The 144179-nt window shown below is 42.7% G+C and overlaps 2 protein-coding genes and 1 long non-coding RNA gene across 7 annotated transcripts; 2 read left to right on the forward strand and 1 right to left on the reverse strand.

Moving 5' to 3' along the window:
* SP5 (Sp5 transcription factor) lies at positions 1612-73888 on the forward strand. Of its 4 annotated transcripts, none has more exons than XM_013968933.2 (6): positions 1635-2030; positions 50019-50049; positions 61879-62063; positions 66203-66260; positions 72999-73070; positions 73688-73888. In XM_013968933.2, the coding sequence occupies exons 1-6, from the start codon at positions 1980-1982 to the stop codon at positions 73804-73806; spliced, it is 516 nt and encodes a 171-aa protein (XP_013824387.1). In that variant the 5' UTR covers positions 1635-1979; the 3' UTR covers positions 73807-73888. The 4 variants fall into 4 exon arrangements, with proteins under 4 accessions (XP_017919935.1, XP_013824387.1, XP_017919940.1 ...); XM_018064451.1 differs by lacking the exon at positions 1635-2030 and adding an exon at positions 38246-38566; XM_005675979.3 differs by lacking the exon at positions 1635-2030 and adding an exon at positions 50861-50897 and having other exon boundaries at positions 50017-50049.
* On the reverse strand, positions 10737-13566 carry LOC106502796. The gene is made up of 3 exons (XR_001296454.2): positions 13476-13566; positions 11317-11429; positions 10737-10759 (listed from the first exon to the last, which is right to left on the reverse strand). It is a non-coding gene; the product is annotated as an uncharacterized LOC106502796 (long non-coding RNA).
* On the forward strand, positions 94342-133507 carry GAD1 (glutamate decarboxylase 1). 2 transcript variants are annotated; one of them, XM_018064478.1, is made up of 17 exons: positions 94342-94832; positions 96288-96432; positions 99661-99723; positions 106006-106164; positions 107488-107730; positions 110754-110844; positions 117750-117862; positions 119215-119330; positions 119413-119492; positions 119717-119771; positions 121319-121435; positions 122621-122685; positions 125670-125748; positions 126824-126973; positions 129009-129116; positions 130594-130683; positions 132091-133507. In XM_018064478.1, exons 2-17 carry the CDS (start codon positions 96351-96353, stop codon positions 132262-132264), a joined length of 1785 nt encoding a protein of 594 aa, XP_017919967.1. In that variant the 5' UTR covers positions 94342-94832; positions 96288-96350; the 3' UTR covers positions 132265-133507. The 2 variants fall into 2 exon arrangements, with proteins under 2 accessions (XP_017919967.1, XP_017919978.1); XM_018064489.1 differs by lacking the exon at positions 94342-94832 and having other exon boundaries at positions 95925-96432; positions 132091-133504.

The following is a 144179-nucleotide window of genomic DNA, read 5'->3' on the forward strand; positions in this document are numbered from 1 at the left end:
GATTTTCCAGGCAAGAGTACTGGAGTGCGGTGCCATTGCCGAGTGCAGAGGGCACCGACACACGGCCCAGACTCCGAATCAGAAGTTGGTGTTGGGCTAACTGCTGGCGCCGCACAGCAAGTTGGACCACCTGATCCGACTTCTCATGTAAGTCTCCTGCGGTACCGAGAGAACCGTACCCAGGAAGGCTGGATGCAAGATGGTTCAGAGGATCACTGCACGGTCCGCGGCCTCGCAGGGAGGAGGCGGCGTACCCGGAGGTTGCACGCGGAGCGGAGTAGGCCCAGCCCAGGAGGCCCACTCTGCTGAGCGGTCACACGGACCGTGGCCGCCGGCGGGAGGCCTCAGCGGCTATTCCCGGCCCCTAATGCCTTCCAACGCGGTGAGGACACTGCCTGCCCTACCAGGTGAGGAGATCTGGGTGTCCGGACGGCCCCCGCAGGACGCGCCCTGGGCCGGAGGCAGGAAGATAGCCAGCTGTCCCTCCTCGGCTGGGCAATGGCTGGCAGCGAAGGTTTGGGGGAGAATACACTGTGGGGAGCGTTTTCCTGACCCCAAGGAAGCATGTCCCGAGACTGAAGAACTTTTTCTTTACAAAGGTGACAGGAACAACAGTCTTTACGGACTTTTCTTTCCACTTAGAGAGCCACCCTCGTACAATCTCTGGTTCGCTCAACGACAGCACCTACAGGCTTTCTCCCCGGCGCCCTACTGTTTTCTCCCGGTAGTTCCCTGCAGGTGAGTGCAGTTTGCGAGAGGGCGCACTCGCCCGGCGGGCCTTAGCGCGGCGGCGGGGATTTCTAGTAACTCTGGGGGTTTCAGGGGGGCCTATGGGGTCGCACGGAGTCGGACACCACTGAAGCGACTTAGCAGCAGCAGCAGCAGCAGCATAGAGGTCAGGGCCCTGCCCAGAGAGAGAAAACCGAGATAGCAAATATTTTTCCCTCGGGTTGCCCTGGGTGTCCTGCCAAGCTTGGCTTCGGCGGTAATCACGGCTTGGGATTTTCCCAGGCTCACTATTTGCAAAAGTTGTGGCCCGAGAACTTCCAGATCGCCAGGAGGAACGTCGCAAGTGAGGCGGGAGGCACTGGAGCGTGTGCGCTACTATCCTGCGCCCTAGGCGGCCGCCCCGCCCCGCCCAGGGTCACAGAGCTGCCGGCCTCTCGGCTGCCGCCCGGTTGGAGATGGAGGCGGGAGCACGCGGCAGCTGGGTGCGGGGCTCCCTCGGGTCCAAGGTGTGCTCGGAGTGAGGATGTGCTCGGTCCTCTGCGTCTGCTGTCCGGCTGTAGGGCGTTAAGTACGTTGGGAGAAGAGAATTACCCTCATCTTCGTCTCCAAGTCCCGCGCCTGGAAGCCGAAGGCAGATTTCTCTGGAGATAACAAAGACACTTTGTCACTTTGGGCGCTGCCTCGGTGCAAATCTTTAATTGCAATGGAGTAGGGGGAAGAGGGAGATCGAGTGTCTCAAGCAACCCAAGCGCGGGTCTCCAGGCGGCAAGGCCCCCTTTGATCAGGAAAATCCAATTATTTGTGTATATACATTTCCCACATAGTGATTACTTCATTAATTGTCCCGCCTTTATCTCCTCCCTTCCCATCCCCCCTAATAATCAGTTCTTTTATCCAGACCAACAAACACACCATAGGAGCTTTGTGGATTCAAAGGATTTGCTTTCGCTTCTGAAAGAGCCGCTATTCTTTGATGATTGGGTAGCGGCAAACTTCAAAGCCATAAATCTTCCCTCTGACTGGCTGGCGGCCCAGCAAAGTCCTTATCAAATTCTTGGAGGTGATCCTGAAGCGCTCAGACCGCGCGCTGGGCGAGCGAGCGGGGTGCGGCGAGGGGCGCGGGCAGGGAGGGCCCCAGCGCGCAGGGCGGGAGCCGGGAAGGGACGCTAGGCGGCCCTTCGTCCTCGCCCTCGGGTCTCCATGCCTCAGCAGCGCCCTGCTCCGCAGCCAGCGGCCCGCAAGCCGTAGCCATGGCCGCCGTGGCCGTCCTCCGGAACGACTCGCTGCAGGCCTTCCTCCAGGTCAGGGCTGGGCTTGGAGGCGGGCGAGGGAAAGGTGGGAAGGGTCGTGTCTGGATCTTTCCTGGTACTCTGTGCCTCCTGAATTTCAAAGAGAATCCCGCTAGGTGGGTGTCAATGAAGTGAGACCTAGGGGTGCCCGTACCAACTTCACACCCAACCTTGGTGTCAAGAGTGTGGCCTCTGGGGGTAGGGATGCGCGTTTGCGGGGGTCGTTCGGAGGTGCGCCTCTGGCTGAGAACCGGCCCCAGCTCACCGCGCTGGGCCCTCCTGGGGCGGGCGGAGGAGGAGCGCGAGAGTAGAGTGGAAATGAGAGCTTAAAAGATGGGAGGGAAGGTAGATGAGCAGCCGGGCTATGGGTGTTTCCAGACCCTTTCTGACCGCGGAGTCAGGAGTGGCCCGTCGGATCTCTCTCCCCTCCTACTTTGTGCCTGCTTCCTCTGAGACTGGATAGCAACTCTCTGCACCAAGTAGTTTAACAGGAAGCGCTCGCGCTTTCTGCCTCCAGGTAGCGAGGGCACCAAAAGTTTCCCCTAACTGGTGGGTGCGTGCGCAGGGTGCGGCGGCCAGGGGAGGGACAGCCGGGACAGGGGAGGGGCGGCGGTATTACAGCCGGCGTGCGGGAGGCGGGCCGACCCGGAGACCGCGCTTGGAGCGCTTAACCTTTTGTCTCTTCTCCGCCCTCCCCTGCCGCCGCCTATGCAGGACCGCACCCCCAGCGCCTCCCCGGACCTGGGCAAGCATTCGCCCCTGGCGCTGCTAGCCGCCACCTGTAGCCGTATCGGCCAGCCGGGCGCCACGGCGCCCCCGGATTTCCTGCAGGTGTCCTACGACCCCGCGCTGGGCTCGCCCTCCAGGCTCTTTCACCCGTGGACCGCTGACATGCCGGCGCACTCGCCCGGCGCGCTGCCGCCCCCGCACCCCAGCCTGGGGCTGACACCACAGAAATCGCACCTGCAGCCGTCCTTCGGGGCGGCGCACGAGCTGCCGCTTACACCCCCTGCCGACCCCTCGTACCCCTACGAGTTCTCGCCGGTCAAGATGCTGCCCTCGAGCATGGCGGCGCTGCCCGCCAGCTGCGCGCCCGCCTACGTGCCCTACGCGGCCCAGGCCGCGCTGCCCCCCGGCTACTCCAACTTGCTGCCCCCGCCGCCTCCGCCACCGCCGCCCACGTGCCGCCAGCTGTCCCCCAACTCGGCCCCCGACGACCTCCCGTGGTGGAGTATCCCGCAGGCCGGCAGCGGTCCGGGAACCTCGGGGGTTCCAGGGGGCAGCCTTTCTGGCCCCTGCGCCGGGGCCCCCCACGCGCCGCGCTTCCCCGCTTCGGCGGCCGCCGCTGCAGCTGCCGCTGCCGCGCTGCAGCGGGGCCTGGTGTTGGGCCCGTCGGACTTCGCGCAGTACCAGAGCCAAATCGCTGCGCTGCTGCAAACCAAGGCCCCCCTGGCGGCCACGGCCAGGAGGTGCCGCCGCTGCCGCTGCCCCAACTGCCAAGCAGCGGGCGGCGCCCCGGAGGCAGAGCCGGGCAAGAAGAAGCAGCACGTGTGCCACGTGCCGGGCTGCGGCAAGGTGTACGGCAAGACGTCGCACCTGAAGGCGCACCTGCGCTGGCACACGGGCGAGCGGCCCTTTGTGTGCAACTGGCTCTTCTGCGGTAAAAGCTTCACGCGCTCGGACGAGCTGCAGCGGCACCTGCGGACTCACACGGGCGAGAAGCGTTTCGCCTGCCCCGAGTGCGGCAAGCGCTTCATGCGCAGCGACCACCTCGCCAAGCACGTCAAGACGCACCAGAATAAGAAGCTCAAAGTTGCTGAGGCCGGAGTAAAGCGGGAGGACCCGCGGGACCTGTAAGCCCATCTAGGGGCTACTCGAGACCTCTCCTGCCTCGGGCTCCCTACCCAGCACCTCTTCGGGGAGGTTGGGCGAGGTGGGGGGGGGGGGGCGCCTGTGGGCAGCCGGCCAAGGGGAGTCCTAACAGAGGCACTTGCCTCTTCCTGCTTGCCTTCCTCCCAGAGCGACGCCAGGCCTCCAACTCCCTGGCCGGCCTGTGGACGGGACCCTGTATCCGGGAGGAGCAGGGGTGGTAGAGTTGAGAGCTCGGCGCCAGGAAAAAGAGGCTCTCAACCATTTCCCCCCAATCTGGGAGACCTGCATTTAGGGGGATCCACCCTGGGCTGACCTTTGTGTACAGCAGACGCTACTGAAATCAAAACGGAAGGACCTTGAGAGATTTGAAATAGTGCTCGAGTTTTTTGCTAGGACTCGGCCGGGCTCTGTACAGGTTATTTAATAGCTTTCTTAATAATTATAATAACATTAATTAAAATGTTACTTTTGTCCTCAGCTCCATGCAGAGCTACAGCATGAATTGTCTCTGTAAAGCAATCAGCAGTTGCAGCGTGAAAATAAATACGTTAACTCCGGGGTCACCTCGGCAAGACCCCGCTGAGCCGGTCTCGCTTGATCTTTTCTTCTTCCGGGAGGCTTTACAAAGCGGTCAGGTTTCGCCAGGAATTTGAAGGCTGCTGTGGGCTTGCCTATGTCCGAGGCTTCTCTAGTTTGGAAGGTTCTGGTCACTTAAGTTGGGCGCAAAGATGCGGAAAGTAGGAGGGCAGGGTCAGTTTTGTGGTTAAGAGGTTAGGGTAGGATTTTCCCATCACACCTTGAGTTTCTCGCGCGGCCTCAGGACTTGTCGGGCTTCTTTTAAAAGTTGATAAGATACCTGCTGTACGTATAGTACGCGACCTTTTTATCTGGTGAATTGCCTGTGTGTTTCTGGTTGTTGGTACTCAGAGTTCACAGGTAAACTGGGCTTCCTCCTGGCAGCCGGCCATGCTGCGGTCTGCAGAAGTGCTAGTAACTCAAGGATCTGTTCAAGATGAGATTCTGGACAGTTACCGAGTAACTGGGGGCCCTTTTTCAGGTGGGTCTTTGCCCCGGGAAGAACCGCCTCTCCTGTATTTCAGCCCCGTCATGATACACAACCTTGTCTTGCTTGTTCTCTTCTTAATTCTTTTGCTGTGGAAATCGTACCAGTATTGTTTCACAATAGCCACTTTGGGATTTCTCCCTAGGCCTGGAAGTTTAGCTCCCTTTTGTGTCTTGGGACTTTATTTTTTCGATCACTGCAGTAGACTAAGATTTTTCTCAGGAAGGAGCCGAGAATACTCATCTCTAGGTTTTTCACCTGTCTCTAAAATGTGAAATTTTAAATGTGAAGTTTACAACTGTTTGAGTTTTTAACCTGAAACTGAAACCTCAATTTCTGACTTAGAACTAGCAAAGAACAGAAATTGTTCTCAGTTTTGTCAGTGTTAAATTGACTGGCATCATTAATGCCAAATTTCCATGGAACTAAATAGTTTTTTTCATGGTAGTAGAGGTGTATATAAACTGATAGGATTTCACAGTTAACACACTGTGTTCCCTTGCCTTTTGTTTGAAGTCAAACTTAGGGATAAGTTCTTGAAAAGCAGGAGGGTTGTGCTCCAGGACCTGATGTATCAAGTAAAACTCAACCAGCAACATAATTGAGATGAAAATTACTTTTACACTCCTAAGAAATAGCATTTTTTACTTTGTAATTTGGGACAAGGTAATAACTACTAAAATCATTATGGGAATTGGTCTTAGAACCAGTTATTCTCATTAGAGATTTGGGAATTATTCAGTGACAGACTGGAATTCTTTACCTGGGAAGGGCAGTTTGAGCTGCCTAAATTCTCAAGGCTATGACAGTTTGCAAGTGATAGTAATAAAGACGCTGCACAGTAACACTAATATACATCTAATGTGTGATCTTAATCTACATCAAGATTCTTGAGAATCATTTCTAGGAAGAATTACAGAAACTCTCACACCTGAACCATGCCCTGGGATTGACTTCAGAGCCAGAAAGGTTTTTTGGCAGATGGTAGGAAAAGAGGAATCCTTGTTAGAGAGTGAAAACACCAAGGGCTTCCTTTAGGCTTGAAATGATTCTTTTAATGTGAAAGAGAATGCCGTTGGTAAAGAAATACAACTGACAATACTGTAGTGAATCTACTAGATTATTGACAGCTATGATTGTTTAGTATTCAAACAGATGAAGTGTTGAAGATAAAGTTTCTTTGTAACTTTAACTTTGTCATTAAGAAAAAAAAAAGGTAAAATGTATGAAATTTAGTATCTAAACAGATAAGGTGTTGAAGACAGTTTTCTTATGCCTTTGTGATGGTGAAGAGAAAGGTAAAATATATGGAATTTATATAAAAATACAATATTTATAATTTAGGTAGAATGAAGTCATCTGATGACAGATCACTTTCTTATGTTTTTACATAGTTGAACCTGCAGATTTTAAAAGCTTGGTAAAAGTACAGGCTCTAGATCAAAGGTACAGCTGAAAGACTGTTCCTTCCTATCAGTGCAAATCTATTTCAATTACTTTAGAAAAAAATTCTATGCCATTATTCAAGTAGAAGCCAGGAAGTCACAATAAAGTGATATTATTATCCAAGTGTAGGAAAGCATTTCATGTTTATACTGAAAAATAAGCTGATAAATGCTCAGAAATACAAATTGGGCAGTGAAGAAATGTATCAGCTTATATAAGCTGTTAAAATGTGAACTGCTGCTGCATGCTTCATTTGTTTTATTGAACTGCAACCTACTATGGTATTAACCACTTAGGACTTCCAAAAATTATTTTAAAATACATCAGTATGCAAGAAATATGCATAAAATATGTAAATTAAGCACACTTAGCAGAAATTTTAATGAAATTCAAATTTTAAAGTTCAGAAGCAAATTACTGTTAATGTAAACTAAACTTTAGTTTTTATTTGGAACTTAGCCATCATCCAAAAAGAGTTTGAATCCAGGTGAATCCACCAACTGGATTCAAGGCTTTACTTAAAGACCCCAGAACCCAATTCAACTGAGTTTTAAAAACCAATTGAAGAAACTATGTTAATGATGGCTTCAAGTGTCAATAGATATTTTTTAAGCAACTGTTTTAGTGGCATGCAAATATAATATAAAGGTGTTTCTGTTATGTATATAATATAAAGATATTTCAGAAAGTTCTAAAATAAGTGTGATGTGATTAAGTTTAACACAGCTGATAAATGAACCATTTGAAAATGTGAGAACATGGAGAAACTGAGTCATCACTAATTTAGGTAATTTGGAGTGACATGTTTCTGAACTTGTTAACAACTCGATAGTTTTCTGCTTTTCTTGAGGAATAATTGTGCAAATTTACCTTTAGCTGACCACTAACTTGGAATAGTTTTGGTAATGGAAGTAAATTATGTTAAAATACAACTGCATTATTCACCATTGTATTAGTCTTTTCACTGTTGTATATGTGGCTTTATTTTCCTTCAACCTAATAACACATACCTATTTGAAAAATTAATATTGATGAGATTGCTTCTGGCAGAAACCCATGTCAAAGAGTATTTGTAGAAAAGGCAGTTTTTCGCCACAATTTCTATCCTAATACTTCTAGACTGTAGGTATTCAGTTTAAAGCAGCGTCTTTCCCATTTGTTTTGGGTCTACTGTGAGAGTTTCACAGAATGTCACTAAAGCGGTCGCTTGCCTACATTAACACCTACTAAGTTGTTCAGAGCTCAAAAATTGCGAACTACTTTTATTTGTGTTAGCTCACCACGTTAAATAATGACTAGTTGTATAAACTAACACTGTCTCACTAGAAAATCGTCGATTGAGGAATCAGATTCAAAGCTTAAGCTTTGTTTTATGATAATTGTAATTATGCTTTGCTAATGTACCAAACTGAGGGCCACTCAAAGCAAGTCATACTAATGTGTAATGGGGAACTTAAAAGAGTATGATGAGACCAAGGGCAGCTCTGAAATGAAAACATGTGCCAAAATAGTGTAATAAACTAGGAACGGATAAGGAAAACAGCTGATAGAAAGGTGAATGTTGCTAATGAGACATAGATTTAGATTAATACACCAAAATGACAGGTTTCATTATTGGGCCACTCTGATGGTGACCTAATTCATGTAGCAATTCAATATATGTGTAAACAGTAAGTTTTTCTCTGGTGTTCAGACTCAGCACATTTTTGCATAAAGATCCTTGTGTTAATTGCTCCTCGGCTGTTTTTAAAGAGTCTGCATTGTTCAAATTAATTTATGGACACTGTAAAATAACTTATATAATGGTCCTTTCTATAACGAATAAGTGATATTGTTCAGCAAAGAGGTAATCAAACAGTTATGGACAATCTTAAACTTTTTAAAAATAGTTTCACTGTTAACAATTTTTTATCAACTGAAGATTTGCATGTGATGATTGAAATAGTATTCATTTTCATGCTGACATTTTGATGACTTCCCTTTCTAGACTTTATATACTTCTCCTTCCATGTCTTTAGCAATTATGCTGAAGCATAATCCCCAACAGGGTATTTGACACTTAATTCATAATTCAACCCATGCATGTGAACTGCAGTCGTTTCTGCACAACACATAATAAACTATATTAACTAATAGATTTTGATTGTCTACCTAATGCCAAAATTCAATTCAGGGGAAATAAATCAAGTTCCTAGTTGGATACAGATCTTCCTTGACTTATAATGAGGTTACCTCCCTATAAACTCATCATGAGTTGAAAATATCATAAATTGAAATTGCGTTTAATACACCTAACCTAGCTTAGCTTAGGCTACCTTAAACATGCTCAGAGTACTTACAACGGGGCAAAATCATCTAGCACAAAGGCTATTTTATAATAAGGTGTTGATTGTCTCAGGCAGTTTATTCGATCCTGTACTGAAGTGAACAGCAGAATGGTTGTGTAGGTACAGGATGATTGCGTTTTGTTTGTTTACTCTGGTGATTGTCTGGCTCTCTGGTGACGGTGGTTCACTGCCTGGCCCAGCATCACAGGAATATCCTACAGCACAGTGCTAGTCCAGGAAAAGAGCAAAATCTGAAGTTTGGTATCTGCTGAATGTATATCACTTTCACACCATCAGAAAATGAAAATATTAGTGTCGAGCTATCATAAGTTGGGAATGTCTGTATATGAAAAATCTGCAGGGTTTCAGTTCTCAAAAAGTTGTTTCAGCATGATGAATATTTGGTCTGCCCACTGTAACATGAAAGTTTGTTTTATAGCAAAACTATTTTTTTCATTATTTGCCAAAACAATAACATCAAAAATATACTAAAATTTTCTGAGGTCTAAGGCTATATCTAGATGTCACCTGATTTTTTAATACAAGGTTAAAAAATAAGTGTATTAAAATTTTTTAATACAAAGTTAAAAAAGGTTAAACTGTTCAGTTGCATGGTTGCTTTCTAATGATTTTGTGTTTAGCATAATCTAAAACATGGGTGAAAAACATCTAGCCCTCAGCTTAATTTCAGCCAATTCACAAGGCACAAGTATATAAGGTAAATCTTCATTTATTCTTACAGTTGGGAAAACATGTCTTAATTTGAAAAGTGTTCAGTAGCAATTTCCTAAAGCTCTGTGTAAGGTACCATGAAAGCTTATTTCTCTTATTTCTGCCTTTGCAAGTTTTATTCTTATATTCTGTATGTCTCTGCTTGTGGTTGCCACATATCTTTGATATATCTGTGTCCATCTCTAGCATGGAAACTCATTTTGTATTGTATGTCTTTCTTCCTTTTCTTGGTGTATATTTGCCTATTATTTTATTTTGTTCTCTATTATGCAGGACGTGACAGGATTCTAAACTCTGGTTATTTAAAACCTATTGTTTTTTTAATAGACATTTATGTTCCTTGGTCTAAATTTTACATGTGAGTGAGTGAAATTTAGAGTTCTATTTATAGATTCAAATCATGTTTTATTTTTGCAGTATATGACTGCTGTTTACTGTGGATTTGTGAACATCATTTTACTTCCAATTGTGGTGGAAAAGTATTTCCATCACAATTAAGAGTAAAATTGTAAAATATGGTAGAGGATTATGGTTTGAGTTAATACCCAGTTGGATAAATTTTAATTAGTAAAAAGCATTAAAAAGACAATTACCTAAATTTATAAACACAGCTCTTTATTTATTGAGCTAAGGACCTATAAGCATTTAGCTGTTTTTATTCCTTGTTAGTGTTCCTATATTTAATGCAGACTTCATTTTCTCTCAAAGTCTTTATTCTCCTCTGTTTGATCCTTGATGAAGTTCATGTCATCTCTCCATAGTACCACAGACGACTGCCAAGAAAAGTCATTGTCGTGACAGATTTTACACTGAGTCTGGGTTTCGAGTAGAAGGTTGCTGAGTTTTCTAAGGAGAAACTGTTATTCAGGCTTGTGAATAGCAGGCCCGCCCGTCCTGAGCAGCTAGGAGCTGGAAGCTGGGTACAGGGCTGCAGCTGCCCCCTTGCTTCTGTAGCATGGAGATCTTGAAGTGGGGGAAAGGGAAGCAGATCAGAGGGAATAACAGGACCATGGGGTATAACAGACATTTGGAAGATCCTGTTTAGATAGGACATTCCTAAAGGGGTGGAAATAGGGTCACTGTGTAGAAGCTGAAGGAAAAGGCTTGATCACTTTCTCAGTTGGAATGGACCCCTGGAAAGTGCCTTCCTTACCCCAGGTTGGTTCTTCTCTTTAATGGTTTCTTCTTTTTAAACCTAAGCTGAGTATGAGTAGGCAGTCAGGGAGATGAAGACCTCAACAAGTTGAACTTGGAGGATCTTTACAGGCTCTTCTCAAGCTGAAATGCTTCAAATCTAAAATCTGTAAACCAAAAAATCCAAATATATTTTATTAAGGCTACTAAAGATACAACAGTACTATGGGTATTCCTGGCATTCTGACAAGTGCTGTTAGAAATCCAGGTTTTGAAAATATATAGTTAAAGGCATTGAAGAGGAGCAAAGTAATTTGGGGTAAATCAGTTAGCCTCTCTGCAGAATATTATCAGAATGTATTCACATGTTCTTAAGGCTGGTTTTTGAAAATAACATTTCTGGGTGTGTCAATCTTCATAAATGCTGTATCATGATGAACATCGCCAAGTCCTGTTTATATGCATAGAAATTTCATAGTACAGTGACAGAACTAAAAAGTAAAAGCAACTTTTCAATAGTTACGTTAATGTAACTGTTTAGATTTACAAGCTTTGACCTAGCTAAATTTAAAGACATCATTGCCTTGAAGTCAGTTATGTTGATATATATAATTAAGAATATGAGCCACATAATTAATTCATCATTTGTTATTTATAATACTAGATGCAGAAAACTCAGGCAAAACAAATTCAAAACATGTATACATAACTAAATTCAACTCACCTTTTATTTGATGACTAAGGTTAATTGAGGATTCAAAGATGAACACAATCCTTCAAAGAGCTCACAATCATAAAGGAGATAAGGCAGGTACACAAATGAATGTGATAAAAGGCCTAAGTAAAAAGCAAATAATGAACCTCCTATTACAACACAAAGGAAAGAGAAGTTACTGCAGGTAAAACAATATTAAATTATTTTATGCCTTAAATATTTCTGCTTTCACAAACAGTCCACAAACTCCACCTCCAGCATTCGGAAACCATTTCGATTTTTACATAGAGCTGAGAGTTCAAGACAGTGTGGTCCCCAGACCAGCAGCATTGGCCTCACTTGGGAACTTGTTAGAAATGCAGATTCTTGGGTCCAGTTCCAAGTTAACTTGGAACTGTTAAATCAGAAACTCTGGGGAAAGGACCCAGCAAAATGTGTTTTAATTAGTCCTGCAGGTGATTCCAATGCATGCTAAACTTTGAGAACCACTAGTTTAGAAGATTGTACCTTTAATAATGCATAAGATTAATCTGTGGAAATGAGCAAATTCAAGCCTACCACCTACAAGCTGTTCTGTGGAAACAGAGAATGGACAGGCCACTTGGCTGAAATCCCTCACCCAATCGAGAGACTCAATTGACAATCTTCTAACTCCTGATGAAAAGACAGCAATAGTCTTAATTGTAGCGTGATTCTTCTGTGCATGGTATACAATTATGTAGACAATTGTCCTTTTATCATAGTATTTGAATACACACAGAAGATTTACGTTTTTGAATCACCAATCATATTCCATATGTTAGTGGAATTTTCCCCTACACATGGGACAATGACTTTTAACAACATCTGTTTCCTTCAAAGGAATACTCAGCTAAATAAGCAGTTTGGTTTTCTAGTGTCATTGGATGATTAATAACTAATTATCATGGGGCATGTATAAACTATACCACTATGAGTGGAGATACAGGTACACTCCATGCTACAGAAATGCAAAGATGGCATTTCTAAAACACACAGTTGCTTCAAGCCTTTGTTTTGCTTAAAAAAAAAAAAAAAAAGCCTTTTTAAAGCAAATGCAGAGCCCTAGGGCTTTTCAGTGGAGGCCAAAATTTAGGAAGTTGTAGATATTTATCTAAACCCAGAGCCTTCAGTTCCTCTGACTTTTCGGCTATCCTCCTCAGCCCATCTTCTCTTTCTCCACCAAATCTTTCCTGGCTCATCTCAGGTCTGTTTCTCAAACCAAAGCATGATTTTGTAACATTTCTTTGAAATGTTATTCATTTTATTTCTGACCTTTGGAATTATAGAAAGATGTTATGAATTATAAGTTCCAGGGACACTTGTAACATAAATGAGAATAGCTTCAAAGATTTTTCTCTGAGCCTGTTTCTCTTGAGCTTCTTTCTCTGCCTCCAAACCTGAACTGTCCATCATTGATTTGGGGTACTGTAGGAGAACACTTAGTGAATGACAACAAAAAGCTAGGTTGATGCTGACTGTGGCATGGTCCCAAGGAGTTCCCCAGAACCTTGAAAGATCAAGGGTGCACTCTGTGACCAGATAAATCCCCCCAACCGGTACTTAGAATTTAACACATTGGAGTTTGAGGAGAACTTTAAAATCATCCAGTTTGACCTTCTCATTTATCAGAGGAGACAGCTGAGGGCATGTCTGATCAAATGGAGCAACAGTTATCTATGATACATTAATGAGTAAGGACACTCAATGGAAACCTAGCAGCCTAGAAAAGGAGGACAGAGTTAAGGATCATGAAGAGTGGGAGAAGACTCAGGGACGACACCAGGATGTCTCTCTACCCTGAGCTGTTTGGGCAGAGGTAGGGTGGTAGCTGTCAGAGGCTGCTAACTGGCTCCCTCTGCCCTTCCCAGTATCCTGAGTCTCCTGCCTTCTCTGAGACAATCTCAACTTCCCAGTGCCTTAGCAGTCATCCCCTTGCATCTTTGTGAGTATTGTTATCAAAATCTAAGCTCATATAGAAGGTTGTGCTAAGTGACTATTCAAAGGAAATAAAAAGAAAAAGCTAGAAGGGTAGGGAGTAGAGGAAGCCAGAGCTGAGGAGAAAAGGAGAGCCTGTCTGATGGAAAAGAGCTGATAGTGATGTGTGTCACGTGGAGGACTGAGGGACTGACGATATGGAAAGACCATACCTCAGGAGGAACAGGTATCTTGTCTTGTTCAGCCGCTCCATCATGTCCGACTCTTTGTGACCCCGTGGACTGCAGCATGCCAGGATTCTCTGTCCTTCACCAACTCCCAGAGTTTGCGCAAACTCACGTCCATTGAGTCAGTGATGCCATCCAACCATCTCATCCTCTGTCGTCCCCTTCTCCTCTTGCCTTCAGTCTTTCTCAGCATCAGGGTCTTTTCCAATGAGTCATGTCTTCACATCAGGCAGTCAAAGTATTGGAGCTTCAGCATCATTCCTTCCAATGAATATTCAGGGTTGATTTCCTTTAGGATTGACTGGTTTGATCTCCTTACTGCCCAAGGGACTCTCAAGAGTCTTCTCCAACACCACAGGAATACAGACGGACCATACCTCAGAAGGAACAGGCATGGCAGTCCTAAGAGGCTAGATCCAGAGCATTTGGCAACGGTCTTGGCAAAGATTCCTCTGTATTCATTACCTTTTGTTGCATAACAAATACCACAGTCTGAAAGGCTTGAAACAACACACAGTATCTCACAGATTCTGGGCACCAGGAGTCTAGGCAGAGCTTAGTTGTAGCCTCTGCTTAGGGTCTCTCGTAAGACTGCAGTCAAGGTGTTGGCCAGGACCGGGGCCTCTTCTGAAGGCTGGCCCAGTGAATGATACACTGCCAGACTTAAGTGACTATTGGCAGGACTCAGTTCTCTCTCTGTGGGGTGCTGGACTGAGGGCCTCGGTTCTTTGTTGGCTATATTCTGGAGACGACCCATGGTTTCTTGATACATGAGTCCCTCCAACATGGCTACTTCCTTCATCAAAACATGCAAGCTGGGAAGGCAATTTAAAAAAAGTATGCTAGGAAGATGGAAGTACATCTTTTGTAATCTCCACATAGAAGTACAGCCTATCAATATTCTATTCACTTGAAGAAGACGACTCAAGAGAAAGGGGTTATATAAGGATTTGAATAGCAGGAGGTGGGAATCACTAGAGGCCATTTTAGAGGATGACTATCATATCTGTGACACAGCTTGTCAAAAATAATAAATAATGGAGTCACATACATAGACCATTAAGGTTTGGACAAAGAGTTTCTCAGCATCAGCTATGATGCCTGCTCACTGGTGAAAGATTGCTAATTATCCCCTAGCATGCATTATTCCTTTCTTCCTTATAGCAGTAGTCCAGGTTTTAGGGAGGCATATGACTCTCTATCTAGAGATGACATATCACAGCCTCCCTTGTAGTCAGGTGTAGCCACATGACTAAGTTCCCACCAATGGAATGTGAGCCTGAGTGATATATACCACTCTCAGTAACATCCTCAAAAGAAAGCTGCATGCCCTCCCCTTCCTCTTTACCCCTTTTTGAGGCTGGAATGCATATAATGGTGGTGGGCTTCCACGTCAGTCATGTAGATAAGGGCAACATCCTAAAAGACCTTAGGAAAATAAAAAACAGAAGGAATAGGAGTCCCAAGACCATTACTTTCCTGGGCTGCCTGCCTGCTAGACTTCTAAGAGAGAAATAAACCATCTTGTTTATTTGCTATCTGTTACAGTAACTAAACCATAACCAGTATCCTGACGGATCACACGGTGCTTCCAGAGGCAGGCATTAGCAGTGATCCTGCTGAGTCTTCCTGTGGCAGTTGTGAATTACATTGTTTTAAAAAATGTCACATGGTGTCACCTTACCAGCTCCTCCTAGCCTGTGTCTGCTGGAGTCCTCAAAATGAGTTCTCACCCCCAAAATGATATTCTCTTAGGCTGTTGCTATGGAAAACTCCATCACCCCTTTCAGCTTTGTCCATGCTTGGGTACCCAGAGGACTTTAGTCATTCAATGATTCATTTATTCCACTATTTATAGGGCTTTTCTCCTGTGGCAGTCACATGAGCCTAGGGACAGAGCACTGTACAGGATAGATAAGCCTTTTCCTCTTAGGAGACTGACACAGTAAACAAATAAACCAACAAGATAATTCAGGGAGTCATAAACAACAACTTGAAATTCGTCTTCATTTATTTACCCTACAAGATTACACAGAGAGACAAAGCTGCAGCCTCAGTGCGGGAAAGCTCAGCCTCCAACCTGAAAAATGGTCCCCAGTCATCCTTGTCTCATATCTGCCTCAGACTAAAGTGAAAGTGAAGTCATGTCCAACTCTTTGCGATCCCATGGGCTGTAGCCTACCAGGCTCCTCTGTCCATGGGATTTTCCAGGCAATAGTCCTGGAGTGGATTGCCATTTCCTTCTTCAGGGGATCTTCCCAACCCACGGATTGAACCCGGGTCTCCCACATTGTAGACAAACGCTTTACCATCTGAGCCACCAGGGAAGTCAGACTAAAGGAGACACATTATTTCTACCTGCTTCTCTTTGGTGAGAGTTAGTCCCGTGAACACGCCTGTATGCATGAGGGATGCACATAGCTATTTATTAAACGCTGACAATGTTTCACCAACATACTCAAAAAAATCCAAATAAAAAACAGAGCAGAAAATAAAAGGGCCACTTTATCCTTTCCCTTCATAGATAACCACTGTTAGCATTTTGGTTCTTTCCTCGATCAGCACATCTTTATTGATCTCCTGCACTGTTCCTGGCCCTGACCTTGATGCTAAATATGCCAGAGTTTCCTAATCTCATGTGGCTTCCAGCTTGAGTGTGTGTGTGTGTCTCCTTCTGGGTTTGGAAACTGCCTATACCCACACCTAGCTATATAATTTCAGGCAATCTACTTAATTCCCCAAGACTTGGTTTCCTCATTTGCAAAATAGGTATAATTATAGTACCTAATTTATAGGGTTGTTGGGCATGCGTGCATGCTCAGTCGTTTCTGACTCTTTGCAACCCCCTCTAGCCCACCAGGCTCCTTTGTCCTTGTAATTTTCCAGGCAAGAACACTGGAATGGGTTGCTATTTCCTTCTCCAGGGGATCTCACCAACCCTGGGATTGAACCTGTTTCCTGCATTGGCAGGTAGATTCTTTTTCACTAGTGCCACCTGGTAAGCTCTATAGGGTTGTTGAGGCAGGGGGATTAAATTTGATAATATAAGTTAAATAACTTAGAATAAAAAAATCTGTTACTGTTGTTTTATATATAATATAAATGTTTGCTTTTCTATAAACAGGATTATATTACTTAAATGCAACTATGGTCTACTTCTTGAACCCTTTAGATATTTCTTTTTCCATTTCAAAGTATAGAACATGAAGTTCATTATTTTAACTGCTTTATGGAATTCTGTTGTTTGTATTTATCCTAATATATTTGGCCGAGAGATTCATGGACATGGGGGTCCATGAATGGGCACTGTATGCCAAGTTCTTTCTGTACCTTTATTTCCCCCTGGACAGTGGATACAGAACTTAGTTACATTCTGAAAAGATTCATAATCCACAAACAGGACTGTGACTGAAATAGGCCAGTCCTTGACTTGATCACGTAAGTTCGCCTCTTTGCTCTGATCCTTCCATCTGTGGGTTAAGCTCAGTCGGGAAAGAATTTGCCTGCAATGCAGGAGATGTGGGTTCGATTCCTGGGTTGGGAAGATCCACTGGAGAAGGGAATGGCAACCCACTCCAGTATTCTTGCCTGGAGAATCCGATGGACAGAGGAGCCTGGTGGGCTACTGTCCAAGGGGTCGTAAGAGTCGGATACGATTTAGCGACTAAACCACCACCACCTCTTTCTCTTAGAAATGGGAAAGCTTCCTAGAAAACAGACAAAATCAGAAACACACAGACTGAAAACCAACAGTTTTACTACGTTTAAACTCAACGATTTCATTTTACTTCCAGCTCCTCACTGGAGCAGGGCTAATGGCCAGCTTCTATACTTGAACTTAAACAATCCCAGGTACCTTCCCAGCTCAGAGTTTAGAAACCAGAGTTTCTGTACTGTTTATTATAAGGTCTGTTTGTTTTCCTCTGTAAATTGTGTCCCCATTTATATCTTCCTCACTTTGATCTTCCCTGGTGGCTCAGATGGTAAAGTGTCTGCCTACAATGCAGGAGACCTGGGTTCAGTCTCTGGGTCGGGAAGATCCCCTGGAGAAGGAAATGGCAACTCACTCCAGTATTCTTGCCTGGAGAATCCCGTGGACGGAGGAGCCTGGTTAGGTCGCAAAGAGTCAGACACGACTGAGTGACTTCACTCACTTCACTTTGCATCCATCTAAAGTACCACTACTGAGAAGATACATATGCTGCGTTAAACCCTACAATTTAATGCCACTCTCTATACAGTCTAAATTTGTGATTGAAAATGTTCTCTTTGAATACTAATGATTTTAATATTAAACTGCCTCAGATACAATCTTTAAGTGGAAAAATGCCACTGTCCATTGTGATTTAGGATTTCAGTTCTGAGATCCACACAGCGATTCCTCAGGTGTCTCAGTGTCTTTCGTGGGCACAGACTCGTCACTGCAGTTCCTTGCAGTCTGAAGACTTGTGGACCACAGAGATGAGTCTTTGAGTCTTAAGGTCCTTTAAAGGCCTATTATCTATTGGTCTGAAATGGTTCATGAGGCACCATCTTACATCTTCCTGAGGCCTTAAAAAAAAATATTTAAAGTCACACTGTTGGCTTCCTCTATGTTCTGAGACACTGTTTTCCTGATTGCACCCTTGATTTGACCTTTACACTGACCTTTACACTCTGAGGATGCTTTGCTGCTTGAAAAGACTGACTGGAGCTCTTTATACTTCCTCTAAATGTTGCTGCAAAATTAAACATAGCTATATTTTGTCATCAGTAAGTAAAAGAAACCAGTTGACACTTTCAGCATTCTTTCAGGAGATCTCCTTAGCCAGATCCACTAGTTTATTTGCTATATCTTCTATTTTTCATGTTAATCACAGGCGAGGATGTTGCTAAACCTTTTGGTACAACTTAGCCGGGTCATCTTTTTTCTACCTTCCAATAACAATTTCCTCCTCATCTCTCTAGCTTTCACTGACAATCTTCTCAAGGTTCATCCAGATTTCACTAACAAACCTCTCAAGACCTTGAGAGACTGAATGTATAAACAGATAAGGGCCAGATAATACATAAAAATTCTTACCCACAATCTGTAGCAGCCAGCCTAGGAAACTAACCTTTTATCTATAGTAACCAGCCCAGAGAAACAATGGCACCCCACTCCAGTACTCTTGCCTGGAAACTCCATGGTCAGAGGAGCCTGGTGGGCTGCAGTCCATGGGGTCACGAAGAGTCAGACACGACTGAGCAACTTCACTTTCACTTTTCACTTTCATACATTGGAGAAGGAAATGGCAACCCACTCCAGCGTTCTTGCCTGGAGAATCCCAAGGACGAGGAGCCTGGCGGGCTGCCGTCTACGGGGTCGCACAGAGTCAGACACGACTGAAGCAACTTAGCAGCAGCAACCAGCCCAGAAATCCAGCCTGCTATAAGACAGACTATAGAAAAGTAGATAGCTATCTCTTGCAACATTTGGCCCAAAATGACCCGGACTTGATTAATAACTTCAGCTTCCCTAATTTTTATCCCTGCTTCCAATTTAGGACCAACCAGTGAAAGCCGAATGTTCATCCTAACCAATCACATAGGACTTCCCACTTCTAGTTAGTCTGTGTACAGTATCTACATGCCAACAGCCTCCAACCAGGGCATATTTGAAGTTTTCCCCTTTTGTCCACTACAAAACTGCCCCACTCCTCTGCCTGCCTTGGACTGTTTGCCAAAATGCAAATGGTGCTGGCTGACTCCCTTCAAGTTTTGAATAAGTAGCCTTTGCCTGTTATCATTTTATTGGTTTTCCTTTGTTTTCAAAGCTTTTTCCAGCTTCCCAGTCAAAAGCCAGTGGGTTGTGGTTTTGGGGTTTGTTATGAAGAATCCCACTTTCAGGTACCAAACTCTATTCTCATTATCTACTGCTGTGTAAAAACCACCCCAAAACTTAATGGCATAAAACAACAGTTATCTTACTATGCTCACAGATTCAGTAGGTCAGGAATTCAGACAGGGTAAATAAGGATGGCTTGGCTCTGATGCACAGCATCTGGGGCCTCACCTGGGAAACTTCGATGGTTGGGGGTGGGACCCACCTAGAGGTTGCCTTACTCACCATCCTGATGACCCCTGGTACTTGAAGACCGCGCTCAGCTGAGGCTGGCAGCCAATTGGCTTGGGCTCTTCACGACCATTGGCTGGGCTCTTCACAGCTCTTCACAGCCATTGACTGAGCTCTGTGAGGGCTTGTCCTGAGAGGCGCAGCCAGGCAGTGATAGAGAAAGAGATGGAAGCTGCAAGCCTTTTCTGACCTGCTTGGGAAGTCACGTGTGCTGGTTCAGGTGAGTCACTAAGTCTAACCTAGATTCAGGGGGAGGGAATTAAACTCATCTGAAATGGCAACCCACTCCAGTTCTTGCCTGGAGAATCCCATGGACGGAGGAGCCTGATGGGCTGCAGTTCACGGGGTGGGAAAGAGTCGGACACGACTGAGCGACTTCACTTTCTTTCACTTTCACTTTCTTAATGGGAGGGTGACAAAATCGCTCTGCACAAGGACACACAGGGTAGGAGATCCTTTTGTAGGCATTTTTGGTAACTCTGACTTGCCACCCCAGGCCACCCTCTTCTTCCTTTCAGAAAGAATTTGGAGACACGCAATTAGAATATGGATTGGCGAGCATGGAAACAAAACACAGGATGTTGGTTGATGTCAAGTGATAATCTCATACAGGTACTGATTTATTCATCCCATACACCTTTTTTTTGTTTGTTTGTTTTATTTTTTTCCCTTACATCTTTTTAAAGCGTTAACAATGGAGACATAAGGAGATGTGAGGTGAGCAAAATTGACACACCTCTTATTCTCATGAAGTTTAAGTCCAGTGGGAGAAGCAGCTATTTAAAAACAATCCCACAGGTAGATAACCACAGGTATTGTAGGCTCTTAAATGTTATGTAGCAATGGCCTGGGAGGTGCACAGCACCGGAGCTAGTTAGATTTCCCTGGGGGGGGGGGAGGAATATTTAAGCTAATAACTCAAACATGAGGAAGAAAAAGTCGAGTAACTAGTCTAGGGTGTTGCAGAGCATGTTATATGGACCATTAGTGATAGAGAAATACATTATTATTATCCTCATTATATATTTTACAGTTTTGCAATTTATGACAGATGATATTGGTTTCCCATTTTGTTGGCAGATGAAGTTTCCTTGTAAAAGTCTTTATGTTTAACAAAGCATCAGTTTAATGGAAGGTGGTGATTAAAATGCCAGCTTCCCAGGTGGCACTAGTGGTAAAAGATCTGCCTGCAATGCGGGAGACACAGGAGACCCGGGTTCAGTCCCTGGGTCTGGAAGAGCTCCTGGAGAAGGAAATGGCAATCCACTCCAGGCAAGTGCTCTTGCCTGGGAAATCCCATGACAGAAGAACCTGGCATGCTACAGTTGGCATTACCTAAAAAAGGCAAATATCATGTAGGTGATATGTGGATACCTGAAGCTCAGTGTAAAGACTGAAGTAGATGTGTCGAGGGATGGGGTGAGGAGGGGGTCATGGTCAGTGAAGGGAGCATTCTGATGCAAAAGCTCTGAGGAAGAAGAGTGGGGATCCACGAAACAGAAAGGTGGCCAATATGGCTTGAGTGGGAAGCAGGTGGGCATAAGTTTACAGTGAGCTGGAGAGCCCTGCAGGCCCCTGAGAGTCAGGGGCTTTAGTTCAGAACTGAAATCTCTGAAACTCAACATGGGCAGTTGCACTATTTTTCCTTTAAATGCTGTGTCTGTGGCAGGATTAGTACAAAATCCTGGCATTTGAATAGTACATTCATAGTAGAAGAAATTTAGATGATACAGATAGCAAGAATATTAACCTGCAGTATCTGAGAACCAATATTGCCTCAGGAAATAAGTTTGTTCAACACGTTTAACTGACCTAGAAGCCATGGAATATCATTGAAGAATTTGGGAAAAGGGAGTAATAAAACCGAGTTTGTGAGATTTTAAAAAATAATTTTTGTCACTGTAATTCATGCATGAAACAATTGTCTAGAAAAGCTAATAATGATAATAACCAGACATTCTACTGTCCAACCTCTTCCCTGTCCTGGAGGCAACCACTTTAACTCTTTGCTGATTTAATTCTTCTGATAGTTTCCTTCTTATCTCCAAAAAAAATGCTTGTATCTGTGTCTCTTGATTTATAAGATTGGGGTGTTATATCAGATATATCATATGGATTTACTCAGATTTCTTCAGCCTTACCTTCCTCCCAGTCTCTCAGCTCACCCCGCCCAGGCCATCCCAGTGGTCACCAACTGAGTCTGAGCTGTTTCCACCCCGGAAGGTCATCAGGACACATGCACACATCTGCTTCCCCAGAGGCTCCTACAGGGGCCAGTGACACAGCCTGCATGCGTGGGAGAGTCAACTCTCCAGGCAGCAGATTCCGACTGGCAGAAGAAAGAAAGCAAAGGCAGATTGTAGGTACGATTTCTCTACCCTTCTCCCCCTGATGGATTGTTCCAGGCACAACGTTAGCAACCAGCCTGCCCAAAGAGCTTCTTTATGACTGAGTGGTCGCCAGCTGAGGAACCAGCTGTGGTCATTCATGGCACTCTGGGAAGCAGTGGCCAGTGCAGTAACTCATCATTCATCAATGCAGTAACTCATTGTACTTGCTGCCAATCCTTCCCTGTCTGTCTTCCTTCTAGCTCTCTCAGGGCAGGGGTTGTACCTCCTAATAAAACATTAGCCCTTAAGCTTTGCCTTAGGCTCTGTGTTCTAGGGAAATCAGGCCAAGACAAATATTGCCAATATTTTCTAGTGACTCACAACGATGACTTATCATCACTCACATGTCCCATGTTCCTATAGAGAATTCATTGTTCTTAGTTATTTTAGTTCTGCTTCTGACTCTCAGTTTGGTGCTCATAACTTTACTTCTTTTCCAACCACCAGAAAGAGTACCTCTTGTCTCTGATACTTTGCAGGATGAAGATACTGGCATCCCTTCCCTTCTTTGTACTTCTCCTCCTTTCATCTCCAAACTGCTGCGTCGCACTCTCACATCCTTAAGGCTGATAGCACTTGCATTCTCTTCTGTAATCATGATGGCCTTCTGTTCTCTTCCTAAGTGCTGCTTCTATATTTGAATATCCATGCGTGTATATATTGTGTCTGCTGCTGCTGCTGCTAAGTCGCTTCAGTCGTGTCCAACTCTGTGTGACCCCAGAGATGGCAGCCAACCAGGCTCCCCCGTCCCTGGGATTCTCCAGGCAAGAACACTGGAGTGGGTTGCCATTTCCTTCTCCAATGCATGAAAGTGAAAAGTGAAAGTCAAGTCGCTCAGTCATGTCCAACTCTTCGAGACCCCATGGACTGCAGCCTACCAGGCTCCTCCGCCCATGCGATTCTCCAGGCAAGAGTACTGGAGTGGGGTGCCATTGCCTTCTCCGATATTGTGTATAGTATTGGAATACAGTGCATATACTATGATGACGATGCATTGAACAATAAGTTTCTTGAAAGTTTGTTGTGTCCCAGGTCCTGTTCTCTAGGCTCTGAGGATAACACAGTGAACATAACAGACAGAAATCCTTGCCTTCATGGAGCTTTCGTTTCAGTGGGGAGATAAACAAGGTAAATATGTAGAATGTATGGTATGGCTGATAATGAGAAGTACTCTAAGGAAAATAAAGCAAGGAAGGAGAGTAGGAAGAGCCAGCCTGGGAGGCTGAAATTTTAGGTGCTCTGAGCAGAGAGGGCCTCGGGGCCCTTTTCAGTGAGAAGGCAGCCTCCAGAGAGCAAGGGAACCAAACAAATGACCATCTTGGCAAAAAGAACAACATTCTAGGCAAAGGGGACAGAATGTCCCGTAGCCCTAAGACATGGATGTTCTTATTGTGTTTGCACAAGAGCAAGGAAGCTCTTGCGGCTACAGAAGACTGACCAAGAGGGAGACTTAGAAATAACGAAAGAAGTGACAGGGAGTACATCATGTGGGGCTGTGTGAGTCACAGCAAGGACTTTGGCTTTTACCATAGGAGAGATGGGAAACCTTGAGAGAGTTTTGAACAATGGAGTGACAGGATCTCATGTACATTTTAACAGAATCACTCTGGATATTGTGTCGGAAAGAGACTGAAAGAGGCAAGGGAGGAAACTAGTCAGGAGATGATTGAAATCATCTAAGCAAGAGGTAATAGCGGCTTGAAGTAGGATGGAAGCAGTGAAGGACAGGAGAAGTGGTCAGACTCAATATATTTTGAAGGTAAAACCAACGTGATTGTTGAATAGTTGGATGTGAGAGGGGGAAAAAGGGAGCCAAGAAAAGGAGCTGTCATATAAAGAGAAGGGAAGACTATGGAAAGAATAGGTTTGAGGGAAAAGATCAGGGACCCAATGTAGGCAGTTTGAGTTGCTGTTTTAATTCTCTATCACTGCATAACAAATCACCCCAAAACTTCATGTCTTAAAACAAGAAGAATAATTATCATGTCTGATTATTTCTGCCGGCCAGTAATTAGATGGTGTTCAACCAAGCAGTTCCTGTTTAAGGTCTCTCATTGAAATGGTCTCAGTTTTAGAACTGAAAGCCTTGTGTCCTAGAAAGCCCCTCCCAAGGATGCAAAAAGTTCTAGGTTTCAGTGATGAGTGCAGAATCATGGGGTGGGGCTAGTGCAACCTCAGATACAGTGTGTGTCATGTCAAAGATTTTCAAATAAATGGTTGACAGACTGAGTGAATGAAAAGAAGTGAACAAGAAACCTCGTGTTTATTTTACTATTTTAATAGTTTAAATTTGAAGTTACTTATTTTGCCTTAGGAAGTTTTATTTTCATTTTCCTCTCTTGACCCAGATGGAAGAAGATTAATATATTTAAGTTTTAAAATTACCAAACCTATGATCACAGTGAGGTAAGGTTAACTTGGGAGAATTTTAGGCCCAAGAAAGAATTGCATAAATCTTCTTTACTTAGTTAACTAACACAAATGTTCAATAGCTGTCTTTGTTGTCTGAGCCATAAAGAGGATCCCAGGGAATTATGTCTGAAAATGGAGAGAATAATGATGAGTAAATAATCCTACCAGTTAGGAATGCATTTGGTAAAAGTAACAGAAAATCTGTGGCCAAAATACAGGGACTGAAAACCAGGCTGTTATTAGAGTCAAATGGATACAATATGAACTAACTGCCCTTAGTCTCTGTCACTGATCTTTCCCCTCACCGCTGATGTTGGCAGCCACAATCTGTGGTTCACAATAATGAATCACACATTGCTGCCTCATTTCGAGCGATGTAAGTTAAGTGTGAAACCTAAGTGTGTGTGATCATGGCACTGAGGCATTGACAGTCTGTGTTTGACTTGGCCTATGAGTTAACTGTTGGGCTTTGAATTAAGATTATAGAGGCCACCTTGAATAATCAGGCTAGATCACCATCCCCAAATCTGGTACAGTCAGATGTTGATATTGATGCACACAGCAAGAGGCTGTGAAAAGATTATTTATATCACTGTGGTCTCTGGGGAGGGCAGGGCAGGGCAGGCCTTTCAAGCAGGTCTAGAATGCTTTGAGAGAGCTGGTACAGAAGACATAATACTGGCTTGGGGTTTTTATTGTGGTGAGGGGAGGGGGGAGGGGTTTTATTGTGGTGAGGGGATAGGGGTGGGGTGAGGGTTCTCTGTATGGGAAGGGGCTTGTGTGTCTTCAATCTCCTGCCAGCACCAAAGGAAAGAGCACTTGGGCTTTCCTAGCTGCTTATAGGGCAGAGGGGTAGAGGGAGGATGAGACCTAAAGCTGCTGGTAGTCAAACATCAAAACGGAGTCAATTCCTTATAGCAGAGATGGTGCTAGTTTAACCTGTTTTTATTGGGGGATGATTGCTTTACAATGTTGTGATCTCTGCCGTACATCAACGCAAATCAGTCATAGTTATACATACATGCCCTCCCTCTTGAGACTCTCCCCCCCACCCACCCGTCCTGCCCCTCTAGGTTGTCACAGAGCACCCTGGGCTCCCTGTGTCACACAGCCACTTCCTGCTAGGTATCTATTTTATGCATGATAGTGTATACATATCAGTGCTGCTTTCTCAGTTTCTCCTACCCTCTCCTTGCCCCGTAACTTTTAATGTTGTGAATATTGTGACAATGTTTTTGAAAGTTCAGATCCCGAAGATGGGAACAACTATGATATCACTGGCATTGACCCAGATACCACTAAAACAAGGGGCTAAGTGGCTGGGTTCTTTTAATGACAGAAGGAAAGACACATACAACTAGACTAGGGAGGGAAATAGCCAAAGCAGAGCACGCTGTACAATATGCAGAAAGGAGTCTGGGATTGGACAGGGCAGAGGAGGAGATGGGAAAGACATGGAGACTGAAGCCAAGTCTGGGATTAGACAGAGAAATTCCTCTGAATTAATCAAACGGTTCTGTGGTCTCCCAAAGACACCAATGTTCAGTGGAAGACAGTGAGCACAGAATTAGTTTGGGCATACCACACGGCCATCACGCATTATTATATCATTCCCTTCATGGCTCTGTGGAACTGAGTAGAGTACCATTTACTGATTCAGAGGTTGGAACTAAAATGTCCTGTTGGGAAATTTGAGAACAAGTATGCTAGCCTCTATTATGCTGCTAGGGCCGCAATAACAATGTCCCATAAACCAGGTGGTTTAAAACAAATAAGCAAAAAATCATTCTTCATGGTTCTGGAGACTAAAAGTCTGAAATCAAGGTGTCAGCAGGACCATGCTGCCTCTGAGGTTCTAGGGACAAATTGGTTTTCTGCCTCACTCCTAGTTTCTGGCGGCTCTCGTGACCCTTGGCATCCCTTGGCTTGCAGCTTCATCATTCCAGTTTCTGACTGCATCCCCCCATGGCCATCTTCCATCTCTCTCTCTCTCTGTGTATCTATGTGCAAATTTCCTTCTTATAAGAACACCAGTCACAGAGACTTTCCTAGGGGTCCAGTGGTTAAAATGCTGAGCGTCCTGTGCAGGGGGAGCAGGTTCGATCTTAGATGCTACATGCTGTGCAGTGCAGCCAAAAGAAATAAAATAATTTTTTAAATAAATAATCTCTTGTAGACAGTATTAAAAAGTCTAAAAAATTTTTTAAAAAAACACTAGTCATATTGGATTGAGGACTACCACCCCCAGTATGACCTCTTTTTAGCTTGACCCTATTTTCAAATAACATCTCAGTCACAGGTCCAGGTGGACATGACTTTCAGGGGGACATTAATCAGCCCAGTCAGCCCCTTACCATGTTGAGTCCATTCTGTCAAATCTTACCTGTGATCATGCTTTCTACACTATACAGAAATGAGTCAAATAATAGCAATTAAAAAAAAGAGTGTATCCACTCTTAGGTATTTGCATTTGAAAATGGAATTTCAAATCATTTTCTTGATTTCTATGATTTTAATAAAACTGTAGAAAACACAAAACAAATGAGTGTTGCTATCTTGTCCACATAAACACTAGAGTTTGGTCACCTGTCTGTAGATTCAGCAGGGAGTGCAAATGTAAATCTTGGCAAGCCCTATTCAGCCTATAAATACATATAATGTGGACTTGATAATAGCTGCGCTGCGAGTCAGAATGAATTTGCATTTGACTATATCCAGTTTTACCACTACATAAAAGAAAAAATGGATGTCTTAAAGGCCACAGGAAGTTCAGAGAAATGTTACTGGAAAAGCAAGCAGGGAGATTAAAAATAACCTACTCCACCATGAGACAGAAGAAAACATGTCATTGTTACTGTTCATTAAAAACAGATATATCTGTTTAATTAGTACTTTGTATTTATGTTCTCCTTTTATAATATATTTATAGATCTTAAGAATATACAATAACATAGCCTATACAATTTAAATATCCGATGTAGAGTTTTTTAAAAAGATAAAGTGCAATATCAAAGGAAAAGAACTATTAAAATATTGTTACATTTCTCTACATATTATTTGTTTAATTAGCCTGCTATTAATCATTTCTAATTGCCATTGTTAACTAGTCTTATTGTGTATTTAAATAATAGCATTTATATTTATATATTGATCTCTAACATTCTGCCTTTGAGAATAATTTAATGAAAATTTCAAATAAAAATTAGAAATAACCCCAAGTCCTTAGACTTCATAATTACATTTTCCTATTTGCTTAATGAAATTGAAATGCATACCCAGCTAGAAAAAAATTTGAATCCAGCAACCATTATTTTAATAGGAGGTAGACAATATTGCAACCCACTCCAGTGTTCTTGCCTGGAGAATCCCAGGGACGGGGGAGCCTGGTGGGCTGCTGTCTATGGGGTCGCATAGAGTTGGACACGACTGAAGCAACTTAGCAGCAGCAGCAGCAGCAGCAGCAGCAGACAATATTTAACATTTTAGAAGATGAGGATTAACTGTAACTGAAATCAATATTTCATGATATGATTTAATAAAATAGATACTAACTACATTATTTAATAATGTTCACCCAATCTGAAGGAAATCACATAAAAGTTTCATCTGTAGCCTTTATCTAATGCATCTATTAAAAATTAGTAGTCCCAGAAATCATTCCAGTTACACTGTAAAGAATCAGCATTATTAACTTACACTGATTTGCTGTTCAGATTCTTTTCTTTCTAGCTAATGGCATGGCCTTAAGGATGAATACTAAGAATAGCTAAAAAGATTTGCCAATATTAAATACATTTTAAAAGCCATTTTAGCATCCAATATTTTTCACCCATCCTCTTTGTTCTCCTGGAGTCCCCCCAAGAATGCTCTGTGACCTTGACAATAGTCCGGGGGTGGAGGAGACTAGGTCAAAACCTGTCATCACTTACACCACCCAACTCTGTGATGTATCACAACTGAAACCATTTCAGTGTGGCTGAACACCCCATTTCTAATGTTGGTTTCACTTTAACTGAATATATGTAGAACAGAGGAAGACAGACAGTCCATGCTCAGGACTTGATCTGTCACAAACAGTAACTGCCCTTTGACTTGGTCCAGGAGGCATGTACAACAGGGCAGTCACTTCTGAGATTTAAGATGGGTAAGAGGAGAAGCAGAAACATTTTAGGAAAGAGTTCAGACAGATGTTAAGGATCCAGGAGCCAATTCCCTTAACTGTTTTCCTCTTGAAAGCAACCACAGTTTGAAGACCACTGGTGCAGGAGAGGAGAACAGATGGACATGTGGCTTGTGGCATGATGGTAAGGGCAACGCTCAGGAACCCCTTGAGGTTAACCATAATGAATTTAAAATGAAACTAGTCATGTGTTTTCCATTAGCCACAGTCTGCTGGGCTGATACAGGCAGGAAGAAGGTAGAGAACTGGATTTAACCAGGGTTATGGATTTAACCAAGCAAGTAGTTTTGAGAATTCAAAGATGTGATACAGGCAGGTAATGAACAACAGAATAAAAAGAAAGAAACTAGACTGTTCAAGAAAGGAAATGTAGTCACAATGCACTACTAGACTGTGTTCAGTTCAGTTCAGTCGTTCAGTCGTGTCTGACTCTTTGCAACCCCATGAATCACAGCACTCCAGGCCTCCCTGTCCATCACCAACTCCCGGAGTTCACTCAGATTCACGTCCATCGAGTCCATGATGCCATCCAGCCATCTCATCCTGGGTCGTCCCCTTCTCCTCCTGCCCCCAATCCCTCCCAGCATCAGAAGAGGTGGCCAAAGTACTAGAGCTTCAGCTTTAGCATCATTCCTTCCAAAGAAATCCCAGGGTTGATCTCCTTGCAGTCCAAGGGACTCTCAAGAGTCTTTTCCAACGCCACAGTTCAAATGCATCAATTCTTCGGCGCTCAGCCTTCTTCACAGTCCAACTCTCACATGCATACATGACCACTGGAAAAACCATAGCCTTGACTAGACGGACCTTAGTCGGCAAAGTAATGTCTCTGCTTTTGAATATACTATCTAGGTTGGTCATAACTTTTCTTCCAAGGAGTAAGCGTCTTTTCATTTCATGGCTGCAGTCACCATCTGCAGTGATTTTGGAACCCTAAAAAATAAAGTCTGACACTGTTTCCACTGTTTCCCCATCTATTTCCCATGAAGTGATGGGACCAGATGCCATGATCTTCGTTTTCTGAATGTTGAGCTTTAAGCCAACTTTTTCACTCTCCTCTTTCACTTTCACAATACATTTTTATGTAGATTTTAGCTCCTGCCTTGTCATACTGCCTAAGACCAGATTCAAGTAAAGGGTAGTGGCAGCTTGGTCTAAAGTGTGGTCTAAAGTGGTAGAAGTAGACCTGGAGAAAAGTACATGGTGTGGAGAGATATTCAAAATGACGTGACTTAACTTGGTTATGGAATAGAAATGGGGAACGAAAAAGAAATATTTGTCCAGCCCTCTTGCTAATGTTGTTTTTTTTTTTAATGGGTGAAATTTTTATTATGTATTTATTTTTGGCTGTACTAGATCTTCATTGCTGCACATGGGCTACTCTCTAATTGCATTGAGAGGTCTTCTCTTGTTGCAGAGCACGGGCTCTGGGCGCATGGGCCTCAGAAGCTATGGCAAGCAAGCCCGGTAGCTGCAGCATGTGGGCTCTGGAGCATGGGCTCAGTGGTTGTGGCACACAGGCTTAGTTGCTCCTTGGCATGTGGTATTTTCCCAGACCAGGCATCAAATTTATGTCCCTTGCACTGACAAGCAGATTCTTAACCACTGGACTACCAAGGAAGTCCCCTTGTTAATGGCTATACTCACTAAGATAGGAAGCACTGAAGTAGGAAAACATTTCTGGAGGAAGATTATTACTATATTTTTAGTGCTATTGAGCTTGAAGTATCATTGATATATCAAGTGAAGAGATCAAGGAGGCATATGCTATACCAGTTTAGAGGTAAGGTCTGAGAAGGACATACATATTAGGGTGTTGATGGTGTTATCCATGGGCAGTAAGCCAAATGAATGGATGAGCTCTGTTAGGAAATGAATACAGATATTGTAATACAGAGTAAGAAGGGGATTGGAGTATATTGTTACAAAAAATAAAAGGGTGCGTATTCCTCTTATCCTGGTTTGCATGACTTTATGTGATGTTGCCTCCCATTAAGAGGTTGAATTTATTTCTCCAAATCTCTTAAGCCTGAACCAGCCTTGTGACTTCCTTGAACCAACAGAAAACAAGAAATGTAATGTTGGGAGAATCAAAATCTAGATATCAAGAGGCCTTGCAGCTTCCACTCTTGCCCTTGAGGCTGCCATGTTAGGAAGTCTAGATTAAGCCTTCTTGAGGATAAGTGACGAGAAGGAGGCTCAGCCAACAGCCATCACTAACCAACACACATGTGCGTAAGTTCATATTAGATCAGCCGGGCCTGAGTTTGCTCTCACGTGACTATCACTGCGTGAGTGACCACAGCCAAGAACAGCGGAACCTCTCAGCCAAGCCAGACTCAATTTGCTCACCTATAGAATCATGAACAAATAAAATATTTGTTAGGTTTACATCACTAAATTTTGAAGTTATGCAGCTATAGACCACTCTCTGATGCAAGAGCCCAGGAATGAATCTGGAGTAACTCTAATATTTAAATTTCAGGAACAGAAATAAAAGTGGTCAAAAAGAAAAGCAAAAAAAAAAAAAAAGTGGTACGTGGAGAGATAGGATGAAAATCAGGAAGGTATAGTGTCACAGCAACAAGGAGTAGACCCACAGAAACCAAGAGGTATTTGGTAAATGAGGGAATATCAATAGTGTCAAATATGGCTGAAAGGTCAAATAAAATGAAATGGAAAATTCCTGTTGGATTTAATGACATGAAGGTCATGGCCACTCAGTGACATTTAGGACAGAGGAAAAATTGATAAGTTCAGGTATAGACAGACTTTGAGATGCCTGTAGGGTATTTAGATGCATCTGCCTAGCGCATAGTTAGATTATACGAGCCTCAAGCCCAGTGGGAAGTTTAGGGCTAGTCAGCATGTAGGTGGTAGGACCATTAGTGTGGATGAGGTTCCCCAGGGAGAGGATGTGGAGTGGGATGGGGGCAGGATCTTGGGGCACATCAAGGGTTTTGGAGGATCCACACTGGTAGAAATAGAAAGACGTCCATGGATTAGGAGAACTAGGAGAAAGAAGTGTACAAGAGTGAAAGTACTAGTGTTTCAAAAAAGGGAAGAGAAGTAACTGCATCAAGTGCAGCCTCTGCTCTAGTAAGGCAGGAACCAGAAGGTCCCCCCTCCCCCACCCCCCGCCATTGAATGTGGCACCATTTGCTAGAGCAGTTTGAGCAACACTAGGCAATGGCTGAAAATTAGAAGGTGGATGCCAGTGGGTAAAGAGAATCACACAGAGGAGAGGGAAAGAGGGCACTTTAGAGGACCAAGTATTTTGCTTTTTATTCATTTTAGTTTGTTTTAAGGCTATTTGGGTTAAGCTTGCTTATTAAACAAGAGAAAAGAAGTAGTTTGAAAAGACAGGGTTACACCATAATGGGATATTTTTTCCAAGATTTGCTTTTCCAACTTTCATGACAAGTTCTTCTACATTTATTTAGTTTTTACAGCATCACCCTTTCTCTTGATATATAGTTGGTTAAAATTCACAGATTTGTTTGCTTTTTCCATTAGAATTTTAGGCTAGCTGATTCTTAATTAAGTTGGGGAGGGACAAGGCATTTTTTTCTAACTTGGAGCTATTTTCCAAATCACAAAGGAATTATCTAATATTCTAAGAATTCTCAAGTGATGCTAAGAAAAGAAGTGAAATTTCCTGGTTAAAAAAATTTGAAAAAGACTATACATTTGAAATTTCCCTCTGAGAGACTGACAGAGTATATTAGACTGATAAAATCTCCATCCAAGACTTCCTACCTTACGCAAAAAAAAAAAAAAGCAAAAACCAAAATAAAAAACAAAAAAACCCCACCATCCCATTAAACTAATTACCCAGAGAATGCTTTTTTCTCTGGAAGTTATTAACACATCAAAAGAATTTCGCCTAACACCAGCATATGAAACCCTGCCACAGCAAATTGGTTCTAAGTTCTGTAGATTCCCATAAGGTTTTACAATAGAGAGGATCTTCCTCTTACCTCTAGATTTAGAGACTCATCTTACCCCAGGGACTTGGAGCCCACGGTAGACTACCTACAGTGAAGAATAATGGTGTCACCACCAATTACCTTGGGGACCCTTTTGTAACACGAGGGAAGGGGGTGGAATTAACAAAAGATTTGATTCAGGATAAAGATAGTCGAGGAGAGGTCAGCAAGAGACAATGTCTTTAATTAAGGCTAATGAAGTTTCCTGTTCTGTGAAAGGATTGGTCATTTATTACAAACCTTCCTAGAAGGACATGAGTTGAAGACAGGATCAAAGTGCCTCCTTATATGTCTGGAGGAAACAAGCACCTTAAATTAATACAAACAGTTGGAGATGGTAACGCATTTGGAAATGCTGATGGACTAAAGAAGAGTCAGGAGAGACTTCCTTGGTGGTCCAGTGGTTAGGGCTCCATGCTTTCACTTCACGGGGCAGGGTTTAATCCCTGATCTAGGAACTAAGATCCTACATGTCTTGCTGCTGCTGCTGCTAAGTCACTTCAGTCATGTCTGACTCTGTGCGACCCCATAGACGGCAGCCCACCAGGCTCCCCCATCCCTGGGATTCTCCAGGCAAGAACACTGGAGTGGGTTGCCATTTCCTTCATGTCTTGCAGCTCAGCCAAAATTAAAAAAGGAAGAAGAATCAGGATATAATGCCCATGGTAATGGGATGATCCACATTAGGGGTTGAAAGAGGGAAATCTGTGGAGCACAGATTTGTCAGTGTGGCCGTGTGCTGTCTCCAGTGTGACTCAGAGAAGAGCAGAGCGCAGTGGGATTCGGGTTGGATCCACTGTGAACTCTGATGGAGTCTAGCCTGAACTGATGGCCAGTCTTCCCCTTCCCATCTTATTAAAGTGATTAAGTACAACCAGCCTTTAAAAAAGAAAAGATTGTTATTTCACATATATACTAATATTTAAATTCATCCACACATGAAGAATTGGAAGATAATCATCACTTACATGAGACCTAAAATAACAGTGTTTTGGCTCCAGGCTCCCTCTACTGTCTCTGCAATAATAAACAAACATTTTATGGCACTCTCCTGACTGGATTCCAACATTTATGAAAATCAAAACAAACACAATATTGTGTAATAATAAAGGCTATCCTTAATATGATAATCAGAAAGTTCACTATTTGGAGAAAGTTGACTATAATAAACTAGTTAATGAAATATTTATACAAACAGAACTATATGAAGTTGGTTGACCATTTTGGCAAGTTGACCAACTTGTGGCAAGTTGGTTGCCACAAGTGGCAATTTCATACGTTTCAACCTTATGTATGAACATTTAATCATCAAAGAATAGTAGGGTGTGTGTGTGTTTGGGGAGTGATTATTACCTTTAATAATCTCTCATGAAATTCCCTAAATACATTGGTTAACTTACATGATATTTCTTGGCCAAAATTAACTATAAAATATGTTAAATCTAGTGTCTTATAGGAATGTTTATGTTATAACTTGGAGTTAGGAAAAAGAAATCTGCCTTCAGGTTAAAAAGTGTAAAGATACAAAATGTTTCACACCGGAAAGCAAAAGAAATAAATGCGGAAAAGCCTTATGTTTACAAGAGGAAAGCTGGAAATAAAACAGTTAACATTTTAACTGTGAGAGGAGGAAGTAGGGCAATTTGCATATACTTCAAACAATCTCACACTGTTGAGAAAACCTGCAAATCCTGCAAAGAATTAGAGGGAAAAGCCAAAGTCAATACACTTCAAATACCCTTGATATTTCACAGACACTAACAAGAAAGCATCTTCTGGGTAAGTTCACACATTGCACAAAATAAATATTAATTCTGTTGTTGGTAATTTTCCAAAAAGTTAATATTTTACAGTTCAGAATTTTATTCCTTAAGTTTGCCTTTGAAGCTGGAAAATTGGTTTTTGAAGTTATGTTTTCATAATCCTAGGAATTCAGTCTAAGAATGAAAGATGCCATTGAAGACCTATTTACAAAGATGTTCATCAAAACCTTATTTTTATAGTCACTGTTCATCACTTAAATCTTATGCCTAGCATAGTGTCTAATATAAAGTAAACACTCAATAATTATTCTTGAAAGAAGGAGTAAATTACAAATAAATTGTGGCTTATACATATTATATAATATATGACCACTAAAAATGTTTTTGAAGACTTATTAAGATTGGGGAAATAGACATTAGAGAGAGTGTTAAGCAAAGAGGGATGCTAAAATGTATACACTATCTAATACAAGTTTTATGAAGTAAATATCTACATGCACACAAAAAGCTAGAAGGAAAAGTAAAATTATTGACTAAGTTGGGTTTTCTTTGTGTTTCTCTTTGTGTTGCAAATTGTCATGAGCATGTATTACTTTTATAATCAGAAAAACACTAAATGTTAAACATTTTTCATCATGCGCTGCTAACAATTAGACATGTGATACAAAAATTAATCATTAAAAACTGTGGAGTTGAATAAAAGATAGTTGTTGGGAGATTCAATGTTTCTATAAGTGTATTTGGCTTTTCCTCTTCACTTTGTTAGAATAAATCGTCACTAGATACATAATTTTATAATTTATTCAGTGACCTGAATGCACCATCAGAGCTAAACTGTGCTCCACTTTTAACGCCAAAAATAAATTCTGTACAAAAGTTAGAGAGATAGGTGAGTTAATTCATTTCTTTCTGTCTTTTTGTAGCTCTAGGGTACACACGCACTGAGTCATGTTCAACTCTTTGCAGCCCCATGGGATGGGCTTCTCTGTCCATGGAATTCTCCAAGCAAGACTACTGCAGTGGGTTGCCATTTCCTCCTCCAGGGACCGAAGGATCCAACCGCATCTCCTCTGTCTCCTGCATTGCAGGCAGATTTTTTTTTTTTTTCTTATCACTTGAGCCATCAGGGAAGCCCCTTTTATAGCTTGCTGCTGCTGCTAAGTCACTTCAGTCGTGTTCGACTCTGTGCAACCCCATAGACGGCAGCCCACCAGGCTCCCCCGTCCCTGGGATTCTCCAGGCAAGAACACTGGAGTGGGTTGCCATAAAGCTTACCCTCCTTTTATTTCCTGGAGGAGGAAATGGCAACCCACTGTGCCTGGTGGGCTACAGTCTGTGGAGTCACAAAGAGTTGGACATGACTGAACGACTTTCACTTTCATACCACTTATGTCCATGCTTGGTCATAAGTGGATACTTACATAATGGCTGCTTTGAAGCTCCAAAGTATTCAAAGTTCTAGGGCCCCAGTTCAGTTCAGTTCAGTCGCTCAGTCGTGTCCAAGTCGTGTCCAACTCTTTGCAACCCCATGAATCGCAGCACGCCAGGCCTCCCTGTCCATTACCAACTCCCGGAGTTCACTCAGACTCACGTCCATCGAGTCAGGGATGCCATCCAGCCATCTCATCCTCTGTCGTCCCCTTCTCCTCCTGCCCCCAATTCCTCCCAGCATCAGAGTCTTTTCCAGTGAGTCAACTCTTCGCATGAGGTGGCCAAAGTACTGGAGTTTCAGCTTTAGCAGCATTCCCTCCAAAGAACACCCAGGACTGATCTTTAGAATGGACTGGTTGGATCTCCTTGCAGTCCATGGGACTCTCACTTTACCTAATCTTTAATTTTTACAGCTATTCTGGATGCAGGGACTTGTATTCATATACATAGTGTAGGAGGAGTAACAATGATAGCTAAGTGTTACTGATCAATTCTCAGGTGCCATGCTCTGTGTCAGGGGCCTATTTTCTCTCGGGTCCTGTCCCGAGCAAGTACTTTGATCATCCTCACTTTGTACTTGAAGACCCTGAGGCTCAAAACAGACCCTGTCTGTTTACTCCTTCGTGTGGAGAAAATATTTTTATTTCCAAGATCATTAAACCATTTTTGCCCCTTCTTTCAGGGACAATATATACTGAAAACACTGTTTTCAACAAATGGACTCTTCTGTTGCAGGGAAGAGGGGTAGGAAGAGTAAGTTTAATCAGTTAGATTTGGGGGTTTCTTCCATTTCCTTGGAGCAGGACGATGGGAATAGCCAGTTAGACATTACCCATGTATCTGTAGTAAGAAAAATTCATCTAAACTAATGTTTTAAAAGGTATTGATCAAGAAGTATAATGAATTTTCCTTTGCCTTTACTGAACAAAAAGTCTTCAACCAAACTTAAGACATAAGGGTGTTCCTAAAATAGAGGAGATAGTGGTTTGCTATCTCCTTTTAAACTAGGAGTATATCTGTCAATGACTTAATTGAGCTCTTTAAAAAACTTCCAATTTCCATTTCCACTTTTTCCTTTACTTCTTTCCTACCATCCTGGGCTCCAAGGAGGTTTAGAATGAATATGAACAAATGATTAAGAGAATTTAAAAATAACAGAATCTCTATATACACTCAGTTCCTGAAATGGTCCACCTGGCTCCATTTTATATAAATATAATTATAAAATTTACCATTTTAAGCCTGTCTACATGTCAGAACTTTATATACTTTGTTGTTTGAAGCTGACAAACATCTACCAAGGCACATATTCCTTGAGAGCACCTAAGAGGTTAAATAGCGATTAGACCTCATATCATGTAGCTACTTAGTGAAATTAGAATCCAGATTTGATTCCAACAGGCTTCCTTCAAAACACGTGACTTGGCAACAAATAGATCCTGGTGATTCCCTGCATCCCAAATGGAGAAAAACAATCAATTCCTTCCTAGAAGCCAAGCTCGAGGGACAATAAGAATTTTCTAATAGCGATTACCACCTGCTTCTGTGACCAAAGCAGTATTTAAGCAGTAAAACCTTTCCAGTGGCAATGTCAATTTCACATCCCAGGACTTGGCCCCCTAGAGGGAGGGGAGGGTCCCTGGTTTTAATTACTTGAATCTGATCTTGGGAACATTGGAGAAGGAAATGGCAACCCACTCCAGTGTTCTTGCCTGGAGAATCCCAGGGACGGGGGAGCCTGGTGGGTTGCCGTCTATGGGGTTATGCTGCGACTTAGCAGCAGCAGCAGATCTTGGGAAACGCGTTCCAGAGACCGCCCCCCGCCATTTGAGGAAACCCCCTAATCTTCCCGGGGCGATCTTAGGTTGGGGGACGAATCCTGCAGGGGACATTTGTTCATCCACATCCAGGGACAACCCTCTCTCCCAACTCATCTTTTACTCCACAGGTTTAAAACACAAAGGCCACCTAGCCTTTTCCCCTCTCCTCGCCAAAATCATGATCAGTTGTGGACAAGGAAATGCCAGTCCCCCTCCAATCTACCCTTCTCACGGTAACTGGTGCACGTGCGGACTTTCAAACGAATGTGTCCGACTGGTGGTTTAGTCGCTAAATCGTGTCCGACTCTGTAGCCTTCCAGGCTCCTCTGTCAATGGGATTCTCCAGGCAAGAATACTGGAGTGGGTTGCCATTTCCTTTTCCCGGGACTCTTCCAGACCCATTAATTTGACCCGGGTCTCCTGCATTGCAGACAAATACTTTACCGACTGAGCTATGAGGGAAGCGTCGGACAGTGTATGCACTCAATTCTCTGAGCGGTAGGAGTCCGACCCCGGGGCCCCCTGGCACGTGGGCTGCCCAAGTTCCTAGACTCAGGGATCATGCTCCGCCCCCTTCACACTCCCTCAGCCCTGCCCCGCCCCCTCAGCCCTGCCCCGCCCCGTCAGCCCTGCCCAAGGTTCGCCCCGCCCCTTCCCCTTGCCCCTTCTCAGCTTACTCTGCTCCAACCGCGCACGCGCTAGAGCGCCGTCTCGTCTCCATGGCGACGCGACGTCTACTGCTCCAAGCTCCCAACACCGAGCGGAGCAGGAGCTGGGCTAGCTTTCTCTGTCAACCCTTCCGATGCTCCGCGTGAGAGGGCCACAGGCGGGTAAGAGGCGCCACACCGAGCACGGTCGCCGTCTCCCCATCCCTGCGAGCAACCTGACCCGGTTCTTACCTCGGACTCCCTCAGGCCCGGCGCCTGAACCCGCCAACTTCTCTGACAGCTCCAGGTTCGGGCTCTGGCGTCCCACCACAGCCCAGGCAGCGCGCGAGAAGGTAGGGGCCGCGCGACCGGAGGTGCTTCTTCCTCTGGCTGTAGTTCGGCGCTGAGGAAGGGATATTTGTGTCCCTGTGGGTGTGATAACTAAGCGGTTTTGACAGGCGCATCTACACCACCATTCTCTGACCTGCCGATTCGCACATGCCAACTCCCTCCCCCGCTCACCCCCCAAAAAACAATGAAAGTATCCGCGTTCCATCCCAGGGCTTCTGGCTCCTTCCCTCGGTCCTCACACCCGCCCCTCTGTTTTTTCCTCTAACTTTTGTGGGGCGAGGCGGAGATGGGGGAAGGACAGTTTAATGGCCAATAAGTAGGAGGAGCAGGGACTCAGCTGGCTTGTGGTTAATACTTCATTACTCGCTAGACTACTTGCTTAGCCATGAAGAAATTTCTTTGGAATTTGAGCAAATCATTTAACCTCCCCAGACCTTATTTTCATCTTCTGCAAAATGATAGGTTTGGACAACTGATCACTGGACTTCCCTGGTGGCTCAGACGGTAAAGCGTCCGTCTACAATGCGGGAGACCCGGGTTCGAGCCCTGGGTTGGGAAGATCCCCTGGAGAAGGAAATGGCAATCCACTCCAGTACTATTGCCTAGAAAATGCCTGGTAGGCCCCAGTCTATGGGGATGCAAAGAGTCAGACACGACTGAGCGACTTCACTTCTAAAATCCAGTCTTCCGCCTTCTGTGAGATAATCAAATTGACTTAAAACTTCCAAAATCGAGCTCCTGTTCAAACTACACTGTGCCCCGGTAGCGTTTTAAATTAACACCTGGAGTAAATTATAAATAGTTTGACTTCCCAGAGGGCAAAAGTGAAATGGACGAATCTGTTTTTACCCCCAAGAGTCCTGAAAGTTGCTTTTTAAAAATAGAGAAAGACACTTAAAGTGTCCTTTGATTTGTTTCAGTCTCCTAAAACTAAATACAAATGTTAACCCAAATCCTCCATGTTAATTTTTTTTTGAAGCTACACACACCCACCCACCCACCCGCACACACACACCCACCCACCCGCACACACACACCCACCCACCCACCCACCCACCCACGCACACACACCCACCCACCCACGCACACACACCCACCATTTGGGCTCAATCTGCAACGGTTTTCTCCCCCTTCATTGCCCTGTCCAGGCTCAGTTGTGCACTTAGAACTCTTAAGTCAGAGGTCAGCTTCAGGGCTGTCTTTGCTAGGCTGTAGGTAGTAATAACAATAAGAGGAGGAATAGTTGGAGTGGTTAGAATTATAGGAGCAGATAGGTGCTGCTGTTATTTACTGTGAGCTACTTATACTAATCCTCAAAGTACTCTGTAAAGCAGGTAATATTGAAACTGCTGGGTGGCATCTTGGAGGCTTCAAGGAACTCCAGTTCTTTATATCTCAACACAGAAAGAATTCAGCAAGAGACAAAGTAACAGATAAGAAGTGACTTATTAGAATAGGATGCTTCTGAGGGTGACAAGTTGGAGAGGGCACCACAGCCAGAGCTAAGTAGTCTACAGTTTTATAGTCAAAGGAAAAGTGGAGAGGGAAAGACGACCGCCTTCTTCCTCATTCTTGAGTAGAAATCAGGCTTCCAGCATCAGTTCCTCCTCCACATCTGGCAGGGGAGTTTTTTTGTCCTCATGTGGTCAAATTGGGATTGTCATGGTGCAGTGGAAATGAGCAAAAAGTGGTGTGCTGTGCTGTGCTAAGTCACCTCAGTCGTGTCTGGCTCTGTGTGACCCTAGCGACCGTAGCCTACCAGGTTCCTCTGTCCATGAGATTCTCCAGGCAAGAATACTGGAGTGGGGTGTCGTACCCTCCTCCAGAGGATCTTCCCAACCCAGGGGTTGAACCCATGTCACTTACATCTCCTGCATTGGCAGGCAGGTTCTTTACCTCTAGCACCACCTATGCTAACATATGGCATATCTCATAATCATCATTTTATTATGTCACCTTTTCCTTTTATTTTTGTTTTCTCTGCATGCAGAAGAATGTGTCCTAGGACTCATTCACTTGCTGAGCTCACTGTGCAGAAGAATGTGAGTCTCATTCCACCGTTGTTTTATTGTTTTGGGACATGTTTCATGCTTCTGTTACGTGGTTTTGTTGCTAAGCAAACCTACTTTCTTGAGTGATCATTAACTTACAGGAGTCTCCCATACTTCTTTATTTACAATCCCCTAGTGGGATTAACTATTTACTCACCCTGTCCCTTTCAGTATTTTTGTCATTTTACACTTGAGGAGAGTGAATCATACAGGGATTAAGGTACTTGCTCAAGAAAACACCATTTGCTGGGATTTGAACATAGGCAATCTGACTTCAGAGTCTGAATTCCTTGTGCTGTATTATGCTGTAAAGGTAATATATAAAATTTATAGGTAGTCACCTTTAAATATGAATGTAAGTGAAAGATGATCACTGAAATCATTTTAAACACACTTGAGACTTGGCAGTGAAATATTACCCTCGCCTGCCCGCTTTCCCCGTTAAGCTCCTCTAGGATGGAAGTGAAAGACGCTGAGTTGTGTCCGATTCTTTGCAACCCCATGGACTGTATAGTCCATGGAATTCTCCAGGCCAGAATACTGGAGTGCATAGCTTTTCCCTTCTCCAGAAGATCTTCCCAACCCAGGAATCAAGCCCAGGCCTCCCACATTGCAGGCGGATTCTTTACCAGCTGAACCACAAGGGAAGCCCAAAGCACAAGGAAACCCATCCATCCTCAAGGATGGTGCTTAATTAGCTGTCTCTCCTCCTCACAATTTCAGGGCCTGAGCATGTAGCTGTCTACCTATAACTCTCCCTTTGCCTGTTCGAATAAAAGATAATTTATAAACACAAATAGCACAAAAGGATGAAATAACTACACATGTAGGATGAAGAATATATATATCTTTCAATTTTTTATTGCAAAAAAATATGGGATGTTTTACCTTTTTTTGTTACTCTTTTAAGGTTTTCTTATTATTTATTTTTCACTGTGCTGGACCATCATGGCTGCCCGCAGGCTTTCTCTGCCTGCAGTACATAGGCTTCTCACTGGTGGCGTCCCTTGCCGCAGAGCGTAGGCTCTAGGCACGAGGGCTTCAGTAGTTGCAGCCCTCAGGCTCTAGAGCGTGGAGTCTAGCTGTGGCTCATGAGCTCAGTTGCTTCATGGGATGTGAACTCTTCTCAGACCAAGGATCAAAACTGTGTCTCCTGCATTAGCAGATGGATTCTTACCCACTTTACCACCAAAGAAGTCCAGTACTAAGTCTTTATAATCTGAGGGTCATTTCTCAAATCTAACTAATCATGTTTTAAGCACTCAGTTGCCACATATGGTAAGTGGCTACCATATTGCAAAGCTCTAGTTTAATATGTTCTTTTCCTTTACTCTGTTGTTGCTTCCCTGATAGCTCAGTTGGTAAAAAATCCACCTGCAATGCAGGGGATCCTGGTTCAATTCTTGGGTCAGGAAGGTCCCCTGGAGAAGGGATAGACTATACCCACTCCAGTATTCTTGGGGTTCCCTTGTGGCTCAGCTAGTAAAGAATCCATCAACAATGTGGGAGATCTAGGTTCAACCTCTGGGATGGGAAAATCCCCTGGAGATGGGAAAAAGTACCCACTCCAGTATTTTGGCCTGGAGAACTCCACGGACCACGTGTATATTCCATGGGGTCACAAAGAGTTGGACATGACTGGGCAACTTTCACTTTCACTTCACTTGTTGCATTTCTTCTTATTCTATTCATTTAATAAGATGGCATCACTGGCTTGATGGACGTGAATCTGAGTGAACTCCTGGAGCTGGTGATGGACAGGGAGGCCTGGTGTGCTGCGATTCATGGGGTCGCAAAGAGTCGGACATGACTCAGCGACTAAACTAAACTAAAATATTTACCGAGGACCAATTTCTGTGACATGGAGTACATTAAGTACTAGAGATTTTTTTTCTTAAATAGTTTAAATTTATCTGTTCTTTGTAGCCCAAAAAACTAGCTGAACTAACCGAGTTGTTGACTGGGGTTTTGGTTGTTGACAGACAATTTTTCCTTGAAAGCTAGGGCTGTATCTGATAAAACCTAAGAATTGCTGGGAGCTATGTTTTGCATCATGTGTAGAAAATCTGTCTACATTGAGCGAGAGAAGAATGAGACCCATGTGAAAGGAGAAGGAGAGATGAGCAAGGGAAAGTCCCTACTTTGAGCGCCACACTCTCATGACCACAGCTGTAGCCACTGTGTCCTGATTCCACACAGCTTATGTGTTCAACTCTTGGATTCTATGAGACAGGTCTTCCCCGTTTGTGCCTAAGCTACCTTGAGCATGATTTCTGGAACTTGCAACTGGGAGTTCAGGCTCTTACAGCTAAGAGACATTAAGTACATTTGAAAAATACATACTTATGTGATGGCTGTACCTTTTTCTGACAAATTATCAGTCTCTGCTTTAAGTTTACCTGTGTTCTCAATTACTCTGCTTTTTCCCTGGAGTCAGTGATCTTTCTAAGCAAGTATCATTACTTTAGGGCTTATGTGATTGATTAATTAATTAAAAGTCCTTAGAGCTAGCCTGCTTGTCTCAATCACAGCAAAGCCTGCTTTTTGTTTCCCTAAGCAATCTTAATCAGCCCCTTAAGACATCATCTCAGTTTTTACTTTGGATGAAACATCAAGTTGTTTCTACCATGTCCCTCCTATGTGCCGGCCACTGTACTAAACCCCTTACCCAGATCATCCTACTTAATGCTTATAGTGAGCCAATGAAGTTGGCACCGTTGTGACCCCTGCTTTACAGATGGAGGAACTGAGGCCTACAGAAGTTTTAACTCACCCAGGCTTCCATGGGAAGTGGCAGAATGGAATATGAACCCAGTGTCTTTACTCAAGAGCCCAACTTTTTTTTTTATTTGACGTATAGTTAACTTACAATGTTGTGTTAGTTTCTGGTGTCAGCAAAGTGACTCAGATATATATATACACACATACACATACATACAGTATACTTTTTCATATTCTGTTTCATTATGGTTTATTATAAAATACTGAATATAGTTCCCTATGCTAGAGTAGGGCTTTATTGTTTATGTATAGAAGTTTGTATCTGCTAATCCCAAACTCCTAATTTATCCTTCCCTCTGCTTTCCCCTTTGGTAGCCATGTTTGTTTTCTGTGTCTGTGAGTCTCTTTCTGTTTTGTAAATAAGTTCACTTTTATCATGTTTTTAGAGTCTGCACGTAAGTGATACCATCTGATGTATCTTTGTCTGCCTGACTTCACTTAGTATGATTATCTCTATGTCCGTCCATGTTGCTGCAAACGACATTATTTCATTTTTTATGACTGAGTGGTAATATATTCCATTGTATATATGTAGCACATCTTCTTTATTCATCTGTTGATAAACATTTCAATTGCTTCCATGTCTTGGCTTTTGTAAACAGTGCTTCTATGAACATTGTAGTTCATGTATCTTTTTAAATTAGAGTTTCTTCTTGATATATACCCAGGAGTGGGACTGCTGGATCATATGGTAACTCTATTTTTAGTTTTCTTAAGGACCCTCTGTACTGTTTTCCATAGTGCCTGCACCAGTTTACATCCCCACCACAGTGTAGGAGGGTTCCTTTTTCTTCACACTCTCTGCAGCATTTATTATTGGTAGATTTTTTCATGAGAGCCATTCTGACCAATATGAAGTAGAACCTCATTGTGGTTTTGACTTGTATTTCTCTAATAATTAGTGATTTTAAGCATCTTTTCATGTGTCCATTGGTCATCTGCATGTCTTCTTTGGAGAAATGTCTATTTAGCTCTTCTGCCCATTTAAAACAATTTTTTATTGAAGTATAGTTTATTTACAATGTTGTGTTGCTTTCAAGTATATAACAAAGTGAATCAGTTATATACATACATGTATCCACTCTTGTTTAGATTCTTTTCTCATAAGGGGTGTTAGAGTATTGAGAATTCCATATGCTATATAGCAGATTCTTATTAGTTATCTATGTATATATAGTAGTATATATAGATCAGTCCCAATCTCCCAATGTATCCCTCCCCTCCGTTATCTTTTGGTAACCGTAAGTTTGTTTGCTACCTGTGTGACTGTACTTCTGTTTTATAAATAAGCTCATCTGTACCCTCTTTTTTTTCTTTTTTTTGGATATCACTTATAAGTGGTATTATATGATATTTGTCTTTCCATGTCTGACTGACTTCACTCGGAATGACGATCTCTAGGTCCATCCGTGTTGCTACCAATGGCATGGTTTTATGCTCTTTTATGACTAATATTCCATTGTATGTATGTAGCACATCTTCTTTATCCATTCCCCTGTTGGTGGACATTTAAGTTGCTTCCATGTCCTGACTATAGTACCGCAGTGAATATTGGGGTGCATGTATGTTTTTTTGGAAGCTGGCTTTTATTAGGTTCTGGGAGGAAGCTGGGGAGGGTTGTTTTGAACCAAAGCTCACTGGAGGAAAATGGGAATTCAGAGTTGTGGCGGTTTCTTGTGGGCACCAAGTGTGGGCAGTTTGCTGTTGCTAAGGTGTGTGAAATTGTCTTTCTTCCTGCTGATAGTGAATATTGAGACCAGTGGGGATGCATGAGGACCCCCCCTTGTGGCTTCCTGACTCCATTTTGTATCAGGCGTCCTTCATCCTTTTTACCCACGGCATCTTAGTGGCGCCCCAGTGTTTGAGGGAATGCCCCCTGCGCACAGATTCTGTACCGTTCTGTAGATGAACAAAGACCCTAGGACGTGCACAGGAGAGTCCGTTTAGCAACTTGAAGGGCCTCCCAGTGTACTCCTGGGTGGCCACTCCAGACTGAAGTTGGAGCTTCAGGTAGGCTTAGCAATCAGTAGGGGTGACATCTGCCTGTTGTGCTGGGATCACGTCTAGAAGGCTGTCAGAGACAGAATAGGAGTAGTAGTGCCTGTTCAGTCATGTCCGATTCCTTGCAGCCTGGTGGCCTGCAGCCTGCCAGGCTCCTCTGTCCACAGAATTTCCCAGGCAAGGATACTGGACGGGTTGTCATTTCCTTCTCTGCATGTATCTTTTGGAATTATGGTTTTCTCTGGGTATACGCCTAGGAGTGGAATTGCTGGGTCATATGATAGTTCTATTTTTAGTTTTTTAAGGAACCTCCTTAATGTTCTCCATAGTTGCTGTGCCAATTTGCATTCCTACCAGCAGTGTAGGAGGGTTCCCTATTCTCCACACCCTCTCCGCATGTATTGTTTGTAGACTTTTTGATGACAGCCATTTTGACCCATGTGAGGTGATCCTCATTGTAGTTTTGATTTGTATTTCTCTGATAATTAGTGATGTTGAGCATCTTTTCATGTGGTATTTGGCCATCTGTGTGTCTTCTTTGGAGAAATGTCTGTTTAGATGTTCCATCCATTTCTTGATTGGGTTATTTGATTTTTGGTATTGAGGTGCATGCACTGTTTGTATATTTGGAGATTAATCCCTTGTCAGTTACATTGTTTGCAAACATTTTCTCCTGTTCTGCTTCACTGACTATGCCAAAGCCTTTGACTGTGTGGATCACAATAAACTGTGGAAAATTCTTCAAGAGATGGGAATACCAGACCACCTGACCTGCCTCTTGAGAAATCTGTATGCAGGTCAGGAAGCAACAGTTAGAACTGGACATGGAACAGCAAGACTGGTTCCAAATAGGAAAAGTAGTACATCAAGGCTGTATGTTGTCACCCTGCTTATTTAACTTATATGCAGAGTACATCATGAGAAACGCTGGGCTGGAAGAAACACAAGCTGGAGTCAAGATTGCCGGGAGAAATATCAATAACCTCAGATATGCAGATGACACCACCCTTATGGCAGAAAGTGAAGAAGAACTAAAGAGCCTCTTGATGAAAGTGAAAGAGGAGAGTGAAAAAGTGGGCTTAAAACTCAACATTCAGAAAACAAATATCATGGCATCTGGTCCCATCACTTCATGGCAAATAGATGGGGAAACAGTAGAAACAGTGTCAGACTTTATTTTAGGGGGCTCCAAAATCACTGCAGATGGTGACTGCAGCCATGAAATTAAAAGACGCTTACTCCTTGGAAGAAAAGTTATGACCAACCTAGATGGTATATTCAAAAGCAGAGACATTACTTTGCCGACTAAGGTCCGTCTAGTCAAGGCTATGGTTTTTCCAGTAGTCATGTATGCATGTGAGAGTTGGACTGTGAAGAAGGCTGAGCGCCGAAGAACTGATGCTTTTGAACTGTAGTGTTGGAGAAGACTCTTGAGAGTCCCTTGGACTGCAAGGGGATCCAACCAGTCCATTCTGAAGGAGATCAGCCCTGGGATTTCTTTGGAAGGAGTGATGCTAAAGCTGAAACTCCAGTACTTTGGCCACCTCATGTGAAGAGTTGACTCACTGGAAAAGACTTTGATGCTGGGAGGGACCGGGGGCAGGAGGAGAAGGGGACGACAGAGGATGAGATGGCTGGATGGCATCACTGACTCAATGGACGCAAGTCTGAGTGAGTTGGTGATGGACAGGAAGGCCTGGCATACTGCGATTCATGGGGTCGCAAAGAGTCGGACACGACTGAGCAACTGAACTGAACTGAACTGATGATTTCCCTTGCTGTGCAAAAGCTTTTAGGTTTCATTAGTTCCCATTTGTTTATTTTTGTTTTCGTTTTTGTTTGCCTTGTGAGACTGATCCTAGAAAATATGGCTGTGGTTTATGTCCGAGAATGTTTTGCCTGCGTTCTCTTTTAGGAGTTTTTTGGTGTCACGTCTTAAACGTAGATCTTTGAACCTGTTTTGAGTTTCCTTGCATATTTGGCATGAGGGAATGTTCATTTCATTGATTTACATGCAGGTGTGTCGCGCTTTCCCAACACCGCTTGCTGAAGAGACTGTCTTTTCTGCATAATGTAGTCTTGCCTCATTTGTTGTAGATTAATTGACCATAGGTGTATGAGTTTATTTCCGAAGAGCCCCAACTCTTGAGTATTACCTCTTACTGCCTCCCAAAGATTTGTTCAGTTTTATGAAAGGAAATTAAGTGAACATTTCCTAGGTAATGATAAAGCCAGACCTAGCAGAGACTGGGTTTCCATCAAGGGCTGGGATCTGCACATCCTAGGTCTTTCTTTTCCAGGTGAAAATGGAAAGTGAATTATATGCACTGATGTTTCGTCCAGGTAAAGGATGGAAGTAGCAATCCATAGAGACCTTAGAGCTAGAAGGAAAAGTTCAGTTCAGTCGTGTCCAACTCTTTGCGACCCCATGAACCACGGCACGCCAGGCCTCCCTGTCCGTCACCAACTCCCGGAGTCCACCCAAACCCATGTCCATTGAGTCGATGATGTCATCCAGTCATCTCACCCTCTGTCGTCCCCTTCTCTTCCTGCCCTCAATCTTTCCCAGCATCAGGGTCTTTTCCAATGAGTCAGCTCTTCACATCAGGTGGCCAAAGTATTGGAATTTCAGCTTCAACATCAGTCCTTCCAATGAACACCCAGGACTGATCTCCTTTAGGATGGACTGGCTGGATCTCCTTGCCAGTCCAAGGGACTCTCAAGAGTCTTCTCCAGCACCACAGTTCAAAAGCATCAATTCTTCAGCACTCAGCTTTCTTCATAGTCCAACTCTCACATCCATACATGACCACTGGAAAAACCATAGCCTTGACTAGACGGACTTTTGTTGACAAAGTATTGTCTCTGCTTTTTAATATGGGAAAGGAAAGCTCTAAATACAATAGGAAGACCCAGACACATGGGCACCCACAGGATGGGGGAATATGTGGCATATAGGTACCTGTCAGGAGAGGTCACCTTAGATTTCTTTTGCTAAGATCTTTCTTGGTTCATTATTGCATTGTTTTGGCTTCAGAGCTCCACTGCTGTAGAGAATCAAGAGTAGAATATTTCATTCATCCTAGAGTTTGGTCTTCTACAACTGTTTTCCCAAAAAGATGTCTTGCTTTTCTGAGATCCTTTGGCTCTCTCTGTGAGCCTCTCAGAGGACTAATCAAATTAATAACATATATAATGTCTGGCTTGATCAAGGTTCTCCAGAAAACAGTGCCTAAGGCAAAAGTATACTATTGCAAGTGCAAATAAGTGTGAGGAAGACACATTTAAAAAGAGGAAAACTTATTGCAAAATAATGGAGCTTCTCTTTTTATAGTCTACAGTTTTGGTCCTGAATTTTATGTTCCAGAAATCCCTAGATATTACTACTAATAATTTTTAAAGTCTGGCTTGGAATATGGGGACTGTTGGGGAGGAAAGGGCAAGTGAATTTAAAAAAAACTTAAAAGTTGATTTTTCTCTTTACAATTAGAATGAAATTTATTGAGATATATAAAGACCTAAGTTATAGGAAAATCAGTCTACATAGGCTAATTTTAAAAAGATAAAACATTCCAAGAGAAAACATTGTAACTTGTAAGTATTGATAAACTCATAAGGGAACTTTTATCAGGTAAGAATTATATTTTAAACTGTATCTTTGGATAAAATCAAAGGTTTATTTCTAAATGTGTTTTTTGAAATATTTTACTAAAAATACTGCATCTTGAAATATTGAAAAACTTCTTGTTCTGGCTAATATACATCTATAAAGGTGTTTTTCATAACACAGATGAACTAGAGTGTAGCAGGCAGTTTGGTTTACATGTTGTTCTTCTTTGTTAAAGTGGGAAAGGAAAGCAGTGTTGTAAACACATGCCACACTGAATTTGTGGTTTCTGGGGTCAACTGAGTAGGAACGTGATACCCTTAACTTGCTGTATCATAACAATATTTGGATTCAGTTCTAGAGTCCGAGTTACATAAAACCAAAAGGTAACATAATTAGAGGCTAATTTAGCACATCACTTTTCTAACTTGCAAAATTATCCCTATTGCTCTTTTTTACATAAACTCCAGGGCTTCCTTGATAGCTCAGTTGGTAAAGAATCTGCCTGTAATGCAGGAGACCCCGGTCTGATTCCTGGGTCAGAAAGATCCACTGGAGAAGGGATAGGCTACCCACTCCAGTATTCTTGGGCTTCCCTTGTGGCTCAGCTGGTAAAGAATCTGCCTACAATGCAGGAGACCTGGGTTCAGTCCCTGGGTTGGGAAGATCCCCTGGAGAAAGGAACCTACTCCAGTAATCTGGCCTGGAGAATTCCATGGATTGTATAGTCCATGGGGTTCCAAAGAGTCAGACATGACTGAGCAACTTTCACTTCACTTCAAGGTAAAATGGGAAAAGGAAGCTTTAATTTCTTTCTGCTTTTTTAAAATCAGATTTCATAATCCAGAGGAATAATGTTTTTCACTTAGTATGAAAATATGCTACTAAAAACAATACCAAAATACATGCTTACTGCCCTGCTGACAGACTGAGTTGTGCATTCTGTTTTATTTATATTCCAAGTTTATAAAAATGTTTAAAGACTTACAGAGTAAATATTTTGTTTTTTTGCAGGAATCATCTAGACAGGACAGATGCTGTAAAGGTAAGAGAATATAAACTAATTTTTAGAATGCTTTAGTTCTTTCTTACCATCAATTTATATAGCTTTGGAATAATTGACTTTAGTATAAAATTATATTTTAGCCTGAAAGTGAAAGTCAGTTAGTCATGTCTTACTCTTTGTAACCCCATGGACTATACAGTCCATGGAATACTCCAGGCCAGAATACTGGAATGGGTAGCCTTTCCCTTCTCCAGGAGATCTTCCCAACCCAGGGATCAAACCCAGGTCTCCCACATTGCAGGCAGATTCTTAACCAGCTGAGCCACAAGGGAAGCCCAAGAATACTGGAGTGGGTAGCCTATCCCTTCTCCAGTGGGTGGATCTTCCTGACCCAGGAATCTAACCTGGGTCTCCTGCATTGCAGGTGGATTCTTTACCAACTGAGCTATCAGGAAGCCCCCTGTATTTAGCCTAGATAATAAAAATGTTCATATAAAGGCTGTGAATAAATTATTCAAGTACCTCAAGCTAAAATAATATTGATAATGCTAGTTTTTATTTCTGCTTCTCTCATAGGCACCAAAAGATAGACAGAATGGCAGATTGCTAGTGTTTGATCCAAAGGGTAAATGATTTATTACTTTAAAAGAATATATTTGATCACCCTTTTGTCCTAAATATTAAGAAGATAGTCTATAGGAATGGTTGAGTGTGGTTGAGTTAGCAATTAAATCCTTTATTATACTGCCTGTCACTCAAACAATGCCTAAATATTTGCCAGTCAGGAATTTCTATTAAGAACATCACTATTGATAAAATACTGGGTTGAGTTTTTTTTCTTCTCTTTCAGAAAAAGTGATGATTGAACCAAATGAAGGAATGTCAGAGTAAGAAGATGTCTCTTGTTGAGCATCTGATCTATCATGCCTTTCAAGCAATTAGAAGTAGATAATGCAATCATTTGTCACCCAATTAAATTTGAAAGGCCAGAAATGCATGGATTAGCACTTGGCTTTTGCTTCAGTCAAAGCAACTGTTTCTTAGATAAGAGGACACTTAAAATGAAAAATGAATTTTGATAAAAATGTAGGGGTATAGATAATATTCAAACCTACTTCTCAACTGCTTAGACACCAAGTATTCTGTATTTTACTTATATAACTTTCATTGCTCATTCTCGTTTCACTTTGATACTTGCTCGTTTCTTTGAGAATATCATTTTAAAGGAAAATTTACCTTAAAATCAGATTTTTATTTACTATGAGAAGAACAATTACTACTAAATAAGGAAAATAATCACCCCAACTAGTTGAAGAGATCAGTGTTGAAAGAATCATAGTCCAGTTTCAATTTAGTAGCTAAATATTAAGTACCTGCTTTGCTCAAGGCACTGATTCTGGTAAACCATCAGAGTCCTTCCTGACATAATCATCTATCTACTGAAAAAAAATCAATTATTTATTCCATGAAAAATTGCATTTTGAAAGTTGATCATAAAACACATTCATAAGGTTCAATTATTGACAAATTGATAGTGCGCTTCTAGTAGAATTCTATTCAAATCAAAGTTATTTTGAATTATCCTGAATATTATTGGCTGGGAAAACTATACCTTATACAACATATGTTTTAACTTATATACTGTCAAAGCTGAAAATTAAAATTAGGGTTCGCTTTGACTTTTGCAAATTGTGTAGTAAATACGTGTTTTTATATTAAAGAGAAGGTAATAAATTACAGATCAATGACAGAATCTGTGCTTATTTCAGAGTAAATGTTATGGACAACAAGGAAAAGGTAAATGCCCCATTAACTATATTAATCTAAATGTAATTATATACTATGTATCCTATTAACATGGTTAAAAATATTTAAATAAAAAAATCTAAGAGAATTTTAGTAGTCTTTGGGGGAAATATGATATAACTTTAATAATAATGAGAGTTAGTAGCTATTAATGAAAGTAAATATCGTGTCTATGAACTCCAGTGTTCATAGACTGTGATAAGCAGTGCTGGAACTGGAGCAAGGGGTCACCCGTATCCTGAGGTTGTTAAGCCCCAGGGCTAAATCAGATGCAGTCTGGGCCAAGAAAGAAAGGCAGTGTGCGTGTGTGCTCTGTTGTGTCTGGCTCTTCGCAGCCCCATGGACTGGAGCCCACCAGGCTCCTCTGTCCTGGAATTTTTCAGGCAAGAATTCTGGAGTGTGTTGCCATTTCCTACCCAACAGGCTCTTCCCGACCCCAGGGATCAAACCCACATCCCCTGCATTGCCAGGAGGATTCTATAGTGCTGTGCCACCTGGAAAGCCCAAGTGGCTGCCGGTTCTCTTGATCTCATTAATTGCATCTGGTTAGCAAACTACTTTTTGCAAGAGCAGTATGATCATGTTCTGTTCACTTCACTTGTAGAGAAGAGTTTGGGTTTAGTTTGGTTATTATTTGGAGTAGGGTAGAAGGAGGGATTGGCACCCCACTCCAGTACTCCTGCCTGGAAAATCTCATGGATGGAGGAGCCTGGTGCGCTGCAGTCCATGGAGTCGCTAAGAGTCGGACACGACTGAGCGACTTCACTTTCATTTTTCACTTTCATGTACTGGAGAAGGAAATGGCAACCCGCTCCAGTGTTCTTGCCTGGAGAATCCCAGGGACGGTGGAGCCTGGTGGGCTGCATAGTCCAGTCTATGGGGTCGCATAGAGCTGGACACGACTGAAGCGACTTAGCAGCAGCAGCAGAAGGAGGGATAGGTTGATAGCCAGTAAGCTTCATAGGTGCATGACTTTGTAACTCAGCAACCTCACCCAAGCAGATTCTTTACCATCTGAGCCACAAGGGAAGCCCAGTCTCACTGAGAGTTGAAGGTAAACAGAGCCAGTTCTGGGGGGAAAAAAAAGTAAAAGATCAAGTAGGAACACAGAAAACCATGGGGGACCTTTGCTGAGCAACAGTGTGACTGACCCACAGAGTTGATGGATTTTCTCAGCGTAGCCTGCATTCCACTCCCCACCCTCCTTCCAGCTTCATGGTCTGACTGGCAAGTGGAATTTCCTGAAAGGTTCTATCCAGGTTAGATTAGGGAAATCTAAGCGTTTTCTTTCCCCATCAGTTCTTTGCCTTAATCTTCTGATTGATTCTTCATTCTAATCTGAGCCACAAGCAGTGTGTGAACTTTCATAAACCAGGAGTTTCACAGTTCTCTGAACACAAAGGCCAAATAACTCATTTCCTTTTTTTCCTCATGGATCCCGTATGTCAGAGATTTTGTCTACCCAACAAATGGCACTTAATTAACAAACCACTTTCAGCAGTAAAAATAAAGTGTATCTTCAATGCTGGATAAGTCTTATAGATGTTGGACCTTCGATCTGTTGGGTTATTTGGTCAAGCTTTCAAGTTCATAGATGTGTGGGGAAAATGGCTAAAGGAATCCCACAGAACTCAACTTTTTGAGGTTGATAAAATAGTATTTATAGGTTATTCCATAATCATATTTTATCTTTTATAAAACGTATGACACAATTTTTATTCCCATTTTTACTTTTTTTCCCCCATTTTTACTCTTTAAGTAAATGCCTCTTTAGACACAGACCAAGATTGGCAAGCAAAATTTATACCTCACTGACTTTTGCAAGTCTCTCTAAATATAGCAAAGACAGTCTCAGAAAAGTAAGTTTAAATTAATTTTGTTTTTAGGCTCATGTTTGATAAATATCAGTTCAGTTCGTTTCAGTCACTCAGTTGTGTCTGACTCTTTGTGACCCCGTGGACTGCAGACACCAGGCCTCCCTGTCCATCACCAACTCCCAGAGCTTATTCATACTCATGTCCATTGAGTCAGTGATGCCATCCAACCATCTCATCCTCTGTCATCCCCTTCTCCTCCCACCTTCAATCTTTCCAAGCATCAAGGTCTTTTCAAATGAGTCAGCTCTGCACATCAGGTGGCCAAAGTATTGGAGTTTCAGCTTCAGCATCAGTCCCTCCAATAAATATTCAGGACTGATTTCCTTTAGGATGGACTGGTTGGATCTCCTTGCAGTCCAAGGGACTCTCAAGAGTCTTCTCCAACACCACAGTTCAAAAGCATCAATTCTTCAGCTCTCAGCTTTCTTTATAGTCCAACTCTCATATCCATACATGACTACTGGAAAAACCATAGCTTTGACTGGATGGACCTTTGTTGGCAAAGTAATGTCTATGCTTTTTAATATGCTGTCTAGGTTGGTCATAACTTTTCTTCCAAGGAGCAAGCGTCTTTTAATTTCAAGACTGCAGTCACCATCTGCAGTGATTTTGGAGCTCAAAAAAATAAAGTCTGTCACTGTTTCCCCATCTATTTCCCATGAAGTGACAGGACCAGATGCCATGATCTTAGTTTTCTGAATGTTAAGCTTTAAGCCAACTTTTTCACGCTCTTCTTTCACTTTCATCAAGAGGCTCTTTAGTTCTTCTTCACTTTCTGCCATAAGGGTGGTGTCATCTGCATATCTGAGGTTATTGATATTTCTCCCGGCAATCTTGATTCCAGCTTGTGCTTCATCCAGCCCAGCATTTCTCATGATGTACTCTGCATATAAGTTAAATAAGCAGGGTGACAATATAGACCCTTGACGTACTCCTTTCCCGATTTGGAACCAACCAGTGTGTTGTTCCATGTCCAGTTCTAACTGTTGCTTCTTGACCTGCATACAGATTTCTCAGGAGGGAGGTCAGGTGGTCTGGTATTCCCATCTCTTTCAGAATTTTCTACAGTTTATGGTGATCCACACAGTCAAAGGCTTTGGGATAGTCAATAAAGCAGAAGTAGATGTTTTTCTGGAACTCTCTTGCTTTTTCGATGATTTCAATTTTGGTAATTTGATCTCTGGTTCCTTTGCCATTTCTAAATCCAGCTTGAATATCTGGAAGTTCGTGGTTCACATACTGTTGAAGCCTGGCTTGGAGAATTTTGAGCATTACTTTACTAGCATGTGAGATGAGTGTAATTGTGCGGTAGGTTGAGCATTCTTTGGCATTGCCTTTCTTTGGGATTGGAATGAAAACTGACCTTTTGCAGTCCTGTGGCCACTGCTGAGTTTTCCAAATTTGCTGGCATACTGAGTGCAGCACTTTCACAGCATCATCTTTCAGGATTTGAAATAGCTCAACTGGAATTCTATCACGTAAACTTTCTTTGTTCATAGTGATGCTTCCTAAGGCCCACTTGACTTCACATTCCAGGATGTCTGGCTCTAGGTTGGTGATCACACCATCGTGATTATCTGGGTCATGAAGATCTTTTTTGTATAGTTCTTCTGTGTATTGTTGCCACCTCTTCTTAATATCTTCTGTTTCTGTTAGGTCCATACCATTTCTGTCCTTTATTGTGCCCATCTTTGCATGAAATGTTCCTTTAGTATCTCTGATTTTCTTGAAGAGATCTCCAGTCTTTCCCATTCTGTTGTTTTCCTCTATTTCTTTGCACTGATCACTGAGGAAGGCTTTCTAATCTCTCCTTGCTGTTCTTTGGAACTCTGCATTGAAATGGGTATATCTCTCCTTTTCTCCTTTGCCATTCACTTCTCTTCTTTTCTCAGCTATTTGTAAGGCCTTCTCAGACAACCATTTTGCCTTTTTGCATTTCTTTTTCTTGGGCATGGTCTTGATCACTGCCTCCTGTACAATGTCACGAACCTCTGTCCATAGTTCTTCAGGTACTCTGACTGTAAATATAAATGTAAGTAATTTGATAAATATAAATAATTTTAAAACAAAGTTTAAAATATGAACTTTAAAGAATTATTAATTCCAGTAGAAACTTGAGGACATTTAATGTACTTAACATACTAATTAACTGTAAAACCTGGATTATCTGCCCTCTAGCATACATATGTTCCAGTGGGATATTTAACTTGACTGTCTAACCTTAGTAGATACTAAATTAAATACTCTCCATCTTCCAAAAAGTAATAATTTTAATCTTTCCTCAACTGTAGCTGTATTTAAAGAAAACAGATCTTTTAGAGTATACTGGTTATCTGTTTATGTTAATTGGTTAGAGGCACTGTTGCCATAAGTCACTTTCTCAGATGAAGTCAACAGACTATAGTTGAAGAGGAGGTTGGAGTTTGGGCCTCTTCTTTGAAACTGTGTATAAGGAAGACTGTATATAAGAAAGTGAGCAGAAGAGGAATTCATATTTTACTGTTGGTCATTTGGCCCCTTCTCATATGTGTTTTTATGGCATGTTCACTGCTTTCAAATAGTAATATCCTTTTTATCTTCAGGCTTCCTCCTGTTCTGTCATTAAAATCATTAAAGGCATTTCATACTATTCAAATATCCAGAACTAGATTAGCTAAATTCCCCTCTTTAGGGATGTAACTTAGTGAATATATAAGTATAATATTTCATAGATTCTGAAGCATGCATATTTTCTTTATATTGTAACATTTCTTACAGTTGATGACATCTTATACTGGCAATGCTTTTTCTTTCTTAAATATTAATATGTCTTATTAGGTGGTATTTTTGGCTGGACCTGGAGATTATCATACTAAGTGAAGTAAATCAGACATAAAGACAAATATCATATGAGATCACTTATATGTAGAATCTAAAATATAATACAAATGGACTTATTTACCAAACAGAAACAAACTCACAGACATAGAAAACAAATTTATGGTTGCCAAAGGGGAAAGAGGGAAGGGGTAAATGGAGGAGTATGGGATTAACAGATAAACATTACTATATATAAAACAGATAAACAGCAGGGATTTACTGTATAGCTCAAGGAACTATATTCAATATCCTGTAATAAACTTTAATGGAAAAATATGAAAAAGAATATATACATATACACACACATAGATTAAGCTGAACCACTTTGCTATATACCTGAAACAGTATTGTAAACCAACTATAGTTTAATCTTTTCTAAAAAAGAAATAGATACTCTTAAATTCAATGAAATTCTGTAATAATAAAAAGGCAGCATATCTAATCTAGATAAAAGCCCTCCTTTCATAGATAAAAGGAATAGATATTAAAGCGTATGAATTCCAGTAATCATTTGTGGTGACCTTTGGCATAATAGGATTCTATCATGCTAGAAACTGAATACTTAAGTGACTCCTCAATTTTTCACATGTAGGGCTTCTTCTTTGATGTCTCCTTTCACAATTAGAAAATCAAGGAGGGCAGAAGAACAACTGTAAATCTTCTTTGCTGTGTATTTTTCATCACCAGAGAGGGTTTTGCTCTAGCAGCATATACTGGGGAAGTAAAGGTTCCATTCCCTCCGTAGTATTAGGAATGTAAGAAGCTGTTTAGCCTATTTGCTAAATCACTGTGCAAAACCACTGACTTAAATACTAATGTTACAGAGTCATATTTCAATGGGGATAAAAGAGAGCCATCATAACTTTGGGGGAAAAAATAATACTTTACATCTTTTTATCTTGTCATGCAAACTAGAAGTTGAATTTTTTAAACTCAGTAAAGGAGACATACTCAAATGATCTTAAGACCACGAAAAATGAACATGGGGTTGTTTTCCCACCAGCATGGGTACCTGTCAGTGTACCACACAAAAATCCTCTGTCTCAATACATTATCTGTTGACGTGAGATTTCAAGAGAAAATTAACTAATCCTTATTTCAGCCACTTAATAAAAAAACAGGCTACTTCATATTGTGAGCAAGGGTTAATAGCTCTAAGCATATTGGACTCTAAGCATAAACATTGGGTTAATAGCATTGAACTCTAAGCATAAACATTTAACAGTGGTAAGAACTGACTTGAGAAGAAAACCCAAAGTCTAGTATTCCTTAAATAGTTTTATTTCACCATATCATAATGGACTGCTTATATGTTCTATGTTAACTCTGAAAAGATTCTAAGAATCATTACACGATGACAAATGCCTGGTAGAAACAGAATTTTAAACATTAGTAAAACTTATTTTTAATGCTTTTCCACAAAGAAGATATTGCATTTTAGCTATTTATTATTGATATACTGTATGTTTATATTAAATGTGTGTTTGTGTATAAACCCATATAGAACCTTTAACAGAACTGTAACCTAGAAAAGTATTTTTTAACTACTTCAACATCTAGGAAGGAAGTCTCTTCAAAAAATATTGAAAATAAAATCTCTTCAAATAACACTAAAAATAGAATATCTTCAAAGAGTATTTCAAACAAAGAAATAGAAACAAATCTACAATCTAATCTATGGTCATCTTCCTTCTTAAAAGCAAGCACAGGTAATAACATTTATTTTATTTGAGTAACTGTAGCTTCTATTTCAGCCTTCCTTCTTTAGGACCTTTGGGATGTTGACAACTTGTAAGTCTGGGGCAAGTCTTAGGAATCAGTAGTTTTTCAAACTCATGTATGGGATGATTCTGATATGCAATCAGGTGTGATCCAGGGGTGTATATTACATAAAATGATAATGATAGAATATTAAAGTTTAGAATGGATTGAAATACCTATGAAAGCAATAACAAGTTTCAGTCATTCAACAGTGGTTTACTGAGTGCCAGACACTTGTTTAGAAGCTGTGGGTATAATAGTTATCAAATAGGAAAGACACTTGCCCCTATGAGGTTCACATAGATAACCAACTATTAAATAATAATAATACAAACACATAAGACAAAGACAGGTCGGGCTGGGCACTATAACGTAAATGGCAGCAGGAGGACTACCTTCGATCTGAGGATCAGGGAGCCTCTCTCATGATCCTCAGTGTTTGTGAATTCAGTGAGTCCCTGTGACATCACATGAAGTTCTTATTCCCTATTATGACCATCTCTGATGACACCAGCGTGTTGGGTCGGTGAACTGGCTGGGTACACGCTGTAGGTTAGAGTGGTCGTGAGTCAACGGAGACTAAAGGAAACAGGTAGATGGCCTGAATAGCCCAGGCATCACACTCTGAGTATCTCTTTGGAGGACGTTATCTTTTGCTTCGAATGAGGAGTTTTCCCAACCTTTTCTTTGGAGAGGGGAGAGCCTGATTTTTCTTAACATTGTGTTCTGTCAACCTTTCCTGGATTTCCTTATTTTCTTCCTTCTAAGACCAGTGTTTCTACATGTTTAAAGTAGCTAATGGCCGCACTCCCATCAAAGAAGACATCTCACAAGACTTCCCACACACTCAGAATTCTAAAAGCAGGGGATGATGTAGCACAAGTTCAGGTTGAAACTGTGAAATTCATCTGCAGAGCTAAAGAGTTGGCAAGCTCAATAGTGTTTCCCAAAGAGATAATTTTAGGAAACACAGGGCAAACTTTTTCCAATAGTAGTATATGTTAATGTGTATTAGAAAAAAAATAAGAACGTGATTAAGAATGTGGACTCTGGAGCCAAACTGACTCCCAGATCTACCTTAATTGGTGGTGTTAAGTTGGGCGAGTTATTTAACCTGTCTCCTGTCTCTCAGTTTCATCTACAAATGGGATAAAAACAGTACACATCTCATTGAGATGTTGACAGAATCATATGATTTAATGTGTAGTATTCAGAAGAGTCCTGACATAATATTTGCTATGATTGTTACGTCTTTTATTAATACCTCTGTCAATTGGGGGTAAATTTTTAAGATTTTTTATTTACTTGTTATCTTTTGGTCATACTGCATGACATGTGGGATCTTAGTTTTCTAAGACCAGGGTTCCAACCTGTGCCCTCTGCATTGGCAGTACGGAATCTTAACCACTGAACAGCCAGGGAAGTTCCCCCGATAATTTTTATGATCTAGCAAAATTTCTAAGTTAAAAAGGTAGATTAAAAAAAGATGCTAAGTAAATAGTATAGCTTACTTTCATATGGCGAAATGGATAAAGTGTTATAAGAATTACTAAAATTTCCAAAATATCTATCTCTTAAATATTTCTCTAATATCTCTCCTCCTTTATCACTGTTTTAACAGTACACTATCAACCATCTTTTTCACCTGGACTTTTTTTTTTAATGTTTTCTTTTAAAATATTTCAGCTTATAGAAAATGAGCAGAAATAGTGTAAGTACTCCAGTAACTCTTCATATACAAGCAACTGTTGACTTAAGGGGCAAAGATCTCATGATCCTTTACGCTAAGTCAACATGTATTTTCTAAGAATAAGGACAATTTAATTAGTTCGTGAACTCCAAGAAACAAATTTTCTTCTTAACCAATATGTAAGATTGTCTCCCCAATTTAGATGAAGAGCAAGACATACACACTTATATACACAACCATTGAGTCCGTTTTTGGATTTTGTTCCTGAGAATAATATTTTCTAGTTTTTGCTGTCTTTTGGCATATTTGTAGTCAAACAGCAAGTGCTGTTGTGACTTGTCAGTAAATGCAGTCTAAAAACTGCTTAGAAAATTCCTATTATTAGAATTCATTTTGAGCTGGCTTTTTAACAGCCCACAGGGCCTCTGAATGCAAAATAAGTAAACAAAGTAAGAGGTGGGAATCCGCAAGTTTCCTCTTCCACGGTTTTACTCAGTAAAGTTACTGCTGCGAATCCATACAGAATCCTGGAATCTTCAAACATCTCTGACTCCTACAAGCCTTGAGAAAATGTGAAGGTGTTTCATTTTGTCATAGCCTTTCTGAGGGTTATGACAAAAGACGGAAAGATGTTATGGTTTCCCCATCTCACTCCCCTTCCAGAATGTTACCTGGACTTTTTAAAGGTGATTTTTTCCCTAACCACCTCTCTCCCTGCTCTTTTTGTCTTTTTTTTTTTTTTTTTTTTTGGTCTGCCCTCAAATACAATTTCTACCCTGCTTTCCAAGAGTTCCTTCAGAAATTAAAAATCGATCATACTTGTTTCTCTACTTAAATCTTTCATGACTAGCCCCTTCATTCTTAGGATGAAGTTCTAATTCCAAGACTACTGGCCCACAAGAATCCATTATCCAGCTTGTACCCCTCTGGCCACATCTGTCACCATTTCAGCCTCAACTTTGACCCATAATAAGCACATCAAAGTGTTGCTCTGCTCACATTTTTGTACTGGTTCATGCTGTCCCCTCTCCTTGGAAAAACTGATCCATTCAGACTAGAATGGGTCTCTCCTTTCTTCCTGTGTTCTCTCATGTACCTGGCATACACATCTTTATCACTGGACTGCCATATTGTTTTACAGTTATCCATTATGTTTCTGACTCCCCAGTTAGAGTGTGAGTGAGTACCTTGAGATCAATGACTGTACATTATAGTGTTCGTGGGGCTCAGTATAGTGCCACACATTGACTGGGTAGCCAAAGTAGTGCTTATGTTTTATTTTCCAGTCATCTGTGATTTGACATTAAGAAAAATCATTAATGATGTTACATAACCTCTGGTCATATCTAGAATACTTCACATATATCTGATGTGTGTGTGTGTCCAGGGAGAGGGACAGCTTTATTCTCAAGTATCCGTACAGTGACTATCTGCCAAGGAAGAATTACTTTTCAGCCTCTCTAGTCTTACTTTTACTTCCCAAGCTCTTTATTTTACATTTATATTCCCATAAGAACAATTTAAGAAATATATTTCTATGGATAAAAGAGAATTAATTTTTTCTTGAAATTATATTCTTTATAAACAAAACTGTTTCCATTTATTACACTTTCAAGCACCAAACAATTAACATTAACATCAGCTCAATATTATCAGTTTGTATTTTTTCCTCTTTCATTTAGCAGTTTTATTACCTTTTTTTGGGAAATGGAAATCAGGTAAGTTTATTGCAGTGCTGTTTAGTCATGAAAGAAAAAAATCCAGGACAGGAGAACACATGGTAACATGTGCACTTGCTACATTATAATTTTGGAATGACCATTGTAAATTTATGAATACGTTTCAATATTTACTAAATTATATATATTGTTTTAGGTGAAATGAGCAAAAATGTAGTCATTGCAGAGCAGGAGAAAAATAATGAACATTGCCCTGAGGATATCAATGATAAGTTGTCTGAATCAACAGATGATGATGGCGAGGATACCAGTGATGAAGATAAGGAGGAAGACAGCAACCCTAATAAGGATACTCACGCCCCATTGGAGTTAATGACAGAAGTAAGTTTTGCTTCTATAACTCAAAAAACTTAAAAATATTAAAATAGCTAAATAGTATATAGCCTTGAAGACTAAAAAAATAGTTAAAATATCCTTGCCCACACACAGATGCTTACCTGGTTACTCATCTTTGTTACTACTTCCATGAGGGTAGAGATGAGAGAATATTCTGGCAGTGACTCAGATTATTCTGGTAAAGTCAGAAACATGAATAAGAGAAGTTTTGGCATAAAACTCTTCAAGGACCTCTTGGAAAAACTTTCTACTTACTGGGTACCATGCTAGTTACTTGGGATATTTAGAGATAAATAAGAAAGACATGTCTTTACCCTTGAGAACTGACAAACACTTATTGTGTTATCTAATGTAATTTATAATATGTGCCAGTAGAGGTGTTCATAAAATTCTCTGGGAACAGGGAGGATAAAGGAACTAATTGAGAAATGAAGCAGGAGAAACAAGGAGATAAAGGAAGGATTAAGAAGAGACAAGAACGGAATCCTAGAAACTTAAAGGAAGAGGAACATGTAGGAATGCATTTGGTAAACAGAATGGCACTCCTGGCATGGGAAATAGCATTGTCTGTGTGTATCACACACATACAGAGGGTGTAAGAAGGGAGAGGGAGTAAAGGAGGGAAAGGGACTTAACAGATTGTAACAGCAGAGGAGAAGCCATGAACTTGAACACAAATTTCTCAAATAAAACACATAGGGGAAAGAAAGGAACATCAGAGACTTTGGGGAGACTGTTGGGTGGTCTAACGTATGTATAATTATAGCCCAGATAAAGCGAGGGACCCACTATGTACAAGTAAAACATGTGACAAGGATAATACAAAGGATGAGAAGGGGGAAATGAAAATGCAGTGTTACGAAGTTCTTACTGTATACATGAAGTTGTGTAATATTAATAAAAGTTAAACTCTGACACCACAACACGTGAGGTAAAACTGTTTTGTTCTCCATAGAATTATCAGTAAACATTTGTGAGCAATTTTTGCATGTGACGTTTCAGGCCTCCATGCTTTTGCTGTTTCCTATGTTTTGCCAATGCTGTTTCCTATGCCAGGATTGCCTTCTTGATTTGTTTACCAAATGAATTCCTACATGTAAGCCTAGTGTACATGCAAATGGTTCAGAATGTCACACATAAGCAAGAACAGTCCCCCAAGTGTACTGTTCTTTTTTTTAATAAAAGCTATCCAAATAATAATGGGAGATTAGTCAATTGTGGAGCCTAAGTAAGTAAAAAAGTATGTAATAATGTTTAAGTCCGTGGGGAGAAGATGAACGTGATATGTGGTGTATTTTTTTAAGTTACTGAATAATCTTAGTTTTTGTAAGTATATATATGTTCCTTTATGGGAAAAAAAAAAAAAAAAACCTAAAATGATGTACATGGAGATGTTTAAAACAAACATCTCTGTGGGCTTCCCTGGTGGCCCAGTGATAAAGAAGCCACCTGCTGTTGCAGGAGACACAGGTTCAGTCCCTGGTCCAGGAAGATCCCACATGCCACAGAGCAACTAAGCCCGAGCACCACAACTATTGCGCCTGTGCTCTGGAGTCCATGGGCCGCAATTACTTAGCCCACGTGCCGCAACTCGTGAAGCCCGTGCTCTCTAGAGCCTGTGACCAGCCAATAGGAGGAGCCATCGCCATGAAAAGCCCGCGCACTGCAGCTGGAGAGTAGCCTCCACTCACGACAACTAGAGAGAAGCTCATGGAGCAACAAAGACCCGGCACAGCCCCCCCAAAATAAAATTATCTAGAAAAAAATGGATGGTAAAAACAGAGATGCTGTTTAATTGGAGACAGGATGTGTTTGTTTAGCATGTAAATTCCCTACATACAACAAATGAACCTATTTGCAGGGCGGGAATAAAGACGCAGACGCAGAGAACGGACATGTGGGCACAGAGTGAGGAAAGAGGGTTGGGATGAACTGGGAGGCTGGAATTGACATGTACATACTACCATGCATGAGACAGATGGCTAGTGGGAACCTACTGTATAGCGCACAGAGCTCAGCTTGGTGCTCTGTGGTGACCTAGAGGGAGGGGATGAAGAGGTGGAGGGAGGTCCAAGAGGAAGGGGACATATGTACACCTATGACTGATTCAGTTTGTTGTATAGCAGAAATTAACACAACATTGTAAAGCAACTATACCCCAATAAATAAGAAGTTTATAACACAGAAAAATATGTTACAAAAACAGAAATACAGACCAATGGAACGAGATAGAGATCCCAGAGATAAACACACACACCTATGGATACCTTATTTTTTACAAAAGAGGCAAGAATATACAATGGGAAGACAGCCTCTTCAATAAGTGGTGCTAGGAAAACTGGACAGCTCCGTGCAAAAGAATGAAATTACATCACTACCTAACACCATACAGAAAGATAAACTCAAAATGGGTTAGATCTAAATGTAAGACCAGAAACTATTAAACTGTTAGAGAAGAACATAGGCAGAACACTCAATGACATAAAGCAAGATCTTCTGTGATCCACCTTCTAGAGTAATGGAAATAAAAACAAAAATAAACAGGTGGAAGCTAATTAAAAGCTTTTGCACAGCAAAGGAAACTACAAACAAGGTGCAAAGACAACCCTCAGAATGGGAGAAAATGCTAGCAAGGGAAACAATTGATAAAGAATTAATTTCCAAAATATACAAGCAGCTTATACAACTCAATACCAGAAAAGCAAACAACCAAAGTGGGAAAGGGACCTGAAGAGACATTTCTCCAAAGAAGATACATAGATGGCTAACAAGCACATGAAAAGATGCTCAACATCACTCATCAGAGAAATGCAAATCAAAACTATAGTGAGATACCACCTCACGCAGACAGAATGGCCGTCATCAAAAAGTCTACAAATGACAAATGCTGGAGAGGGTGTGGAGAAAAGGGAACCCTCTTGCATTGCTGGTGGGAATTAAACTGATACAGCCACTCTGGAAGACGGTTATGGAGAGACTCCTTAAAAAGCTGGGAATAAAACCATCATATGACCCAGCAATCCCACTCCTAGGCATATACCCTGAAGAAATCAAAACTGAAAAAGACACATGTACCCCAGTGTTCACTGCAGCACTATTTTTAATAGCTAGAACATGGAAGCAACCTAGATATCCATTGACAGATGAATGGATAAAGAAGCGTGGTACATGCATACAATGGAATACTACTTAGCCATAAAAAGAACACATTTGAATCTGTTCTAATGAGATGGACGAAACTAGAGCCCATTATACAGAGTGAAGAAGTCAGAGAAATATAAATACCATATACGGACACATACATATGGAATCTGAAGAGATGGCACTGATGAATTTATTTTCAGGGCAGCAGTGGAGAAACATAACAGACCTGTGGACAAAGTGGGAGGAGAGGAGGGAGAAGGGGAGATGTATTGAGAGAGTAACATAGAAATTTACAGTACTATATGTAAAACAGATAGCCAATGGGAATTTGCTCTATGACTCAGGAAACTCAAACAGGGGCTCTGTGACAGCCTCCAGGGTGGGGTGGGGAGGGAGATGGGAGAGAAGCCTGGGAGGGAGGGGACATGGATGTACCTATGGCTGATTCTTGTTGATGTATGACAGAAAGCCACAAAATTCTGTAAAGCAATTATCCTTCAATTAAAAATAATTTTTTAATGTTACTTTATAAAAAAATACAATAAAATAGTAAAAAGAAAAATATATGGGATAAGAGCAATCAATATTGGAAAATATTGAAAATACATAATTCTATTGTCATACAATTATGGACTAAGTTCACAAATAAAAACTGTATCTGAACCTAAGGGATATTAAAGTGATTAAAGTGTTAGTGGCTTTGCCAGTTGAATCAACCTAAGTATTCTCAGATTGTTTGGTAGTGTGTGCACAGTGTGGCTGCAGTAACACAGAGGTGAGATGCTTGCTCTGTGGCCCTGCCATTAGAAGTGCTTAAATATTCTTCACTAACTGATTGATTATAGACTCACTCCTGGAAAAACATGTGTAAAAGTTAAAAGCAAAATAATCATTAATGGAATATTTTCTAGGGAGTTTATAACTGACATTTAAATTCTCTGTAAAACTGCATAGCTGAAGAATTTCTTAATGTTTTCCAGTTCCTGAGAGCAGAAATGGGCCACGACTACCATTTGGCAAAAAAATTATGTCAGATGAGTAAGTACAAAATACTTCTCTTTTCCCAATTGTCTCTTTGTTTCTAAATACATTGCCTAATATGTAAGATGGTTTGATTATCATACAGCTAGTGAATTCCCTCATAGTGTCTTGGTGAATCCTTGATAGTAAAAATTGGTATAAGGACTAATTTAAATTAGAATTCTAGAGTAACTTTGAGTGGGATAAACTGACAAGGACGCCATTAGAAGGTATGTCAAAATCATTAGCTTCATGACAATAGGTTAGTAACATATGCCTTTAGTTTCAAAGAAGTGTCACATAGTAAAACAAGCCTTCCTTAGAAGTGAAGAAGAAGTGAAGTCACTCAGTCATGTCCAACTCTGAGACCGCATGGACTGTAACCCATGGACGGAGGAGCCTGGTAGGTTACAGTCCATGGGGCCGCAAAGAGTCGGACACGACTAAGTGACTTCACAAGCCTTCCTTAGCATGCAGTTATTCCACAAATATTTGAGTTACCTACCTGCCAGGCTCCTCTGTCCATGGGATTTTTCAAGCAAGGATATCGTAGTGGGTTGCCATTTCCTCCTCCAGGGGATCTTCCTGACCCAGGGATCGAACCCACGTCTCCTGTGTTTCTGAATTGCAGTGTATTCTTTACCACTGAGCACTGGGGAAACCTTGATAAAAATTTTAAAACTTGTGTGCCAGTGCCGCTGTTTAGACACTGGGCAAATAATTCCCACACTTAATCTAGTGTCAGACAACAAACATATAATTAGCATGGCATAGACAATAGGTGCTATGGAGGAAAAGGGAAGGAGTAGAAAGTACTGGGAGGAAGCAAAGCAGTTTTAAGTAATACAGTCCAGCAAGGCTCACTGGAAGACTAGAGCAAACCCTTGAAAAAGTTGTGAAAATGAGTCCTGTCATCTGAAGAAAGTGTGTTCCAGGCAGGACTAATAGCAAATATCTAATAGATGAGCGTGCCTGACCGGGAACAGCAAGGAAGGCAGCAGAACTGGAGCAGATTAAGCCAGGGGACGTGTGATAGGAGATGAGGTCGGAGAGCTTACAGGCCAGGGGCCATGCAGACTGCAGAGCATCTTTCCACAGCTTAAGGACCTTGGCTTTCTCTCTGAGTGAACAGAGAAACCACCGGACACTTTTGAGCAGATAAATGATATGAACCATCTTACTTTTCTATCTGGGTTTTAGAAGTTTGACTCAATATTCAAAATGGTGGTGGTTTTCTTTGTATTTAAGCAAAGAGAGGTTTCAGAGATTTGCTGAGTTTCTTAACTCTGTGGGTTGATGTTCTCATCAGCTTTGAGGACCTCTTGGCCATTAATTTTCAAAGATTACTTCTGCCGTATTCTCTCCCTCTCTTCTATTCCTGAGTCTCCAGTTACACACAAATTAGATTTTTTCCTTGGTGTCCAACATGTGTCTTATACTCTGTTTTTCCATTTCCTTTTATTTCTATGCTTTAGTTTGTATATTTTCTGTTGACCTGTTTTTGAGTTAATTTATCCTGTCTTTTGCTGTGTCCAGTGTGCTGTTAAAACTATACGGTGAATTCTTCATTTCAAGGATTTCATTTTCCAATTTTAGAAAGTCCATCTAGTGGTTGTGAAAGACTCCAGGTCTCTGTCAAAATCCATAATCTTTTCAACTATTTTACCCTTCTTTTTCTCTTCGTTAGTCTTAGTTATTTTAAAGGAGAAAATGGCAGTTCTACTATTAAACTTTATTAATGACAAGTCTTGAAATATTAACTATTTTAGACCTGTTTTGTGGTTAAAATCTTTTAGTGACAATGTGGTGTAGGGACGTGGGGTCTACTCTTCCTTGCCTCACAGAGTCCCCACTGTGGATACAGTACTTCCTAAGTACTAAGCTAATTTCTAAAATCGATTTCTTGAATACATTAACACTACCTATTTTATATCCAGAATAATTTGCCTTGTTTAATCCTTTCAAGCACTTTTGACCTTTAGAACCATCAGATAAAATAATTTGATCAAAACTATTTTTGGTGGCCCACAAACATAGAATTTCCAATCAGAAGGAATCCTTAGAGAATCATGTCCAGCCCTCCCTTTTTATAAGTAATGAGACCAAAGCAGAGAGAAGGTTAAGCAGCATGTGTAGCCCTGCTCAGGGAGTAAGTGACAGCTGGAGCTGAAACCCAAGCCTCCTCCTCCCACAACTGCCTTTCTTCTCTGTGTGGCCGGGACAGAAAGGAGTGATGCTCTAGCTCCAAATTCTCTGAGTTTTTCTTGTGGAGTCAAATTGTAGGAAAACGTACATATTATTTTCGTTTTTATACCTATCAGTTATTTTAGAAAAGCCTCTGGCCGAAGCTTGCAAAATATAAACACTGACATCACCACCTTTGTCAGTGAGTCTTCGCTGTTAGCCCTGCACTATAAACAGCAGGTGCTCAATAAAATGCTTGTGGGCCTCAGTAAAATGCAATGCACATGCATTAGGTGCCAGGTAAATGAAGATGAAAAAGTTCAAATTGACCTATCTTAATGGGATTATATTCCTTTTAAAAACTCCTTCCCTTCCTTTCTTCCAGCCAATATACATTGAGCACTAACTCTGTACCAGACATTATGCTGGGAGCTGGAGAGAAAGCAGAAATCAGACCACACCTTCTAAAGTGCTCTAAACCCTTCTGGGGTTGACATCAGATGTGGTTTGGTGTGGTCTGCACCTTTACTGACTGACTCATCCAGTAATACTGTTTACTCTTTTCTACCCACGGCAAATAGTGGTGCCTCTACAACTGAGGGTTAAATTCTAGGAAAGGATGCTATGGAGGGTCCTAAGACAGGCACCACTTTCCAGGGAGCCAGATGAGAAAGAATTGCTCCCAAGAGGAAGAAGAGGGAAATGTGGGCCAAAGGGCCCAGAGAGTGGGGGTAGAGCACAGGGAGTACAAAGTGAGACTGGCTGCCCCTGACGCAGACTGCCAGTCAAGGGTGTGGAATGAGAGAAGCCCAGGTTTTGCAAGGCCAGGCACATTGAAGGCAGAGGGCAGAGTTGTAGACTGTCTCAGGGAAAAGCAAGTGCTATTTCTTTGATGCCAGTAGGAACGCGTGGCTGAGGGCTGCCTAAAGTCCCTCTCTGTGTTCAGAGCAACAGAACAATTTTTTCATCATCTAGCATGCACCCAAAAATATATATAAATTCTTACAGCATAGATATTATATTCTAAAACTTATCGCAGGATATTGAATATTGTCCCCTGTGCTATATACTAGGACCTTGTTGTTTATCCATATTTTATATATAGCAGTTTGCATCTGCTAACCCCAAACTCGCATCCTATTCCTCCCTCACCCCTTCTCCCCCTTGGTAACAAGCCTGTTCCCTACAGCATAGATATTCTTTGTCTCTTTTGTTCCCCCATCTTCTAACTTTTCCACAAAACAATCCACCTTTCTCTCTATGTATATATATATTCATATATTTATAAATTTACTCATGTAAACATAGATTATGTGTTTACTTTTTATGTATTTATATATATATGTATTGAGCACCTACTATGGGAACATTCTTGCATACAATTTTTAATTCTTACAGTTATGTGGGGCAGATAGGATTAACCCTATTTTACTAATGAGGAAAGCAAAGGTAGCATGGAGAATTGATTTACCCAAAGTCACACAGCTTCCCAGTGGTAAAGCTAGATCCCACGTCTGACTTGAGAGCCTATGATTTCTTGCTATATTTCCATTTCTTCATTTGAATAATAAGCTTATATTTCTGGTCAAGCAGGCAGAGACTTGAAAAAGAAGTGCTTTTATGAATCAATCAGATTGAAATGGCTCCTGTAAATTGACCAATATATATTTTTGTTTGTATCTAAGGCAACTAATTTATATGAAGTAATACATCTTTGTCCCTTCAGAGGTGTCTTACAAATTCACTCTCTTGAATAGCCTCCAGTTCTTGCCATCCAATCATGGTATGGTCATCTGTATCTTTACTTGGGTGCAGGGCTTCCCACACTGCATCTAAAACTTTTGCTGGTGAAGGCTTGAAAAGTGGTTTTTAAATGAGACTGAAAGTCAGGAATACCAGGTACTTTTCTTAGTTCAACTCATGATTGACTGTGAAATTTTCTGTCAGTCTTCCCATTTCTTGGTCTCTTTACTTGCAGCCGAGTCATCTCAGGGTGCCAGCACTTTAGCTCACAGGCAGTCTGAGATTCTATAAAAATAACGTGTAAGCCTGGAAGACCTATTTCATCAATTATAATAATTGTAAATGTTTAAGAATAATGGCCTGAAAAACAAAATAGTTCTCGTCATTATGCATCTAACACAAAAACAGACGTAGCTTCAGATACAGAAGAGAATTTCTATAAAGTTTTCTATTTCTTTTTGAGTAAACTAAATCACCCTTTCTTGGGGTATAATTTTATCAAGGCGTAAAAGACTGCTTCCTACCCAGTCATCTATATTCATTTATTCCATTATTTTTTTTAATGTTTTGAGGTCTCTCGCTCTGTCAAGTACTCTCTTAGAGCTGCAACAGTGAACAAGACCAGCGTTCTGTCTACCCTAAAATCTCCTGCCATCTGAGGGCCTTAGAGCCCCGTGGAACTCAGAGCTTGCCCCACCCCCAGCCCCAGCACCCTGCCCCAGCCCTTCAGCCAGAAGGAAGCATCCACTGCACACTTAGGAAGGAACCAAGCCTTTCTCCAGGCTGAGAGTCACTCCAGGAAAACTAATTATCAACATTTATTCAGTACTTACCATGCAGCAAGGCCTAAACTAAGTACTTTGTCTGTGTTATCGCCTTTATTCACCAGATATCCTGATGTGATCAGTAGTGTTACTGTAGATAAGGGAACTGAGGTACAGAGACATTAAATACTTTCCCCGAGATGACCCAGTTAGACAATGGCAGAACCAGGGTTCTCATCTGACAGTCTTTCTTCAGGGTCTGTACTGGCCTCTGCTTATGGGCCCTGGTTGGGAAACAACCCCAATGGCATGGGCTAAGGGCTTCTCTTGCCTTTTTACAAACCCTAGTGACCTGTCAAAAAGTAAGAGTTTTTTATTTATCACCTAGGATGAATATTGGGGCATCCCTGGTGGCTCAGTGATAAAGAATCTCCTGCAATACTGGAGACCTGGGTTCGATCCCTGGTCAGGAAGAACCCCTGGAGGAGGAAATGGCTATCCATTCCAGTATTCTTGCCTGGAAAATCCCATGGACAGAAGAACCTGGTAGGCTACAGTCCATGGGATCTCAAGAGTCGGACACGACTTAGCAACTAACCCACCACCACTGGGATGGATATTGCAGGGCTGAGTTTCAAAGCAGATACATTCCCCCACTCTTAAAATTGACAGCTGCCAGCAGTTTTTGTTAAACCATGAAAATAGCTGATCCTATACTCCATTCCCATGGAATAATCCTAACTCCAGCATGAAATTTTCTAAGTTGTTTTCCAGGGAATATTAGTTCAAGATTGCTTAATAAATATTTCACCAAGAAGGATTCCATGGGAATAATAAATTAGGGAAACCATATTCTCTTCTCTGTAAGATACATACTAGTTCTGAGCATATTAATGGCTATGTAAAATCCTGCAGTTGCTCCTTACTGTAAGCTTTGATTAACTTCATTTAACCTAGTTTCCCACATACATATTAACATCTTAAGAAACTAGTGTCTCAAGGAGCAAGTTAGAGAAACTCTGCTCTAGGAAGAGGCTTAACCTCAGAGAAAGATTTAGACTGCTAATGATAAGCATGTTTTAGTTCAAGTTAAAATGTGTAAAAAGTCACTTTTATTAAAGCCTTAAAAGATGTATAAATACCCATAGAATCCTTAAAAGCAGATTCTGAGCAGGCACATACTCATGCTGACCCAGACTGACGGTACATTGTTATGTTAGTGGATTAGAAAATAAAGATATTGGTTTAGTGTGTCGGGATGAAAGTCATATGGCATGAGGTCCTCTGAGCCACTGGGGCCTAGTTGAACCATCCCACTATTCTCCCTTTTAGCCAGGCAAATAGCACACTTGATGTTTCAGTGCCCCCTGGGGGCCATCAAGATATTACACAGAAATCACAGCACTCAATGGATGATGCAGAATTAGGAATACACCTCAAGGCAGGCAGGTAAGAAGATGGCAGAGAGAGATCTGTAGAGCAGGATCTGGAAAAAATAAGTTAACTAGTCTAGAAAAGTCTGAAACAAAAGGTATAAAGCTTTCTGGCTTCTGGGACATTGGTACATTAGACCAACAGGCCTAAAAAATTCTATTGATTTAGTCCAAAGGAAAGATGACATTCACATAAAGGATCAGCAAAAAGGAATAAATAGCGCTTAAAAACAATGGATCTGATGAAGAGGTGAGAATACTGTTAAGTAGGTGATGACTGGGTGTCATTAGCAAAGTCTCCATGGATTACAGGATTTGTACCTTGTATGGGAAATGATTATAGTCAAGAAACAGCATGGCTAAAGCCTTTGAGGGATGTCTCATAGTGATGGAGATTGCATTTTTTGGACAGGTGGTAGAAAATATAATGAGGATTATTTCCCTTGCAAAGTACCTAAGATAAGTAGAGCATTTCCTCTGTTTGCACTTGGATGTTCCTGTGGTATAATTGTTAGTGTTTTTGCTTTGTGCATTTTCACTTAACTGATTGACAGTTTCAATCTCATACTGAAGAGGCTGTTTGCTGAAACACTTGGAACGTTAATAACACGCGTTCTGTTGTCCATTTGCAGTCCTAATCTATGAACCAGAAAATCCTGAAGCCAAGGAGTTTTTCTCACTGATTGAAGAAATGCTGCTGATGGGTAAATTTAAAAATTGAAATTCCTTCTTTCTCATAGAATTATGATAAATCACTATTTTAAAATCCATTATCCCAGAAAACTGGCAAAGTTACCTCCTCAGGAAGTGGTTAAGAAAAAGCAAAATGATTATCTCAGATGGTTTCATGAAACTGGCTTTTCCTTTATGGGTGGTCAAGATGACTCCATTTCCTCTGTGGGGTGGAATTGCCCAAGCAGAGCAGGCTCCCTGGGCAGACAGTATTGGGCACTGACAGAGTCCCCAGAGGGAACAGTTCCTGCTAATGCCCCAGGAACGGAAAGGATTATCCCACGGTTCCCAGTCTGTACCCTCTACATTACCCTGAATCTCACTTTACTCTTATTCTGTTTAAGTAAGAAGTTGACAGTAGTAAAAAAAAAAAAATTGTAGACCAATGTTTTAAATATATTTTTAATCCACAATCATCTCTATGCTAGTAAAAAATATGTTCTTTGTACCACTGCTTTGAGCCTCAGCTCAGTTCTCACATTCTAAAACTATGTACTTCTTGATGGAGGGGGAAACAAGGAGGATTATGATTTTTCAGGGTAGAAATATTGAGAAATATTTTAAACAAGTCTCTTCCTTTCTGTGGCAGAGAAAGCACAGAATCTTGAGGAAGATGATGACGAGAGTGAAGAAGACAATAGTGAGAGGGAAGGAGAGAGCACTGAGGAGCCAAGTGAAGAGAGCTCTGATGAGTGTGAAGATGGGTGACGACAGTTGCTGCTGTAGTTTAATCTTCATGTATGTTCATTACTGTATACTGTGGAAATATAAAGAAGAGAGCTGCATTTCAGTCTAATTGTTCTTTATTTGGCATAGAGTTCCTTTAATTTATCCACATTAGCTTGAGCTTAACAGTTAGATTTCAACTCAACGTGAGCTGCTCAGAAAGCGAAATAGTCATTGAAAACACTTAAAAGCAATAACAATGTGCCAGGTACTGTTGTATACACGTTAATTTGTTGAATCCAACAAAACCATGCAAATAACACTATCATTGTCCCCATTTGACAGATGAGAAAACTGAGGCACATAGAGGGTGGGTCATTTGCCCAGCATCATATTCCTGTTGATCAGTAGAGCCTTGAGTTTTATATGAACATTATGGCTCCAGAAGCATACTCCTAGTCCCTACCATGTCCAGGCACTTTTATTTATATCACTTATTTCATGTTCTTTATAGCATGTATCAGTACCTGAAATTCTTATTTACTTTTAAGATTTTATTTTATACTAGAGTATATTTGATTTGCAATGTTTGCAATCACAGCAAAGTGATTCAGTTATTCAGATTCATATACCTATTTGTTTTGTAATTCTTTTCCCGTTTAGGTTATTGTAGAGTACTGAGCGGAGTTCCCTGTGCTTATACAGTAGGTTTTGTTGGTTATCAATTTTAAATATAGTAGTGTGTATATATGTCAATCCCAAACTTCCAATTTATCCCTCCCCCAACTTGTTCTTTTTATCTTTTCCCTTCTTGTCAGAAAATGTAACCTCCACATAAGCAGGACTTTGAGTCTTTTTTACCATTATATCACTAGCGACTGGACAGGTGCCTGGAAAATAACGGGATGTGTATACCAAGTGAATGAATGAACTGAAAGTTAAGGACAATGTTTATATTCTTTCTAAAAACATTTATAAGACTTTTATTACACTTTTATGTATCTGTTACATTATTTTTCTGATTCTGTATTCCTTGATGAATTTCTGCCACCTTCAAACTAGGTTATAAGGGAACTGAGGTAAAAATGAGAAAAATACTCCTAGTTAATTTGTTTTGAGTGTGCCAATCTGATTTGGGGTCAGGCAGTTTGAGTTTTTATTCTTATATCAGCACAATGTCATGTCATATACAAAATGCTTAAAGCATAATTCATTCTTTGGGCATTTTGTAGCATGCTAACATTCAGAGGAAGAAATCCTGCTGCACCATTTTCATAGAACTGTCTGAAAGAAGACAGGTATGTATAATCGTCTAGTTGCATAAAGAGTTGGATAACACTGCAGGGCTGGCTGACAGAGCCCACAAGAACTGCTTATTCTTTTCATTTGTAGGTTGTTTGTTTTTCCTCCTATAACCACCACCATATGTCGATCAGGGCTTCCCTGGTGGCTCAGACAGTAAAGAATCCGCCTGCAATGCAGGAGACCTGGGTTCGAATCCCCTGGAGGAGGGCATGGCAACCCACTCCAGTATTCTTGCCTGGAGAATTCCATGGACAGAGGAGCCTGACAGGCTACAGTCCAAGGGGTCGCAAAGAGTCGGACACAACTGACCAACTAAGCATATGTCGATCTAATGCCACTTACCTGACTTTGGAGTCCTCCCCATAAGAAGTTTTTAAATATCCTAAAACTGATATTGCAGACTAAATGAATTATGCTGGTAAAATTTTAGTTTTCTTTTTAAAGGCCAGGAAGGTTCTGAGGAAGAAGCTCTCTGAATAAAAAGCCATGATATCATAGGTCATATTATAGCTAAATCTAAGAATTTTTGAAGTTTGATCATGCAGAATAATCTGTATTTATGACCACCCTTATGGCAGAAAGTAAAGAGGAACTAAAAAGCCTCTTGATGAAAGTGAAAGAGGAGGGTGAAAAAGTTGGCTTAAAGCTCAACATTCAGAAAACGAAGATCATGGCATCTGGTCCCATCAGATGGGGAAACAGTGGAAACAGTGTCAGACTTTATTTTTGGGGGCTCCAAAATCACTGCAGATGGTGATTGCAGCCATGAAATTAAAAGACACTTACTCCTTGGAAGGAAAGGTATGACCAACCTAGATAGCATATTGAAAAGCAGAGACATTACTTTGCCAACTAAGGTCTGTCTAGTCAAGGCTATGGTTTTTCCTGTGGTCACGTATGGATGTGAGAGTTGGACTGTGAAGAAAGCTGAGCACCAAAGAATTGATGCTTTTGAACTGTGGTGTTGGAGAAGACTCTCAAGAGTCCCTTGGACTGCAAGGAGATCCAACCAGTCCATCCTAAAGGAAATCAGTCCTGAGTGTTCGTTCATTGGAAGGACTGATGTTGAAGCTGAAACTCCAGTACTTTGGCCACCTGATGGGAAGAGTTGACTCATTGGAAAAGACTCTGATGCTGGGAGGGATTGGGGGCAAGAGGAGAAGGGGACGACAGAGGATGAGATGGCTGGATGGCACCACCGACTCGATGGACATGAGTTTGAGTGAACTCTGGGAGTTGGTGATGGACAGGCAGGCCTGGTGTGCTGCAATTCATGGGGTCACAAAGAGTCGGACACAACTGAGCGACTGAACTGACTGACTGACCCTTTATCCATAGTCTTCATCCTACTTGCACTCCTTACTTGGTGTAATTCAGGGTGTTAGCATAACCTGACATAGACATGCATATCTGAATGTGGTAGCTAAATAATATAGTAGCTAAACATAATCTGCAAAGTATTTTTTGTATTATTTTATATTATTTAATTTACTGGCTTCTCAGTCCTAAGAGCATGTTACTATATTTTCCCTTTGGGTTATACAAATTGAATTTGGGATGCTGGGTGTATCCAAGTGTAAATGTTAACTGGGGTACTGGAATTCAGATGAGGAAATTAAGACTATGAGATGCCAGGTTATGTTTTAGTATGAGAGATCTAGTGAATCTTGAACCCAGTGTTTCATGTTGCTTCACACATAGCTAAACTGTAGGTGAATCAGCGCACAAGCAGTGTCTGTGAAGACAGTTCAGTTCCAGACCTGTGCCTTCTTCAGAACATTACAGTGGTGGGAAGGAACCCAAACATTCAACAGCTTGCAAATGTATGAGAATATCCACTCAATGGACTTACGATGGGAACCCAATAATATAATTTCATTTATTTATTCAATCAATATTTACTGAAAGCCTACTACTGAAAACCTGTGGAGAACAAAACCTGGTCCCTGCTTTTAAAGAGTACTGGCGTAGTAGAAATGCAGGGTGACAGACACTGCCATTGAGGAAGGCCAGGGTGCTAAGGGAGAATACAGGAGGGGCACCTAAACCAGGCCAGGTGTCCAGGGAAAGAAAGCATTCAGAGGGATGTGGAGTCTAAGCTGAGAAGATAGAATGAGGAGAAATTAGCTATAAGGAGAGGATATGGGGAAGAGTGTTCTATTAGTAGATTCATCTGAGTCCAGAGAGCAAGGAGGCATGGTTGGATTGCAGAAGGAAAAGGGACCAGTTAGAGCCAAGACAGATGAAGCTATAGTAATAAAGGGGCTGGGAAATGGAGGATCTTACAAGCCATGTTAAAGTTTGAATTTTATCATTAAAGTAGTGGGAGGCCATTGAGGGATTTTAAAGAAAATAATGACTGTATTTTGGAAAGAGCATTCTAGTAGCCAGATAGAAAAACTTGTTCTCAAACTACAGATGATGATCCATCGGTCAGTTATGAAATCACTATGGTGAGTAAAAAATAGCTGGGTTTCTTAAATACATAAAAGAGCACACATTGCAAAAGAGTACATGGGAATTACAGTTTTGTGAAATTTTTCATCCAGAGTTTTTGTGTATATGTCCTCGATCTTGATGTGAAATGTGTTTCTTCCTAAGGATCTCCATTTAAAAAAAAAAAAAAGAATTATACGAAGCACAGAGAACAGACTGGAGCAGGTTGGAAAGGAAGAGCGTCAAGTATTCCAAATCCCGATCATTTTACTCTAATGCCCTACCCTCCACTGTGCTTTCCTCCCTGAGATTCCAATAGAGAGGGACAGATTGAAGAAAGGGGAATAAATAAGTAAAGACCGTCTGATGCCATGGAGAACACATGACATAACATTAGTTTGTGGCCATAGGTTCCATCTGGACAACTGCCCCAGCAACGAAATGTGGAGTCAGAATGGCCTCTCCTTTCTTCTCCTCATATAGTCTTCAATTCTCCTGCATTTCCTTATACAACTGACCCTCAGACAACATGGATTGGAACTGTGTGGGGTCCACTATATGTGAACTTTTTCAGTAATAAATCCTACAGTACTACATGATCTGCAGTTGGTTGAATTTGTGGATGCCAAACCGCAGATCCAGAGGGCCAATTATTAGTTATGCTTGGATTTTTGACTGCATAGTCAGCACCCTATTTCCCCATGATGTTCAAGGATCAACCATATATTATGCAAGGTGATAACCTACATTCCCTTTAACGGAAGTGTGTTTTTTCCCTTGGTTAATGTAAGGTATATGTGATTTTGATTATTTGCCTGGAATATTGATCTTGGACAGGTGGGAGTGGGCAGTGGGGAGCATTTGACCAGGGCTTATGATGCCAGATGTGAAGGAAACCCTGGATCCACTTGAAATGTTTTGGGGTTCTGGGCAAGTGTCCTATATTGGGAGGTATTGAGAACTCATAAGAGGCAGGTAAGATGTGGCCTCCAAAACCAGTCTGAGGAGGACAGAGGTCTCTCTGGTTGGGTTTCCTAATGAACTAATTACCCAGCTGACATGGGATGTAAGTTATAATGCTGGGCTGGGGTGGGGTGGGTGTGCCAAAGTTGGAGAGGCTTGTGAAGTGAAACACTGGGAAATGAGATGGGCTTGGGTAGCTATTGTGCTGAGTTTTCACTTTCATCTCAGGTTCAAAAGACTTGTCAAAAGAATAAGCCACTTCTTCTATACAAATGAATAATGCCAATATTTATTAGAGAATTATCTAGCTTACTTTCAATATACTAACATTAAAAGAAAAGAGAACTAGAAACAGCAGAGGATACATCACCAAACTGGGTTTTGACCTAACAGCGCTGGGAAGTCCCGTGTCACAGCACATCCAGAGTCCCAGTTGGCAAAAGGTCCCAGGCAGTGCATCCACTCTGTGGGTGAGACTTCAAAGATTGCAGTTCAGGGTTCCCACTTATAATTCCAGGAGGCAAACTGATAGCATCATCAGTCTATGAGCAAATTTCAGCTCTTTTCATATTAATGCCGTTTGTTTTGTCTTATAAAACTTGGAATGTTAAGCCTGGGGCTTGGTTGGCCAGAGCTCCTGCAAGGGCTCAACATTCTCAAGATTTATCCCCTATCTTATCTACGGTGCTGTAAATCTTATACTCACAGCAGGCAGTCAGCGCACTCAGGGCAGTGTCCAGGCAGGTTAGAAGCAAGGTCAGAGGCCTGTCCTACTTTGTCTCTGAAGCCTAAACAAGACTATTTAGATTCTCTAACAGTTCAGTTCAGTTGCTCAGTCGTGTCCAACTCTTTGCGACCCCATCAATTGCAGCACGCTATCCAGCCATCTCATCCTCTGTTGTCCCTTTTTCCTCCTGCCCCCAATCCCTCCCAGCATCAGAGTCTTTTCCAATGAGTCAACTCTTCCCATCAGGTGGCCAAAGTACTGGAGTTTCAGCTTCAGCATCATTCCTTCCAAAGAAATCCCAGGGCTGATCTCCTTCAGAATGGACTGGTTGGATCTCCTTGCAGTCCAAGGGACTCTCAGGAGTCTTCTCCAACACCACAGTTCAAAAGCATCAGTTCTTCGGCGCTCAGCTTTCTTCACAGTCCAACTCTCACATCCATACATGACCACTGGAAAAACAATAGTCTTGAGTAGACTCTAGACCTTTGTTGGCAAAGTAATGCCTCTGCTTTTTAATATGCTGTCTAGGTTAGTCATAACTTTTCTTCCAAGGAGTAAGCGTCTTTTAATTTCATGGCTGCAGTCACCATCTGCAGTGATTTTGGAGCCCAAAAAATAAAGTCTGACACTGTTTCCCCACCTATTTCCCATGAAGTGAAGAGACCAGATACCATGATCTTTGTTTTCTGAATGTTGAGCTTTAAGCCAACTTTTTCACGCTCTTCTTTCACTTTCATCAAGAGACTTTTTAGTTCCTCTTCACTTTCTGCCATAAAGGTGGTGTCATCTGCATATCTGAGGTTATTAATATTTCTCCCAGCAATCTTGATTCCAGCTTGTGCTTCTTCCAGACCATCGTTTCTCATGATGTACTCTGCATATAAGTTAAATAAGCAGGGTGACAATATACAGCCTTGACGTACTCCCTAACAGTAGCCTTGTTCAAATGTACACTTTTGCACCAGGAGGCAGCCTATAGCAGGCACTGGTTGATTCCCCCTCCATCCTTTTCAACCTAGGTGATAAATCTAAGCTAATTATGGTACTTCCATCCCACTTGCTACTAGTTTGTTTGCAACAGCTTTGAAATGTGACATAAAAATTATATTTTATATATATTTAACAGGTACAACTTGATATACATTGTGAAATGACCACCACAATCAAGCGAATTAACGTATCTAACACCTCTACGTAGTTACTTTGTGTGTGTGTGTACATTGAGAAGATTTAAGATCTATCCTCTTAGCAAATTTCGAGTATGGCCGTACCTCAGAGATATTTTGAGTTCAGTTCCAGACAACTGCAATAAAGCTAACATCACATTAATGTGAGGCATGTGAAGTTTTTAATTCCCAGTGCATATAAAAGTTATATTTACCACTATACTGTAGTCTATTAAGTGTGCAGTAACACTATGTATAAAAAGTAATACGCATACCTTAATTTAAAATATTGCTAAAAAATGCTAACCATCATCTGAGCCTTCAGCAAGTCATAATCTTTCTTGCTGGTGGAGTTTGAAATATTGCAAAAATTATCAAACTGACAGAGACACAAAGTGAGTAAATGCTGTTGGAAAGATGGCCCTGAAAGACTTACTTGCTACAGGGTTGCCACAAAGCTTCAGTTTGTAAAAAACGCAGTATCTGTGAAGGTAGGCCTGTGTATAATAAGTAACGTTAACTATTGTCACCATGCTGTACTTTAGATCTCTAGAACTTATTCACCTTGCATAATTGAAATTTTGTACCCTTTGACCAATAGCCCTTTACTGCTGGCTATTACTAGACAAGGACAGAACTCAGCCAGTCTCAGCTAACATGAGACAAGAAAGCATAGAGCCCTCACAGATACCTGCAGCAGCGTAGAACCATGGAGGCTTTATGCTGAAGCCAATGCTAAGGACAGTGGAGGAGAGAAAAGAAGAAACTGGTCCTTGATGACATTTTTAGTGACAGTCAACTCTGGTTTAGTCCTTCCCGTACCTCTGAATATCCTATGTAAAACAATAAGTTTTCTTACTGTGGTTTGTTTCTTATTTTCTATTACTTTGCAACCAAGAGCATCCTACTGTATGTCTCTGCGACGCATAGCAAGTGTAATGACAACAATGACATCCTCTAGGATTGTAAGCCTAACTGGACTCTCTAGGTTACCATCAGGTCCCCAGTGGGTCATGGCCACCCAGAGCAGGAAGAGGAATTGGTAGATCCTTATGCCAGTTACAGGTGCAGGTAAGTAAAAAGTAGAAATACAAAATCAGCTACAATGGTTATCTCTGGGCTGTGTAAGTGAGGAGGGGAGGTAGGTAAGAAGAATTTTACTTTTCAATGCATGCATTTTAGTTTTTTTTCATGGGCATATGTCACTTATAACTGAAGTCTTTTTTATTGGTAAAGTATAAAATATAATTTACCAGTTTAACCATTTTTTTAAGTATATAATTCAATAACATTAGTACTTTGATACTGTGAAATCATTACTATCATCCGTCTCAAGAACTTTTACTTTTTCTCAGAATGAAACTTTGTACCCACTAGATAATAACTCCCCTCCCCCTCTACCCTCAGCCCCTGGCAACCACTATTCTACTTTCTATTAATTTGACTACTCTAGGTACCACAAGTAAGTGGAATCCTACAGTGTTTGTCCCTTTGTGACTGACTTGTCTCACTTAGCATAATGTCTTCAAGGTTCTTCCACACCCTGCTGCTGCTGCTGCTAAGTCGCTTCAGTTGTGTCCAACTCTGTGCGACCCCATAGATGGCAGCCCACCAGGCTCCCCCTTCCCTGGGATTCTCCAGGCAAGAATACTGGAGTGGGTTGCCATTTCCTTCTCCAGTACATGAAAGTGAAAAGTGAAAGTGAAGTCACTCAGTCATGTCCGACTCTTCACGACCCCATGGACTGCAGCCTACCAGGCTCCTCCATCCATGGAATTTTCCAGGCAAGAGTACTGGAGTGGGGTGCCATTGCCTTCTCTGCTTCCATGCCCTAGCATCTTTCAATACCTGATCCTTCCTTATGGCTAAATAATACTCCATTGTGTGCACATATCACATTTCATTTATTCACTCATCCATTGATGGACAGTTAGATTGCTTCCACCTTTTGGCTATTGTGAATAATGTTGCTGTGAACGTGTATGTACAAATAAATATTCTATACTAAAAGTTTTTTATATGTGCAAAATCTAAAAAGGTTATACAAATGGACTTATTTGTAAAACAAACAGACTCACAGACTTAGAGAACAAACATGGTTGCCAGGGGAAAGGAAGATAGGAAGGGATAGCTAGGAAGTTTGGGACCTACATTACATACTGTTGTATTTAAAATGGATAACCAACAACACGGTCCTACTGTATAGCATAGGGAACTCAGCTCAATGTTATGTGGCAGCCTGGATGGAAGGGGAGTTTGGGGGAGAATGGATACATATATGGATACAGTCCCTTTGCTGTCTACCTGAAACTATCACAACACCGTTAATTGGCTATACTCCATTATAAAATTAGGGCTTCCCTGTAGCTCAACTGGTAAAGAACCTGCCTGTGATTCAGGACACCAGGGTTTAATCCCTGGGTTGGGAAGTTCCTCTAGAGAAGGGAATGGCAATCCACTCCATCCAGTATTCTTGCCTGGAGAATTCCATGGACAGAGAAACCTGGGGGCTACAGTCCATGGGGTCACAAAGAGTTGGACACAACTGAGCGACTAACATACACACACACACAAACACACCCCAATATAAAATTAAGAGTTTTTAAAAAAAAAAACTTTTAAATTAAGCCTATACATGAGGTAGGACAAAACCTGGGGGAAAAAAGTTAATGAAAATGTTAACCATGATTGCATTTGTGTGATGAGATTTTTTTCATTTTTGTCTGCTATAAAGTCATATACTTTTTTTTAACAAGCATGTATTACTTTAAAGGAAAAAATATAGCTTATTTACAATGTTTTGCTTTTCTTTAGAAAGAAGCTTAAAAAGGAAGTTACAATAAATGACAAGATGCTACTATATAGCATACCAAACTATATCCAATCTCTTGGGATAAACCACAATGGAAAAGAATATTAAGAAAAGAATGAATATATATGTATAACTGAGTCACTGCACTATACAGCAGAGACTAGCAAAACATTGTAAATGAGCTATACTTCAAACAAGTAGAAAAGACCAAGAAAAAGTAAAACTGACCTTGAAAGTGAAGTTGCTCAGTCGTGTCTGACTCTTTGCGACCCGTGGTCTGTAGCCCACCAAGCTCCTCCGTCCATGGGATTCTCCAGGCAAGAGTACTGGAGTGGGTTGCCATTTCCTTCTCCAGGCGATCTTCTGGACCCAGGGATCAAACCCAGGTCTCCCACATTGCAGGCAGACGCTTTAACCTCTGCACCACCAGGGAAACCCTTAAATACAAGAATACAGTCTCCCAGAAAACCTCCTATAGAGACACAGAACTTCAGATCCAAGTACTAACATCAGAGATTTCAAGGGAAGAAAGGAAATCAGGTTGAAAGAAGGGGGAGGAGGTGGGATGGGGCGGGGGCGAAAGGGGTGGCCTTACACTGACCTTAGAAACAGAAAAGTTTACACAAGGAAGAGAAGAAACAAAGCAATATTCATGAGTTGCCTATTGTACGTGAGGCATTTTAGCAGGACTTAGTACATGTTTTGGTGTGCTAGAAGCTTCCCATTAGGATCAATGTGTGTGTGTGTGCTCAGTCGTTCAGTCATGTCTGACTTTATGCGACCCCATGGACTATAGCCTGCCGGGTTCCTCTTTCCATGGAGTTTTCCAGGCAAGAATACTGGAGCCGGTTGCCATTTTCCACTCCAGGGGCTCTCCCTGACACAGGGATCAAACCCACATCTCCTGCACTGATAGGTGGGTTCTTTAGCACCGCATCATCTGGGAAGCCCAATAAGGACCAACACTAACAAGTAAATAAGTGAGCCATTAAGTTCAGAAAAGATGTCATCTGAGACAGAAACGCTGATCTTCATAGAACATTAACCACTTAGAACACTCACACACTGGCTTATTCTTATGCCCAGTTGGATAATTTAAAGAGATCATAGCAAATAATCATCAGTAGATATGCAGATGACAACACCCTTATGGCAGAAAGTGAAGAGGAACTAAGCCTCTTGATGAAAGTGAAAGAGGAGAATGAAAAAGTTGGCTTAAAGCTCAACATTCAGAACACTAAGATCATGGCATCTAGTCCCATCACTTCATGGGAAATAGATGGGGAAACAATGGAAACAGTGTCAGACTTTATTTTTGGGGGGCTCCAAAATCATTGCAGATGGTGATTGCAGCCATGAAATTAAAAGACGCTTACTCCTTGGAAGGAAAGTTATTACCAACCTAGACAGCATATTAAAAAGCAGAGACATTACTTTGCCAACAAAGGTCTAGAGTCTGCTCAAGGCTATGGTTTTTCCAGTGGTCATATATGGATGTGAGAGTTGGACTATAAAGAAACCTAAGCGCTGAAGAATTGCTGCTTTTGAACTGTGGTGTTGGAGAAAACTCTTGAGAGTCCCTTGGACTGCAAAGAGATCCAACCAGTTCATTCTAAAGGAGATCACTCCTGGGTGTTCATTGGAAGAACTGATGCTAAAGCTGAAACTTCAATATTTTGGCCACCTGATGCAAAGAGCTGACTTATTGGAAAAGACTGTGATGCTGGGAAAGATTGAGGGCAGGAGGAGAAGGGGACAACAGAGGATGAGATGGTTGGATGGCATCACTGACTCGATGGACATGGGTTTGGGTAGACTCCGGGAGTTGGTGATGAACAAGAAGGCCTGGCGTGCAGGGGGTTGCAACCCCTTCATGGGGTTGCAAGGAGTCGGACACAACTGAGTGACTGAACTGAACTGAGCCTCCAACATCCATTAGATCATCGAAATGATCCGTGGGATCATCGAAAAAGTGAGAGAGTTCCAGAAAAACATCTACTTCTGCTTTATTGACTATGCCAAAGCCTTTGACTGTGTGGACCACAACAAACTCTGGAAAATTCTTCAAGAGATGGGAATACCAGACCACCTGACCTGACTCCTGAGAAAACTATATGCAGGTCAGGAAGTAACAGTTAGAACTGGACATGGAACAACAGACTGGTTCCAAATAGGAAATGGAGTACATCAAGGCTGTATATTGTCACCCCGCTTATTTAACTTATATGCAGAGTACATCATGAGAAATGCCGGGCTGGATGAAGCACAAGCTAGAATCAAGACTGCCGGGAGAAATATCAATAACCTCAGATATGCAGATGATACCACTCTTATGGCAGAAGACAAAGAAGGACTAAAGAGCCTCTTGATGAAAGTGAAAGAAGAGAGTGAAAAAGTTGGCTTAAAGCTCAACATTCAGAAAACGAAGATCATGGCATCCAGTCCCATCACTTCATCGCAAATAGATGGGGAAACAGTGAGAAACTTTATTTTGGGGGGCTCCAAAATCATTGCAAATGGTGACAGCAGCCATGAAATTAAAAGACGCTTGCTCCTTGGAAGAAAAGCTATGACCAACCTAGACAGCATATTAAAAAGCAGAGACATCACTTTGCCAACAAAGGTCCATCTCGTCAAAGCTATGGTTTTTCCAGTGGTCATGTATGGATGTGAGAGTTGGACTGTGAAGAAAGCTGAGAGCTGAAGAATTGATGCGTTTGAACTATGGTATTGGAGAAGACTCCTGAGAGTCCCTTGGACTGCAAGGAGATCCAACCAGTCCATTCTGAAGGAGATCAGCCCTGGGATTTCTTTGGAAGGAATGATGCTAAAGCTGAAACTCCAGTACTTTGGCCACCTGATGGGAAGAGTTGACTCATTGGAAAAGACTCTGATGCTGGGAGGGATTGGGGGCAGGAGGAGAAAGGGACAGCAGAGGATGAGGTGGCTGGATGGCATCACTGACTCAATGGACGTGAGTCTGAGTGAACTCCGGGAGCTGGTGATGGACAGGGAGGCCTGGTGTGCTGCGATTCATGGGGTCACAAAGAGTCGGACACGACTGAGTGACTGAACTAAACTGAACTGATGGGAGAAGACCCAAGAGTCCCTAGGACTTCAAGGAGATCCAATCAGTCCATCCTAAAGGAAAACAGACCTGAAAATTCATTGGAAGGACTGACGTTGAAGCTCAAACTCCAATACTTTGGCCACCTGATGTGAAGAGCTGACTCATTTGAAAAGATCCTGATGCTGGGAAAGATTGAGGGCAGGAGGAGAAGGGGATGACAGAGGATGAGATGACATCACTGACTCAATGGACGTGAGTTTGGGTAGACTACAGGAGTTGGTGACGGACAGGAAGGCTTGGCATACTTCAGTCCACAGGGTCACAAAGAGTCGGACACAACTGAGTGATTGAACTGAACTGAGCCTAGAAAAGCCCTTGTTTTCTTAGAATTGATTATGTAGTTCCTATTGTTGTGTAACTACAAAATAAAAAAAAGTTTTAATAGTTAACTTTCCTGAGCTCTTTCCTGCCTTTTTTGAACACTTAGCTTGCCTTCTACTCTGTAACAAGGCTTTTGGTGTTTCATGCCCCTAGGTCCCTAAATGTATCTTCCCCTCAAAGAAAAATTATTCTGAATGTCTTGCCATGAAAAGGATTACTTGAAAACAATCATTCTGTAAAGAAGATAAATTTCACAGTTCCCTGTCTACCACTGGACAGTGTGATAGGAGGAAAGATTCTTCCCCATTATAACAGGCACCAAATTCAGTTTCTTCCTGATGGCAACTGAAGAACTGAGCCAAACGTAGGGCAGAATACTTAAATCAGCAGACAACATCATCAGCCTACAGCCACCTTCCCTTAGCTCACATCCCACCAGTGCAAGAAAATAAGAGGAAAAAGGTTAAAAATCCTATGTACTAAATGAACTTACAAGAATACTTTTGAGAAACTTGACTCAAAACTGAAACTTGCTAAATTGAGTCACATTTTGTCACCTGTTAAAACAGTGGTTCATATACTGGCTGTTCCTTCATAGGCTGGTTGAAGTCTCCTAAGTGGTTCTGACTTTGAGGGACTTATTTTCATCCTTGTCTACTTTTTCTTCTCACCTCCTTATGTAAATCCAGATGAAGAAAATGATGCAAAACAGCTGCCTATATTCATTGTGTAGGCACTAGCTGCCTTCCAGATGGCTACCTGAAGATCGTAGAAATGAATATACTGTCTATTCAGCTGCACAACATATAAAACCCAGCCAAATATGCATGGGGTGGTTATAGTGTCCAGGAACCATTCTGTGCTGGGGATACATTGGTGTAAAAAGAAGTTCCTGCCCTCACAAAGCTTTTGTTTTAGTGAGAAGAAAGAAGCAGTACATAAGTAAAATATACACTATGTCAAGTAGTTTTTAAAAAAAAAGCGCTATAGGAAAAAAATAAGAATAGGGAGTGCCAAGAGTAGGGGAGATCTGTAATTTTAAAATAGAAGGATAAAGGAAGGGCATCAAGAAAATTTTTGAACATTTAAGCAAAGACCAGAATGAGAAGGAAAAATCCTATGGAACATAGGTAAAGAGCTTTCCAAGCAGAGGAATATTTATTGCAAAGTCTCTGAGGTGGGAACATGCCGGAAATGTTCAAGAAACAAGGCCAGCATCCCTGGGGCAGACTGAAGACTTCAGCACAAAACTGGCTCCCTTTCACCCCTTCTCTGCTGAGTCTGAATGTTCCATCAGAAAATTTTCTGCTCTAAGAATCAAAACTCTGTAGATTAAAAAATCTCTAAACTACTAAAGAGGAAGGTCTCAAGTCCATGTTAAGGGATGGTGAAGCTCTACTGAAATGGGCAACAAAATAAAACACATATTAGGCTTAGCCTCCAAGGAGAAAACATTTACATGGATCAAAATCACTGCTGAACTAAGGGGAAGGAATAGGAGCAGGAATTGACATACACTGAAAGCCATAAACTTGGGCACCACTGAACTTGTGAACATGGGTTTTATGGACATCAAACAGGACAGCCCAAAAGCTAAGATTAGCTCCCATTTTACTGATGAGAAAATTTAGACTGAGAGCATTTAAATAATAGCTGATAAATAGAATTCAGATTTGAATTCAAGTCTGAATATCTTTAAAGTTTTTGCTTTTCTTCCTGAAGCACTGCCTTGGCTCAAAAGGTCCATAGCATTCACAACAGAAAATTCCCCCGTGAGAGAAATCATGAAACAAACACTACTAATGAATTATTTCAGATGAATGAAGTCTTATCTGGTCTCACCTGAAACCCCACCCCTCCAATTATGGGACTCCAAAGAGATCAAGTGATTTTCCAAGGTCAAATGGTTGTTAGGTGGGAGAGCCGGAAGGTCTCACTGAGCCGTGCAGGGCACTGAGTCTGAAGAAAGAACAGTTTCCAGTCCGGTTCTCAGTAAGTGTGTGCTCTGGGAAACCCTGAAACTTATCTGGACTTCCGTTTCCTCATCTTCAAAGTAGAGGATCTTGGGTGATGACTAAATGAGAGTTCAGACAATGAACGTATCACATAATTTCCATTAGATAGGTTTTTCACCTCTGTAACTGTTTCTATAGTCATGATTCTAAAGTGAGAGATAGATACTGAGAGGGAGACAGAGGTCTCTAACATGCCCCTACCCTCTTCCACCACCACCACGAGAAGCAGGTCAGACTGAGACCCCACCCCCTTCCAGCACCACCACTACTAGTAGGCCACACTGGGCCCAGCCAGGGCTTTCCAGTAGTAAAGAATTCACCAGTGCAGGAGATGTAAGAGTTGTGGGTTCGATCCCTGGGTCACCAGGAGATGCCGTGGAATAGGAATTGGCAATCCACTCCGGTATTCTTGCCTGGAAAATTCCATGGACAGAGAAGCCTGTTGGGTTACAGTCCGTGGAGTCTCAAAGAGTTCAACATGACCGAACATGCACGTGCACAGGGCCCACACACAAGTAAGCCTAGGCAGCCAGTACCAAGGCTGTTTTCTGTGTCCAAACTTGGTTCTCCCTGGTCAACGCTGTATTTGTCAGTTACTTCCACAGAAATGATGTATCACACATTAACTCATGGATCTGCAGTTCAGCTCCATTCCTGGGTCCAAAGCAACTTACATGGCCAAATCCTTATCAAAGTTGGTGGGGATGGGCGGGAAGGAGTGGGGTGAAGAGTATACATTTCAGATTTAGAGAAGAAACATTTTACCAGTTCAAGTCTTCCCATGATCCAATGCATGTATGTGGTTTGTCCCTAGTTATGTAGTTGAGACAATGTGCCTATAGCCCCAGTGAAAAGATACTGATTATCTTTTAATCTGCATATTTAGGGGCTTCTTGAGATTTTACCTTCTTGTAGATCTAACGGATCCCTGACTTACCCTGAGACAGAGAAAACTAGACATCAGCTGTGTACCCAAGAGAAAGATAGAAAGAAGGAGCTCCCACTGACACAGCTGAGAACCTTGGGTGTGAACTCTTACTTGTTAACAAGAAAGAAACTGAGCTAGAACGGCAATGATGAACCCCGTCTGTTAAGGTTCTGTTTTCTTCCCTGAGTAACTGGCTCAGGATTAGGCCAGATAGGGAAGGAATCTGATCAAGAATAGAAATTTAAGTTATCAGATTCTCTACAACTAAGTCAGAACCTTTCAGAAAGAACCTCTCACAAGCAGTGGTCCTAGGCACCTAATTCTGAAAACAAGGGCTAAATAGTTCAAGAGCTTTTACACTGAAAAAAAAAAAAAAAATACAGTTGACCCGGACGTATGACGCAGATTTGAACTGTGAGTGTCCACTTGGATGAGAATTTTTTCAATAATAAATACTATATTACTACACAATTCCAGGTTGGTTCAAAGTGTGAATGCAGAATCTAGGATACAAAGGAACCATGGATGTTGAGAAATTCTGTATATGGGGACTGTTTGTTACATGTGGATTTCCACTGTGAGGAGGGCCGGCACCCCAGCCCCCTGTGGGTCCTTCAAGCCTCAACTGTATTGCTATTACATGCTGTTTCACTAAAAAACATCTTATACAGGAAATCATCTTTCTTGCATCCCATTCATTTGCTGCTGCTGCTGCTAAGTCACTTCAGTCGTGTCCGACTCTGTGCGACCCCATAGACGGCAGCGCAGCAGGCTCCTCTGTCCATGGGATTTTCCAGGCAAGAGTACTGGAGTGGGTTGCCAATGCCTTCTCCAAGTTTCTGTTAAGAGAATTGAAAACAGATACATTTTCGAAGCTCTGTCAGAATTGCAGTTGAGGACTGTTACTTCTTTGGTGTCCTGTTTCACAGTGAAACACCTTGCCTAATACCAGAGTTTCTGTCCTGAGGCTACCTTTAAAGAGCAGTTTTGTGCGAAAGAAAGGGACGGAGATCTTGAGTGTTTCCGGCCACTTCCGGCAGCCTCTCTAAGCATTAAAAAGAAAAAAAAGATCCCGCTTTGTGAAATACGGCAGAGTGTACGTGTGAACTAGAAATGGCCTGCCAGCAGCGGTTTTCCTTCAAGTGCTGCTCTCTTGTGGAACCCGTTGTTCCGTCAGAAATCGTAATCTGTCGCCATCTGGCGGTCCCTCCGTTGTCGTCGTGTTGGAAATAGCGACAATTGGGCGTCTTAAAATGAGCCCAAGATTTGCCCCAAATACAAATTACTCTATCCTCTTTGATTAATTTCTTTATTATTAGAATATTTTCACCTTCAGAAAGGGACCATGTGACCATTATTTGAGGAACTCACCACTGTTCTTCAGAAGAAAAGGTTGTAATTTCCGGAGTCCTCTCGGCTGCGTCGGCTGGAATTCTCTCTCGCTTGCCACAATTTTTAACCCTTTCCTGTCTTTCAGAGAGGAGTGTGAGTGTCTTCCAGGGGTGCCTGTTGTGGGTAGGGGTGTCGATTTAGCTATGGTTCCCAAGGAAAGTCCAGAATGAACTATCTTTAAAGTACACAATCAAGAAAAGCTGAGTGTACGGTTAACAACGCCTCCCACAGCCCTCGTCTCGGGAGACAGACGTTTAAACGGTGAGCACTGCCATTTCCCCCCCCCCTCTTTTTTGGTCATAAATTAGATGCTTAAAATAGACCTTAACGAGCAGGCAAAAATGAATTCACAATGTGGCTCCAAAATTACCTTTTCTGAAGGCTAAAAATGCTAAATGCGTCAAATAAAAAAAAAGATTGACGTTTCATATTTACTCACCTTGACGTGGACCATATTTTACGCATAAAAATCTCCCCCGCAGCCCATTCGGGTGCCCCTTCCACTCCTTACTTCACCCACTCCTTTTTTCCCTTTGCCGAAAGGTTTGGCTCCAAATCCACTTGGAGTATCTTTAAACCTCCCAGAGAAGGGGCACTGTGGGCGGAGGGTCATGTTCCCAAGCCCCAGGCATCCTTGACCTAAAGGAAAGTTATCTTCTGAAGACACAATTGAGTAGCCGGAGCTGCAGGCTAGCAAAACCTCCACGCCCGGATCAGAGAGATCAGAGGGGTCGCACTCGCCGCCTCTTTTTTCTGCCTCTGGGCATCTTGTTCCCATTTCTTCAAAGTGCTAAACCTTAGATCAAACGCAAACGAAACAGCTGAGCGGATACCACTCCCTTCCCGGCCACCCCTCACCACCGGTTCGAGTCCCTAGAGAGGATATCTTTTCACCACCCCCATTATCCAAAACATCTTCCCCCGGGAGTAATAAAAGATAAAAAGAAGAGTGGAAAAATATAAACAAAAATATAGATCCCAAATATTCTGAAGAGCCAAAAGACAACCACAACCACCCTCCTTGCATATTCTCACTGGGGAGGCAAGAAGGGGGCAAGGTACTCCACCACCGCCACCACCATCCCGCCCCAACAGGAGAAAACAAACCCAGCATTTACTGCCGGGAGGTGCAAGGGAGGCGGGTTTGCTAAATACTGGTGACCTAAGCCGACGAACTGGAGGCTTCAGCTTCCAAATCGTGGGCTCTGTCCTTGGTGCTGAAAGAGCCGTGCCTACGTCCGAACTCGCTGTGCTGAAACTGTGAAACTCTAGGCCCTCTGTTCCTTACCATCTCCGCTGAGCCCAAGACCCTGGGTTGGAGTGGAAGATAACTGGAAACCAAACCAAACCCATGAAGTCCCCAAGACTGTTTCTCTCACCTCCTAACTGGAATGTCCATGAATGCAGGGATAATATAAGTTGCCAAGACAGTGTAAATTCCCTGAAAACAGTGCCTGACACCAAGCATGTGATTAATAAACATTTAACATATTACTTACTAATATCATATTAAACATTTTAAAATTAAGGACAAGCAGGAGCCTTCATTCTTCCCTTCCCTCTGTATAAAGGAGAAAGGGAGGGATAGCTGTGCTGCTGGACGGACTCAGCTTTAATTTGCTATACACAGTCCTGTAGATTTCTTTCTCCGGCGAGATTATTTATTGGCTAAAACGTTAGAGGTGAGCGTTTTGGACACAGAAATCAGAAGAGGGAGTGGTTGGAAGTGTCTGATGCCACAGGTGAAGGTAAACAAATCTTCCATTCTGGGGAATCTCGGGTCTTGGGAGAAGGTGGAAGGGACAGAAGGTGAGCAGGCGTCTTCCTGGTACAGCACACCCTGAGAGGAGCCTCCTCCGGCTGGCCTCCTAGCCCCAGCGCATCTTGAATGATTTATCACTAGCACCCGAGTCCTTGATTGGCGCAACCATTTCTTTTAGGGAGACCTGAGGAGGGGGTGTGGGTGGAATTCCCAGCCTTTTTTCTAAGTAAACTGCGTTTTTCAAGCGTGGCAGAGAAGCTGCGCGGTGCGCGGTTTGGAGGGTTTTTTCCTGGGCAGAGTGGGCATGCCCACCTGCCCAGTCCTGAGCTCTGGAACCCGGAGTTGCAGTGACCTACGCCCGCCCTTCTGCATGCTCTTCCGTCTTTAAAAAGTGCCCGAGGTCTTGCTGTAAGATTGAGAGCAGGCAACAGTATTTTCTTTAGTATCAAGGGCAACGGGGTTATTTCAAACCTCACAACGAGAACCCTCTTACTAAATCGAACTGTATCTTCTCAGGCGGAAGGGCGGAATCTTCGGTCTCCCTTACGGAATTTTCAGTGCTTTGTAAGATTTTCGGCGTTCCCACTGTGTAATGGTGAAAGGCAATAAGACATTCAGAGAGAAGAATCAGGATTCCGGTGGGCTAGCAAGGTCGAAGAAGTGTCCATAAATAACCCCTGCCTGCAGCATCGCAACCACAAAATCACTGTGAAAAGGAGGAAAGGAATCACTGGTCACACTGTGTCACCCAGACACAATGATCAACTCTGTTTTGCCCTAAAGAAAAAGAAACTGGGTTGGAGGAAAGAGCACACCATAAATTAGAGACGAGGGTGCCTGAGGGTTGGCTTGAAAAGGCGGGAGAATAACAGCCACGCCAGCCCCTCCAGGTGTTGATCCTGGGGTGCCAGGAAAGACCCGGCCAGCACAGGTCCTCTCGCTCTCTGGCCGCCTGGCGCCATCTGGTGGAAATTTTTCCGTGAACGCCTTTTTACCGCGAGGGGCTTTCGGAACACGGCAGTTTGTTCAACCCGCCTAAATATTGCAAAAAGAGAATCCTTAAACAGCGTGAGACGAAGGGAGAGTGGAGGGGTGCGGGCCTGGGCAGAGATGGCCGGTCCGCTTCCCCCAGCCCACCCCCGGGCCACCTCTATGCTCGGGTTCCCCTTGTGTGTGGAGCGGCGCTCGTGCGTGTTATTAACCTTCAGATGTGATCAATCAGGAGGACTCCTTTCCCCATCACCAAGGGAACCGAAGCTAGGAGGGAGGGTATAGTGGGCTGGAAATCGGACCCTTTTCTCTACGGAGGCACTCGGTAGTGTGCTCCGGTGGAGTACTTGGGGAAGCTCCGAGCAGGATAAGAAAACTGAAGTGAAAAAGAGATGGAGTCCTCTACGGGTCTGCGAGTTCTCTCCTCATCTCTGCGTCCTTTGCTTTTACAACAATCCTGGCTCAGTAGAAAGCCAGCAAGGACATGACCCAGGGAGTGGTTTCCGCTCTAGGAGGCATCATAGAGCTGAGGGGCTGAGCCGCGGGGCAAGTAACTGAGGCAAAGCTACAGCTCTTGTTTTCTCGAGGATATGGTAATGAGGGAGAGGAAAGGCAGGGAGAAGCGAGGCAGAATTCTTCATAGAATTTCTCTTTTCCTTCTCCTTACCCGACCCTCTGCCTAGCTCAAAAAACAGAGCGTTTTGAGTACGTTCTGGATTACTCATAGGGCTTTTTCTTTTCTTTTTTCCGGGTGCAAACCCGTGATCTGGGTTTATAATCGCCCTACAAAGCTCCAGAGGCGGTCAGGCACCTGCAAGGAGCCCCGCCGCTCTGCCCACGAGCTGCCCCCGCGAGCAGCGGCCTCGTGATTCCCCTGCTGAGCCGGTCCCCGCCTCCCCACTCCGCCTCCGCCTCCCCCAAAGCCAAGCAGCCGTCTCTTCGGATCGCTCTCCTCTCTTCCAGGAGCTCGCGTGCGGGACGGTGCTAGCAAAAGAGAGGCTGCAGCTGGAGGTGACGCCAGGCAGATTACACCTGAGGCAGAGCCGGCCCGAGCCGGGCAGATCGCTGGGCGCTACGCAGAAGAGGGGCAGGAGCGCGCGGCTTGCTGTCTCCCAGCCTAGGTGGGTAAGCGCGCAACCGCCGGGACCTTCCCAGTGCCCCGCCGGGACTGTTCAGCTGGGTCTTGTTCAGCCGCGGTTTCATGGCCAACCCCCACCCCCAGAGTCTGTCATCTACCCTCCTGAACCGAGAGCGTCCCGCCCGCCCCAGTCTTGGCTCCCAGTTCCTGCACGATGCAGAGACCTCAGCCTTCACAATCATTCTATCCCCATCAGCGAGATCCATGCCCCGAGGACGCACAGAGGCTGAGGCTCACGCAGAAGTGGAGCGAGAGCGATTTTCTCCTCCGCTTCCCGGCTGCGAGCACCGGTCTCACCAATGGGCTCCTGGCCAACAGCAGCCGAAGGCGCGACTCAGAGCGGTAACCTGTTACTTCCCCAGAAACCGCTGTCTCCCAGCTGCCTACGTTGCTGTGCGAGTGCGCGCGCGGGGCTAGGTCCTATGGAGAGTGTGGAGGAGGTGGCCTGCGGGCGCTATTCTGCAGGCTCTTGTGTCTACCCAGCTTTGCCCGCACTCTCTCTGTTCCCTGGCCTTCGGAAGCCATCGCACCAATGCTGAGCGTGGAGCAGGGACGCCGCGCACCTAACCCTGTCTGCCGCCTCCCGCGCGCTGGGCGCAACTTGGTTTCCCCGGTGATGTTCCCCTTGCCTCCCTCACCCTCCCCGGGTCTGTACAGCGAGAAATCCGGGATGGAGGGGAAATACAGAAACAAGGACGGAGCCCGGTTCTTGGCTTCGAAATGGCTTAAAGCGGGTGGGGCAAGAGGGAGACGAGCGAGGTTCCGACTCGCTGCTTTCTGGCTGTCTGGAGTACAAGGTGACTGTGTATCTTCCCCAGCCAAACCCGAGGGAGACCGTGAAAACACGAACCCCTTTTTCTCCTCTCACCTTGTCTCACCAAAGTCCCCGTTCCCCGGAGCAGTTAGCCTCCTTCTTTTCAGGGAATTAGCCAGACACAACAACGGGAACCAGACACCGAACCAGACGTGCCCGCCCTGTGCGCCCTCCTCCCGCTCACACCCTCCCCCCACCCCGCCCCTCCCGCCTGCCCACCAGCCGGCTGCTGACACCCAATAGGGCTTGTCACGGCTGGGCTGGAAAATCGCGCACTGAGTCTCCCTAGCCCTCCTAGCCCAGCCGCCCAAACCCACGCGACTTGCACTGGCCTTGGGTTCCCCTAGTCTCAGCGCTGCGCTCCAGGTCGCGCCACCGAGCCGCCAGACTGGAGAGGAGCCCGGGGCTACGTTGCGAGCGCCCGAATCCCAGAGCTCGCGTGCACGTCTCCTCCCCTAGTCCCCAGCCTGGCGCTCCCCCAACCCTGCCCGCCAGCTGCCCTTCCTTTCGCCTCTCCCTAGCCCAGACTTCAGCGGGAGCGTCCGCGGCCCCCGCCCCTCAATCGCCTCCCGCGCGCCTGGACCCCGGAAGCCCTCCCCATACAGCTCTCGAATCTCTTTGCAGCCTTTTCTAGTACCCGACCGGCCGAGGACCCCGGACAGCAGAAGCCTCGGGACGACCGAGCTGATGGCGTCTTCGACCCCTTCTTCGTCCGCAACCTCCTCGAACGCGGGAGTGGACCCCAATACTACCAACCTGCGCCCCACAAGTAGGTCCTGCTCTGGTTTCCTATCAAATGTAGGAAAGATGGGGGCGCTGGGACCTGAGGAGTCTGCGCTGGCGTAAAGGGAAGGGGGAGCGCGGAGATGATGGAGGCTAGAAAGAAATGGGGCCCTGACCCAGGTCCAACCAGAGGTCGTTAGACTGCCAGGGATGCTAGGTGATTCCAGGGCGCTAAGAGTGGGAACCACACAGGGTCGGAGCGGCGGCGATCTTTCGCTGCGGGTGAAGGACGCGCGGTGAGAGTGTTGTTTTTGTTGTGTTGTGTTGCGTGTGGTTTCTTTGCTAGGTGAGACGACCGGGGTCGGTGCACGGGGTGGTGTGAGGAGCTGGGAGACTCATTGGGAATAGAGTTTTCTATTTCCAGATTTCGTTGAGCCGAGATCTGACCCCTCCCACTCCGTCTTTCCCCCTGAAAGTCTACAATCAGCGGAAATTTCGACGTTAATTGCAGCTTTTAGAAAACTCGGGGTCCCTAATTGCTCCAAATTTGCTTCGAGCTATTGACGAGTGAGGGAGAAGCCAGTGGCGAAAAAGGAGCATAAAACGTTCTGAGATTAAGCCTCGACATTTTAGACAATTAATTACATTTCAAAGACAAAAAAAAAAAAACTGGGCCGCATTCTGAGTGGCAAGAAGTGGGGAACACGGAGGAGCCCAGAAGGTTTGCCAGGGCAGAAGGAGAGAGCAGCACTCTCTTTTTTCCGGGGCAGGAGACCTGTCAGCAGTGGACACCTCCCAAAGGGTGAAAGGGGGAACCAGATAAAAGGTGGCGGGAAGATTAATGTTTCCCCATCCGTAGCTCGGTGTAGCTCCTCAACCCATTTGTAGAATCTAGGCTTAATTCGGATTGATTTCCTACCTCTTTGTAGAGGTGGGAAGATGAAAAAATTGTTTTCCGTTTTCCACTTTAGATTGAAATGGTCTCCCTCCAAATCTATCAGCTCCAGAGAGTAAGGGCCCCCAAATTTCTGCATAAAAAGGGGGCTTAAGGGTGGTACTGTGATCGGAAAGAGGGCTCATTGCTTCACTTTTATGGCACTTTCTATAAGCTTGAGAAAACATCAATTGTTCTCAACAAGGAAGGTTGGCAGGGGGCGGAGGAGGGAGTGGTCAGGTGAGCCCTTTATCCTACCCATAGGTGCTGCCCTTGGCTTCTTGGCAGGAGACCTCCTCTTACATTTTTAGGCTGCTTTCCAGTTCCCTTTGCAGCGCCGATGCCCCACCCCCAGGGAAGCTACAATTACCCACACAATAAAGAAGGACTCAAGAGAGCCGCCAGTCTTGGCGGCTGGTGAGCTGCACACTGGCCACCAGAGCTGCTCGGAGGCCTTAGTGCCTTTGTCTGTTGCTGAGGCACAGACGGATTTCTTTTCCAGTTCTCTCCACATTTCCTGCCCCTTTTATGCTGCCTTGGCAAGGGTGAGTATCCATAGTATTCATCCACCTTCGAGTCCTGCACCCCCATCATACCCCTACTTCCCAGAGGCAGCCCCCAGTGGAGCCCATGTGCCCAAACCCAGGTCCAGACCCAGCAGAGGCACTGACCTGAGTTCGTTCATGGCCTGGAGGTCATGCCCGGAATTCGCCAAGGCAGAGGGAAGATCCTGAAACACAGGTTCTGAGAAGCACCTGTCTTGTTTCCTGCCCCAACAGCCCAGCTGCGGTGAGCATCCCAGGCTGCACTCACTCACCTGGCTCTCTACCCACTCTCGCCTGCCCAGCTGGCTCCACTTCTCTGCTCCTCCAAGGTCTCCTAAGAAGTGGCTTTGCTTAATTCACACAATCTTACACAACCTCTTACTGCAGCGACCCCACCTCTTTGCCCTAGACCACTCAGTCTTCCCTAGATCAAAGGGGCTCTCTCACTTCCTCTTCCCATCTCACTTTCTTTCACTGTAATCCCCAACTCTAAAAGGCAGTGCGATGTGTCTGAACTCCAAGCCATAGCTGAGTGACCTTGGAAAACTCTCCTCACCTCTCTGAGCCTCACTGTTATTACTTACAAAAATGAGTCTTAAGATTAACACTCCTCTTGCTTCATAGGGTTATGAGGATTAGGTGGGATGACGTTTAAAGTGAAAGCTCTGTAAGGTGGAAATAGCACTTTACCCTAAAGGTGTTGTAACTGGGGTTTAGCTTTCGCACTGATTTACTGTCTGATGCAGGAACTCCATCTGTGACACGCTGTCTCTCTGACATCGGGCTAGTTCCTCTCCCCGCTGAGGCTCTGTTGTGCCTCGGGTTTAATGGATGTCACTCTCCTTATCGCAGCCAACATTCGCGCCGGGCTGAAGGCACCGGCCAGGACGGGGTGGGGGATGGGAGGGACTAGAGACGCCTTGCTATGAGGAATCTGAGGAGAATTTCTCGCTAGGCCCAGCACACCAGGTCGCATGCGGCTCCTCAGGCACCCCTGTACTCCTGGATGGAAGCTGAACCTGAAGGCAGGATAGACACTGTGGAGTCAGAATACGGCAGCTCCTGAGTCCCCGATTTAGACCTCGAGAAAAAGTGTCTGATTCCCTTTACTTCTGGAGATGCCGGAGGGAAGGGTTAATGAGGGGCAGGTTAGGAAGAGGGGGCAGGGATGAAGACGCCAGGCGCACTATTGTCTTACTGACTCCCCCAGTCCCACTGAAGAGCAGCGAAGCGAGCCGGATCATCTAGTCAAATACTATTTTTCACCCAATTAATTCCTGAACTCTTCCGCGACCCCATTTCATGCCAGTTTATTTTAAGCTGCCACTCGGCTGGAGACCCGCCAAGAAATTATGAGACGCGTTGGTCCCAGATGTCTCTTGTGTTCCCTTTCCTGGCTGCTGTGGTCGCCCTTCGGGCAGAGACCAAGGGACAGGGCCTGCGGGTGGGTGCTGGGCAACTGAGGAGCCAGCCCTGTCCCACTCCGCGACCCTTCGGCGGCTACTCTACCTGAATGGCTGGGGTCGCTTGGAGGCCCAGCAGAGCGCGGGGCGCGCGGCCTCTCAGAGACACTGTTCCCTATCTGAACTAGAATCGGAAAGGGACTGTGGTGGGTTCTCTGAGGGCACGAGTCCCTCTGTCAGCCCAAAGGTCAGACTCTTAGCTCGTTGGGGAAAGAGCTGTTCAATGAGGCGCACTGGCAAAGACCTGCCCCCACCCTCTCCAGAACACCTTTGCCTTCGACCGGGTCCCAGGCTGTCCGAGCCTCACTGAACGCGCGTCTCTTGCTTTCTAGCGTATGACACCTGGTGCGGCGTGGCCCATGGATGCACCAGAAAACTGGGGCTGAAGATCTGCGGTGAGTGAAAGGGCCCGCTGGGCCCCAAAGGGCTTCGAGGCAAGCTGGTTTGGCGGGTTTGGGAGAGTGGGATGTAAGCGGAAGGGAATCCTGGCTTCTGAATGTTTTCGGAAGTGTCTACAGCCCCGACGCCGGGCGGAGACGCTTCTCTGTGGGTCTTGACCTTCCTCTGCCCTCACCTGACCTGTTCCCAAGGGATCTTTTCCGATAGGGTCCAGGGTTCAGGGCTCCCCTGGCTGGGGACGAGCACAGCGCCCCAGTACCTCAGCCTCGCTCTTCGTGCCCCGCGCTGGGGCAGTTCTGACCGGAGCGCTCGGCCTGTGTGTCGCGAAGGTGGAGTAAAAGGTCTGGCTTTCCTGGAGAGCAGGCCCAAGGCGAGATACACGGCTGAGACGGTGGCTAACGCGTCGTACCTCTTCCCCCTCCACCATTGCGGGTTGAAACTGGGCTTCTCGGCTGGACATTTTTGCCCCGAGATGTCAAAACGCATTCAGCTTACGTTCTTTGAGGCCTTGGAGGCCAAAAGAAAGGATTGCCTGCAGCCCTAGGTGGCCTGCCTGGAGGAGGTGCGGGCAGTGCAAGCTAGAGGTTTTGAGGAGCTTGCCCTTGAAGGGAGAGGCGGGAAGGGAAAGGGGGCCAAGGGGGCCAAAGGGGCGTGGGGCCGCAAGAGGGAAAGAGGGGGTGTCGGGCACGATTCGTCAGAGAGGAAGGAACAATAGATCTGCGAGCTGGAGGGGAGGAAAGAACAGCTCTCCGGAGACGTGAGGATCTGAAATGAAAACGCCCAAGGGGGTGTGATTTTTTTTTTTTTTTTAAGGAAAAAAAGATTTGTTCGAAGGGACACAGCTGAGTGGCTCCGGCTGAATAATGAGGACTTGCTTTCCTTGATACATTTCACCGTCTAAAATCTCTAGCCTTATCGGGCCCAGAAAATACGGTCGTCCCCGGGCAGGGGCTGGACAGGCGGGGGAAGATTAACGAGGGGCTTATTAAAAGGCAGTCCCTCAGCTGCTGCGCTCGGGAGATAGCGGCGGCGCAGGCGTGGGCGCGCGCGCCCACCCAACCCCGCGAGCAGGCCGGCGAGCCCGTGGCCTCTGGGACAGATCTTCCCGGGGCCCTGCATCCCGGGGCCCCAGGGCGGCGGCAGTTGGTGACCTGAGACAGAAGACTTATCTAGCAGTTTCTGGGAGAAACCCACTCTCCCCTGCCTGACCGCGCGGCGTCCTCCCTGCGATTCTGGGGCTTCGTCCCCTTGATCCGAGGAGCAGCAATTACGGCGAGGAAGGGTTGCTCAACTCCAGGACCTAGGCGTTCTGCGGGGAAAGCCCAGCCTTGGCTTTGGCCCTCTCCCCTGCACGCGAGTCCCGGGCCGCGTCCCCGCGCGGGGGCAGCAGGCGGCGGCCGAGCTTTGTTCTATAAATAACCCCCTCCCCCCGCCGCCATTCCCGACTTAATAGCCCGTTTCGCGCCAGGTCCCTTCGGCGGCCGCGGCGCTTGGCTTCGTCAGCCGTCATTGTCATGCAGCTGGGCAAGCAGAACTGAGCGGGCCCTGGGCGCCTGCCACGGTCGAGGGCGGGGTGCGGGCGGCTGGGGCCGAGGGCTGCTTTCCCCGCGGTGCAAGCTTTGCCTGGAGGGCGGCCCTCGACCATCCCGGTCCTGGCTTCCTGGCCTTGGTCCCGGGCGGTGCCCCCTGTTGCCCCGACTGTAACAGGGGAGTCAGGGAGAAAAACAAATCTAAACGCCGCTTCGAGAGACACACTCGAAGTGCCCCGAAAGGGTAGAGGGGCAGGAGCATCCCTGGATCCGGGATTAGGTGTCCTGGAACTGGGGTCTGCGAACTGGGGAGTAGAGGCTTGCATTAACTTCCCCGGAAGAGGAGCTCTGGCGGAATTTGGGGGCTACCATCATCGGGAGTTTCTTCTGTTTTTACTCTCCTCCCCAACACTAATTTCAAGAAAGTTACAACCCCTGTAACGGGAGAGAGCTGGCAGTTTGCCCAGGGGAAACTGGCTTCTGCTAGTATGCAAGCTTTGGGGGCCACAGGCTAGAAGGCTTTCCAATACGTTCGATTCCGAAAGGAAACACCGAGAGGATTTTTTACTTTGAGCCAGCTTGAGCTTTCCATTTTAGTCTAGTTCCCGGAGGCAAAGTGCAGTCTTTGGTTTTGACCTGAATCTACAGCCGGTCCCCTCCTCCACACACAGAGACCCAGCCCGCTTTCATCCCAGGCCTTCGTGGGCTTGAAAGATGCCCTCTTGGCCTGACCCTATCCAGGTTGGTTTGACCTTTCACCTTAAGATGGTTGAGGGGACTAATGGTCATCTCATTCACAAATCCATTGCCCTGGGTAACCCCCATTAAACGTTTCAGTGCCTTGCCAAGATTCAACCTCTTCCACTCTCCTATCCCCTCTCCTAGATCCCCATCCCCAACCAGAAAAAGAAGGCTGCTGGGAAGGCCCCTGGTCTCACCGGTGGGACCCTTAGTTCTGGAGGCAGAATCACCTGGGAGAGCAGTCAGCCGGGAGAAACCCCAGGACTTGCCAAGAGGTGGAGAGCAGGGTGGTTTATAGGCATGATGGTGTGACCCAAATAGGAGATACAGAGAGCCCTGAGTTCCGCTTCTGTGCTCTGCTGGCTTACTGGTGAGTCCTTGGGCCTCAACCACTTCTTTATGCAGAGCTCCCAAACTGGCTCCCAGTTACAGCCCCTAAGCTGTTTTATTTAGCCCCATGCAGTGTGTTTACATGTGTGTCTTATTTTGTGTCAGTCACCAGCTTTTAAACATAGATTTCAAATTCTCTATACTTACAGTTTCTTGAAACAAAAATAAAAGTGTGTGAAGTAGGGAGAGAGATCTGGCAGGGTACTCATATCCCAGAAAAATCAGGAAAAGGGCCCCTTCCTCTAGGGAGATGCAATTCCACGCTATAGCTTGATGGGTGACAGCATGGGCTTGGGCTTCCGGCCTCACTTGCTTCCTTGGGCAGGTGAGCCTTATGCCAGGCTCAGTTCAAAGCCCCGCTTGGAAACAACCAGCTTGAACCCAGTGCTCTCTAATTCCTCACACTTCCCCCAACTCGTGGGGTTGATTCGGCCTTTGAGTTTGGGGTCAGCTGTGAGGAACCAGCAGCAGAGCCCAGAGAGGCCCCACTGAGGTAAGTGGAAGAGAGCCGAAGCTGCAGTCAGCTTTGATCAGGTTGTAGTGCCTCGTTGCCTCCTGAGATTGTTAAGTGACCAGTTGTTCACAGGCTTAAAGTGAGTGAAAATCACTCAGTTGTGTCTGACTCTTTGTGACCCCATGGACTATATAGTCCATGGAATTCTCCAGGCCACAATACTGGAGTGGGTATTCCCTTCTCCAGGGATCTTCCCAACCCAGGGATCAAACCCAGGTCTCCTGCATTGCAGGCAGATTCTTTACCTACAGTCTGAGCCACCAGGGAAACCAGGTCTCAGGGGCCTCTGCTTCTAAGACCACTTGCTAGCCAGGGAGGTTGTCAAAACACTAACCTCAGTGTCCTTGAGGACATTGTCCACCACCTCATTGTCCTTGGAGAAGCATACAGTTCCTTCCAGAACCTCTCAGAGCCCAGAGAGGCTGGGGCTATTGACCGTTTTTTGAGGCTCCCAATATTTTAGAAAACATATACATTCCCAAAGAAGTGTTATTCTGAAAATCATATCCATTAAATGTTTACATTAGCAAACTAATGGCTTTTATCATGGATTATAATGTAGTATTGGATCAGATGATAAAGAATCCGCCTGCAATGCAGGAGTGAAAGTGAAGTGAAGTCACTCAGTCGTGTCCAACTCTTTGTGACCCCATGGACTGTAGCCTACCAGGCTCTTCAGTCCATGGGATTTTGCAGACAAGAATACTGGAGCGGTTTGCCATTTCCTTCTCCAGGGGATCTTCCCGACCCAAGGATCGAACCCAGGTGTCCCGCATTGTAGGCAGATGCTTTATCGTCTGAGCTACAGACCTGGGTTCAATCCATGAGTTGGGAGGATCCCTTGGAGAAGGGAATGGCTACCCACTTCAGTATTCTGGCCTGGAGCATTCCATGGACAGAGGAGCCTGGCAGGCTACAATCCATGGGGTCGCAAAGAGCTGGACACGACTGAGTGACTTTCACCTTCATAATGTCGTATAAGTTGTGCTATGCATAAGATAGTTACAAGAGGTATAGTGAAGTGAAGTCGCTCAGTCGTGTCTGACTCTTTGCGACCCTGTGGACTGTAGCCCACCTGGCTCCTCCGCCCATGGGATTCTCCAGGCAAGAATACTGGAGTCAGTTGCCATTTCCAGCTCCAGGAGATCTTCCCAACCCAGGGATTGAACCCAGGTCTCCCGCATTTCAGGCAGACACTTTGAGCCACCACTCCAGGAAGTGTGGTTCAGGAATGGGATGCAGGTTTAAAGTTACGTTGTAACTGTCATCTCCCATTCCTATTAGGACGCCTCTGGGAATGCCTGTGTCAAGAACTCTCATGGAGATAATACCCAAAGCCCCAGTGCAGGTCCTCGTCCTTTCCCAGAGAAAAGGAGATGCTCAGGGGTTTCAAGGCAGAGACTTTTCCAGGGAGTGAGTCAGAGCCAATCAGAAGTCAGAGTCCTGGAGAGCGGGAGTTCAGCAAGGCAGGACCTCATCTCCATTAGGGCACATGGACATGGTCTTTCCAGCCTAAGAGACTCCACAGCTGCCAGTTCTGGGCGTAGGGGAGCAGTCTTACCCAGGAGCTAGGTGATCCTGCACCCCTCTGGTAAATGAATGAGGGCTTCTGGTTTTGGACTCTAAGGGTTCGAAGGAGGAATTCAGAAAGTAGGAGAAGAGGTGAGGGAGAAGATGCAACCCCCATCTTCACATCTAAGTGTGGAACTCTATTATAGGGTATCCCCATCCTTCTGACGTCCTTTAGAGCTTTAGTGATACATTTAAAAAGTGCTGGGAACAGTGGAAGGCCTGGTGCCTCTGCCTTTCAATTCTTCCCTCCAAAAATAGACCCTGCTCCTGCATGTGGGAGGATTCTAATCACCCCGGCCTTCCCCCTGCATCCCTCCTTCCTCCGCTCCTCACCACTGAATTGCAGTCCTGGGGAAGTAAAGCTGAATTTCCCAGAATAACTTGCCTCTCTTCCAACCTCTTGGAACTTTACTCCAAGCCTGCCTTGTGACATTTGTGACTCCCCGAGGATCTTGGAATCTACAAATACAGCTTTGGGGTCACCAAGAAACTTAAAACTTTCTTCCTCTTTTCAGGGTGTTGTATTTCTAACTAAGATTGAGACTGAGTTGGAGGAGATGAGGGAAGGAACAGAAGCAGGGATGGGTGGAGGTACTGAGGGAAGAAATAGTGCTCTTGGCTGGCAGAGTCTCCAGTCCTTTCAGCTCAGCCTGCTTCTAGGTTTGCCGCTGGTAATGTTTGCACTGCTCTCCTCAAGCAGGAGAGATTTCCACCCCTTCTGAGGGGCAGAGGGGAGGGCTTTGACTCCCACCCTGGACTCGGAGTTCATCTGCATGGAGTTCTTCTCAATTTATTACATTGTTGGTCACCAGCTGCCAAACTGTAAGCTCCTGGAGAAGAGGGGATCTCTCTCATTTATCTTTATTTGTCCACTATCCTAAATGCTTAGCTTAAGCCCTTTTCCACAGTATGTGCTCAATAAGTATTTATAGAATTAAATGTCACCACACATAAAATTTTAGGCTTTCATGTCTCTTTCTCCAATACCTTTATTTAAGAGGGGGAGGGAACAGGGAAAGCTGTACTTTAGGTTTGAGTCTGAAAAATTAAACTTACATTCAGCCCTGGTAGTGTTTACCTGGTATACCCAAGGAAAGCATCTTCCCCAGTGCTCAGTGCTGGTCCTCACCTCCTCCTCCCTCTGGCTGCACAGCCCGTAAACCCAGTACTGGCAGCATCCTCTCTCTTTCCATCCCTTCCCTTAAAACCCCATCCTGGGGCTGGTTACTGGAGTGGAAGCTGTCCAATTGACTTAATTCTGCATTCACTGTCATGTTCAGAGAGGAGAATGGGCTTCACTTACTATTTTTCTCTCTTGCATGACTGGGTCTGTACCACTGATGACACTTGACACTGCCCCCTCCCCGCCTGAAGGCGAGCAGTGCCAGAGCCCTTACACTGAAAACATAGACACGCGGCTTCTTCTCAGGGGATGCGAGGATCCTGCTTGGACAGTCAACCTGGGCCGGCAGCTAATCCTGTGAGGCCGGGAGTTTGCTGCCCCTCCTCTGACCCAGCTTCTTGTGCTACAGGCTTCTTGCAGAGGACCAACAGCCTGGAAGAGAAGAGCAGGCTTGTGAGCGCCTTCAAGGAGAGGCAGTCCTCCAAGAACCTGCTTTCCTGTGAAAACAGTGACAAGGATGGCCGCTTCCGACGCACGGAGACAGACTTCTCCAACCTGTTCGCCCGAGGTACTCCCCACCCCCACCCCAGCCCCAGTGCTAGCCAGTAGGCTCCTTATTGGAGTTTCTTTACTTTCTCCTGAAATGTTGCTGATCTTACCAAAAGAAGTTATTATTACCTCTGAAGCATCATGAAACTGCTTTCCCAACGTCTGATTAGAATATTCTCCCTCCTTCCATACTGTCCAGGTCGCCATCCTTTGAAAGCTGGATGAGGATAATCAGTAAAACAATCAACTCAAAAGATACTTGCAGGGACAAATAATAGATTCATAGACTCTGAAATCCAGAACAAGCTTACATATAAGACAATCCAGTGATTCTCTTAATAGCATTTATGCTCCAAGGTGGTGGCCACCACCACAACAAAATCGCCCTGTGGAAAGCTGTGTAACTGGGCCTCATGACCAAATTGCTGTCCTAAAGCTCATTTTTCTTTTGAAGATCTTTCAGTCACTATTGCTTCCCCTACTACAGTCTCAGCAGGTGCTTTCCCAGTCTTTCCCGATGAGCTCAGAGGTAAACCCATCACCACCTCCTTCCATGAGCTCCCCACAAGCCGTGGAGGCCAAACTGGAACAGTAAACAAGACTCACAAGATATGAGAGGGATAATCTGAAGAATAAACAAAGAACATCATTACGGCCAGCCTGTTCTTGAGCTGTGACTGACAGCTTCTGCTTTTCTCCATGGCTGCCTCGCCTGTCTGAGTCTGCCTAACAAAAGTTGGAACACAGGGTCACATCCTGGCATCCCAAAAGCCGAGCTGCAAAGGATAAGGTCAAGAGACAGGCAGCAGTTCCCTCTCCCACCCTCCTAAGCCTCATCTTCAATTCTAGTTTTCAGTCTAAGGACACAAAGAACCATTGTCTTCAGGGAGTCCTCAGCCTCTACCCACAGAAGCCTCACCTTCCACCAGCAATAGATCAGGCACATCATAATAACACCAAACCAAAAGCCCAGTGTCTGAGCCGGATGTCCAGAGGCATGCCTGGTACTCGGGCAGCAAGACAGAAGCCCTGTACATCACACGCCTGACAGGTGCCCAGATGAATAACAGCGGCATTGAGCAGTGGTAGGCTGCTTGCGGCTTCTCAAAGCTTTCTACTTATGAGCATCTTAACTGTCAGAAAGTCTGTGAACTCCCAGGGAGTCTAAGCAACACTTCCGTGTATATGATTATGTACATTTTTCTGCAAAGATGGGACAACAGGTAATGCACATATGTATCCTGGGAGGAAATTAGGCCTATAAAGATACCATGGGATTTCTAAGCTGAGGGAATCCAGATAGGAGACAGGTGATAACCACACACTGACTTCCCCCCCTCAGATCTGCTTCCGGCTAAGAACGGGGAGGAGCAAACTGTGCAGTTCCTGTTGGAGGTGGTGGACATACTCCTCAACTATGTCCGGAAGACGTTCGATCGCTCCACGAAAGTGCTGGACTTCCACCACCCCCACCAGCTGCTGGAAGGCATGGAGGGCTTCAACTTGGAACTCTCTGACCACCCCGAGTCCCTGGAGCAGATCCTGGTTGACTGCAGAGACACCCTGAAATATGGGGTCCGCACAGGTAATGTTGAGGGCCAAGTGGACCTGCAGAGGCACCTTTGCCCTGCAGCAGACCTTTGCCAATGGTCAGGATGTCAAAGTCAAGTTGAAAGAGAAACACAGACCCTGGTGAAGGAAGCAGCAAAGTACTCCCTGACCACAGAACCTCCAGAGGCACCGGCAGTTGGTGGAAGGCCCAACACTGGCCTTATTATTATTTATTGTTGCAAAAATAGACTTAAAGGATACAGATGCATGGTGCTGTGTCAAGTTCTATGTAGAGTTTCATTGCTGATTTTAGGTTATTCACAACCTAAAGAGAGCAGAATGGTCCATCCCTCACTTCTTTTCTCTCTTCCATTTTCATCCCTGCCTCATTTCTGATGAATCCTATGCTTGCCTGTCCCTGAAACTGGGGAGAATTGGGCCCACTTCCTTTTCTTTCTATACTAGTTTCCTATGGCTGCTACAAACTGGGTAACTTAAGACAACAGAGATTTATATTCTCTCACAGTTCCGAAGGCTAGAAGTTCAGGATCCAGGTGTCTGCAGGGCCATGGTGTCCCTGAAGACTCTTGAGTGGGATCATCCTCACCTCTTCCAGCATCTAGTTGCTGTGGGAATTCCCTGGGATCCCTTATCTTGCAGATGTATCACTCAATCTTTGCTTTCACCTTCACATGACATTTTTCACGTGTGTGTCTCCAGATTTCTCTCTTTGGATTATTGGCTGCCCCAATCCATTGTGGCCCCATCTTAACTTGTGTACATCCACAAAGACCCTATTTCCAAATGAAATCACAGGAATCGGGGGTTAACACTTGAACGTGTCTTTTACGGGACATGGTTGAACCCTCTGCACCTTCTATTTTCCAGGCCCCATGGTCACACACTTATACACTCTTCTCATTCTGTTCCATCCTGTGGAGTTTAGAGGTTCTGAGGCACCAAATGCTGTCTCCAGTGGGGAGCCCTGGAGGGGTAATACCCTCTTTCCTCCTTTCTGTGTTATAGGAGCTCTCTCTACTTGGTAATCCTGGCCAAAGTGCCTCAAGTTCAAAGACTTTGGGGATCTCTGTCTGGCTCTTTCTAAGCCTAGGGATCAAGCAGTGGTTTCTTCTTCCTACCGTCTTTCCCCGCTGCATCCTGGCTTTCCTGAGCTCTTGGGCAAACAGATGGACAGGAATTGGCAGTCCTTGGCACAGTTGTCACCACAGGGAAGCCCCCGGGGCCATGACTGGTAGTGTCTTGTGCTGTCTCTCTCTCTCTTTCTCTCTCTCTCCTTTATTATCTTGCTCACTCTTCCTAGTCGTTTGAAGATATGACTGGAGAGGGTGTGGTAATAGAGCTGAGTAAGACTACTGGATGTTAGAAACAAGGGTTATGATGAAATAACGAGGCTTGCCAAAGAATCCCAAACAGCTTTTGAAGTCTGCCAACACCACTGGTATAAGGGTAGCTTCCTTGAATAACTGAAAGATGGCCAAGACTCAATTATAGTCTGCGTCTGATTTTTAAAGAAAAGTGTGCTCGTCAGTCCAGTTATATCTCACCTTGGTCTGATGGCTAATCTGTTCCTGGATATTGTTTCACTTTTGTCTGAAGGCATTTGTTAGTCTATGTCCATCTTTTGTCTTTGCTATGCAACATGATTTGGATATATTGTCAACTGGTGTGATTGCCTTTATTTATGATTTAAACCTATATTAAAATGAAATATTTATTTTCAAGTGAGTATTAAAGATATACATAGGTACATACACACTTATTTAAATGGACTTGAACAAAATTAGTTATGTTGTAGGAGATACACAGTAGAACAAAATGAACTAGTTTAAGCTATTTAGAGTGATCTACATGAATGTCTGGAATCTGGCCTTGAACTTACACTAAGCTTACTATTTCTGCTTCTTTTATTTTCTCTAAAGATCAGTATTATTTTTCAAGGACTCTTGGAGTGCAGAGATTGGTATATTCTGCTCTAAGAAGTCCTAGTCCAGATGTTCTGAATGAGTCCTCGTCACATGGAGGGAAGGGCAGACTTTCAAAGAGAAGGACTTAGATCAGGAACATTCCAACATTAGCTCTCTGACAGTTATTGCAGGAGCACCAGCAGTTTCCACTGGAAACACAGTGGTCAGCACATCTTTCTAACACCAGTTCCCTGTCAGACACCCCTAGGTAATCTATCGCGACGGTTCCTGCATGACAGCCTAACCTGCTGTGTGGGGTTAAGCTTTCCCGTGAACACCAAATCGGCCAAAATTTGGCAATAATCCTGAATTTGCCGTTGCCGAGAACAAAGCCTGATAAAGCATGCGGTGGGTTGAAAAGGGCTTTTGAGTTATATAGTAATATAAATTATTCTACCAACAACTCAGTGAATGAATGAGGCTGAGTCTGCCCCTGTTTCACAGAGCAGATGCCAGGTCACCTCAGCAACATATGTAGTTTAACAGTCACCCGACTATATGTGGGCAAAACACACCAGTGCTTGACATCATTTTGGACTGACACAGAGGCCCAGAGAGTGATGGTATGCCTAGGCACCAGCCACAGAGCTGGCATCAGCTCTGCACAGGCACAGGCCCCCTCTGAGGCCTGCAGCCTCTTCTCCTCCATGAGTATACCTTGACTTGGGGATCAAAAGCTTGAGATGTTAAATTAAAAACTGAGATATTTATGGAGAGAAATACGACCACCACATCCAGATTTGTACTTAAAAAAAAAAAACAAAAACGCAGCAGCAGAGCTCATCTGGAAATCAACAAATAAGATACTGGACAGATTTTTCTTTTTATGACATTGGATTTTTAATTTAAAAGCATTATGCTTTAGAAACATGAGTTTGAGAGACATCTTCAGTGCTAAATGTTGATAAAGGGTGGGTCAACCTGCCCTTCCTTCAGTATTCTTGGGCAGCCCTATTAGGCCATTGGGATGCAGGTCCCATCACTGTGGCCTAGTGGAGTGGAACTTTTGAATTAAAGACAACTTGAAAAATCTGAGTATGCCTTGATACTTCTCTGTTACTCACCTCTTTAGGTCATCCTCGATTTTTCAACCAGCTCTCCACAGGATTGGATATCATTGGTTTAGCTGGCGAGTGGCTGACATCAACTGCCAATACCAATATGTAAGTCCCACATATTATTTTCATATAAGCAACCATTCTGTCTGAGTATGGGTTATTGGGGTAAAAGTCCAATTCCAATGGTTCTATGAAAATTTTATTACATTTACCTTAGTCGTCTTTTCTCTTAAAATCTTTTAGGTTTATCACAGTTCTGAATTAATGGTGGATGGTTGATAAACTATATTTTAATTGAATAGTGCAGTTTAATAAGAACATGGTCATAAGTAATAACCCTAACTTTTAAAGTTTAGTGTGAAACTTCACGTTAAAAGACTTAGCATTTCTTAATGAGATGTTTAAAGAAGCCATGTTTTGGGGTATGATCTTGGTCCATTTTTCCACCCAAGCATATTGCTCCTTATCATTTAGGTCATATTTTCTTCAAAATTAAAGGGGACTGTAAAGCCAGCCACAAACCAATTTGATCAGCCTATGCTCAACTAAAAATTCTAAAACAATTCATGTAGTGACAGTCCTTTGAAAGGAATTACGTATTCATTTGAAAGGAATTATATATTGCTTTGAAAGGAATTATATGTTCCTTTCAAAATAATTGATTGTTTTTCTGAATGTGAAATTTTTTTCATATTTATTTGAGTAGGCAAAGCCAAAGTCTTCCAAAGTCTTTGTTTGTTTCTAAGTTCTTGTAAATTTATTTGAAACTGACTCTAAAATCCTGGTGGGTAAGAGGGAGGTGTGTGTAAGTAATATTTGGGTACTCTTCTGGTAATCACCCCACAGTTTATTCTATATACGCATGCCCTCTCTGGAGACAAGGACAGATTACAGGTTGATGGAAAGTCATCATAACCTACTGAGTACTGCCTTTTCTTTAACTTTATGATAATGTTTACCACTCTCTGTATATCCAGACAATGGTACCACATTCTATGAAAGTATCCAGAGGGAAATAATATGGTTATTGCAGTAATTTTTAAGTGACTTTATAAAAGTTATATGGATTTTAGTCACTAGAAATATTTGGAAAATAACTATCTACTTTTTAAGTTCGTGGTAAAGTAGGCTTGTTGTGGTAAAGTAGGGAGTTGGTGATGGACAGGGAGGCCTGGCATGCTGCGATTCATGGGGTCGCAAAGAGTCGGACACGACTGAGCGACTGAACTGAACTGAAAGTAGGCTTGAAAAATAAATTTAGCTTAAAGAGTGGTATTATTTAAAAAGAGAAATTTCATTTGACATCAAGATAGAATGTAAGTTATTAAAGTTCTAGGTATTCTATTTTTCTTAAATAAACTACTACCAGTCACAAAGCCTGAAAGGTCATTTTAAACTTATATTGATTTGCGTGTATTCCAAAGCTGTTTAATGCTGTGACTCAAAATACTTAACTACATTCAGAAAATGTTCTATTAATTAAGGATTCCTTCTTTGTTTATTAACTTAAAACAATAACAGAATTTAAAAAGCAAATGTGATAACCAAGGCCATTAGTGCTAAAAGGCATGAAAGATTAAATTGATTGAAAAGCAAAATGGTTTTCCTGCTCCCTGCTTGTAAATCAAAGTTAACTTCATGGATTGTCCATGTTGGATCACTGAGGCTCTGAAGAACTGGGAGGAATTCGGGTCAAAGATACAATCACCTGTATGATCTCCTCAACAAAACCTCCTCTTCCAGTCTTTATAATCTTTGTGGTTTGCGAGATAAAAAAATATATCAGCAAACATAGACAGCATAATATATTAATTATAACTTGAAAAAGATGCTAATGCTTAATTGAACATCTCACACTAAGGAATTATTTTAATTAGAAAGTTTAGCTTTTTAAAAGAAACTTAAGTATTTAGAAAATAAATGAGAAAAATAGAGTAAAAGGTATATACACATTAAGGCCCAAGGACCCTTAATTATATATAGGCACTGAATTCACTGAATGTCTTTAAATGTGTATTCTGTAGGCCTCTTGGCTGTGATCTCCTGATATATATATATATATATATATATATATATATATATATATATATATACATACCTCAATCTCAAGGTAAATAAAAGAAATTCACCCTGTTGAACCATTTAGGACCACATATTCTCCTAAAAGGCTTTCCTTTAACCAAGGAGATCTCACAAATTCTCCTCTTTTTTTGGTATGTGTTCATAAAATCAAAGTCTGTTACTCTTCCCTTAGCTCAGCCATGAAATGCTAAAATATTGTCCAGCCATCTGAGGTCAAGGCCAGTCCAACTGAATGGCACATAGTAATTGCAGCTGTACTGAACAGTGGATATTTATAAAATATGATCCGATTCCAACAGATCGATCGCAAAGGTTATTTACAATTGTGAAATAGTTTCTGTCAGTTCTCAAGACAAGGCATTGTCTGAAGAAGTAATAACTATTATCTAGAAATTGTTCTAAGCCAGTTCCCCTGGAAGATCATGAAATGTGGCAGGACTGTCAGGAGCTTATGCAGAAATTTGCTCCCTTGTGACAGTACCTTCTCCAATTGGGAACAGTGTTCAAAATAAGTTTAGAAAAGAATGGCAAAAAGGTCTTTTCTGGCTGAGTAGGATTTAATTAGTGATATACTCATTTTTTGATCTGTAATATTCATTGAGTTTGGGTGGCACTGGTAATGCAGAATAATAACTACAGTCTTCAGTCTAGTCTCTTTAAAAGAACTATCCAATGTTTCCATCCAAGTGACAAAGTATAAGACACCTGATGGTTAGAATAGAAGGAACATTCATGTTTATGCTTTCACACCTGCCTGTGCATTCAGCTTGGAGATACATTCTTCCAAGCAAAGGACTCTGAAGATTCAAAGAAAACATCACCAGTGTGTAGTTGGCCACAGCATATACAGCTCTTTTCTTCCAAAACATGGCCACTGATCACAACTGTGTGGGTTGAGCAGTGCCCAGGTATAAACAACAACCTGCTTTCAAGGACTTGATGACAATACGTAATCCCAGTGGCAAGATCTATCACAGCCCTTTGTTATGAGGTTATCATTTCAAGTATCTAGCACTTTATTTTCATAAAAATTACACAGAAGGAATTTTCTTTATGGGTTATCCATCACTTTATACTAGTAGGCAGGTTGTTACAAAGGAGGCTGTAGTGCATAGTTCTCGTTCGTCATAGAAAAGCAGCTCTGATGTAAAGGACTTGGAATTCAGGCTGGCAAACACCCTAAATATGAGATCTTGGAACAATTTACTGAATTTCTCTGAACCTCAGTTTCTTCTTCAGAAAAAAAAAAAATGAAGAATTACATCCATCTTACAGAGTAGTTCTGAAGACTAACCAGGATACCAGGGTTAAGTGCCCAGTGCATACAAGGTACAATGCACACACCCAGGAAAGGCAGCCACCCCGCAAGTCACTGTTCCGCATCTGCAACCCCTCCTCCCTTCAACCTTCCAGCTCTTTTGTTCCTGTCTCCCATCATCTCTGGACATCAGAGGAGCTCACTAAGTTCCCCCTCAGGTGTGTTATCTTTTAAGGTAACCACTCTATCCAAAAGGAGGATAAAATCTAAGAGGAGTGTCAAGTTAGTAAGTCAACATAAAAAATTATTTCTTCCTCTCATTAAAATAGTTCCTGTTTTAGCAGTCACCAAGACGCAGGGTCCATGTGCCTTTCTGATCCATATTGAGGCATGTGGCTCTCATCTTCAATATCCGCATCTTCATGGTGCAAGCTAGCTAGTGGAGTTCTAGCCATCACTTTCATGTTCTAGATCTCAGAAAGGAGTGCAGGCAGAGGAAGGAAGGACAAAGGAAGGAAAGAAAAGAGGGAGGAAGGGCAAAAGGGGAGCACACTCTTTCCTTCCAAGAACCTTCTCAGAAGCTCCATATGACATTTCTCATAGCATCTCTTTAGCCAGAACTTAATCCCATGGTCACACCTAGAGAAGATAGAAAATAGTCTTTGATCTGAATGAATTGCAACCCCAAATAAAATTGAGTGAAGTAAAGGAAATTTTTATATTGGTTAGCAACTGGCAGATTCTGCCACCAGAGAAAATCAGCTTAACAATCAGTTTGCCTTGGTTCAGAGTTAAATCCACTGGGAAGGTGAGTTGAACTACTAAAATAGGCTGACTCACTCCCCTACTCAGAATATAGAAATCCTCCTTTAGTGTCACTCCCTGAATGTCAAAATCATACTGTTTTTAAATCCTTACTTTGAATCCTGTGTCCTGTGTTCTTATGCTTCAACCTAGAGCTTTTGGCAGGTTTAGCTTCTTATCCTCTGATTCTGAAATATCATCCTGTACTGTGCCTTTGGCACCTAACCAGCTTCTTCTGAATCCATATTTGACCTTTGATCTCTTGACTTTATCCACTTTCATCTGTCATTTACGGAAGGGGTACCAAACCTGGAGTCCTGGCTGCAAGAGAAGAGTCTCTTCCAAGAGTATACACAATGATGTGCGTATCCTCGTTGCCTTCCTGGAGAGAGGGACTATAGCTTTCCTGGAAGTCCTAAGGATATCCATGATCTCAGTTAAGAACCACTGCTCTAGGGTGCGCTTCATAGTCTTCTCTGAGGCTTTGGGTGCAAGCAGACTCCCAGTTGTAAACATGGCCCGGATGAGAAAGCAAGTTCAGAGGGAGTGTCAGGAATGGGGACGCCATGTCAGCCCATGTGACGGGCCTGGCTGAGGATCAACAACCATGGGGCAAAATACCAGCTTCCAGGAGAGGATGTCAGGACTAAGGTCATGAATCAGAGTAAGTTTCAGTGTTAGCTGTGGGGTTAAACTAGTCCTTCAGACCCAGGCAAGGACTGTCAAATAGGATGCAGCTAAGGCAAAGATGCTGGATTCATCCTAGTAAACTTCTTCCTCAAGACTGGGAATGGTGTCTTGTGACAACTTTGTCTCCTCGGTATATAAAAAGCCACTTGGCAGAGAATAGTCATTCATTAACTATTTATTGAACAGAACTAAGGCTTTTGGAATCATGAACCTGGCATAAATAAGGAACCTGAGGTTGATAAGATCAGATGGTCTCATGATCAGACTCTCTAGATTCTTCCTTCTGATCCTGAGAGTAATGGTCATATTCCTGGTAAGACTAGTTCATGCAAATCTGGGGCCTAAATTGATTCAAATCATGAAGTGGACCAACCCTCTGGCCTTCCACACCATCCTTTCTCCCTTCCCCGTGTGGTTCCTGCACTGACTTGATTCTGGTCCAGCTTTCATCCAGTCCTTGACAAGGTTCTGATATTATGGTATATGATTCCATTGATTCCTTGCCTTACCCTAGAGAGCTTTCTCATTTGGTACTCTGAGACTCCAGCACACAGCCGGCCACCAGTACCTCTTTACCATGCATACATTTTTGCCAACAATCGGTGGCACTGTTTATAATGCATTTGTTCAAGAACGGATAGAACCACATCATGAGTTTGCCCCTTGGTACACTCAGCAGCACAGGCTAAACCAGGAATCCTTCTCTTCTTCTTCCTTTATCAGGCCATCAGACATGAGGGAGTGTTGGTTGCTACGGTGATGGGGCTCAGAGCAGAACCAAAGCATGATTGTGACCTCCAGAGGTGATGGTAACTGAACACATGATTTCCAAGGGTCTTCCTCCTAAATTTCAAGGGTCCTCCCAAGGAAAACAGACATATTCTTTTTGAAAACAGAATTCTTCCACCAAGAGATATACCCTGAGGATCCTGCAAGATCTTTTTGTCCTCTTTTTACCACCATGTGATTAATTGGATTGTTTAATTTTTCTCCATGTTTAAAACTTAGTATCTTCACCTGTGTCTTTGTACAACCATTATTATCTCATTCTTGCAAACAGCTTTTCTAAATCATTAAGCTAGCAAAAATTCCCTTAGTCCTCAGCATTGGCATTCAGCCTGAATATCCTAACCAGGGATAAAATCTCCCCTTATCATATGGCTGAGTCAATCTAGGAATCTCTCTTCAGTGAGCATGGTCTGAGCCCAGCCCACAAACTCCAATGCTTAAGAAGGCCAAGCAAAAAGAAGAAAGACAAAAAGCCTCACAGTAAATATCTTTTTGTTTTCTGGCTTAATTTTCTATAGACTGACCTTCTTTGATTTCTTTTAAACCCAAAGCCTTGGTACCATGATCTTGTTTCAATGACTGCTCACTACACCGTGCTTGTGTTTGAATTGCTTTGAGAAGAGCATGGCTTTCTACTTTTAAATAAGAAGTCAAAGCTAACCTACCAGTATATCTGATGCCCTCAGTCAGCTGTGTGCCAGTTGACATTCTTCTTGGTTTTTTTGTAATTGGTCATTAGAAATCATCACTTATAATTATTCTTGACAGGTATCGACTTCAGAGAGTTATAGAAACCTAACTGTCCTTAGGGATCATCAGTAAAAAACTATGTAGATAATTATATTGAGATCTTTAAAATATGGTCAATATTTCCAATTATCTTCATGGTTAGCTTTCAGATGTTTACATTGTTCTTAAAAGATAAACTTTGGTTCTGGGTTTTATAGTTTCTACAACTGTGAAATTGGCAGTCTCTTTTTTAAAAATGTTGCAAACATTTTATATAGAACTTAGAATATTTTTTTCAATTAGCATTTTCATCATCCTGTACTCTTAGAAGTGAAAGGAACCCAGAAAAGTCATTTTATTTCCTTCTATTTCTCTGGGTGGACCACACCTAAGACATTCCTTTCAGATGAGAGTCTATTTTGTTGCTGAAGAATCACAGAGCAGGTATCTCCACCACCTCTCTCAATAACCCAGGCTGGTTTCTGATATTCTGTGATTAGTGACTCAATACCCTTCTAGGAAATGAATTGTTAGTGATTTTGAACATCTTTTTTTTTTCAAACCCAAGTGCAAAACTAAACCAGTGATCTGTGTTCTCCAAATAAGCGATCTGACTTCTTTCTTTCTTTTTTTTTTTTTTTTTTAACCACCTTTCCAGGTTTACATATGAAATTGCACCAGTGTTTGTCCTCATGGAGCAAATAACACTTAAGAAGATGAGAGAGATAGTTGGATGGTCAAGTAAAGATGGTGATGGGATATTTTCTCCTGGTAGGTTTCTGTTCTCTTTTCCAGACTCTCCTCAAGGTTTGCAGTATGGATCCTTAGATCTTTGAGAACACTAAACACAAAGTGAGTTTGTAGGAGAACAATGACCTGAAAAATATGATTTTTCAATAGTTCTGCCTTCTTTGTCAGAGCAAAGGCTAGCAAGAATGCTACATTCTTTGTGTTCTAACCAACCAAAGACTGTTCTAAACCTGTACAAACTGACAAAGGCTGTGTCTAAACCATGCTAAACAACTCTGGTCTGATGACAGCAGTTTGATTAAGCTGGGGATTAGGGAATCAAGATTATCAGTGGATTGATCCATTTTGGCCAAAATAGTATATTTGCTTTAAATCTGTAGTTCAGTGTAGATACAATCAGAATCTTTGAAACAAGGACAAACAATCTTATAAGTGAGAGGGAGTTTGGAGTGGTGTCAGAGACAGCGTGATCGTATATGCTGTGCTTGTGCTTAGTCGGTCAGTCGTGTCCGACTGTTTGCGACCCTATGGACTGTAGCCTGCCAGGCTCCTCTGTCCATGGAATTTTCCAGACAAGAATACTGGAGTGGATTGCCATTCCCTTCTCCAGGGGAATCTTCCTGACTCAGGAACTGAACCTGGGTCTCCTGCATTGCAGGCAGATTCTCTACCATCTGAGCCACTATGAGGGAAAGAAAAGAAATAAAAATTGCAATTGTCCAGGCAATTCATCCACAGAATTTGCCGTTTAACAATAGGTAACTAATGCAAACATGACTCATTTTCATTGTCCAGACATACCTGGTGACCTCAGTTCTCCTTACATCTTGACTTAAGTAAATATGAGTTTGGTCTTATTTTAATACACTTGGAGTTCTCCTAAATGACTCAATAACTCAGTTGGGCTGTTCTTTCAGGACCGTATCCAGGCAGTGTCACTGTTTGCTTCCATAGGCTCTGTTACTCTCTCTTTCTCTGTCTTTCTGGCTCAGAGAAAAGATTCATCTTTGTCCAGTAAATAGACTGAGCAGAATGTAGGAGCAGAAAGGTTGTAACTCACCTATCTCTGCAGCCACTGCTGCTGCCACCTCTTACATTGCTGTCTAGGCTTCAGGTGGGACGGGCACCAGAGTACCTGAATCATCTCCAGCCAAATTGCCTTCACGGCTTTGTTAATGAGTGTGATTATTTGTATTTCCAGGCAAAGGGACCAGAGGGAAACTCTGGCAATAGGGAAGCCAGCGAAACCTATCAGGATATTTTCCTTCCCCTTTCTGACCTCCCTACTCTCTTAAGATACCACATCATCCTTTGTTGCTAAAAACAGTAACGAGGGCGTCCCAACAGCTCCTACTGTGTCTTCTTGACGATAGGGGGAGCCATATCCAACATGTACAGCATCATGGCTGCTCGCTTCAAGTACTTCCCAGAAGTTAAGACCAAGGGTATGGCGGCTGTGCCCAAGCTTGTCCTCTTCACCTCAGAACACGTGAGTTGGGTGCATTTGCTCATGGACTGTGGTGTTTTCCAAGGAACTCTCACATCTAATGTCCAGCTTCTGTTTGTTGCAGAGTCACTATTCCATAAAGAAAGCTGGGGCTGCCCTTGGCTTTGGAACCGACAATGTGATTTTGATAAAGTGCAATGAAAGGTAGGCAGGGGAGAGTGAATATTAGCTTCTTGATGTATTAAATGTGCTCATCTGTTAAATTTGTTTTATTGTGCTTAAGAACTGACTCAGTACAGTGTGCCAAGCTGCTAATGGTCTGTTGAAAATATCCGATTAAATTACTTTTTGCTGCTGCTGAAGTTTTTTTCCATGTGCAATCTCATTGATTCTTCACTTTAATTTCTCTCCTTTTATTATAATTACAGGGGGAAGATAATTCCAGCTGATTTAGAGACAAAAATTCTTGAAGCCAAGCAAAAGGTGTGTACTCTATGTATCTAAATTCTGGTGAATACAGATTTTTTAAAATAATCTTCTTTCTGCCTCCAACAATAAAAGTCATTGATGATATGAGATAATAATTTTATTGTATTTCTAAAATTCTTTTCTCAGATGTTTGCTTATTTTTAGCTTGTGTGATGACTTGGCTTTAAAGCTGTGTCTACAAAGTATAATTTTTTATTTTGAAAAATGAAAAATTCAGTCATTAATCCACTGGTTCTATATTCATTGTGCAAATGGTTAGTTTGATGTATTTCAATAAATCCATTATCCAAGTCTCACAAAGATACGGCCTAACTGAGATTTTTTTCACTTGGTACTTGTTAGGTGTAATCTCATTTTAACAAATATTATTTAAGATTAGGATTCTATTTAGCAAATTGCTTCCATGCTCTGGCAGATGGCCCATGATACTTGGTGAATTCAGCTTCAATAAGTTCTATTAAACAGAAAAATTGCACAGAACAGATATATCACAAGGCACTGCCAGGCAGCTGTCAGGCCATTTACCAACTCTTAGTTGTTTTGGTTACATTCTTGTACCTGTTTCTCTAACTGTGGTTGTTTGTCTGGGTCTCAGCAGAGGCATTCAGAGAAGGTGATGGCACCCCACTCCGGTACTCTTGCCTGGAAAATCCCATGGAGGGAGGAGCCTGGTAGGCTGCAGTCCATGGGGTCGCAAAGAGTCGGACAGACTGAGCGACTTCACTTTCACTTTTCACTTTCATGCATTGGAGAAGGAAATGGCAACCCACTCCACTGTTCTTGCCTGGAGAATCCCAGGGACAGGGGAGCCTGCTGGGCTGCCATCTATGGGGTTGCACAGAGTCGGACACGACTGAAGCGACTTAGCAGCCGCAGCAGAGGAAATAGAAATGTCGCGAGGACTGAGCAAAGGGAGAGAAGGCTCTCCTAGGATTCATAGACTTTGCCAAGCCTGTCTGAGCTCTATTACTCTGCTTTCTCATTTATTCTTGTTCACACCAAAATTTTACTGTTTCTGTCCTTAGGGAAATAGTGCATAGATCTGTTTTCAATAACCAAACAATGCTTCCATATTATTATTACATCAGTACACTTAGAACAGCACAGGTTCTAAAAGGTAGTATTGTCCAGATGGCATTCAGATACCCGCCATCACTCCAGACACTTATTACTTTTTCTTGCTTTATTGTTTGCCATAGAACATGTCACTCTTAAACATACTGTTTGTTTTTCTTATTTAAATTTGTTGATTGTCAGTCACTCACCATTAGAGTGCAGACTCCACGAAGACAGAAGGCTTTGTCTTTTGTGCTCACTGCTGTGTTCCCAACATCCTCAACAGGGCCTGGCACATGAGTGTCACTAAAAATATTGGTTGAATAAATGAAGGAATGAGTGAATGCACCAGCGGAGAGTAGTCCCACATATAGTGTCAGATACACCCCAGCTTAGCTGATCTCTGTTGGAGATGAATGCTACTGCAGTTCGTTGTGTGGAAAGGAGGGAGGTTAGAAAGACTAACCAGCCTGTCCTTCTTATAGGGTTACATCCCTCTGTACGTCAATGCAACTGCTGGCACCACTGTTTATGGCGCTTTTGATCCAATACAGGAGATTGCAGATATATGTGAGAAATACAACCTTTGGCTGCATGTCGATGTAAGTGCTGTAACTCAGAGTGGCCTGGGCGCTTCGAGGGGTGGAAGCAGCTCTGCGTTATGATTTTCCTCCAGCCTCTCCCATAGCCTCTCTCCCCACCACATTTCTTTTGTCCCCAGCAGGCTGTTCATGACAGGTGTACACCCAGGCCTGTCTGTGCCCTGGGGCTTATTCAGTCCTTCCTGGCCAGTTGCTCTCTTCTATGGTTCAACCTACAAGTTCAACTCTATCACTGTCCCAGAAAGCTTCTGAACAAACGGCTATAGAGTAAAATACAACTGATTTCAAAGGGGGGGAAAAAAAGTAAGATACAATGTGTAGAAACTGGCCATTTATCTGAATATGGACACCCAGGTATCTGCCTTCGGTCCAACCATCTGTGACACTTTTCTTAAAAAGGAAGGAAGGGATGAAAAGAAAAGACAGGCATATCTGGCACATGGAGGAAAAATAAGGCTGTAGATGGAAGGTGTTATCAATTAAGAGATTTTGTTCCATTTCCTAGGAACATAAGAGGTACATTTTCACATGTGTGACTGGGTGTGTTTTTTTCTCTTTCTCTCTCCATTCTCTCATGGGTTTAACTTCTCACACGTGGACAATGGGATTACCTGCCCTGATACTGGACAAGTGATTACAAAGTCTGTTCTTATGTCATATGGTGTCCCAAGCTATTTGATCAACGTGCACCAGGGAACCTGCAAAAATGTCCTGCTCTTGAAGGAGCAGTTGCGGAAAATCCAAGCCCACCAGGGCTGCTGCCTTCAGAGGTTTTCAGAAGCCCTTAGAGTTCTCCTCTGGGTAGACTCAGATGGCAACCTCTAGTCCTGTGTGTTCCTGCTCCCAGAGCCCCCCCCCCCAGGAGGTCATCTCAAGTGTCCCTGGCTTTCTAGAGCCCTTTAGGCCCTGGGTCTCAGCTCCACAGGCTCAGCCCCATTTATCTGTATTACTTGCGCAGCGACCCTGACATTAACCTAGAGGAACTTTTGAAGAAGATGTGATAAATGATGAATAATTACAACTGCCCTTGGTGGAACAATCTGTGTGGGTTCTGTTTGTCAGAGGAGCTCATGATTTTCACCATTTACATTCTCGTCATGTTTTGCTAAAGGTGTGGTGTGACTGGGCTCAGACTCATCAGTGTTGCTCAGGGTCCCTTTCCCTCTCTTTCCTCTGTCCTCACAGGCTGCCTGGGGCGGCGGGCTGCTCATGTCCCAGAAGCACCGTCATAAACTCAGTGGCATCGAGAGGTAAGGGCTGAGCACAGGGCCTCCTCCATCCAGGCCATGCAACACATGGTATGCTGAGTCCACTGATGTGTCTGCACTGATCCCCAACATCTTATTCAATTTAAGCTCACTTTTGTTCAGCAGGCACTTATTGAGCACTTACTGTGTGCCAGGCACTGGGGAAAGAAAAATGATAGATTTCCTAGTCAACTGAGTTTTCGCCTCAATGAGCTCACAGTTTAGTAAAAGAGAAAGACAAACAGTTACCACACCCTGTGATAAGCTCAACAATAGATTGATTGGAAGGTGCCTGAGCAGGAGAGAAGAGAGACTTACCAGGGTCGGCATTTGGAGGCTAAATGAAAGTTCGTCAAGGGCACATGAAGGGGTGCTGATTTAGTTCATTCTTTCTCACTAAGCTTTCATTTCCCACTAAACTGAGGAAAGGGCAGGACACTCAGCATGCCTTACTTACTTAGTTTCTTGTTTACCATTCACATTCAGTGGGTGTTCTAAGCCAAATATGATTTTGACCTAACTCCTAAATATTGATCTGAAATGAACTCACATAGATTCATTGATTCATTCAGCAACTATTTACCGAGCACCTGACATGAACCAGGTACCTGTCTTCAGCCCAACCACCAGGCACTCTTCTAAAAATGTGTACCTGGCACATTAAAAAAATAATAATAAGGCAATATATGGAAGGTGGTATCAACGAAAAGATTTCCCCTCCCAAATCTTACTGTCCAGTGGACTAGATGTTCATAAACAAAGAGATGTTTCATCTGCCAAGGTGTGCTATTTTAGACAGGATAGTCAGAGGCCCTTCTAGGGTGGTAGCGTTTCAGCAGATGCTAGGATAAACGGAGGTAGAAAGACAGATACAAGGAAGAATGTTCCGGGTGGTGGGAAGGGCAAATGCAAAGGCCCTGAAGAAGGATGTTCATGGCAAGTTGGAGGAAGGACCGCTATGGAGGCCACTGTGGCTGGAGCAGTGAGAGAGCAGCAAGAGCAGATGAGGGTGGAGGGTGGGCCGGCAGCAGACGTGGGGGAGGCGCTCCAGGGGGCCAAGTGTTCTGAACCTCTCCTGTGCCTGTCCCCCTGCCTTTCAGCTTGGAGAGGCCAATATCTGAGTGAGTGGGTGAAGCATAACTTGCTGAAGCATAGTTATATGGGCCTTAACTTGGAGGACAAGATCTTATATGTAGATGGACCAGTCCAACTGTACTTTAAATTTCTCAGGCAATTTCCATTTTCCATCTGTGAGTCAAGGGGAAACTTGAAACATTTTGCACTAGACTTTTTCTTTTCTAACATTTTAAAGCGCACATGTCTTCTGAAAGAAACTGAATCTACATCATATGTTACTACTTTCCACTTGTAGCGCCAAAGAATGATTTTCTTCAGTCCTTTAGGACATTCAAAAAATTTTTCAGATATTTTGTTGAGATCTGCGTATGATTGTTTAATGGTTCAGTGCATGATAACTGTGAGAAAATGGATTAAATTCAATACCTTGTAAAATATGGCTTGACAGTGATGCTTTTTAATGAGATAACATTGAGTCAACTTACAACTTTTCATGAATCTCTTTCATAAAGATTTTCTTTATTCATGTGGTGGAAGGTACTTTAAGCCTTTCTTCTCTTTGAACAACAGTATAGACTCTTTAGTCAAGTATACACTAAATTGTTTTCCCTCTGTTGGACCAAAGCAAGATGAAGAGGTTAAAAATTCACAGCAGGAATTTAGCTCCAGGGAGAGCAGAGGCAGTATAATTCCAAGCCAATTGCTATGTCTGGGGAAAACATTCTTCACAGGTATTAAAGCACAGAACCCAGCTGTGGGCTAGGCCATTGGGAAGGAGTTACCCAAGTTTTAATCATCATACATTACACTTGTTTGTTTCTATAATGTCCTAGCTAGTGCGCTCCTTAACCATTTAATAGTGTCTGACGGAGTGATGCAGTTGCTAGGAGACAGTGCTTGTTAAACTACCATTGCAGACTAAACAGGCAAGATTATGTTTATTTAGCATTTAAACAATGCTACTAACTAGTCAAAGTCTAGAACTGCCCAACTGACCCTTGCTTTTGTGTGTCAGTCTTCATACTACCTTATAAGCAAGTAGGTCAGCATCACCAGTCCTTTTTATAAGAAAAGGAAGGCAGAAGGAACCTGAGTCTGTTGCCTAGAGGGAGGCAGTCTAGTAGAGAGGTTATGAACAGTAGATTGACAGTTAGACTCCCTGAATTTGAATCTTGACTCCAACACTTCCCAGCTGTGTGACTTTGGGTGATGTATTGAACCCTCTTGTGCCTCACTTTCCATCTAAAATAGAGGTAACAGTAGTCTCTATATGATAGGGTTGTTGTAAGAATTAAGTATTTCAGGCATGATTATTAGCATTATGTTTACTAACTCAGTTTACTAACTTTATTCAATTCCTGAGGTAGATATTATTCTCCCCACTTTACAGTCAGGAAAACTGAGGCACAAAGGAGTTGTGTAACTCCCAAACCAGCAAATGTCAGAGCCAGGTTTCAGACTTGGCTTCAAAGCTTGAGTTCATAACCATGACACCGCACTGATAAAATGCCTGTAACGCTCTTGGAATACTAGGAAACGTAATAAATGCTCTTCATAAATGTTAGCTAGTATTAATAGCAGTTTTTTAGAAGAGGCAATCTGCTACTTAGTACTCTGAGACTGCCCACAAAGTATTTATTTACCACTTATTGATCAGTTTAGGGGGCTTCCCTTGTGGCTCAGCTGGTAAAGAATCTGCCTGCAATGCAGGAGACCTGGGTTTGATCGCTAGGTTGGGAAGATCCTCCTGGAGAAGGGAAAGGTCACTCCAGTATTAGGTCAGTTTAGGGGACTAGGCATTGAAAACGTGCATTGACTTGAGTTGTGGGGGGTGATGGTTTCCTCAAGCGGACAGTTGCCGCTTGTTGACCCCTGCACCTTCTCCTCAGAGTATCATATGCTTCTTTCAGGGCCAACTCTGTCACCTGGAACCCTCACAAGATGATGGGTGTGCTGCTGCAGTGCTCTGCCATTCTTGTAAAAGAAAAGGTCTGTCCTTCCCCTAGAGATGAGCTAGTGGCCTGCACACCTTTTAGAGGGCATGAGAAGGGGAAAGCTTGGAGGTCTTCTTACAGTACTTGTTGAGGAGCTCACGAGGCTGACAGCCTGGCTAGGCCTGCCACAGCTGTTGTTTCCCTCCTGTGTCTGTTAGACTTCAGCTAACCCAGCACCTTCCCTTGGCTCTTGCTCTGCACTATTCCTTCTTGCTTGTTCAGTGCTCAAGGCCCTGCCAGTGGAGGAAACTACAAGGGCATTATTTCATTCCATATTCCTTCTCTCAAAAGCGAGAGTGACTGGCTGAGCTGCCACCTCTCACCTTAGGATGAAAAGAGGTGGTGGGAACATACTTCAGGTTCTGAGCGTGAGTCTGTGGCCCCAAGAGCTGAAACAAATTACTCAGAACCACAACTACAAATGTCAACTCAGGGCAACAAGGAATGTTAGCCAAAAAGCTGTGAGTTAGTAGCCTACTCTCTTCTTTAAGAATCTGATCATGGAACCCTGCCCTGGAGAGCTTTGTTTCTTTGCACACTGAAGCATTCACAAAAGCCTGTCTCTGTCCTGTGGCAGCCACAAATGCAGGTGCTCCTTACTCCACTCCTAAGCAGAGTGCCTGTCAACTTCATAGATGACCTGGGAATGGACTGGAACACCTTTTAGGGGGCACTTTGGGGAGGAAGATTCTTCTACACATGAGACTGTCCCACCCTCTATAGGAAGTTTATATCCCCAGTTCCTGCCAACTGAATGCCATAGCGCTTCCCAGTCTGTGAAATAACCCAAAATAGTCATACACATTTCCAAATGCCCCTTAGAGGGACAATAGGGTGGGCCCTCATGGTTGGCATCTGAGACAAAAGATAATTTTCCAAGTAAAGTGACAGAGGAGAAGGGGCAAAGGTTCTTCCAAGGGTGGTTTTAGAGGACGTCAGGACAAGTGAAGTCCTCATGAGATACTAGAAGAAAGGTTGCATGTGACCCCAAGTCCAGCATGCCTTGTTTCCAAGCCATCCGCACTTCTGTCCAGAGAGTGCAGATTTCCATGTGTTGATTTCCATGGCAGGGTATCCTCCAAGGATGCAACCAGATGTGTGCGGGATACCTCTTCCAGCCAGACAAGCAGTATGATGTCTCCTATGACACTGGGGACAAGGCCATTCAGTGCGGCCGCCACGTAGACATCTTCAAGTTCTGGCTGATGTGGAAAGCAAAGGTATGAAGAGTGGCCTTCAGGAAATAGAGCAGAAGTGTAATTTGCACAGGCTGGCTGGCAAAAGAGAGGCAAAGCTGTATCACAGATAATTCATTATGTGTGTAATCAATATCTAGATGATTAACTATTTTCTTTGCTTGTGAATGAAATAACTTTATCCCTTATGTCAAATTCTCTCTCTTTCCATTCAGTCTCAATTTGAATTAGCATGACATTTTCTTTAACTTTCTCTTTTAAGCACTAAAAATTTTGCCAAGGGCTTCCACGTCAGTTCTTAGGGATACTGAAATTATTTAGTGCAGATGTCGAGAAAGAGATAAAGATAAAATTACTGCATTTTTCTGTGCAGAATCCTGAGTTCTTTTATGAGGTCTTGAATTATGGGATGTATATATCAGTTTTAAGTTCTATGTAAATAATGGCCTCTTTCATACCCTTTTCTAGAAAATGCATACTTGATTCTAAGAAATCCTAAACCAAGGCATGCTGTGTCTGTATTCATCAGTCTTTTAAAGCTGCTTTTCTATGTCTAGAAGAAAAAAAGCAAGCTATTTGGAATTTTCCTCAAATTTTGGATGAGGAAAAGGAGTACTATATGACTATTTGTTTCAAAAGTATTTTTATGCAGTCAAGTAAAGGCAATTTTGATTTCACAGCTTTAGATCACCACCATCATTTTTCTTTATCTATTGTAAATTAATTTTAATAAGTTTCAAGATTAGGTCTGCTAATACCAAAACAACAAGGTTTTCCAGCCAAACATCTAGTCAAATGTTCTTCTGTAGGAAGAATTTGATGGATTATTAGTGTTTTTCCTTGCTAAGTCATTTTGTCTTAATATAGAAATAGTCTTATTTCTACCACAGAGTAATCACAGGTATTTTAAGCATATAAATAGCCATGAATTGTAGGAAAAGAAAGAGCCCTATGATTCAGAAATATAATAACCACATGGCCTGTCTCAGTAATTTGTGCCTTCGTTCTGCCTCACAATAACCCCTTGAAGCATCTGCCGGAAGTTTGGCTCACAGTGAATTGGTTACCAAGGTGGGATCCTGGTGTGGGCTTCATTCTCAAGAGGAAGGCAGACTGGCCCAGGCACGTGCTCAGCGATGACTGCTGCTCTGCCAGTGTTGGACTTGGCCCAGGTGCATTAGCAACCCGCAAGCCTTGTGCATCTGCTCTCCTTGTTGACGCCGACCCACTCAGCACCCCCCGCGCTGCTGTCACTAGTCAGCCGCGCTGGCTTTGGAAACTCATGCTCAGTCAGTTTGCCAATACTTGGAGCTACTGCCGTCTCAGGGCATGCCCTAAGACCAGTGCGTCCCCTTCTGCCTGCCTGCCTACCACCACAAAGGGGTAATATGATGTTATGTGGAGGGTAGCCTGCCTGGGAGTGAGGGGGATGTGTTTGGTCAGGACTTCCGTCTGGGGAAGGTAGGTTCCAAAGTACTATTTCTCCAACTCTCTGAAGAACCAGTTGGGGTTTTCTTTAATCTATCATAGACCAATACAATAAAGATGAATTGCTAGAAAAATGAAATAGAAAGCCATAAGAAATATAAACACCAATTTAAAAAATGAGATTCAGCAGACATAAAATTACTCTGTCAAATGGCCATAGAAGTTTCTTATTGCTTAATCTCAGTTTCTCAACTCATCTCATCATGGACTGGTTACGGTATGTGTCCGTAGACAACAGTTTGGGTGGCAGTAGCCTAAAGCAAACCAAAAATGGGCTTCAGGCTCAGGCTGTGAATTACCAGCAAGAATCTAAAAGCCCTGTTGAGGATAACTTCCCAGAGACTAGAATGCCTTCAAAAGAGATTTGGCACATATTATCACATACAGAGCTGTGAGAAAGCCATACACGTTCAATGAGATGGTTCTTGCTAACCATCTCCAAGAATACTCTTCTGTATATTTCTGATAGATAAAGACAGCAAAGCCCTCTCAATGCCATCACAGGGAAATGCAACTTCTCACCAACAAATATGACTTTCTTTCTTTCTTTTTAAAAAAAAAAAAAAAACAGGGTACAGTGGGCTTTGAAAATCAGATCAACAAATGCTTGGAACTGGCTGAATACCTCTATGCCAAGATTAAAAACAGAGAAGAATTTGAGATGGTTTTTGATGGTGAGGTAAGCTGTCTGGACTAGATATATTTAATATCTGTTGAGGGAAGTTTATTGAGGGAAGCTTCTGGAGCTGTAGTGTCCCAGAAGCTGGGACAGAAGCTGTAGTGTCCCAGAAGCTGCTTCTGAATTTTCATCTATGTACTCCTCGTTTACTTCCCTCTGTGTTCACAAATGTTTCTTCCAGTAGCATTGGGACAACTTTTCCCCTTCGCCTCTTCCAGAAAGGTGTAGTTCTCAGCCAGCCCTCCATAGACCAGAGGTCTTTCCTTGGCAGGTCTGAATCCTGTATCATTCCCGTATCATTCTTGGAACTTATTGTGGTGTTGTACCTGCATGAGAAAGTGTTCTTCAGTTCCAAGAAGCTCATGGATGGGTATACCAATCCCATACCCTTGTCTCCCAAGACTGGTCCTAAAATGAAGTTGCACTTTACATAGATTCATTATGAGGAGAGAAAGATAAAATTGTCTCTGCCCTGAGTTCAGATCCACACTGCGCACAGTAAGGTGCTTGTTATTCTGGTGTTGGCTGAGTGCCTGCTGTGTGTCTTGACCCAGACTGGGAGCTTGGTGGTAGAGTAGTGACCAAAACAGGTACCATCTCTCCCCTATTGGAGCTCACAGCTGAATAAAGAAAGCTGGAATAGGAGCCAGTGCTGAACAAAAGGAGTTACACTCATAATCCAGTGTAATAAAACACTGCCTGCATTCAACTCAGTCTATTTATCAGCCTCCTAAACTACTAGTAACACTCTGGAGAGTCGCCAAATGAACAAGAAAGAGCCCTAAGCAGTTCAAATCCATCATACAGTGCTCCTGCGTTTCACCTCTGGTGCCTCACGCTCATCATTTACACTATTTTAAGTGTTCCACTAGCAGGTTAAGATGAATGTGATGTTTCCAACCCATGAAAGGTAGGCGCAGTGATGGCAGACAGCAACTAGGAAGGAAACTGAAAAACTACTGCAAGAATACAGAAGGACTCAAAAAGCATGAGAGTCCTTCGAGAAGGATCACTGAACGATTCAGTACATCTCAATAAGCCCTGTCTTAAAGTTTAGAACCAGTATCAATGTTCATTACGATAATCCTGAGTTATCAGGAGAAGGTTTAGTATTGATAGAATAAAGTCAAAACATTCAGTACCGAAAAAATTAACAATGCTTTGATCATCTTCTATATAGGAGGCACTACAAAATGGCAAGATGGATAATACCCTTTATTGAAATGACCCAAATGTAGTTTTTTTTTTTAACATTTCAGTGTTCAAAGGTGGGTAACTTTAATCATCTAGAAAATTGGTTATGGGAAATAGCTCTCTTCCCAGATATGATGGGATAAACCTGGCTTTGTTCTCCCAAGTATAGAAGTAACATGAAGCCTTTTTGAGGGATGGGGTGGGGAGTTAGAACAGCTTTCTCTCAAGTTCTGTTAATTTTCTGATTTGTTTTTTGCATGCTTGTTTGTGAAAATCGCTGCAGCCTGAGCATACGAACGTCTGTTTCTGGTATATTCCACAAAGCCTCAGGGGTGTTCCGGATAGCCCTGAACGACGGGAAAAGCTACACAGGGTATGGAATCTCTCCTAGTCTCTTCTAACCCTCTGCAGTTTCTCTGGCTGGTCAGAACATCCTTACTCTAGGGATCTGTCTGAACAGGAAGAAATGAAAGCTAAAGGTTTGGGGTGATGCAGAGACATCCTGTTATATTCTCCTGGGGTCTGAATTGTCCCCACTGTGGTTCAGATGCAGCGGGAATTTCTAGGGAATGCATTCCTGCATTAGGTGGGTGTTTGTCATCAGGGGGGTCATGCGCTGTACAGTTGAATAGTATACATATTCCTTGGAACGTCCGTACCAAACCATGTCTGTTAAAATATCTTTTACTAAGTTTGAGTCAACTCTAATGCGGATTCATTTTAGTTACTGGTTTCTATATCTAGTTTATATGTTACTTATAGTTGTTTTTATTTAACTTATATAATAGTCACTCATCTAATCATTCAACAGATATTTGGTGAGCAGAGTTCATGTGCCAGACAGTATCCCAGGTGCTGGATTGTATGGAAGTCTTAATTTGTATTGTTGCCCATGTGAATTTTTCATTTTTGTTTTTGACTTTATTATCATTGTCCTGTGTCTGACTTTCGAAATTCAGTTGCACAATACTTTCTATAGGAATGTATGATTGGGTAGACTTAAATAGTCATTAGTGGCCATCATCAAAAAAACCTACAAATAATAAGTGCTGGACAAATAATAAGGGTGTGGACAAAAGGGAATCTTCCTAAACTGTTTGTGGAAATGTAAATTGGTGCAGCCACTATGGAGAACAGTATGGAAGTTAGCTATAAAAAGAATGAAATAATGCCATTTGCAGCCGCATGGATGAACCTAGAGATTATCATAATAAGTGAGGAAAGTCAAACAGAGAAAGACAAATATCCCATGATATCACTTATATGTGGAATCTAAAAAATTATATAAATGAAATTATTTACAAAATAGAAGCAGACTCACAAACATAAAAAACAAACTTATGGTTACCAAAGAGGAAAGAGGGGAGGCAGGAAGGACAAATGAGGAGTTTAGGATTAGCAGATACACACTACTATATATAAAATAATCACAAGATCCGACTGTATAGTACAGGGAGCTATATTCAATATTGTGTAATGATCTATAATGAAAAAGAGTCTGAAAAATAATATATATGTGTGTATAACTGAATCACTTTTCTGTCCACCTGAAACTATCACAGTATTATAAATCAACTGTTTATGTCAATTTAAAAATTAGTCATTAGATATTAGCCACTGAAGAAACTTGGGTATAAAATACTTCTTTGCCTTTGTGTCAGTGTAAATACATAATGAAAAGCAGATTGCTCTTTTTTTCCACCTAAGAAATGGGTTGTATTATGAAAAACAGCATGGTGTTAGTATCGATCTTGAGTTTTGTCTTGTTTTCCCTTACAAGGTGGCCCCGAAAATCAAAGCCCTGATGATGGAATCTGGCACAACCATGGTTGGCTACCAGCCTCAGGGGGACAAGGCCAACTTCTTCCGGATGGTCATCTCCAACCCAGCCGCTACCCAATCTGATATTGACTTCCTGATTGAGGAGATAGAGAGGCTGGGCCAGGATCTGTAACTGCCACCCACAGTACATCAGTTTCTGGGACTTCCCTTTCCCCTCCGCACTCTAGAACAAACCTCTATATGTTGCTGAAACACATAGGCCATTTCATTGAGGGAACACATAATATCTTGAAGAATACTGTTAAAACCTTCCTAAAGCTTATTAGAGTTAGCCGGAAATAATGTTCTTTTTCAAAAGTTGCACATTAGGAACACAGTATATATGTACAGTTATATATACCTCTCTCTATAAATACACGTCTGTATAGTGAGTGTGGTACTAGATCACAGCATGTCTCCCGCTCCTTCTTCCTCAGTTACTGAGGGGCCAAACATGCCGCAAACCAGCTTGCCCAGCCACCCCAGAAAAGATGTTTTTTCAAAATGCTGTGTGTTGGGGACCAAGGAAAATGCTGTTGGCAGGCATTGACCTCACTGTCAGTATTTCTCCCATCTGAAGTCATGATGGATGAGAAAAAGTGCCACTGGGTGGCAAGAGTCCCGCCCTCCCTATTAGGATCCTGTTAGGGGAAAGCAGTAGCAGAGTCATTGTTTCAGGTGCCCTATTGCTGTATATTTAGAGTTTAATTTGTGTAGGTTGTGCATATTTCTGTTGTTTGTCCTTAGGAGGGGGAGGGGAAGAATATATGTAATGATCTCAATGACTGTTTGTAGGTAAATGAAATATTTGCTTATTTATACTCAGAGATTTACCATGTTAAAGAGGTGTCTTGTATTTTCTTCCCATTTGTAATGTATCTTATTTATATATTAATGCAGTAAGTTCTGAAAATTGTTTATGGTATTTTCGTGCACTTGTGAGCCAAAGAGAAAAGACTGAAATTAGTAAGACTTGTATTATATTAGAGTGCCCTTAAAATAATGATTTAAGCATAACTTTACCATCTATAAAAGAATTCTGATACTGTACATAACATCCTATATATGGAAATCCCGTGACTTACATAGCGTCTGCTCTATTACCCTGTCTGGCTGTATGTTGGGTGTTCTCTATGCTTTTCTAGTAACTGTTGGATAATAACTAGGTCTTCTGTAATTTTGTAGTAGTTCATGACCAATCTCTGTGACTCCCTTAGCACAAACCTAAGGCAATGTTTCCGAAGACTTTCTGAAGATCTCAAACTGACCAGGCTCACAACTGTTTTTGAAGAAAGGAAATTCACACTGTGCATTTTAGAGTATGCAAGAAGACTATAAATAAATAAAAATATTCTCTGTGGAGAATTTGAACAAAATTTTCTTTCAGTATGTGTTTCATGCAGAAAAGAGAGGTTTCCAGTTATGATTGCTGGGATCACCATAGCCCATTCATGCTCACCAGCTGACTTCAGGTGATGCTCAATACCTTTATTAGGTTGGGACTCAATCCACAGTCTTAAGATTCCCAAGCCCCATATCTAAAAATCACTGGGATTCTAATTAAATAAAATTTGCAGTTCACACTTGGAAAAAAAAATCATTCCTATTTTTCATTTTCCTATCTGTATCTTGGAGTTCCAGTCATCCATTCAACAAATTTTTGTTTTTCTGTTACAGGCACTGTTCTAGAACTAGGATAGCAGAGTGTGCATGGCTGAAAAATTTTGCTTCTCATGGGCATCTTCCACCACTTGGTATCTACAGTATCTGAAAACCTCTAAGAGCATATAATTGTACCTTCCAGCTGCTTATGCTTGTACAGTGGGCCCAGTTCACCTCCTCAAGAAATATATTTTGGTGCTGAGTCATTATGAAATAGAGACCATTCTCTATGAATATTCTGTTAAGCCAGGATAATACCATCTCACTCATTTGGAATACAAGGAATTCCCTATTTGGCACTTGTAGGGATTAAATGAGTCATTTTTAATAGCATATCAATTGCACAAGTCACCATTGTATTAAACAAACTAGACTCCATAGGAAAGTGATCTTAAAGTCACTTTTTTCCTCTAACTGTTCCTTCAGATCCCTTGTGAAGGAGGGGTTGATCGTTTCCATGCCTTTATTTGAATTCAGGCTAATCCCATAGCTTTCCTGGCCTCTCGGGCACAGAACAGCCTCATTTTAGAAACTGAATGTCCAACTCTGTGTAGTAAGCAGGACCTCAAATTTGTATCCAGTATAGAGTTCCTCGCCTTGATCCTGCTGGTACTGTTTCAGGCTGAAATCCATTGCTGTAGGGGGTGGGGGGGTGGGGGGCGGTGTGTGTCCAGGGTGGCAAGGCTGATGGTCGAGATACAGTCAACTTCTTTTTTTTTTTTTTTACTCTTTTCAGCTACTGTATTTTCCCATCTACAGTCAGATCTAGGGAGAGAAGGGGTCAGAGTAACAAAGGCACAGTTTTAGATAACTGTTAAATTGTCAGTTGGCCTCCGGGCTCCTGGTCTATGAGATTTTTTTTCTCATGGGATAATATTTTGAGAAGAAATTTTTAAATCAAGATATAATTAAGGTACAGTAAGATTCACTCTTTATAGTATAATATGAATTTTGACAAACCCATTCAGTAATGTAACCATCACAATACCTAGAACAGTTCCATCACACCCATAAATTGTCCCTCATCCCTTTGTGAGTAGCACCTTCTCCAACCCCTAATTCTTGGCAACCTCTGATTTGTCTGTGTCTAGAGTTTTGTTTTGGAGAAGGCCATGGCACTCCACTCCAGTGCTCTTGCCTGGAAAATCCCATGGATGGAGGAGCCTGATAGGCTGTAGTCCATGGGGTCACTAAGAGTCAGACACGGCTGAGCAGCTTCACTTTCACTTTTCACTTTCATGCACTGGAGAAGGAAATGGCAACCCACTCCAGTGTTCTTGCCTGGAGAATCCCGGGGATGGGGGAGCCTGGTGGGCTGCTGTCTATGTTGTCGCACAGAGTTGGACACGACTGAAGCGACTTAGCAGCAGCAACAGCAGAGTTTTGTTTCTCCCATTTTGTAAATAGAATCATATGTAACCTTTTGAGTCTGGCTGCTTTCCTTTAACACCATGCATTTGGAATTCATCCATGTTGTTGTCTGTATCATTTGTTCGTTCCTTTTAGTACTGCATAGTATTCCATTTGTATGAATGTGCAGTTTATCTGTTCTCTCATATAAGGAAATTTGGGTTGTTTGCAGCCTGGGGCAATTGAAATGAAGCCACTATAAACAGTAGGGTACAGATTTTTGTGTGAACATAGGTTATCATTTAACCTGGGTAAATAACTAGGTGTAGGATTGCTTAATCCTATGGCAAGAGTATGTTTATCTATGAGGTAACTAGTTCCAAAGTGGCTGTACCATTTTGTATTCTCACTAGCATTGTAGAAATTTTCTAGTTGCTCTATATTTTGCCGGCATCTGGTGTTGTTGATTTTTTAAAATTTTAACAATTCTTTTGTTTTTGCTACAGCTTTATTGAAATATAATTCATATGCCATGTAATTCACTCATTTTAAAGTATATAATTCCCTGGCTTGTAAACTATTCACACAGCTCTAAAGCTATCACTCCAGTCAAATTTAGAACATTTTAATCATCCCACAAAGAAACCTCATACCCATCAGGAGACATTCCTCATTCCCATATACATATCCTCTCCAGCCATTGGAAGCCACTACAGGGCTTTTTGTCTATTGTAGACATCACATATAAATGAGATCACACAGTATGTAATCTTTTGTGATCAAATGTGACTTCGGATGTTTTCAAGGTTTATCCATGATATAGTATGCATCATTACTTCATTCCTTTTATTGCTGAGTAATATCCTATCACACAGATACACTACTTTTTTTTCTTTAATCTCTTCATCAGTTAATGGACATTAGGGTTGTTTCTGCTTTTTGACTATTATAAATAATACTAGGCTTTGCCGTTTGTCTCAGACGGTAAAGCATCTGCCTGCAATGCGGGAGACCCGGGTTCAATCCTTGGGTTGGGGAGATCCCTGGGAGAAGGAAATGGCAACCCACTCTAGTACTCTTGCCTGGAAAATCTCATGGACAGAAGAGCCTGGCAGGCTACAGTCCATGGGGTCACAAAGAGTCGGACACGACTAAGTGACTTCACTTTCACCATGAATATTTGTGTACAAGTTTTTGTACTGACATTATGTTTTGTATTGTTTTACACTAATAGTGGTATCTTGTTTTGGTTTTAATTTGCTTTTTTTATGGGGCACTTTTGAAAGATCCCACTGGAGTCCTTCCATCTCATCGCACATGAGGCATCAAAGTCTCTCCTCCCGTAACCACTTAGGACTCAGCCCCTCAGCCCTGGGCCCTTGGCCATCCACCCTGTCCAGACCTTATATTGGTACCCCTTCTCTAGATAGTACTTTTGGGTGGAATCTCTTTTATTTAAAATCAATGATGTGGGTTACATAAGGAGGGCTTTTAAAATATACACATACAGGGTAAAGAACGGCTATCACAGAATACTTGAGTACCCACTGCTCAGCCCAGGAAGTAGAACATCATCAGTATCTTAAGAGCTCCCCAACTTCATAATGAACTCTTCCATAACTAGATGCTCTCCTTTCCCCAAGAACTAGATTCATTATTCTGAATTCTGTGTTAATCACTCTCTTGTTTTTCTATATAGTTTTAATACATATATATGAAGCATTATTGTTTAGTTTTACTTGGCTTTGCACCCTATGTAAATGAAATATTACAGAATATATACACTTATGACTTAGCCATCTGTTCAACAGTATGATTTTGTAGGGCCAATGCTAACCCATAAAGAGCCTAAAGGCACCTCTTCCTTCAGGGATAGACATCCCTGTGCAAGCATTTTCAGCTTGGCATGTGACGCACATAATAGATTCTAGCACCTACTGAGCCTACTCCCACAACCTGCAAGCACAGCCTTATGTGGCAGCCTCGTGTTTTTGAGATTCACTTTTGGTGATACTATAATCCATTCATTTTTATGGTTGTAATCCCATTTCACTGGTATGAATATACTTAAGTTGGTTTATATCTTCTAGGAGGGTAGATATATGATTTTCCTCCCAGTTTTTGCCTTTAGTGATAATATTGCTATGGGTAGTCTTGTTTTTGTTTTTTCTTCAGTTTTTAAAAAAATTATTGATGAATAGTTGATTTACAATGTATTAATTTCTACTGTACAGCAAAGTGATTCAGTTATATATATGTATATACACATATGTGTATATATGCACATTCTTCATCATTATGGCTTATCATAGGATATTGAATATAGTTCCTTATGCTACACAGTAGGACCTTGTCATTTATCCATTTTATATCTAATAGTTTGTATCTGCCAACCTCAACCTCCCACTCCACACTCCCCTCAATCTCCTTCCCCTTGGCAACACAAATCTGTTCTCTGTGAGGCTGCTTCTGTTTTATACATGAGTTCATTTGTGTCGTATTAGATTCCACATGTAAGTGGTATTTTATGCCATTTGTCTTTCTCTTTCTGACTTCACTTAGTATGCTTATCTCTAGGTCCAGCCATGTTAGCAAATGGCATTTTTTCATTTTTTTATGGGTGAGTAGTATTCTATAGTGTGCGTGTATATATATATATATTTATATATAAACAAAATATGGTATATATACATATAAATATAGATATACTTTGCTTATTGTATATACTTTATTTATATATAGACTTTGATATATTTTGTTTATCCATCCATCTGTTTATGGATGTTTAGGTGGTTTCCATGTCTTGGCTATTGTGAATAGTGCTGCTGTGAACATTGAGGAGCATGCATCGTTTTGAATTATAGTCTTCTCTGGTTATAGCCCAAGAGTAAGATTGAAGGATCATATGGCAACTCTACTTTTAGGTTTTTGAGGACCCGCCATACTATTTTCCACAATGAGCATTCTTTGCGCTTGTTTCCTGGTGTTCATGTGCAAAATTTTTTCTAAGGCTTAATGCTTAGAAGTGAAATTGCTGGACCATAGAATACCTGTTGAGCTTAACTGAGTAAAGCAGAGGGGGCAAACCAAGTCGCACTTCGCCAGCAGTGTGCATTTTCCATACCTCACCATCACTTGCCTAAATTTTTGCTAGTCTAGTGGGTTGAAATTGTATCTCCTGGTGGTTTTGTCTTTCCCTAATTGCAAATGAGGTTGGGTATCTTTTCACATTTTATGAACCATTTGTGTTCTCTCTTCTTTGAAATGCCTAAATCACACTCTTTGTCCAATTTAAATTTAAATGTTTGCCTTTCTCATATGGTCTTGAGAAGCTCTCTATATATTCCATTCACTCATTCCTTTTTATTGTATGTTTAATAAATATCTTCTCCTAATTTGGGGCTTGACTTTTCACTTAACCAATGGTCTTTTTTTGAAAACATGCATTTAATGGAGTTGGATGTTAGCAACATATTTCATTACAGTTTTTGGTTTTTTTGTCTGTCTTCTCTAAGAAATTCTTCCCTATACCGAAGTCATAAAGATATTCTCATGTATATATTGACTTCTAAGTTTTATGGCTTTATACCTTTCACATTTAAGTCTTCAATCCACCTAGAATTGATTTTTGTATTTGGCTCTTCCTCAAGAATGAAAGAGCTATTATTAGCCCTTTTCTCTTCCATATAAATTTAGAATTAATTCATCAAGTTCCACCAAAATATCTTGTTGGAATTTTCATTGGAGTTTCATTGAATCTGTGAATCAATTTTAAGAATATTAACACATTTTCAATATTGAATATAATAACCTTAAACAAAGTTTATATCTCCATTTAACTAGGTCAGCTTAAATGTCTTTCAGTAAAGTTTCATAATGGACATGCACAACTTTCCATAGATTTATTCCTATGTGCTTTACATTATAGTTATTTTAATGGCATCTTTTTAAAATTACATTTTCTAACTCACTGTTACTGGTGTATAGAAATGTAACTTCTCAGTAATGATTGTGCTTCCAGAAAACTTTCTAAAACTCAATTAATTTTGGTTCTTCAGTGTTTTCCAAATACAGAAATATACCATCTATGGATAATGAGAGCTTTGCTTATTCCTTTTATTCCCCCTTCTCTCTTTTTATTTATCGGAGGATAACTGCTTTACAGTGTTGTGTTGGCCTCTGCCATACATCGACATGAATCAGCGACAGGTGTCCACGTGCCCCCTTCCTCCCGAGTCTCCCTCCCATCTCCCACTCCATCCCACCCCTCTAGCTTGTCACAGAGCACTGGGTTGAACTTCCTCTGTCACATAGCAAATTCCCACTTGCTGTCTCTTTTACATATGGCAATGTACATGTTTTCACGCTATTTTCTCAGTTCCTCCCACTCTGTCCTTCCCCCACTGTGTCCCCAGTCTGTTCTCTCTGTTCGTGTCTCCACTGTTGTCCTGCAGAAATAAGCTCATCAGTACCAATCTTTCTAGATTCAGAACACATGTGTTAATATATAATATGTCTTCCTCTTTCTGACTGCTTATTCCTTTTTGATTCTTATACCTTTTGATCCTTTTGACCCGCATACCTTTCCCTCCTTTCCTTTGGCACACTACGCTGCCAGAATATCTCGTACAATGAGGAAATGAAGGGGTGGTAGCAGGCATCCTGCCTTATTCCAGATGTCGGAGGGAATGTTTTCAGCAGACGCCATGTAGTTTTATGTTTCTCTATTGAAACATAATTTTGGCTCTTCAGTGTTTTCCAAATACAGGAATATACCATCTATGGATAATGAGAGCTTTGTTTATTGGGTTAAAGAAGTTTAAGATACACTTTACTGGGTTAAAGAAGTTTCCTTTTATTCCTAGTTTGCTAAGAGTTTCTATAATAAATGAATATTCAATTCGTGTTATTATTCATAAAATACTAAAGTTTTCCATATCTTCTTGTGTCTGTTTATGCAAATTGCATTTTTCCAGGAATTTATACGTATTTTGAAGTTTTCAAGTTATTATAAAGCTGTCCACGATATTTTCTTTTTTAAAAAACTGTTGCATCTGTACTTATAGTCTCCATTTTTCCCCTAGAGGAGTAATTTGTATCTTCTTTGTTTTTCAATTGATTAATCTTAGCAGAAGTTTGTCAGTTTCATTAAGCTGTTCAGAAAAATATTTGTTTTAGTCAATACTCTCAATCATTTAACTGCTTTTTACATCATTAATTTCTGCTTCTATGTTTATTATTTTCTTTCTTCTACTTTTTTAGGGTTTATCTGCTGTTTGTTTTTCTAACTTCTCAAATTCTGTGCTTTTCTTCTTTTCTAATGGAAGCCTCTAAGGATATATATTTTCCCACAAGCACCCTCTCTCTGTCTATATACTACAAGCTTTGACACACAATAATGTGTTATCATTCAATTCTAAATATATTATATTTGTCTATTTTTTCCTTGTAGTTTCACTTTTTCTCTGTTATTGGATATAAACAAATTTCTGATTGGCATATTTTTCTGGTGATCTAAAACTTTTATTATTATGCAGTGACCTACTTTTTTTTACCTTCTTGTCTATTTGTCTGATATTAATACAGATACACCACACTCTTTAGTCTGCCTAATATGTATTTTCTCTTCTTTGAACTATAATATTTCTGTGTCCTTATGTTTTAGGTGTGTCTCATATAAACAGCTAGGTTTTAACACCTTTTCCATCTGACCAGCTTTGTCTTTTAACTGAAAGAGTTTATTGATTGTGATTAGTGATATATTTGGATTTAATTCTACCACCTTATTTTGTGCTATCCATTTGTTCCACTTTTTCTGTTCTTTTTTCTCTTTTCTTGTAAAAGATTTGGATTGAGGTTTGTTTTTTGTTTCTGTTGTTTTTCAGTTTTAACTTATGAGAGTATAACTGCTCATAAACTATACTCCCTATGTCCACCCTAAAGATATTGGCATGCATGTCATTTCAAAAGTTAATAATTTTACCCTTCTCATGAATTGCAAAAGAACCTTAGATACTTTTGCTCTGATCACCCTCTTCCTGATACATATGCCATTGTTATCCAATATTTTAGATCTCTTTTTAACTATAATTTATACATTATTAAAGTTATATTCAATTGATTTTTGCTTAGATATACCTGCATATTTACCAGCCCCCTATGCATGATTCCTTTTTACATCTCAGACCTTCCCTTTGTGTCATTTTCTTTTTCCTTGATCTGCATGTGTTTGAACTTTTCTTTATTGAACCTTATTAATAACCCCTCTCTGAGAATAGACTCTCTAACTTTGGTTCCTGGACATCATTTGTGAGGCTAGTTTGAAAGCACAGTTATTTAAGCTATTTACTGCCTTGAAGCTGAAAAAGGTAACTCTTAGATAAGGCAGACTTTGTCAAATAGGAAATGTTCCCATCACATCAAGGGACCCTGCTTCTAGGCATGATGGGGATTCTGTTGTCTCTTACAGATAAAAGAAACTAGATACATGCATCAAATTTACCTGCAAGAATCTTAAAATCCTTTAATCTGACCAAATGATGCAAAGCAATTTAACAAAGGGAATCTCACTTTATTTTGGGTTGAAGGTTAGAATTTCTTATAATACAAAGTTTGCTTTAATATTCCAATAAAACCACCTCAAAATTCCTGATTCCCTCAGTGTCCATAGTGGACATCTGTGTTTTTTACCTGTCGGACATCTAATCTTGCTTCTTCTGATCATAACACTCCAACTTTGCTTTGAGAGAATATCCTTTCTTCATTCTTGCCCCAGGTAATTGGAGAAATAGGCCCACCCTCTGATTCCAGAGCTGGTCATCTGAGTTAAGTGTGGCCAATCAGTGTACACTCCTGGCCACAGGGATGGACTCTTGACCCTGGACAGGCTGACAGGTGAGGTGATGAAGCTCTAGCCAACAAGAACTCTACCAGCGAAGTAACATGTGAGAAGTCTAAGCAATTTTGGCCTTGACACAACAGAGGGAACAGAGGCCCCATATGAAAGCTTAGACTATGTTCATCCAAGCCCACCACCTTTCCAGAGAGGAAGGGATGCAGGGTTGTGAGCTGAGACCCAAATCCCCGGAGCAGTAGGAGCCTGGAGATGACAGGGAGGAGGCCTTCCAGAGGAGATGCAAGCTCCTCCACACTGCTGCTGCTGCTAGTCACTCACTCTGTCTGACTCTTGAGACGCTATGGACTGTAACCCGCCAGGGTTCTCTGTCCATGGGAGTTCCCAGGCAAGAACACTGGGGTGGGTTGCCATTTCCTCCCCCAGGAGATCTTCCAGACCCAGGAATGGAACCCGAGGAGAGGGCAAAAGGAAGAGGAACAAGCGGTTCTCTGCCCTGCCCCTCCCACTCAGGTCGGTGAGCCTCCAGATGGGCCACCAAAGTGGGCAGAGAACAGCTTTGAAAAGCTGGATTGTCTTAATACTCAAGAATGACAAGGAAGTAACAGAATCTAAGCTATTGCCGAGGACTCCCTACATAGAAAGTTTCAGTGTGTGGGGCTAGAGATTGGAAGACAAATAAAGCGGGTTCGTGTTTTACCCGAGTTAGGATTGTCAAAAATGTTCACAAGGAATTTACGATAATGGCAGAATAAGCACCAAGAATCGCATTTTCTCCTGAAAGTAGGCGAGCTGCGCTGCCCCTTTCCTGGAAGGAAAACAACAAATACCTGGAGAGAAGGGACAACAAGAAAGAAGGGGGAAGGGGTGGGGGCGGGGAGAGAGGGCGGAGGGAGAGAAGAGATTTAAAAAGTAACATCTGTGGCTAAACTTAGTCGTGAGCCTTGGAGAAAATAAGATGAAAGCAAGGAATGGGACGGAGTGAGGGTTACCGGTGCTCAGCTGGCTCCAATTACAACCTAATAGAGAACGAAACAGATTGCGCAGTCGTTTCAGGCTTAATAAAAGAACAGCCTTCTTGCGTTAATCTAGTCCGGGCAGTCAGAGAAGCTGAGTCCTCCAGGGAGGCAGATGTAGAAAGGTGCCTTGTGTTAATGTTGTTTTTAGGGTTGGAGGTGGTGATGGTGGTGGTGGAAAGAAAGAAAAGCAAAAGAACACTTCCTTTGTGCTGTTTTAACAGAAAAGCTCTCCTCGCCTCAAGCTCAGTAGACGCCACCTAGTGGGCAAATGGCAGACTCGCACTCAGCCGGCAACCGTGGCCAGCCCAGGTTTGGTATTTCCTGTTCACCTTGCTTCACCTACAAAATCCAGAGGTGTAAATGGTGTGTTCGCCTCTCAAAAGCTGCCCCTCACTTTGGGGGTAGAGGCAGCAGATGATTCAGGCTAGCGGAAAGTGGCCCAAGAGAGCCAGAGAGCCCTGAGAGCTGGGGTAGACATGGGGGCCTCGGTGGCTGCCAGACTCAAGACAGGACTTGGGAACCAGAGAGGTTGAAGACTGGCCAGGGCTTACAGCTAGCTGTGGGCAGCAGGAAACTGAGGGTCCGGAACCTGGGGTGCTTGCTGAGGCAGGCTGGAACTCACTGGTCCTCAAGACAGAGATCTGACATTTAGAAGGTCATTGTTATTCAAGGCAGTGGCACCAGCCAGCAGAAATATAGTGGAGAGATTCATTCTAGCCAGGGACCGTCATTCCTCTGGCCCGTTCTGTAGTTTATACCACCGCGGGTGCATTCTGGACCTGGAGAGAACTCCTGGGGCCCTTAGGAGCATGGGCTTAAGGAATGTTTCAGCCGGTGTGAATTGAGGTGTCTTTTTCCCGAGTTATAGTTGACATATGACATATTAGTTTCTGGTGTACAATGTAATGATTCCAAATTTGGATTTATTGTGAAACGATCACTGCAATAAGGTTAGTTAACTTGCATCATCATAGATAAAGAAATTGATAAGGACTTTTAAGATCTACTCTCTTAGCAACTTGCAAATAGGCAGCACAGTATTATTAACTATAGTTGCCCTGTTGTACATTACACCCTCATGACTCTTTCAGAACTGGAAGTTCGTACGTTTGACCCCATTACCCATTTTTCTCACTCCCCAACCCCCAACTCTAGCAACCACCA

Source organism: Capra hircus, chromosome 2, assembly GCF_001704415.2.
Source record: "Capra hircus breed San Clemente chromosome 2, ASM170441v1, whole genome shotgun sequence".
Taxonomy (NCBI): Eukaryota; Metazoa; Chordata; class Mammalia; order Artiodactyla; family Bovidae; genus Capra; species Capra hircus.

What these genes read in the sequence shown, in the direction of transcription:
- SP5 (XM_018064446.1), top strand. Translation starts at nt 1,980, where the DNA reads ATGGCCGCCGTGGCCGTCCTCCGGAACGACTCGCTGCAGGCCTTCCTC. An exon ending in CGCTGCAGGCCTTCCTCCAG is followed by an intron (nt 2,031 to 2,732) that starts GTCAGGGCTGGG and finishes CCGCCTATGCAG; the next exon opens with GACCGCACCCCCAGCGCCTC.
- GAD1 (XM_018064478.1), top strand. Translation starts at nt 96,351, where the DNA reads ATGGCGTCTTCGACCCCTTCTTCGTCCGCAACCTCCTCGAACGCGGGA. An exon ending in TACCAACCTGCGCCCCACAA is followed by an intron (nt 96,433 to 99,660) that starts GTAGGTCCTGCT and finishes CTTGCTTTCTAG; the next exon opens with CGTATGACACCTGGTGCGGC. An exon ending in AAACTCAGTGGCATCGAGAG is followed by an intron (nt 122,686 to 125,669) that starts GTAAGGGCTGAG and finishes TGCTTCTTTCAG; the next exon opens with GGCCAACTCTGTCACCTGGA.